At 38.5% G+C, this 111566-nt stretch overlaps 8 protein-coding genes across 10 annotated transcripts in view; 3 read left to right on the top strand and 5 right to left on the bottom strand.

Annotated features, from left to right (window-relative positions):
- Positions 1-9788, bottom strand: part of LOC128202720 (sulfotransferase 1B1-like) — a 10723-nt gene extending 935 nt beyond the window's left edge. Inside the window, exons 1-4 of the mRNA XM_052903804.1 lie at positions 9517-9788; positions 863-1155; positions 402-728; positions 1-217 (exon numbers count right to left, since the gene is read on the bottom strand). The exon at positions 1-217 is cut by the window's left edge and continues 47 nt beyond it. Of these exons, the coding sequence (XP_052759764.1) occupies positions 1-217; positions 402-728; positions 863-1046 (728 nt within the window). The 5' untranslated portion in view covers positions 1047-1155; positions 9517-9788. The remainder of the gene's footprint in view (positions 218-401; positions 729-862; positions 1156-9516) is intronic.
- Positions 9789-32899: 23111 nt separating this feature from the next.
- On the bottom strand, positions 32900-39386 carry LOC128225061 (solute carrier family 26 member 6-like). Its single transcript, XM_052935071.1, has 2 exons — positions 38848-39386; positions 32900-35619 (listed from the first exon to the last, which is right to left on the bottom strand). The coding sequence occupies exons 1-2, from the start codon at positions 38940-38942 to the stop codon at positions 33234-33236; spliced, it is 2481 nt and encodes an 826-aa protein (XP_052791031.1). The 5' UTR covers positions 38943-39386; the 3' UTR covers positions 32900-33233.
- A 3369-nt stretch (positions 39387-42755) lies between these two features.
- Positions 42756-61774, bottom strand: LOC128209382 (uncharacterized). 2 transcript variants are annotated; one of them, XM_052913414.1, is made up of 10 exons: positions 61712-61774; positions 60388-60620; positions 60091-60136; positions 57467-57664; positions 56925-57041; positions 56375-56599; positions 54874-56110; positions 54050-54146; positions 45899-46067; positions 42756-45721 (listed from the first exon to the last, which is right to left on the bottom strand). In XM_052913414.1, the coding sequence occupies exons 2-10, from the start codon at positions 60475-60477 to the stop codon at positions 45477-45479; spliced, it is 2424 nt and encodes an 807-aa protein (XP_052769374.1). In that variant the 5' UTR covers positions 60478-60620; positions 61712-61774; the 3' UTR covers positions 42756-45476. The 2 variants fall into 2 exon arrangements, with proteins under 2 accessions (XP_052769374.1, XP_052769369.1); XM_052913409.1 differs by lacking the exon at positions 61712-61774 and adding an exon at positions 61383-61447.
- Positions 48635-52867, bottom strand: LOC128209400 (platelet endothelial aggregation receptor 1-like). The gene is made up of 2 exons (XM_052913424.1): positions 51408-52867; positions 48635-51365 (listed from the first exon to the last, which is right to left on the bottom strand). The coding sequence occupies exon 1, from the start codon at positions 52844-52846 to the stop codon at positions 51899-51901; it is 948 nt and encodes a 315-aa protein (XP_052769384.1). The 5' UTR covers positions 52847-52867; the 3' UTR covers positions 48635-51365; positions 51408-51898.
- Positions 61775-65632: 3858 nt separating the features above from the next.
- On the top strand, positions 65633-86427 carry LOC128225258 (WD repeat-containing protein 90-like). Its single transcript, XM_052935365.1, has 40 exons — positions 65633-65748; positions 67041-67132; positions 67298-67610; positions 67866-68036; positions 68478-68669; positions 68878-68987; positions 69899-70048; positions 70448-70507; positions 70622-70690; positions 70952-71062; positions 71356-71501; positions 71832-71889; positions 72335-72453; positions 72925-73086; positions 73494-73618; positions 73828-74015; positions 74314-74478; positions 74719-74858; positions 75116-75246; positions 75607-75737; positions 76914-77078; positions 77311-77439; positions 77654-77781; positions 78074-78294; positions 78587-78711; positions 78910-79110; positions 79271-79373; positions 79660-79781; positions 80699-80855; positions 81060-81301; positions 81634-81781; positions 81978-82177; positions 82329-82418; positions 82664-82783; positions 83250-83460; positions 83716-83849; positions 84069-84242; positions 84601-84723; positions 85312-85396; positions 85692-86427. The coding sequence occupies exons 1-40, from the start codon at positions 65739-65741 to the stop codon at positions 85844-85846; spliced, it is 5676 nt and encodes a 1891-aa protein (XP_052791325.1). The 5' UTR covers positions 65633-65738; the 3' UTR covers positions 85847-86427.
- A 1483-nt stretch (positions 86428-87910) lies between these two features.
- Positions 87911-89016, top strand: LOC128241518 (uncharacterized). The gene is made up of 3 exons (XM_052958486.1): positions 87911-88038; positions 88323-88473; positions 88766-89016. The coding sequence occupies exons 1-3, from the start codon at positions 87988-87990 to the stop codon at positions 88930-88932; spliced, it is 369 nt and encodes a 122-aa protein (XP_052814446.1). The 5' UTR covers positions 87911-87987; the 3' UTR covers positions 88933-89016.
- Positions 89017-91260: 2244 nt separating this feature from the next.
- Positions 91261-99194, bottom strand: LOC128213361 (uncharacterized). 2 transcript variants are annotated; one of them, XM_052918997.1, is made up of 5 exons: positions 97826-99194; positions 96359-96462; positions 95399-95564; positions 93539-95212; positions 91261-93098 (listed from the first exon to the last, which is right to left on the bottom strand). In XM_052918997.1, exons 1-5 carry the CDS (start codon positions 97845-97847, stop codon positions 92050-92052), a joined length of 3015 nt encoding a protein of 1004 aa, XP_052774957.1. In that variant the 5' UTR covers positions 97848-99194; the 3' UTR covers positions 91261-92049. The 2 variants fall into 2 exon arrangements, with proteins under 2 accessions (XP_052774957.1, XP_052774968.1); XM_052919008.1 differs by lacking the exon at positions 97826-99194 and adding an exon at positions 97466-97545.
- Positions 97536-106911, top strand: LOC128213370 (uncharacterized). The gene is made up of 10 exons (XM_052919018.1): positions 97536-97695; positions 100167-100261; positions 100477-100586; positions 101790-101912; positions 102756-103002; positions 103431-103757; positions 103964-104131; positions 104814-104889; positions 105445-105494; positions 106012-106911. Exons 1-10 carry the CDS (start codon positions 97611-97613, stop codon positions 106117-106119), a joined length of 1389 nt encoding a protein of 462 aa, XP_052774978.1. The 5' UTR covers positions 97536-97610; the 3' UTR covers positions 106120-106911.
- Positions 106912-111566: the final 4655 nt, after the last annotated feature.

The raw sequence follows: 111566 nt of genomic DNA, 5'->3' as shown, positions 1-111566 counted from the left end.
TCCGCCTTCTGCATGTTTTCAAATCCGCAAGCGGCCATCACTTCCTCATGTGACACTTTGCAACCGTCCGTCCCAAGGAAGGTTGCGATCCGGGCTACTTCCGCCATCGGATCTTTCTTGAGGTGCTCATAGAACACCGTCAGGGTAGGCACTTCCGGGTGGTCATTTAAGTACTTGAGAAACGCCTTTATGTACTTGAAATAGTTACAGATGGGAGCTGTAATTTAAGATAAGATCAGTAATATAACGGTAAAAACAGTAAAACAAACGCCGGGAAACACAAGTCTTGCATGATAATGAATTTCTAAAGTATGGAAACGTTGATGTAACAGTAAATCATAGCTAGATGATAAATAAAAACAATACAAAGGTCAAATAGAGATTTTGAAGGAATCAAATACCGTAGTCAGTTAAAAAACTGTTCTTGAACACGTCCATCGGCGGGCAAGGGATGCCCTTTGCTCCCATTTCCTTGCTGAAGTGAAAGAACGCCGACACGGCCACGTCCTTCGGGTTCCGCAGCACGAGTACAATTCGTGGCCGCTTTTCTGGGATCTCTGTTGGCAGGGCAGAGGGCAAAAAATGTGTGTTGAGGATGCGTGGTCGAGACAGCACCGAAATCTCCTCCCGGGTCCGAAACTCCAACATGGTGGCTTCCTTTGGCTTCCTACTGAGCTCCGTGGTGTCGTTGAGTAACATGTGGGCAATCTCATAAACCCAGTGAGTCCCTGTAAAAACAAACTGTTTCAGCATATTATGCTATTGCCATAGCCTGATTAATACATATCGTTTACTTGTTGATATTGGGAAAAAAGCCTTACATTCAATTTTTATAAGTGTCAGAAAACAGAAACACACTTACCACATTTCGGGTATGCGCATACAATGACGTCATCAGGAAACACTTTCGTGCTGCGTAACCATTCTATTTGGGTCTTGAGGGAGCCGCTGCCCAGTATGGTCTCCTTGTCCAAAAGAAACCTCATTCCCTCCTCTACCGCGAACTTCTTGGTGCCACCAGGCGTCTGAACCTCCTCGTATGGCATGACTTCACAGCAGCAAGCGTGTTGATACTTTTAAGTTTGCAAGTAATGGATGACGTAACTAAAGTGACTTATTTCTTAACTTAAAAAATCTTCGCTCATGAAGGTCAATCTGAAAACAAATGAATAATTTAACAAGTTAAAAATTCCACCAATATTTTAAAGCATAATACACATGTATACATACAATAGTACCCGTTCAACTATTATTATGCTAAATACCATAGGCACCTGTTTGGCCGTACAACAACAGGAGCTATTGTAAACTGTACCAGATCATCATTATACTGTACCAGATCGGCATTATACTGTACCATATCGGCATTATACTGTACCATATCGGCATTATACTGTGAGTAAAGGCTTTTTCTGAATCCGAATGTTTACAGTAACAGCATTAAAATACGAAATATTATGATTATTTAGGATTTTATGTACATACCGCTACATGACTATATGTTTAATTGACCTCCGGGATGTTGTTAAACCAATTCCTTGTTAACTGTCTTTAAGTAATTGTTCCACTATAGTTGTAAATTCTGATAAAGTTCTCATATTGTTTCATATTGTCCGCCATCTTTATCTCGTGCTATTTGCTGTTGCGTCATCATTTAATGTGTTGACGTATAGTGTGTTTACCTCAGACGATACATGTATATATGATATTGTAGCCGTCAACTTATTATTCGATGATTTTTATTCACTTTTATCTTGTGAAGATATGCCTTTAAACAGGAAATGGATGTATTAATGTATTGTTAATTGATTGCAAGCCAAAAATCCCTATGTTTAACTTAATTTAGTAAATTCTGCCAGATAGTTCTGCCGTGACTTGCGGAATTCTGCTACTAAATTCCTCTATTTTTCGCAGCCTCAAGCTCTTTCATTCCAAATTCTTGCAGTGTCACGCTATTTTCCGCCAAGTTACGCTAATTTTAGCGAAACTTGATTCCATGTATAAAACATTGTATTTTTCTTACATCAGGAGTTCTGGCAAGAGATTTTATTGAGTCAAGGTGCATATTAATTATTTAGGTATACAGTACTAAATAAGCGGAACTCCAATGCTGTATGCATAGCAATGTAATGGGATTACATTGGGATTTTGGGTTGACTTTGAGATTTAATGTTTATTTCTAAGAATGAAATAACTGATGAAATGATATTGATACTTGCATAATATAAATTTCTGGAAGTAATATTTAATGAGTCATATAAGAATAAATTACATATATAATATGAACTGTTATGCCAGACATTGTACTAATAATCTAATATATATGTAATTAGAGTCAAATGTAATACGCCATGCTACCACATACTCGCTTGACCGTCACAATACTTACCAGATCGTCAGTATACTGTACCAGATCGTCAGTATACTATACTAGGTCGTCAGTATATTGTTCCACCTGATCGTCAGTATACTTTACCAGGTAGTCATTATAGTGTACCAGATCGTCAGTATACTGTACAAGATCGTCATAATACTGTACCAGATTGTCATTATAATGTACCAGATCGTCATTAAACTGTACCAGATCGTCATTACACTGTACGTACCCGATCGTACCAGATCGTCATTATTCTGTACGATATCGTCATTATACTGTACGAAATCGTCATTATATTGGACGAGATCGTCAGTATACTGTACCAGATCATCATTATTCTGTACCTGATCGTCATTATTCTGTACCAGACCGTTATTATACTGTACCAGATCGTCATTATACTGTACCAGATCGTTAGTATACTGTACCAGATCGTTATTACACTGTTCCAGATCGTCAGTATACTGTACCAGACCGTCATTACACTGTACCAGATCGTCATTATACTGTACCAGACCGTCATTACACTGTACCAGATCGTCAGTATACTGTACCAGACCGTCATTACACTGTACCAGATCGTTATTACACTGTACCAGACCGTCATTACACTGTACCAGATCGTTATTACACTGTACCAGATCGTCATTATACTGTACCAGACCGTTATTACACTGTACCATATCGTCATTATACTGTACCAGATCGTCATTATACTGTACCAGATCGTCATTACACTGTACCATATCGTCATTTTACTGTACCAGATCGTTATTATACTGTACCAGATCGTCATTACACTGTACCAGACCGTTATTATACTGTACCAGATCGTCATTACACTGTACCAGATCGTCATTACACTGTACCAGATCGTCATTATACTGTACCAGATCGTCATTATACTGTACCAGATCGTCTTTATACTGTACCAGATCGTCATTATACTGTACCAGATCGTCATTATACTGTACCAGATCGTCATTACACTGTACCAGATCATCATTATACTGTACCAGATCGTCATTACACTGTACCAGATCGTCATCACACTGTACCAGATCATCATTATACTGTCATTATACTGTACGAGATCGTTAGTATACTGTACCAGACCGTTATTATACTGTACCATATCGTTATTATAATGTACCAGATCATCATTATACTGTACCAGATCGTCATTATACTGCACCAGATCGTCATTATACTGTACGAGATCGTCATTACACTGTACAAGATCGCCATATCGTCATTATACTGTACCAGACCGTTATTACACTGTACCATATCATCATTATACTCTACCAGATCGTCATTATACTGTACCAGATCATCATCACACTGTACCAGATCGTCATTATACTGTACCAGATCGTCATCACACTGTACCAGATCGTCATCACACTGTACAAGATCGTCATTATACTGTACCAGATCATCATCACACTGTACCATATCGTCATTATACTGTACCAGATCGTCATCACACTGTACCAGATCATCATTATACTGTACCATATTGTCATTATACTGTACGAGATCATCATTATACTGTACCAGACCGTTATTTTACTGTACCATATCGTTATTATACTGTACCAGATCATCATTATACTGTACCAGATCGTCATTATACTGTACCAGATCGTCATTATACTGTACGAGATCGTCATTACACTGTACAAGATCGCCATATCGTCATTATACTGTACCAGACCGTTATTACACTGTACCATATCATCATTATACTGTACCAGATCGTCATTATACTGTACCAGATCGTCATTATACTGTACCAGATCGTCATTATACTGTACCATATCGTCATTATACTGTACCAGACCGTTATTACACTGTACCATATCGTCATTATACTGTACCAGATCGTCATTATACTGTACCAGATCACCATTATACTGTACCATATCGTCATTATACTGTACCAGATCGTCTTTATACTGTACCAGATCGTCATTATACTGTACCAGATCGTCATTATACTGTACCAGATCGTCATTACACTGTACCAGATCATCATTATACTGTACCAGATCGTCATTACACTGTACCAGATCGTCATCACACTGTACCAGATCATCATTATACTGTCATTATACTGTACGAGATCGTTAGTATACTGTACCAGACCGTTATTATACTGTACCATATCGTTATTATAATGTACCAGATCATCATTATACTGTACCAGATCGTCATTATACTGCACCAGATCGTCATTATACTGTACGAGATCGTCATTACACTGTACAAGATCGCCATATCGTCATTATACTGTACCAGACCGTTATTACACTGTACCATATCATCATTATACTCTACCAGATCGTCATTATACTGTACCAGATCATCATCACACTGTACCAGATCGTCATTATACTGTACCAGATCGTCATCACACTGTACCAGATCGTCATCACACTGTACAAGATCGTCATTATACTGTACCAGATCATCATCACACTGTACCAGATCGTCATTATACTGTACCAGATCGTCATCACACTGTACCAGATCATCATTATACTGTACCATATTGTCATTATACTGTACGAGATCATCATTATACTGTACCAGACCGTTATTTTACTGTACCATATCGTTATTATACTGTACCAGATCATCATTATACTGTACCAGATCGTCATTATACTGTACCAGATCGTCATTATACTGTACGAGATCGTCATTACACTGTACAAGATCGCCATATCGTCATTATACTGTACCAGACCGTTATTACACTGTACCATATCATCATTATACTGTACCAGATCGTCATTATACTGTACCAGATCGTCATTATACTGTACCAGATCGTCATTATACTGTACCATATCGTCATTATACTGTACCAGACCGTTATTACACTGTACCATATCGTCATTATACTGTACCAGATCGTCATTATACTGTACCAGATCACCATTATACTGTACCATATCGTCATTATACTGTACGAGATCGTTAGTATACTATACCAGACCGTTATTATACTGTACCATATCGTTATTATACTGTACCAGATCATCATTATACTGTACCAGATCGTCATTATACTGTACCAGATCGTCATTATACTGTACGAGATCGTCATTACACTGTACAAGATCGCCATATCGTAATTATACTGTACCAGACCGTTATTACACTGTACCATATCGTCATTATACTGGACGAGATTATACTGTACCAGATCGTCATTATACTGTACCATATCGTCATTATACTGTACCAGACCGTTATTACACTGTACCATATCGTCATTATACTGTACCAGATCGTCATTATACTGTACCAGATCATCATTATACTGTACCATATCGTCATTATACTGTACCAGATCATCATTATACTGTACCAGACCGTTATAACACTGTACCAGATCGTCATTACACTGTACCAGATCATCATTATACTGTACCAGATCATCATTATACTGTACCAGATCGTCATTATACTGTATCAGATCGTCATTATACTGTACCACATTGTCATTTTACTGTACCACCTGATCGTCAGTATACTGTACCAGATCGACAGTATACTGTACAATATCGTCATTACAGTGTACTAGATTGTCAGTATACTGTACCAGGTCGTCAATATACTTTACCAGATCGTCAGTATACTGTACCAGATCGTCAATATTATGTACCAGATCGTCATTATACTGTACCAGATCGTCGATATTCTGTACCAGACCGTCATTACACTGTTCCACCTGGTCGTCATTATACTTTACCAGATCGTCAGTATACTGTACCAGACCGCCATTATACTGTACCACCAGATCGTCAGTATACTGTACCAGATCGTCAGTATACTGTACCAGATCGTCAATATTATGTACCAGATCGTCATTATACTGTACCAGATCGTCGATATTCTGTACCAGACCGTCATTACACTGTTCCACCTGGTCGTCATTATACTGTACCAGATCGTCAGTATACTGTACCAGATCGTCAGTATACTGTACCAGATCGTTATTATACTGTACCACCAGATCGTCAGTATACTGTACCATATCGTCATTATACTTTACCAGATCGTCATTATACTGTACCAGACCGTTATTACACTGTACCATATCGTCATTATACTGTACCAGATCGTCATTATACTGTACCAGATCGGCATTATACTGTACCAGATCGTCATTATACTGTACCAGATCGTCATTATACTGTACCAGATCGGCATTACACTGTACCAGATCGTCAGTATACTGTACCAGACCGTTATTACACTGTACCATATCGTCATTATACTGTACCATATCGTCATTATACTGTACCAGATCGTCATTATTCTGTACCAGATCGGCATTATACTGTACCAGATCGTCAGTATACTGTACCAGATCGTCAGTATACTATACCAGATCGTTATTATACTGTACCACCAGATCGTCATTTTACTGTACCAGATCGTTATTTAACTGTACCGGATCGTCAGTATACAGTACCAGATCGTCATTATTAGACACAGTCCGAAGCCACGTCTGTTAGGATACGTGTTTACAAATTCTAATAGACAAGGGTATATAGACAATTTTAAGATTGTAAGAAACTTGCCTTATTATTAATTAAACATTTCTTTCAACTTTCCATAATTTCTCTTGTAAAAGAACCATTTTGATTGATGTCAATTAGTAAAACGCCGATTAATGTTTTTATAAAGAAATGGTAGCAAGACGACAAACATATTGAAGGCGATTACACACTTGATATCGACCATACATTTATTGATCATTGTCCATATATTTCCACAATTGTTCCGTCGGCATTTAATGCGTAAATACTTATTGGCTGCAATCCGGGGGATACATGACTTGAAAATCTTCAACTTGTTTCTAACTTGATTTTGTATGGTATATCAATTCATCATGTCGACCCTGCTATCTTCAATCTCTTATTAAAAAGTTTAAATTTATGTTTACCCTCATTCGAATTATGATAAACAATAACATTCACACTTGCTCCTATCAGCTACGTCTTTGATGACTTGCATAAATATTCGTCTAGTACTCTATTAGATCGTCCTTTTATTATATCTGATCGTCCAAATCGTTATTGTACTTTATCAGTCTGTCCAGAATTTGGTCCAACATTGGATTGCATCATACTGTCCAGAACAACATTGTCTTGTATCAGACTGTCCAGATCGTCATTGTATTCAATCAGATTGTCCAAATCGTCATTGTACTGGATCAGCTTGTCCAGATCGTCATTGCATTGAATCAGACTGTCCAGATCGTCGTAGCATTGGATCGGACTGTCCAGATCGTCATTGTATTGGATCAGACTGTCCAGAACGTCATTGTATTGTTTCCGAGACTGTCCAGATCGTCATTGTATTGTATAAGACTGTCCAGATCGTCATTGTATTGTATAAGACTGTCCAGATCGTCATTGCATTGGATCAGACTGTCCAGATCGTCATTGTATTGTATAAGACTGTCCAGATCGTCATTGTATTGTTTCCGAGACTGTCGAGATCGTCATTTTATTGTATAAGACTGTCCAGATCCTCATTGCATTGGATCAGACTGTCCAGATCGTCATTGTATTGTATAAGACTGTCCAGATCGTCATTGTATTGTTTCCGAGACTGTCGAGATCGTCATTGTATTGTATAAGACTGTCCAGATCGTCATTGTATTGTATAAGACTGTCCAGATCGTCATTGCATTGGATCAGACTGTCCAGATCGTCATTGTATTGTTTCCGAGACTGTCGAGATCGTCATTGTATTGTATAAGACTGTCCAGATCCACATTGCATTGGATCAGACTGTCCAGATCGTCATTGTATTGTATAAGACTGTCCAGATCGTCATTGTATTGTTTCCGAGACTGTCGAGATCGTCATTGTATTGTATAAGACTGTCCAGATCGTCATTGTATTGTATAAGACTGTCCAGATCGTCATTGCATTGGATCAGACTGTCCAGATCGTCATTGTATTGTATAAGACTGTCCAGAACGTCATTGTATTGTTTCCGAGACTGTCGAGATCGTCATTGTATTGTATAAGACTGTCCAGATCGTCATTGTATTGTATAAGACTGTCCCGATCGTCATTGCATTGGATCAGACTGTCCAGATCGTCATTGTATTGTATAAGACTGTCCAGATCGTCATTGTATTGTATAAGACCGTCCAGATCGACATTGTATTGTATAAGACTATCCAGATCGTCATTGTATTGTATAAGACTGTCCAGATCGTCATTGTATTGTATAAGACTGTCCAGATCGTCATTGTATTGTTTTATATCAGATCATACATATGGTCACTGTACTGTATCAGATTTTCATTGTACATATTGTATCAGACTGTCCAGATCGTTATTGTATTATATCAGATCATATATATATGGTCACTGTACTGTATCAGATTGTCATTGTACATATTGTATCAGACTGTCTAGATCGTCATTGTTTGGTATCAGAGTGTCCAGGTCATTATTGTATTTAATCAGACTGTCTAGATCGTCATGATACTAAGTTTTTCATGTGTGTGATTTAGTATGTAGTTTAAAACCATTAAAGCTTTATACAGAACGAATACATAACGTTAACATTTTTCTTCAATGATTATAATAACGTTTTAATATAACGCCTCCAACTAGTCCAAAGCATTGTACGTGGACGGGGGGTGGGGGAGGGGCTACGATTTTTATATGGCATAGAAGGCCTTTTATTTTAGACAAACCTCCATTGGTCACAGACTGGTCACGCGGAGACCCCGTACTCTCAATACTGGAACTCTTATCTTCATAGTGTACCAAAATGGCTTAAATTTCCGATTCCGATGAATAAATAAAACAGTTATCAATTCAAACAGGTTATCGACGTGATATATAAGTAACGGGGTTAGTAGCCTCACGATGGCCCAATATGGGAAAGACGGTTCCATTGCCCCGTATATCTCATAACAAGTCACCTACTGACCCCTTTACATTTAATGTAAAGCCTAATAAAAAGCCTACCTACCCTGGCTACCTGTTTTTGAAAAGGATTTAACCTTTACCAAACCTAAAAAAATATCATCTGATTAATATTTAAATAGTTCATGTAAACTGTAAAAAAATATAAATTATGTGACTTACCTGCCACTTGTATTAATCCTCAGTCCTTTCAATCTTTCATTTCAGTTCTAGTATAATTTTCACGTCCTAGTTTAGCGTCCCAATTTTTAACCTTGCTCCTATGTAGTTTAAATGTATCTCATTTCGTCAAGCAAAATAACTTGACTCACTTTATATTTATCGTGAATACCTTCAAGAAGTTTCTTGTAAAGGTCTGAAAACTCTACAAAGGTGAACGATTTACACACGCTAGCTGTGAAGAAAAAAAACGTGTTCAGTGACGCAGCTACTGACTTGTTTTAACATATACATGGGCTCTTAATGCCAGCTCCACCACTTAACGGCGGTGCAGACACTTCCGTGGCACAACTGTGCCCTTCCTGCACACACGTGAGTTTGATTTTTATTGAATTTGATTGTTTTATTAAACGGACATATTTCGAAAATCGAAGAATTTGTGTATGAAAACTTTCCTATTGTATTCAGAAGAGTTCTCACTTTGGTTAAGGTAGTTCGCGTAGAGTATTGTTTCCAGAAGTAGTGGGCATAACCAGCATAACATGATAAACATACTTATGTAGCCACCTTTGTATTCATTTCAAAAACATTAAATCTTTATATCACTTTGGGCACAAAACGTTCTCGACAACGCCACCAATTCTCGACAACGCCACCACTAGGGCAACAGCGCCACCACTTTTATAAATATGTGCATTTATATTTCCTGTTTAAGAAGTGCTTTTTAGTTTTGTTTTGCTCCGGTGTGAGAACTATACATAACAGTTATATAATCATGCGCCAGAATGTTCTTATGGTGTGTGTAAGCAATGTTTCAAAGTGAACATGAAATGTACGCAGATCTCAAAAAAATGCACAAGACTCAAGTCCGATTAGAGAGAAAAGCTCCTGGCTTCACAGTTCGCACAATATTGAAACGAAATCGTAGCCAGCCTGCAGGAAAAAAAATGTTCTTACACGGTTCCATATTTTCCGATTTTCGAAATATTTCCATTTAATAAATCTATATAATAATATTCCGCACCACGTAAGTACCGACAGGTTTTCTTTGCACCACCGTTTAGTGGTATATCTGGCGTTTAGAGGCCATGATATATGGAAGATATTATCCGCTAGCTCACTCATTATGCTTTATGACATTCTAACATGCAATTCATTTCGTATGATGTATTTCAGTCTAAATTACATTTTTCCTGTATGCCAGCTGTGTTATTAGAATAAGAACCAATGGTCGGGTGGTTACAGCCTTACACACATCCCTTCATCACGGATGCGAAACAGTGACTCCAGCTCTTTCGCGAGTTGTATATAAAAAGAGCCAATGACACTTCAGAGCTACAGCCAAAGAGCAGACATCCTTATAAAAAGTAAGTATGACTCCTTATTTTACCTAATATCACGATTATGATGGTTTATTTGAGAAATCGGGGAATGCAGTGTCATATTATATATATAAATATGTTCATTCTTCACGCGTATTTCGGTTATTTTGTAAAAATACTGTTGATGGAGTAGTAAACTAAAGAAGAAAATATTTATCAAAAATCAGCTAAACTTCACTTAAGAAGCTAACATTTAAGATAAATCCAGTATAATTGAGTGCTTTTATTTTGTCGCGAATGAGTAAAACCGCCTGTTTATCAGAAAAATATGTTTATTCTCTTTTTCTGGGTTGAGTTAGAGCCAAAAGCCAGAGAGCTTGGGCCATGCTGAGCCAATACGCTGTATAATAATGCACTCAACTCGACATGTTCAGAATGATTGAAGTTCTGTATTTATAGCTATTATCAATATATTGCTTTTTTCAATCGGGGAAACGGCTGTTGCATTTTAAGGAAACTCCCGCGAAATCTGAAGCAGGGAACAATTGAAAAATAGGACGCTTTTTGAAAAACGATGGGCAGCCAGGACTAACACACAGAACACGTTCAAGTGCTAGTATACGATCGTAGATAGTATGACATCAACAAATTGATGCCACAAAGCCCGGGCATATAGAGCTGCAATCACTCAGTTTGGCTTCATCATTTGTCTCGTGGCTATCGAGCATGTGCTGTCGATCAGGCCTTGTGTAGATATCCCAGAACAAAACCTATGAATTAATTGGAGCCGTGAAAGCCAAACGGAACAAAAAAGCAGTTTGGGATGCTCTTTATGACCATCAACATGGCTCATAAAGTTACTTTTAGACGATCACGCGCAAGGGCATACAACAATCGTCGACAGCAGTACTGACAGAATTCGCCTGCATTCGCCACTATATCACAGTACTAGCGACGTAACCTATATTTATCATTTCTTGGTCACATATCCATGGAATTATCAGTTTACTGTCAAAGCCAGTTTCGAAAGTCAATGCGGGATTGTTAGTTTATCAAGACATATCTACGGTCAACCATGACCACTCGTGGATTATCTTGGTTGGGTTTGATAAGTTTATCTTGATCGAGACATAAAACTGCTTTTGTGATTGATTTGTTTGCAAGGAGCGACGACTAGCCCTTCTATCTCGCGTTATGCGTTAAATAGTTCAAATTAATAAAGATCAAAACAATTATTCAAACATTATACTTGTTAAGGGAGATACCTGCGAAGAAAATTGCCTAAACACATTTGGCAATTTAGTTAAGTTTGACCTCTAAATGCACAACAGTTACTTCCCTTTATTACAAATAGTTAAATCCATGTTATGTGCAAAACGGTACAAACCCGTGTCACGAAAATTCCCCTCAATATCGCCAAAAATACGGTAGTTTTTCTCGTTTACGTGCGTCGGTCGGCCTGTCCAAGCGGTGGAGGAGAGATTAACCTGTAGGTAGTGGGCTTTACTTCGGCTCAAAGCGCAGGAGAACCAAGATTTGCTGTTTCAGTTGTGGCCTCCATTTCCCCACCCACATCACGTGCCTTTGTAATCCTTTATTCGTATTCATAAAGCTTCTGAGTAAAATTTTCATCAACAACATTAAATACTCTTAATTTTTATCAATTTCATTGATAAACATGTATTTGTACTATGTACATTAAAAGCTTTGAGTAAAAGAACGCCTGGTTTGGGGCTTGAACCCATGACTGCTGTAACACAAGCATGGCACTCAAACCAACTGAGTTAAATGGGCAGCTGGTATCTATCAACACACACACGCACGCACGCACGCACGCACGCACGCACGCACGCACACACACACACACACACCATTAGGTAAGTACACTTAGCTAATCAGCCTGCTGGTTCTTGCCCATACACACTACATTCTTTCCCCCCATTTACCTTTACCTTTACGGCTAATCGAGGCACTTTTGCCACCAGTGCACCTGGGAGGAAAAGTGCCCTGTTTGAGGCTCAAACTCACAACCAATGGAGCACTAGAATGGGGCTAACTGAGCTAGACTGCTAACTGGGCGGCTGGTTCTTTCACAGGCACATGCACACGCACTTTATATTTTTGGTGTCAAACATAGCTAGTTTTCTTAAATTCACCTTAAAAAGGGCATTGTTTTCTCTTAATTAAAATGGTTCTTAAAATGCTAACCGTCTCAGGCTTCTGAGAGCCCCATTCACTTTCTTATGATTCCTTAGATTGTCAAGTTTATTATGAAATAAAATAAAATGATAATTTTTTTTCCAGGATCATGGCTGAAACCCATGACAACCGGAACACTATAGCGACTACTCTTCTAGCTCAATTGATTGAGCTACCCAGTTAGCAGTTTTACACTACATGGACCTCCCACAATTGACCATTTCAGCCAATCCAGGCACTCCTGTGTTGTACTCCTGACATGTAAAAAAAGCCAAATAATGCCATAGCCTTGGTGTCGTCTATGCTGGAAAAGTCAGTGGGCAAAAATTATTAATAGCTATAACTCAAAAACTGAAATTCAAAAAACAACAAAATGGTACACATGTTACCCAGACAATCTGCACATGTTTATCAAGTCCAATAACTGGCTTTTATAATTGTCACGTAATGCCCTTTGTTTATGTTACACATTTCTTAAAAACATATAATTGCATATTTAACAGGAATTGCGTTATTTATTTATTATTGTAACAGGTGAGACTGGTGGCATCCTATGGTATGTGAGTGCAGTTGAACAGCTAGCCGTTGACAATGCGCTGGCATCTTCGAATTTGTTCATTCAAACGTCTTTGATGACTGAACCATCGTGTATTTGAACAAAGCAGCGTCGCTGTTCCCTGTCACATAGGTCAAGGGCAATTATAGAAATGCCTCAATTTTCCGTTCTTCCATCCATACTTCTGTAATGATTTACAGACCTACATAAAGCTTTATTTGAAAATTGGTCAGCATTGAAAGTTTTTGACTTGGTCTAAAACTAGTTAAGGCCCATTTCTCGGAATAACTGGTCAGATAAATCTCCATTCCCAATTCGTTTTAGTAGTATGACACACTTAACGTTAATCTATATATAGGATTCTTGATCAGCATTGATCATTATGCACATTGAGGCCATTAAAGATCTTCGTCAGCTCAAAGTCAGAATACTATGTCCAGGGTTCCAGTCCCTTTCATATGTCTTAATTGAACGACAAGGTCGCGTAATTAGGTTTTTGCCCCTTCCATAAGTCCTACAATAATAAATGACAAGGTCACACAACAGGGTCCAGGGTTCTTGCCCCTTCCAAATGTCCTACACTTATTGAAGGTCAAGGTCACATGACTAGGTCAAGGGTTTTTGCCCCTTCCATAGGTCCTACAATTATTGAATGACAAGGTCACACAACGGGGTCAAGGGTTCTTGCCCCTTCCATATGTCCTTCACTTATTGAAGACCAAGTTCACAAATCAAGGTCCAGGGTTCTTGCCCATTTATTATGTCCTTCACGTATTGAATGTCAAGGTCGCATAACTAGGTCCAGGTTCCTTGCCCCTTCCATATGTCCTACATTTGCTGAATGACAAGGTCACACAGCAAGGTCAAGGGTCCTTGCTGCTTCAATATTTCCTACCGTCATTGAATGACAGGGTCACATAACTAGGTCCAGGGTCTTTGTCCCTTGTCCCTGTATGTTCTACACTTATTGAAGGTCAAGTTCACAAAACTAGGTTCAGGGTTCTGTTCCATTCCATATGTCCTACATTTATTGAAGGTCAAGGTAAAAAAACTTGGTCCGGGGTCCTTGCCCCTTCCCTTTGTCCTACACTTATTAAAGGCCAAGGTCACAAAACTAGGTCCAGGGTCTATACCTACACTTATTGAAGATCAACGTCACAAAATTAGGTCCAGGGTCCTTGCCCTTTCCTTATTTCCTACACTTATTGAAGGTCAAAGTTACAAAACTACATCCAAGGTGCTTGCCCGTCTAATATTGCCTACACTTATTGAAGGTGAAAGTCAAAGTACTAGGTCCAGAGCTTTTGCCTCTTCCATATTATCAAGATCAAATACTAGGACCAGGGTTTTTACCCATTCCATTTGTCCTACACCGATTGAAGGATAAGGTCATTGTATTAGGTCCAGTGAAATTGCCGTTTCCATATTTCCTGCAACCTTGAAGAATATCAATGATCTGTGGATCACATATTTACCTATCAATGTAATGAGTTATCTCCATTGATTTAGATTAATTAATTATGTAGGTTGAATGGATGAGATCATTTGTCTAAAGTTTCAACACAAAACATTTTGTATTTGATGAGATATTGTGCTGACATGCAAGGCGGTTTCCACGGTGAGACACCGACGCCAGTGGCAGTAGTATAGCTCTCATATTATTCAAACAGACAAGCAAAATAATGGCTTTTTAAGTTTATACACATGATCTCATCCAGCCAGCCTACATCATTTATTAATCTAAATCAATTGAGATCACTCTTTCACTATCTTGCTGAAAGTGAAAATTATGGTTTCTTGTACGCAAGCATGCATAAGTCGTATCTCAGCAACTCCTTGAATTATTGCATTGAAACTTGATACAATGGCCTCCAACCATTCAACCTCCTTCACTAATAAAGTCAGATAATGATTTTACATGTAATGTAAATTATAAACTTGTATTGTTTGACTTTTTTGAGAAAAGGGTTGAAATAGTCGAGCGCTGTCCCTTGTTATACATGATGCGATCATTTTATGGCCATCTCCTCGTAAGTTCTTATCATTATAGTGGGTAACCCTGATAAGTTTTCTTTAAACATTCTAGTTGTCAAAGTATCAGCCAAAATCAGTTTTGCATGTTAACATCTTAGCTGCCAGATTTATTTTCACTTAAGATATTTGTCATGATATTTAAACATTTGCTATAGGTAAAGTTAAATTACATAAAGAATCCCTTTTATAAATGAAATCTGTAGATAGGATCATGTTTTCATTGTAAATTGTGCTTCTAATAGAAAATAAATAAATTATAATGTAATCATTTATGACATTTCACAAATAATTGGTATGATCACTTATGACGTATTGCTACCTTGGCATTGACTGTCTTCCATCTGCTTTGAGCATCAACCACAAACTGTCGTTTGCTTATACAGTGTAATTTATATTTATTGTTATGTTGAATAAATTGAAACAGTCTCTCAGCAAAAGGCTGTGAGATATGGTGATGGGAGGGGGTGTATAAGACTGACATACTGGCATGTCGTTGATGCAGTGGGCGGGCAGTCTGGCCACGCTGAACTCATAAGTGGTCAAAGTTGGTGTTTAGGAAGAGTTTCTGGATTTTCTTTCACTCGATGGCATTTGGGGCCGCTAGGATCAAGATCACTGTTTCTTAAAAAAAGAAAAATAGTTGGTTCTGAATAACTTTTGTTAGGATTGACATAGTGTGACGAAACTTGGTTCACAGGAAGAGTTTCTCGGAATTTCGATAAGGGAACCCAGGATTAAGGTGATAACTAAAAATAAGAAACTATTTTGAAGCAAATAATATACAAGTTGACATATTGTATCCAAACATGGTATATTGGGAGAGATTGGAGACCTTTAATATGATTGCATTTTGTGCCAAAAAGTCACTGTAACAAAAACACTGTTGGTAATGAATAACATAGTCTTGATTGATACATTGCTATTAAACTTAGTATATTGAAATAATTTATGGAGAAAATACATGAAATTGCACTTCGGGCACCTTGGATCCAAGTTGGTTACCAAAAGAATGGTATTCAATAACAGTTGTTAGGGTTGACATATTGTAAACAAACTTGGTATATAAGAACTTATGGACAACTTTTATTTCGATTTCGGGGCTCAAAATATGGGAATTCGGTTGGTATTGAAAAACTATAGTTGGTTAACATAATTTGAGAGAACTTGGTACATAAAAGAGTTTGTGGAGACCTTTAATGGGACTGCATTTCCCCTCGGGTGGTCATGGCCATAGTTACTAAAATAGAAAAAAAATGTTGGTAAGGAATAAGTTTAGTTTAAGTTGAAATATTGTGATCACAAACTTAAGTAAATAGGGATTTGGGTTTAGGTTCTTTGTGTCAAGGGCATTGTTGCAAAAAAGAACGTTTGATACTGAATAACTTTTGGGCTGACATATTGTGATAAAACATGGTATAATGGAATACTTAATGAATACATGAGATTATGTTTGGGGCTCCAAGGATCAGTCATTGCTACCTAAAATAGAAAAGGTTAGGTTTGACATATCTTGACTAAACTTTGAATTTAGAAAGAGTTTATGGACACCTTTCATAAAATGCGTTTGGGACCCCTAAGGTCAAGGTCAAGATCACTGAAGCTTAAAATAGAAAATGGTTGGTACTGAATAACTTGGGATAGGGTTGTATATACAAATATCTTATTGAAATGAGTTGCATATTGGGGACCATAGGTCACTGTAATTTAAAATAGAAAAATTGTTGGTAATGAATAACTACAGTTATGGTTGACGTATTGTGACCAAAATGGTTATTAAGAAATAGTTTCTGGAGCTCTATTATGGGATTGCTTTTGGGGCTCCTAAGTTCAATGTCACTGTTATTAAATATCTAAAAACGGTTGGTACTGAATGCCCTAAATCGGAAACGGATTTTCAGCTGAAGTTCAAAGGTGTTGGTGACGTTCATGTGAACATCCGTTTCCGATTTATAGTTTAACACATCTGGTGCCTTGAGACCTCCCAACTTTGGAGGTAGGTTGGTCAAGGTAGTGTTGATTTAGAGCTGAAAATTTGTTTTCTCTATTCAATCACTGAAGAATGCTGGGACATTAATATTGGTAGACTGACTGTTCATGGCCAGTAGATAAACCTTATTGCTTTTGAGGTTAGTGGCTCTAAGGTCAAGGTTGTGGTGACCTCAAACTGAAATTCCGTTTCTATCATCATTTCATGGAAATCTGCTGAAAATCAATTTCCAATCAAGAACGAAAGGCTGATGGGGCCGTGGATGTCAACCTTTGCTGGCAGGTTGGTCTATTTAGAAGATGAGCTAGATTGATTTTGCACTTAGCGACAAAAGGTGTCAAAAATAACAGCATATCCGCATGCTTAGTTAGAACTATCCGTGTGCGAGATAGACCATGAAATGGTTTTAATTTCGTCTGGGCATCACAAGTTTCAAAATTCTCGTTTGACCTTGGATTACCTGATTTGTTTGTTATCTTGCCTGCCAATTAAGCTGTGCAATATTACTCAACTCGCCTTGATGGTATTTCATGCTGAAAGTAGATTCCTCTCCTTGTGAATATCTGCTTTTGAAACATTCTAAGATTAAGTAACAAGAGTTGTAATTCGTAAAAATATTGAAGAGCGAACAAAAACAAGAGCTGTCGTAGGACAACGCGTTCCATAACACCGCTTTGTCTTAGAAATGAAAAACAAAAATGTTGAAATATTTGCCTGTCGAAAGCAATAAAGAAAGTCAAATTAAATAGTAAACATAAAACGCCGCGATCTGACAAAACCAGGTTTTCAATAATTTACTGAACATCAGCCTTTGCTGTGAGATTCAGTTCCAACTTTTTTATGTATTGTAGCAGTGACCGTGACCTTGACCCTGAGGGCCCAAACACAATCCCAAGTAAATCCTCCATAACCTCTACCTACATATCAAGTTTGGTCGCAATATGCCAACCTTTACTGAAGTTATTCAGTACTAACCATTTTCCTATTTCCCTTTGTGAAAACCTGGTTTAAAATTTAAAAAAAAATATGTTTATATGCCAAATGAAATTAGAATAGTAAAAAGAACGTCAATCAAGGTCCATAATTTGTATTTATGGTTATAATGGAGTTATGTAACCTAAGTGTAAGATAGCCTGTCAATAATTGTGCAAAGTATTAAGTCAATTGAATGAAGGGTAAAGAAGTTATTAATAATAGGCCAACTTGCGCTAAAACCTTAACCAAAGTGCTAAAGTCCATCAGGGGCCGGTTTAGAAGCCAGCCTGACACGGTGGACTTCTCTGTACACCCGATGTTACCCCGGTCGTGCCCCGGTACCATTCGGTGACACTCCGAGCGTGTCTTGCTCATGCGCCGGTGAAGTCACGGTGTCACCGGTTGTAACCGGAAAGTTTATATACACCGAGACGAGCATAAATCAGTATTCTATTTTCTGTCGAAGAACAACCATCTATCGTATAAGTTGTAAATCTTAAATTTCCTAGAACAAAGAACGACCTTATTAGAAAAAGTGTGATGAAGAATGCACATGATGGCACCATGCGTTCAACATCTGATGACGAATCGATTCGTGAGGCAACATCTTTACCCCTGAGGAAGTCTTTACCTGAGCGTGAATCACCATCACTGATGCAACATCGACCAAAAAAGCGAAGAAAGTGGCAATGCCTAGGACAAAAAAAAAACATACGACTGTAAAGAAGACCCTGATTACCACGGACTATCACGGTAGACACCCGGTACTGTGCCGGCATTGTGCCGGATAACGCCGGTTCTTACTATTCCACCCGGACACCCCCGGTTGTGATAAACATTTTAAATCATGCCTGGTCAACACGTTTTATCACGGAGATTTATGATTTACTACGTTGCCGCCAAGGTAGTCTTCCCGGTTCAACACGGTGTCCCCCACAGCACCATCCGGGACGTACCGGGATGCCAAACCGGGACAGTGAGAACTAGGCTTTAAAGCCTCCTTAACCTTTGAATAGTCGAGCTAAAACTCAGTCAGATGATCTCCTCTACAAACAATGAAGAGCTTGAATAACACCGTTTTATAAGCAACCAATTGTGCCATTCGTTTGCATCCCTAACAATTCTGGGAGGAACTTATTTTATTTGTAAGAAGAGACCAAAGGAGCGCTTAAAACGCGATGGTTGCATGTTTGTATGTATGGTGACAACCATTCGAGTGCGAGATAGTCATTTAAAATGGTTTAAACTCGTGTAGGAATCACATACACATATTTAGATAAAAACTGCACGTTGGACTCCGGGGGGGGGGGGGGGGGAATTAGATTATTTTGCATTATGCGACCTAAGGTGCCTAACATCATGCATTTGTTGCATGTTCGCAGCATGATGAAAACCATCTGAGAGTGCGAGAAAGATTGTTTTCAATTTCGTCTAGGAATCACATAGTTTCGATAAAAAATAAAGTTTTGTCCTTGAATGAAACTACCTCATTTGCACATAGTGACCAAAGGTGCTCTAATAACGCTATGGTCGCATGCATGGTGGCAACCACCCGAGAACATGACATAGACTTGGGTATGTTGTTAAATTTCGTCCAGGCATCACATACATGTAGTTGCGATAAAAATATTCGTTTGACCTTGGATAAAACTTCCTCGTTGGTACTTATACTAAGTTGCTAAAAAGGTGTCAAAATGACGCAATGGTTGCATGCTCGCAAGCCCGATGACAACCATCTGAGTGTGCGAGACTTCGGAATGGTTTTTAACGCGTCTAGTCTACTTAGTGACAAATGGTGTAATAAAAACGTGATTGTTGCATGTTCGCATGCATGGTGACAACCATTGTTGTGCGTAATAGACTTGGGAATGTTTTAGTTTCGTCTAGGCATCACATACTTTCAATTAAAATACTGATTTGATCTGAGATAAAATGTACTCATTTTGCTCTATTCGACAAATGGTGCCCAAATATCGCGATTGATGCATGTTCGCAAACTTGGTGACCATGCGAGTGTGATATAGACTAGGAATTGGTTTAAATCTCGTCCATCAATTACATTCTTTCGATAACTGTTCTCGTTTGACCTGGGGTAAAATAACTTCAATTGCATTATTCGGCCAAATACTCCCCAATATAACGAGTGTTGCGTGTTAGCATGCATGGTGACAACAGTTCGAATGCGATATAGACTGCGAAGTGGTTTTAACCTCGTCTAAGAATCATAATTATGCGTTAAATATTCTCGTTTGACATTGCATGAACTAATCTCATTTTGCACTTAGCGACCAAAGGTGATCCAATAATGCGATTGTTGTATGTTCGCATGCAAGTTGACAACCATCCGAGTGCGATACAGAGTTGGAATTGGTTCGGTACCATATACTTTTGAAACAAATGTATCGTTTGCCCTAGAGAATCAAAGCACTGAAAGTGCTGATGGACGGTGACATTGTTCGGTCTGCTGCAAGTATAGAACTAAGTCCTTTCTCTTATAAACACAGAAAATCATCGGAACCTAATCTTGCATAATCTAAACACTCTTAGGTGAGGACAATTAGACAATGCTTCAAACCAAATATCTAAGCTTGATATTTATTTTCCAAAAATAATTATTCATCTTAATGCTGTAGCTTTGAAAAGTTGATGAAAAGGTCACCTGGCAATATCATCGTTAATGTTTGTTTGCAGAACAACTTCATGGTCAAAATTTCATTCCAGTTGCATAACAAATACGCCAAAAGGACACAATCAAGATAACTGAAGCATAACATTAACATATTTTTTTAAACAGTACACATGGTCCAAAGTTCAATGTTGTACTCAAAATTAAAAACGTAGGCCTTAGTTGAAGCAACTGTGCACAAGATGATCAATTTGCAAGAAAAACAATTGTCGAAAACTGACATAAACTTGGTATTAATGTGTACAATGCATTGAATCTTACTAACTGAAGTACCACATAGTTTACAATTTATTTTAGCTAAGCAGTGATTTTGTATTTTTCCATTAAAATATTACTGGGTATGTCTATGAAGGTATATAGCTTAAATATACCACCCGTTTGGAGTAAGCCTTCGTAGCACAGTGGATACAACACTGGACTGCTATTTTTTACATTTTGGTCCTTTCTCTATAATTATGATTCAAAGCTTAACACATTATATTAAATAATTGTCCTGAGTTGCGTTACAGGAAAAAAAAATTGGTGCCAATCTGGTGTACAGTCCCTTTAATGTAACATAATCTGTAAACATATGAAAGAGGGTCAAAAGGTCACTGTAAAGAAGATCTGAGGACAACATTGTGATTGTTTTGCAAAACTTACTGAACTTTCGTTGCAGTACCTTAGAATAGAAAAGATGGTCAAACGGTAATTATCAAAGTTATTCAAGTACAATATTGATATTTGTTTTAAAAGTTATACACATGGTCTAAATTTCTTTGCTGTTGCTTCAAAAATAGAATGTATGTCAAAAAATCATATTCTATGTCATCAAAGCACAACATTGCTTTTTGTTTTGAAAACTGTACAAAAAAAACTTTCATTGAAGTAGCTTAAAAATAGGAAAGTATGTCGAAAGGACAACGTTATCCAAGCACAATTTTGATTTTTGATTTCGAATAAATGGTCTTAATTTCATGGCTGAAGCTTCAAATTTAAATGTGTGTCAAAAGGCCACAATCTAGGTCATCAAAAGACAACATTGAATATTGTTTTCAAAACTGTCTAAAATGCTATAGCTCTAAAAAAATAGATCAAAAAGGTCCCAGTCAGGGTCATCCGAGAACGACATATATAAATATATGTGTGTTTTCAAAACAGTACAGATGTCAAGTTTTCATTGATGTAGCTTTAAAAAACATATTCAGCAACTTCAGGAAATGTGTAAATAACTTAGCCTTTGTCGATCTTACTAACATATTTGCTTGACGAGTTGTATAATACAGTCTATTATATGATGACGAGTCTTAGTATCTTTTTATCAAAATATTCTTTAAGTAAAGACAGCAAAAACAACTAACCTGTTTTACTTCTTTAGTAAACAAGAGCTGTCACAAAGACTGCACGCTCGACTATTACGCCGCTGTTCAGTGTAAGGATTAAAAAGTTTTGGCGAAACATGGATCACTGTAAAATTAGATTAGATTTCAATGCAATACATTATGTATTTGTTGAGATACATGAATGTGATTACATGGAAAATTTTAAGTCCAATAATAATGGGCCGTTATTTGCAAAATATAGTTATCTAACTTGGTTATTCAAGTAGGTTGGGTGGTTGAGTACCATTGTCTAAAGTCTCAATGCAATACATGAGTAGTTGCTGAGATATTAACCATGTGTGCTAACATGCAAAACCTTAACCAGTATTTCTAAGTTGCATAATAAAGGGGCAAAAATGATAAAATATAAAAGATATCTTTCCTGATTAATTAAGAAGGTTGAATAGTTGGGAGCCTGTGTATAAAGTTTGAATCATAATGGTCACCGGTAAGATGAAGTCACAGATTACTATGTGTTCATGACGTCATTTCCTATTTAAACCAATATAGTACCCCATTCAGTACCCAACGTGATTGATAGTTTTTATCAGGAGATAAGATAAATATCACATTTTCCTCTTAAGAATTGGTTGGAAATTTAATTTAACGTGCGTTAACTGGTTAACTAGTAATGGTTTGCGAATTCCACTTAACCTACCCCTCAAATACTTCTTTAACACTTTAATGATATTAACGATTCATTCAATGTAGATTTGTGTTTTATTTCACAAACCTATGTGAAAATAGTTATGAAAATATATGATATGTGGACACTTGTTAAAGCATCACTCACAAGAAGAGCTATTTTCTCATCATCACCTATTTTTTGGCCGTTGTTGCCGTCACAAAGTTATTAAAGATGAGTATAAACTAAGAAGTTAAAATGAAACTAAACAGAATAATGCCCACGTCGTAGTAATTAATTGTAAGGTTTCACAAACCATTATTCATAGTAACAAGTTAGTTGAGATCATTTGACTTGCTCATATGTCAGAAGAGCGTTTGCATTTGTGGTGCTCAAAAAGATAATAAATTTCCATCCTGTTTTTGAAGCTTTTTCACTGGGACATGGCGGCGAGGAATACCCTGGTGGCATGAAACCGACACATTCAGAGTTTCTGACTTACGTGTATGAGGCGAACACTTCCACGAAGAAGAAGAAAGTATTCGTCAAAAGCTCACTAAAGTAGTACGTCCGATGCCCAAGAAGAACAAGTGTCCCCACCCCAAAAAAAAACTGTAGTAATGGCCTTAGACACCCTGACGTAATGGCTTTAGATACCATGAAGTGATGACCTCAAAATCCTGAAGTAATGGACGTAGGCACTTTAAGTAATGGCCTTAGACACCCTGAAGTAATGGCCTTGGACACCTGAAGTTATGGCCTTCGACACCGTGAAGTAATGGCCTTAGACAATGACCACGTTACTCCGAAAAATATGAATGTCGGCCGATTTCAATGAAACTTGGAACAAACAATCGTCAATGACTCTACTTTAACGAGGTGTAATTTTTTTTTAGATCCCGTCTTTTGTTGATTTACAGCGCCACCTAGCGTACACGTGCTATTTGGCGCTAACTTTGATAAAACCGTAAAAAAATATAACTTTACGGCTTTTTTTTACAAATGACGTTAGCCACCCTGAAATAATGGCCGTAGATACCCTGAATTAATGGCCTTATACACCCAGAAGTAATAGCCTTAGACACCTGAAGTAATGGGCTTAGACACCGTGAAGTAATGGCCTTGGACACCCAGAAGTAATGGCCTTAGACACATTAAAGTAATGGCCTCAAAAAACCCAGAAGTAATGGCCTTAGACACCTTGAAGTAATGGCCTTGGACACTCTGTAGTAATGGCCTTAGACACTCTGAAGTAATGGCCTTAGACACCTGAAGTAATGGCATTGGACACCCTGAAGTAATTGCCTTAGACACCCAGAAATAATTGCCTTAGACACCTGAAGTAATGGCCTTAGACACCGTGAAGTAATGGCATTGGACACCCTTAAGTAATGGCCTTAGACACCTGAAGTAATGGCCTTAGACGCTCTGAAGTTATTGCATTGGACACCCTTAAGTAATGGCCTTAGCCACTCTGAAGTAATGGCCTTAGACACCCTAAAGTAATGGTCTTAGACACCCTAAAATAATGGCCTATAAAAACCCTGAATCAATGGCATTAGACACTCTGACGTAATGGTCATAGACACCTAAAGTAATGGCCTTAGACACCCTAAAGTAATAGTCTTGGACACCCTGAAGAAATGGCCTTGGACACCTGAAGTAATGGCCTTGGACACGTTGAAGTAATGGCCGTAGACACCCTGAAGTAATTGCCTTAGACACATAAAGTAATGGCCTTAGACACCCTAAAGTAATAGTCTTGGACACCCTGAAGAAATGGCCTTGGACACCTGAAGTAATGGCCTTGGACACTTTGAAGTAATGGCCGTAGACACCCTGAAGTAATTGCCTTAGACACATAAAGTAATGGCCTTGAACACTCTGAAGTAATGGCAGTAGACACCCTGAAGTAATGGCCTTGGACACTCTGAAGCAATGGCCTTAGACACCCTGAAGTAATGGCCTTAGACACCCTAAAGTAATGACCTTAGACAACCTGAAGTAATTGCTTTAGACACCCTGACGTAATGGCCTCTTACAGCCTGGCGTATGCCCGTATACACATTGAATAAATGGCATTAGCATGAATTGCAAATGCTAAATCGGTGTTCAGAAGCTGTTTGGACAGGTGTTAATTGCTCGCCCGCGCCTCGCCATTACCTTCAGACAGTTACAGATTGATACAGTTTTCATACAACAAATGTTTTAAGGTCGTTAACTTATTAATAATGACAAGTTGACATTTGCGAATAATGATAATAAAAACATTCCGTTCGTCCTATTTAAGGGACAAAGTCTGATTTGTAACCTACTTGTGCTTACTAAACAGTAAGCACTTTTATTTTTAATCGAAGTTATGTCTGTAGTCTATTTTTGGGACAATAAACCGACACTCTTGAATGTCGAGGAAAAGCTAAAACTCACTCAAATGAGTAAAACAATGATCTCCTGATCAAATAGTCAAAAATAGTTAATATACCGTATACTATATAAAGTTAATCTGTAGATTTATACAAAAACAACAACAACAAAACGGTGGTAAAGGTCACGTGTACACAGGAGGTCGCCCGTCTACTGTGCGTCCGTCTGTTCGTGGCTTGCCTGAGACTTGAACTTATATAATGTGTGTGTGTGTGCGTGCGTGCGTGCGTGCGTGCGCGCGCGCGCGCGCGTGTGTGCGTGCGTGCATGCGTTTGTGTGTGTGTGCGAGCGTGCGTACGTTTGTGTGTGTGCATGTGTGTGCGTGTGCGTGTGCGCGTGGCGTGTGTGTGTGTGTGTATGTGTGCGTGCGTGCGTGCGTGCGTGTGTACGTGTGTGCCGACTGGGGTCCAAGAGTGTGGTTTGTGATAGTAACCGAATAACACACGGCTTAAGCATCATATACAAGTGGGCATTGTGGCTAAAGTGAATGGAGTTGTATAATCGATTAGGAATAATTGAACGTTAGTAATTTGTAAGTTTCCTTGTTGAACATCTATCATTGGTTCCAATCATAGGAGTAAGCCTGACGAACATTATATATTAGAGCGATCCATAAAACCCTACAACACCGATTGAACCGTGTTCACATTACTCCACTATTAATAAGAACGGACCTGCAAACAGGCAAATCATATATGAAGAGTCTATGTGTTAGTTATCGAGCACGTGGTAGACACCTGAATATTTTGTAGCAATCCCGTTATGGGCACCTCCAATCTTGGAAGTTACTAATTGAAAAACCATTTTGTGGAACACAAAAAAATCGATCAATGGCGCAGCCGGGAATTAAACCCATGTCTCTGGATTGCCACTCAAGTAAGATATTACCGCTAACTTTGCTTTATTCATTTAAGTTCTGATGGAGTGTTTTTATTTGGGCAAGGTTGAAGTTTGGTGCACCTTACTGATAGTGCATTTATTTATTAACTAATTAATGTACGTGAAGTTAGCGGCCTAGCGGCATGAAGTTAGCAGCCTAGCGGCCTAGCGGCCTAGCGGCGTGAAGTTAGCGGCCTAGCGGCGTGAAGTTAGCGGCCTGGCGGCCTGGCGGCCTAGAGGCCTAGCGGCCTAAAATGGTTTCCTATTTCAAAGCATATGTACATGCATTTTCTTCTAAAACAATGACATATTAACTGTTTTTATGCACAAATTAACACTTTGAAGCAATTAGCGATAATCAACATATTTTTTTTCCAAAAAAGTCGATTAAGCAGTCAGCTAATTCAAAGCATTAAACATGGCTGATCTTCTAAAACAATGATATATTTACTGTTTATGCACAAATTATCACTCTAAAGCGTTTTTTTTAGTTTTTTTTCAAAAAAGTTGATCGAGCACTTCAGCGGCCTAGCGGCGTGAAGTTAGCGGCCTGGCGGCCTAGCGGCCTAAAATGGTATCCTATTTCAAAGCATGTATACATGCATTTTCTTCTAAAACAATGACATATTAACTGTTTTTATGCACAAATTAACACTTTAAGCTATTAGCGATTATCAACAGTCTTTTTTTAAGAGCGTCGATAAAGCAGTCAGCTATTTCAAAGCATTAAACATGCCTGTTCTTCTAAAACAATGATATATTTACTGTTTTATGCACAATTTATCACTCTGAAGCGTTTTTCATTTTTCCCCCCAAAAAAGTCGATCGAGCACTTCAGCGGCTTAGCGGCCTAGCGGCGTGAAGTTAGCGGCCTGGCGGCCTAGCGGCCTAAAATGGTTTCGTATTTCAAAGCATGTATACATGCATTTTCTTCTAAAACAATGACATATTAACTGTTTGAATGCACAAATTAACACTTTGAAGCTATTAGCGATAATCAACATATTTTTTTCAAAAAAGTCGATTAAACAGTCAGCTATTTCAAAGCATTAAACATGCCTCATCTTTTAAAACAATGATATATTTACTGTTTTTATGCACAAATTATCACTCTGAAGCGTTTTTTTTTATTTTTATTTCAAAAAAGTCGATCGAGCACTTCAGCGGCCTATCGGCCTAGCGGCGTGAAATTAGCGGCCTGGCCTAAAATGGTTTCCTATTTCAAACCATGTATACATGCATTTTCTTCTAAAACTATGATATATGAACTGTTTTTATGCACAGACTATCACTCTGAGGCGCAGAAAATGGAAATAGAAAAAATAATTAGGCTGCCAGGCCGCTAGGCTGCTAGACCGCCAACTTCACGCCGCTAGGCCGCTAGGCCGCTAGGCCGCTAGGCCGCCAGGCCGCTAGGCCGCCAGGCCGCTGACTTCACGCCGCTAGGCCGCTAGGCCGCTAACTTCACGCCACTAGGCCGCTAGGCCGCTAGACCGCTAGGCCGCTAACTTCACGTACATAGGCTATTGGCGTATTTTATTTCTGGACACAAGTCCTTTCATAAAAAGTATTTAAATCGGCGAATTACGATCAGCTTGATGTATTGCATGACAATGGTGCATAATACGTCATTTTGCATGAGTCCAACATATGGTCAGTTTAACGGTCATTGTGGTCAGTGGCGGGTCGAGCGGCGCGGCTCCCGGAAATTGATTGTCCCTGCTGTCAGCTGTGTCACAGGTCGCCCGTTTCAGCAGCCACGCTAATGGCCATGTTCACGCCACTTCGCCAAATTATTAATGAATTGTCTTATCACTGAACAATAACTTTATCTTTTGTATTGGAAGTGATGCAGGTTTAACGACGTAGATGGAAATATTGTTTTTAACAATAAACACTTGTACAAACAAAACAACTTATTTTCGTGAACGACAATGTCATTGCATGTTTGCACGTATATCGTCATGAGCGTACAGCGTGAACATGCAGACGTTGAATAAGATTTATTACAGCAATTAATTTTATGATGGCATGATATGTAAAACATTTACATACATGCGATTTTAGAATACATTATGTAAAGTTGTGTTACTCCTGAGAATACAGTATTTTGAAAATTCAGATTTTCAGAAGCAGACCAGCATTCTTATTTTAAACTCGCTTTCTCTGAAGAGCAATCCGAGCGGCTGACGAACGTCAAACAGGTATAAGAAAATATCAGAACGCCCCGACTATACGCAATGACTTGTACTCATTGGATTCATATCTTTTGCCGTGCAGCGGAGGGAGGAGGATGAACGGCGGGGACGCAGAGACGCAGAGACATCCAACCAGTTCACGCCGCAAGTAGACATTGCCGCCGGCAGAGTTTTTTCGGACTAAAAACGTCAAATCAGTTCACTCCTTCTCGACACCACCTGCTCACGTCACAGTGCACCAGGCAGGAAACCATCACCTGCTGACAGTCTAGAACTTGAAATATCTGCCTGCTGATAACGCTATGCTCTCAGAACCCATCGCCTGCTGACGTCACATTGCACAAGGAAACCATCACCTGCTGGTGTCAAAGCGCAGGTGGTAACATTTTCTGCTGAAGACACAGTATTCCAGCAATTCATTTCCTGCTGATGGCATGGTGCACCAGAAAATCAACACCTGCTAGAGGCAAAGTGCACGAGGAAACAATATCTGTTGAATTCCCAGTTTACCTGATATCCATCACCTGCTGGCGTCACAGTGCACGATGTAACAATGTTTGCTGACACTAATGTGCACTAGAAAACTACAACCTGATGATGTCACATCTGTTACCTCACTGAAATAATTGTTGTTTACTGTACATCATAATCAGATGACGAACTATATAAGTTAAAGGATATTTAAAATTGTTATTGATATGTATGAGTAACTGCATTTTTGCTTTAACGTCCTTTTTAAATAACATCCCAAGTTGTACCACAAATGAATGATAAGTTTTTGATCATTTTCACTTCGTCGAATTATCGGTGAAAAAGATGTCGAGCTATTGTCGTAGCCTAGGCGTCGGTGTGGTTGACACGTTCAATATATTCAAAGTTAATCTCTCAACGGCGCACTTGTTTCTCGCTCCACGGCGCACTTATTTCTTGTTCATTGGCGTACTTATTACTCGCTCCACGGCGCACTATTTTCTCGCTCCACGGCGCACTTATTACTCCCTCCACGGCGCACTTATTTCTCGCTCCATGGCGCACTTATTTCTCGCTCCATGGTGTACTTATTACTCGCTCCACGGCGCACTATTTTCTCGCTCCACGGCGCACTTATTTCTCGCTCCACGGCGTACTTATTTTCTCGCTCCACGACGTACTCATTTTCTCGCTTCACAGCGCACTTATTTCTCGCTCCACGGCGCACTTATTTCTCGCTCTATGGCGCACTTATTTCTCGCACCACGGCGCACTTATTTCTCACTCCATGGCGCACTTATTTCTCGCTCCACGGCGCACTTATTTCTCGCTCTATGGCGCACTTATTTCTCGCTCCACGGCGCACTTATTTCTCACTCCATGGCGCACTTATTTCTCGCTCCATGGCGCACTTATTTCTCGCTCCACGGCGCACTTTTTTCTCGCTCCATGGCGTATTTGTGTATCGCTCCACGGCGCACTTATTTCTCGCTACATGACGTATTTGTGTATCGCTCCACGGCGCACTTATTTCTCGCTACATGGCGTATTTGTGTATCGCTCCACGGCGCACATGTTTCTAATATGAATCTTCCCACATATTTAAGCATTATTTAAAACTTCGTTATTTTGATTTTCAGTCGAAACTTCTAGCAAGTTATTTCGAAATGAGTTTTGCAAACGGGATCGTTATGAAAAATATATTCTTAACTCTCGATTACTGTCAACAAAAGTGCATAATTAAACGATTATTTTTTTCTTCCAATGAGAAGAGGGGGGTCAAGTTATGATGCAGATGAAGAAGGTTTTTATGGTCAACATCCATAAGTCAAATGGTGCATTCATGCCTGTCATTTATCATGTTTAGTTAAAGTATTTATCTGATGGTGTGTTTTTATAGTCAATTCGATGATCAGTCAGATTAAAATGTCTCGACCTACTCGTATGTAAGGACAATGACATTTGTGCAATTTCTCCGACAACCGGGTTGCATTGGACATAATGGACTTTTGTGATCTAATTACAAGTATTGATTATTGCAATGTTTAAGTTTTTCACGGTTTTTATTTCTATTTCTTGTCTGACAAAGTCCTGTGTCGTGTTATATGATTAAAACATTTAATTGTTCTATTTAATACTCAGCTCTGTCGGGTGCAAAAGTTGCAAATACGATCGATCTTGATAGCTGGGGCGTGGCTATATAGTTTATATTAATTTTGTCATTAAACCGTCAACGGTTTGTTATTTTTTCCAGTTTCTTTCACGAATGAAAAGATCGGCCGGCATTGTAGCCACTATTTGAAGTGGACAGTTAATGATAGGACTCGTTGATGTTTTTGTCCTCAGCGTGCATCCAGTTGGCTGCCTGTGCTGTTTGGACAACATGTCATTTCAACACCACAGATGTTTGTTTTGAAGCTCATAAAAATGACTTTTAATCCCGACAATAGGGGCCAGATGACAGGGTGGGGATGGTGGTGCAGATTTTCAGCTATTCAAAAATAAAGCTGCACCAGACTTCCGGTGACAGTATTATTTGTACGTAAAAACATGGATCACCTAAACTGTGGACACATATAAACATGGATCACCAAAACTGTCGACATACAGAAACATGGATCACCTAAACTGTCGACATACAGAAACATAGATAACCTTAACTGTCGACATACAGAAACATGGATACCTAAACTGTCGACATACAGAAACATGGATCACCTAAACTGTGGATGCAGAGAAACATAGACCACCTAAACTGTCGACATACAGAAACATGGATCACCTAAACTGTCGACATACAGAAACATAGATAACCTTAACTGTCGACATACAGAAACATAGATAACCTTAACTGTCGACATACAGAAACATGGATACCTAAACTGTCGACATACAGAAACATGGATCACCTAAACTGTCGACATACAGAAACATGGATCACCTAAACTGTGGACACATATAAACATAGATCACCAAAACTGTCGACATACAGAAACATGGATCACCTAAACTGTCGACATACAGAAACATAGATAACCTTAACTGTCGACATACAGAAACATGGATACCTAAACTGTCGACATACAGAAACATGGATCACCTAAACTGTCGACATACAGAAACATGGATCACCTAAACTGTCGACATACAGAAACATGGATCACCTTAACTGTGGATGCAGAGAAACATAGACCACCTAAACTGTGGACACATACAGAAACATGGATCACCTAAAACGTGGATACACGAACATATATATTACCTAAACTATGGATACACTGAACATAGATTACTTTAACTATGGATATACAGAAACATAGATTACCTTAATTATGTTAACACAGAAACATAAATTACTATAACTATGGATACATAGAAACATAGATTTTCCTTAACTGTGGATACACAGAAACATGGATCACCCAAATCACGGACACACACTGAAACATAGATTTCCCTTAACTGAGGATACACAGAAACATGGATTACCTTAACCATGTAAACACAGAAACATAAATTACTATAACTATGGATACATAGAAACATAGATTTCCCTTAACTGTGGATATACAGAAACATGGATCACCCAAACCATGGACACACACAGAAACATAGATTTCCCTTAACTGAGGATACACAGAAACATAGATTATCTTAACTATGGATACACAGAAACATAGATCACCCGAACTGTGCATACACAGAAACATAGATTATCTTAACTATGGATACACAGAAACATAGATTATCATAACTATGGATACACAGAAACATAGATCACCCAAACTGTGCATACACAGAAACATGGATCACACAAAGAAACATGGATCATCCAAACCATGGACACACACGGAAACATAGGTAACCTAAACTGGGGATACACAGAAACATACATCACCTTAACTATGGATACACTGAAAGAGGTTCATCTAAAAGGGGATACACAGAAACAAAGATCACCTTAATTGTGGTCATACAGAAACATACATCACCTTAATTGTAGACAGAATCATAGACATGAGAGATTGTAAAATAAGAATGGGGCGACGATAAGTGGAGAGTATAAGATAACCTTGATGATAACATGTCATTGCTCCTAGCTGATCCAGATCTCGGTTGCTTTATCAGGCACTTGTCTCATGTAAGTCGGTACGAGTAAAAAAAACAATAAGCCTTTTACCATTTTCTTCCAAATGTTAAAACTTTACAAAAATAAACGGTCGAAAGCTTATATGATATGAAACCCATCACTCAACGCAGTTTTACTGATACAAGCCACTTAATCTAGTTTTTGCGCAGTAAACAACTATATACAATATAGAAAGACTTCGACACATTTAGCGTATCAAAAAATCCTGTTTGAAATTAGGTTTTACTCAAGTCCAACTATGGAAAATCATCGTCGTATATACATTCCACTTTCTTCTCTGACAATAAGTGAAACAAATATTCGCACAAAACAGTTATAATTCAAACCGTGTCAAGTTTGAGTGCAATATGTCCCTTACGAGTACGGCTTGAATATGCTGTTTCTGTGAATAAAGTTTTCATAGTCCGAGTGGAGGGAGTGTATGGAGTGGAGCCGGTTGTGGGAGTGGCGGGAAGGGATGGAGAGGGACTGCTCGTCTTTCATGTTGACCACATGGTGATCTAGCGGCTCCTTGTCGCCATCCAGATGACGCAGCGCGAAGTCCACGGCGTCTGGCAAGTCGATAAATACGTGGTCGCGGGAGAAGCCGTCATAGACATCTGACTTTTCCATCAGATGAAGCATGTAGCGAGAGCAGCGCGCCAGGTACACTTGGATATCGATGCAGCTCAGCTCGAAGATAACAAGCTTCAGCATATCGAGACCCGTGCCGTCGATAAAGTTGATGGGCATACAGTCGATGATTAACACCTTGATCCGGAACTGATCGCCTTTCTCCTTCTCATCCGCCTGCTTTTTCTCCTGGTTGAGGGCGGACTCCTCGTTCTCCTCGTCGTCCTCCGTGATAGTGTCCGGGTGCTGCTTCACCATCGAGTCCAGTGTCGCGCCGCTCATTTCCGTCTTGATGCCATTCATCTCGTGGTGATCCGCCTCCTCATCCGATTCTTCTCCGTACTTGTCTGAGTCCTTTTCAATGATCTTGTACATGCTTTTCCGGAACTTCTCCGCGGTGGCGAAGTACAGCGAGGACTCCATACGGACGATTTTCACTCGAGGGATTTCGTGGATGGCACCGTAGTCCTCCGCATCTAGGTACAGATCCTCAGAGTCCGACTTGCCAATAGTGGCCACCCAGCCGCGCTGGCTTTGGTTTATGACAGACAGGAGCGACACGAGAACGCCCAGCGCAAGGCCGTACGGAATGTCGATAAATACAGTTGCCGTAGCCGCGATAAGCCATGTCGTAAAGTCGTTTTTGTTCACTTTCCAAAGTTTTGGCAGGATGGTTACCTGCTTGAGCAAATCTTTCATGGCGACCATAATCATGGAAGCGAGCACCGCCTTCGGACACGACTCAAAAAACTGGCCGAAATAGAAGATGAGCAACAACATAATGGCAAACGTTGACGTGGCGTTTAAAGTTGTTTTTGCTCCCATACTGGAGAGTAGGGACGCCCTTGGCGGGGCTATGCTGGCCGGAATGTTCGAAAAAAAAGCCGGAATAATGTTACACATACCGTACGAATTGAGCTCGATGTTTTCGTTTATCTCATAGCCATTTCTTCGGGCAATGATCTTTATAACTGATATGTTGAGGAAGAAGGTGACGAGGGCGATCTGGAGCGAGTACACGAGTAGCGGTCCTATAGGACTGAAGGCCGGCAGGATCGGCGTCGGGATTCCAAGCTCTACCGTCCCGATCGATTTAACAGCAAAGTTGCTGGGAAGCTTAGCAAAGTAGGAGATGATTGTCACAACCACAAGCAAAATAAAATCAATCGGAATTGCAACTCGCAATTTGAGTCGTTCGTTGATGCATATTTTCACGATGAGCAGTATAATGATACATACAACTGACACAATGACATCGGCAATATGGACAGACGTGATGTGTGCAAAGACGTTATAATAAAGTTTGACTAGCTTGCCCGCCCCCTCCGCCGGTGGCAACTTCACGCCCAGTGCGGTCTTAATCTGACTGCTAAAGATGTGCACGGCGACGCCGGTCGTGAAGCCGCTCATAAAGGACTGGGACAGGTACGTCACCAGGAAACCCATCCGGAAGAAGGCCATCAGCAGGAAGATGATGCCGCAGTAGAACGTGGAGCCGGCTACCAGCGCAATCCGTTGTTCCATGTAGCCCGAGTGCAGGTCCTCATTCACGTCGTATGTCGCCGCGGCTGCGGTCGTGTTAGATAGCAGTGTACCGTTCATGTCTAGCTCTACTACCGGGTTCTGTCCGCCTGCTGCCGCCATGCTCGCCTTCATGGCCGGCTCTAGCAGCATGTCGCCGATCATGATGGACACTATGGCGTTTGTACCTATTGAGGTGTGCGGCGCAGAGCCGAACAGCATGTAGATCAGCACGGGGAAGATGGTTGACACCATGCCGATACCCGGGGGTAGGCCCGCTAGGATCGCGTAGGCCAGACCTTGGGGAAAGTGCAACCCCGTCACTGCAAGCCCTGCCACAAGATCAGCCACTAGATTTTCCCGGAAGTTGTAGTTTTTTACAAATTCTATGATCGGCACGCGCTTGTACAGTGCCCCGAGAAAGAGGTTGAGATAGTTTCGTTTAATTTCCTGGGCTTTACGAAATGACTTTGGCACCGGCAGATATTTCCTGTCGGCTTCCGGTATGGAGGCGAAAAAGCGCTTGAGGATGTGGGGTTTGGGTCCCGAGTGGCGCCTCGTCCGCTCTGTGTGTGGTTTGCCGCCGCCATGTGCAAGCTCCGGGTGCCTGAAAAACACAAAACACGTTTGTTAGTGTCAGTAAACTAAGACGCCGTAAATGACATCTTATCATATAACTAGTCCTTAAACGACTTATTTATCTGTTTTAACTGGGTTCGTTTATAAGAGTAGAGTACACTTGTTGACTATAATTCAGTATCAATTTGTTTTGTGTTGCTGCTAGTTACAAACGGTAATGAAATAAGGGCCTTGTCAATTTTGAACTCATCAACCGATTGAAGATGAAGTGTATACTTCAAAGCATCTGATAGAGCATGTATTACGTATAGTATGGCTGTAGTCAATGTTTCGAAAAATGGAGATTGTAGGATTTTCTCGATAAACAGTTTAATAATGTTTCGTATGTAACATAAAACATTGCGAATTATCACGAAGATAAAGCATGATCGAGTACCATGTATTCAGAAGTACCGTTGAAGGTATTGGGGCGACAGATAGTTTGCAACAGCGTTTATTGTACGTACTTTGATAACCGAGCAGAACTTGAAAGTCTGTTTTAAAAAAGCCAATGCTGTCGCGGTCCGTGGTTTTATGTATTTTAGATGTGTATTAATACGGGGTTGTTTAATTATATTAACTTAGCAGAGTATTCTACGAAATAAATATGAAATAAGAAATCCTGACGTTACTATTACAACAAACGATAAATTAACGTCATTTTAGGCGTAACACTTTTCAGGAATCTATTGACATCAGAGTGGCCGTAACAAACGGGCACAACCTTTTCACAATCCCCTCCCTCAGAATCGAGAGTTGAATGAGTTAAACCGTTGTCAATAAAGATTTCTAGTTCAAAATGTTGCGTTTTTAGAGGGGGGGGGCGGTGCGTATCCCCCTGAATCCGCATGTGGTTATTAGCCTCGGGCCCTTTACAGTATTAAATAGCTTAATCGAAAATCTTACGCTAAGTTCTCGGTGTGAAATTTCTACGATATATGTCATGATGATATTTTTATTGAAACGCAGTTTACGCAAAAAGTATGCCTTGAAATTTACGATTTTAAGCCTTAGGAACTTTATTGAAACAGTCCCGAGGCGACAAGGCCATTATGCAATGACATTTGTCTTCGCTAACAGTTTCCGTTGCATTGAAACCTGCATTGCAATTGAGACCTATTCATTATTGCTAGACGCAAGCAGCAGAAACAGCGAGAAATGTATTCGTGCCAGTAAAGTCCTCGCAGAGCTATTAATACTAATATATTACAGTATGTATGATAAAAAAAATACAAGAATTTGTGAGAATCATTCGCTTATAAATGTTCAGGGTAACAACTATGGTGATATTTGTCAGAGTAATAACTTTTTTAATTAGTATTTCGATTTGAAAATTGGACTGGTTCGTTTTTGATACATCGTTTTGCTGTTGTTTCAAATTGATACTGACGTAATTGTTGACGTCAGTTCAATAGATACATTTTACATTTTAAGAATCATTTTGTAAAATAAATATAATAAATATAAACAGTATGCAAAATTCATGTTATGTGTAAATATTTCTACATCAATATCAATACATATCATGCTAAGCATTTTTGTGAAATGCATGTATAAAGACGATAATATTTCTTGATGAATACATTGTTGCCAAAGTTTGGTCTGATTTATTCCACGACAATGAAGTCCGGCGAAAGCACTATGAATAAAACATTGACCAATATACACGTCAATATGAACTTTAGGTGAATGACAGGTCATTGTATAGCTTACAGAAACCATGTTAACTACCTTTGTGATCATAATAATATATAATACGTGTTTTGTCATTTCTATTTTTAATAAATCACCAAATTAGCAGCAGTCCTCACTAAACATGTCATCACTAACTCGTTTGTGCGTAAACACGTAACTTGCTGTCAAACAATAATTTATAATATATAATTGTTTTCTGCTCATGCAATATTTTATTTCAGATTACTCATAAAAACGATGTAAAGAATTTAAAAATGCTTGGACGTGGGAAGGAAGGTGTGACCAATTTTTGCAGCAATAATTATATAATTTCAGAGATTTTTCCACTCACATCACAATTTTAAAGTTAAACTTTCCGCATAACATCTCATATTTGATTAATTGATCATCATTTTTCCTTTTAATGTGTGTGTGTTCGTCTTTCTTCAATGAACATAATAACTATAAACCTCCTTATCGAATTTCAATTTTATTGATGTGCATATCAATTTATTAATACTTAACTAGATTAAGAACAAGAACTAAGGAGGCCTTCCTGTGATTCGGTTATATATGCGGAAAAAGTATACGAAAAACAAACGGACTGATGGACAGTTTGCCAACCGAACAATATTTCACTAGTTACACAATCTACCTTGCTTGGATATGCCACCCTATTGTCTGATCGTAGGCAGATTTTACGCACATCGATTTGCGAAATTCGGGATCACTTATTTCACTTATTCATTAATAATGTGATTTGCGAAATGCGATCAAACGTGGGTCCAAGGTACCTAGTAAGGTCGCAATTTGTCCTTGTCTTACATTAAAGAGTACTTAAGTAATCAAACGCGTCCATGAACATACATGTACATTGGCACAATTGACAGCAAAATTGCTAACATGAGCTCAACCTGATACCTTAATCAGATGACCTAAACTACTCAGCCGGCATTTTCTTATTCAAAAGTGAACCGATTAGTCTCAAATGTCTTTCTCTTAAACAATTACAAAACTTTGAATCAATATTGAAGGGGAAAAGTAGAACATTTTGTGACATGGTGACAGTAATAAATACTCTGCATGACATGGTCTGCGTGCGAAAGATGATTTAAGATAAAACAAAATCGAAGTATTACCGAGAGACAAATCCTGAATTATCGAACTGTCATAGACTATCGTTAGATGTATGTGAGGTAAACCCATCAATGGTACTAATTGTTGCAGTGCCAGCTAGGTTTCCAGACATTATTTCAATCTTCAAAAGACAAACACAGTGCCAGTATTAAATTGGTATTTGTGATATACATGTGTATGCGTTTAGCGTAAAATACGTATGTGCAATTAGAGATGTATTTACTTTCTATTTACGAGCCGTTACATAACCTCCGTTACATGTAAACATTTACGGGTTTAGCTTTTATTTAAACTCTTAGAACTTGGATTCGTGTATGTCATTTTTAGCTCAAATTTTAAGATTCCACAGCAAAAGTACATTACAAGTACAGGTAAATGATGCGCATGCGCGACTAACGAGACCTACCCGGGTTCGAGGACGTGGAGCTCCCGTGATTGGCGGCGGTAGATCTCCCGAGTGATGGACTTCCGCCGCGCATTCCTGGAGGCTGACACAGACATGTTTCACGTCCTTATGCTGACATATGCCTTTTAAAAGCAAAATTGAAAAAAAAAATCACCAATTGTTTCTCAAATAATTGTTATCTGTGCGACTTATCGCGTCATTCTTCATTCAATGCAGTAGATATACTGAATGAAGTATCTTCTTACTGAATCCTTTACCCTCGTGAAGTGAAATCACTTTGCGAAGATTATTGACTGCGTTGAAACATTAAGTGTCATTCCACTCGGCAGGTTATATTTCATAAACATATAAGACAAATCTTTTAAATTTTTTACATTTCATTTTCTGCATTATTCACGTGTCGCTCTTCTGGAGACAAACAACCTTCAACAATCATTCAGCTCAAGTAAACGTTTAAATCAAACTTCATAAATGCACTGTTCCGTGAATGTATGTAGCAACTTATACATTTTTGTGCAGAAAGCATTAAATGTGTCGCATGCACATATGTATGCATGTATTGTTACGGCGAGGAAGAAGCTGACGGCATTAGTGTGACAGGCACTGTGAAATATTGATCATATTGGTTCAACAGTCACCACCCCTGATATCTTGTATAAATAATGACATAAAACTTAATCTGCTCATTAGCAAAAAATTGCTACAATAGCTTACCTGCGTAATGCTAATTACATGAACCAATATTTTCACTTGTTTGGTAAACATGCAATTTTGAACTCGCTGTAAGATTACGAATGAGGCTCAAAACAAATTCAACCAATGATTGAATTCCTAAGGAGGACAAGGTTAAATATTTCGAAAAACAGCTTTAAACGTAGATCTGTGCCTAACAAAAGTGTAGAAAATAAACATAGTGTACTATGTTTTTTTGGTTGAAGTTTTTAACACATTGCAAGCAAGTAAGAATATATATATATATATATAAGTGTGAAAAAGTTGGTCGATCAGAGTTGGGTAAATCAATGGCCGATGTCTAAAATGTTTGCCATCACATTTCTACATTTGGCAATAATAAATGACTTTGTATTCGTCATAAATCAGATAGCATGAAAATAGATTCGTCATAAACCGCGTCACATAAATATGGATTCGTCATAAATCGCGTCACCTGAATATGGATTCGTCATAAATCGGGTAGCATGAAAATGGATTTGGCATTAGCATGACTATGGATTCGTTATAAATCGCGTCACATGACTATGGTTTCGTGATAAATCGCGTCACATGACTATGGATTCGTTATAAATCGGGTAGCATGAAAATGGAATAGTCATAAATCGCGTCACATGACTATGGATTCGTTATAAATCGGGTAGCATGAAAATGGAATCGTTATAAATCGGGTCTCATGACCATGGATTCGTTATAAATCGGGTAGCATGAAAATGGAATAGTCATAAATCGCGTCTCATGACTATGGATTCGTTATAAACCGGGTAGCATGAAAATGGGATCGTTATAAATCGCGTCACATGACTATGGATTCGTTATAAATCGGGTAGCAAGAAAATGGAATCGTTATCAATCGCGTCACATGACTATGGATTCGTCATAAATCGGGTAGCATGAAATGGGATCGTTATAAATCGCGTCTCATAACTATGGATTGGTCATAAATCGGGTAGCATGAAAATGGAATCGTTATAAATCGCGTCACATGACTATGGATTGGTCATAAACCGGGTAGCATGAAAATGGAATCGTTATAAATCGCGTCACATGACTATGGATTCGTCAAAAATCGGTAAGCATGAAAATGGCTTCGTCATAAATCGGGAAGCACGCAAATGAATTCGGCAAATGACAAAACCTCTGATTGCTGGGCGTTTTAACATACTCACAATTAGCCTCGACCATAAAGCTTTCAAATGTAAATTGACAAACCATGAATTATCTTCTTTTGAACTTGACTATAATAGTCACAAATGTATTTTGCAGACAATACTACATGTTACTAATTATTTAATTATTATACTGTTAGTTTGGCTAATATATTGCAGTCTTCCCTTTACTCTCACGGTGACCTTCACTGTGACGACCATCACTGCGACCTTTAAATTGTAGTTGTTAGCAAACCTTTATGTTTCCAGTACTAAACCCCGTTTCTTTGGGTGTGCTTTGTTAAGAATCACATACATTGCCGAGTACGCCTCCTTAGACTCAATAGGTATGCCGCTGTATAGAAAATTGACCTTGACCTTTAAGGTAACACTTTAGGACGTCGTTTCTCAGTACATTAACTCACAAGACGAATTTTGATGAATTTTCAAATGAGGGTAAAGCTCAAACATTCTTATAAGTGATTAAAATAAGCTGGGATGACATGGATTGATAAATAGCATATTAAACCAAGAGAGCGACATGTAGTCAGAAACACGTACGTTAAAAAGTAAATGAAACATGTACCCTCCCACCACCCGAATGACAGCCAAATTGTTATTTTGCAGTAAATGTCTGCGGGCTAATTTTAGTAGGTATGTGTAAATAATCCATTTATGAAAGGTGGATAGGTAATAGCTTTCTTTGAGTTGATAAAGAGTGCCTTTTTACCCTTCTTTGCCGTAGCCGGTTCTCGGCTACTTCCCCAAGCGACGGAGCATTTTCTTCCTAAAATAAGCCTCTGAAATATCCCATTTTCAGAAGAAAAAACAACACAGAAAAAAACAAGCAATATATATTTTTTTAAATAGAGTAATATGAATTTCACTGTGTTTTTTTATAAAAAGGGGCAAATAGATCGGTGAATATCGCCAATTTCCGGTTGAATGGCCGGTTATGCGCCAACGGATGGTCGCGATCATTAAAATTCGCATAACCTTTCAGCCTCGCTCTGGGATTGACCTATACGTACTTAATATAACTTTGGAAAAATGGTTGCCTGTTTGTTCAAGATTGAACGAGTGAACTTAAATGTTGACGCTTTAAAACAGCAACTATAAACTGCTAAAGTTTTAGGAATATTGCTCGAAGCTGTAAGCACTATCAAAGTTTCTTAAGCATGTGCCCGATAACTAGGGCTGTTCATTTTAAAGTCTCACAAACGCACTTTCCGGTATCCCTTCGCCAAAAATGTTGATTTCGTTAAATTAAATTTTAAGACCGCGATATTGTGGATAAGAAATTGGCCAATTATACACACTCAAACATTATATAGCTCACGATTTAGAAATATTTACTAATTGAAATGTACAAGTTTTTTTTATAATATTTTCTACGTCAACAGACAGGGTTCTGGTCCGTGGCGCCCGTATATATCACCATATACAATTACTCCAAATCGTTGAAGCTGAAGTTGAACGTTGAACACGAGAAAAAAAGGTAAAAATATGTGAAACATCATAAAACCACGGGAATGATCGATCTGAACTTTCGTCTGCTTTCATAGACATACATGTACACATATTCGATAATCATGAAAGACGAGCACTTATGTGACGTAAACGCGAATAATTGCAGATTAGCCCGTTAAATGACAACATCAACGTTTAAAAAACTGATTTATTATAAACTTTTAACTATGTGATTACTATCAATCATTAATGCACAGGTTTTCAAATAAACTGTCGTTGTTTTCAGTGATTTGTAAATCAAATTGTACTCGAGGTCGACGTACTCTTCCTTTGATCCCAATGATAAGTGAATGCCCTTATACAATCTATAAATCTATTAGAGGATGCGCTTCGAAAACGTTTTGAATACAGCGTTGATGTTGTGTAATAAAATGAGTTGAGATTGAGAGGGAAATTACTTTTATGTGTGTAATTGGGTCCTGACTTAGTCGACAGACAGACACACAAATACATGAGGATGGACGTGGACTGGGCAGCACTGACCAACGCCAACAATGCTAGGTGGAAATATTTTTTTAGAAAACCTCGACATAGAGTATTAACAAATATAGGAAAACAGATCTCAACAAATATAAAATTATAAATTCAGCACACGATTAACAACCCAGACGTTTAAAATGCGTACATTTGTATAAATAAAATATTATGCTAACATGTAAAAGGTCATCTAAAATGATTAATGATCAAGTAAAAATGATATGACAAAGCTAAGGCAAGGTATTTATTCATGGGTAAGAGTGTTCTACCCAAAAGTTGTGGGTTCGATACTCTCCTAGGGGTACCTTCTCAGGGTATTTCAAAATGGACACCACAGGTAACAGACTATAGTGTAAATCTACAAGCTGTCAGCTTCCTTCACAATCGAACTAAAACTAAAAAATTAGTATAAACTAACTAAAGGTCAGCTGCATTGTAGGGATTCAGTAAAGGAGAGCACTGCGAATGGGAGTCATTACTCTTCCTTATATCTCAGTCAAGCAAGGGGCATAACCCAACAATTGTTGAAGCCAGACTTATGCCCCTTCCAACTCATGCATTGACATTGGTAACATGTGTTCTGATTTTGTATTGAATATCTTAAACAGCTACTGGAAAATGACTCCAGTTACTGCGGACACCAAGGTCATGGCAATATCTCAAACTTTTGACGAGCTACAAGGTATGTATTACATGCATGACTACATATGTCATATCTGTGTACAGGTTATGGCTCATTTGGAGGTGTTTATATGATATTAAAATATAGTTAGGATGACATATGGTCTTATACATATGTGTGTGAAAACAATTTCAGTTCTATAAAATATACTGCAGGTGCTAAGCAGTCCCTATATAGAGATGGTAAGATCTTCAGTGCATGCCGGTGTGAAACAAAGTACAGTTACAAAACATCACAAACATCACAATCTTACTTCAATATGACATATCACCTTGCCAAATAAAATACACCTTGCATAAAACTTGTTTCCTTTGATATAGATTGAAACTGCTTTGGCTTTAAAACACTCTTTGTGAGCGACAAAACTATCTTTAAACTGTTGTTGAAATGGTATAGAACATGGATTGAAGTCTGTCCAAGTGTGCAATCCTCAAGTGCTTCTAGGTGTTAGCACAGATGTCAAGCATTTTTACGTCATGGTTAATCATGGGGCTCTCACTAAGGTTAAATATGTCATAAAATAAAAATGAAAATAAAAAGCACATTAATTTTACTATATCCACATGAAATACTGTTTGTTGTCTGCCCATAAATCCTTGCCCCATATCCAGTATTTAGCCAAAGGCCATTTATTACCCCTCTTCCATTGTCTTTATTTCTTTTATAATCTTTAACAAACAAATTCAAAGAGCGTTTCAATTGACCTTATTCATGGGAAAAAATCTATAATTTTAAGTACTGATTATATGAAACAGTCAACAATTCCTTGTATCAGCCTACAACAGCAATATAAAGCACATGAAGCAAGGTATAATTAGCAGTGGCCAAATATGGCAACTAACATATCATTAATGTCACTTAAAATTTAAATCATTTTAATTAATATAACATGTGCTTAAATAATTAAAACAAGTGACGTGTGCTTTAACAATAGATAAGTAAACAAAAACTGGCAAACTGCCTAGAATACAGAATGCTATAAATTGAAATCGTGTGTCATGTTCCCAGCCTACATCAACAACAGTGTAATTACAACAGAGTCAAGAGACATTTCACCCCAAACATTTGCACTTAATTTGTTGAACAGAGAACAGAAATAAATTATTTTAATAACTTAACTGATTATTAAGCTGTTTGAATTGTTTAAGTAAGACTCCAATGATCAAAAATGCCAAATCACCATACAAAGTTCAGTCAAAACATGTCTCATATTACAAATTCTGTACATATGTCATGCATACATATCTGTAAGTATTCTAGTTATTGACAACATGTTTTTCTCGTATAAATATACTGATTATTTGATAAAATGTCATACTCTTTTGAGCAAGATAAGACTACATGTATATACACCTACAAGATCAATAGTCACAACAATTAAAACTGAATCTGTATCTAAAACTATCTATAATGTTCAACACAGGTATATATATGTTCAGTTATGATTGTAAAAAGAAGAATGTAAAATATATCAGATCTACAACAGACAGTTAATCAGACTTAAAGTGGATATTTAGCATAAAAGGTTAAGCATTATATGTTCTGATGCTGCATAGGGCGCATGTTTGTAAGCAGCCTAAATAGACAGACTACAATGACCAGCATGAAGATCTGTTGAACCATTAAGGCTCAAACATGAGAACGACATACAATATACCCTTATAAAACATTTGGCCAATCAACAAACACTAAGTTTTAAGTCGAATACACAGTGGTCATGATGTGGTTCCAGCAAACTTTGAAACAGGTGATGACACTAAAATTATCTCTATTAATCACTGTTCACTACATAAATATTAGTTTTCATATTATAACAAAAATGCATTATTGGGTGTTCAAAAACAAATTGTATGTATAACCAACTGGTGTAGTTCCATATGGCATTATAGGCATCGACTTTCACACTATAAAAACACCTTCTCATGGAGCACTGCACCGCAGGGTGGTTCTGTACATCTCATTTGCTCAAGCTACACTCATGCCTTCGTGTTCGCTTCTCCCCATCACCCTTCCTCAGACCCTACAAGCGAGTCAGTGTCTGTCTCATACCCCACATGGCCCTACAGGTGTGTGATCATATCCTCGTCTGCCACCGGGTTCACCTCTGTCTGTCTAATCACTTTGAGCACGTCCTCCCGGTCGTGTTGCCCTGCAAACGTGGCCAGGCTCTCCCAGCAGCAGGGAATCGACACATAGTCTGGACGATGACTCTCCCGCATCCAGTGGGCAAACACAACCTTGGCCGCCAGCTCCCGATAGGTGAAGCAGAAGTGCTCAATGATGCTCGTGTCTATACTCGACAAACCTGGAGTAAGACAAGAACAAGGTGTTACATACAGATACCTTATAAACTCATAAAACATACAAATAAATTAAGGCATTGTTTTTCTTTCTTGATTCAATGTATATATATTATATACTTATGGTGTACCCTGTTGACAAAAGAATACTGGTGAAGGTGAAGCAACCCACTGCTACCTACCTATATACTCGGCAAGTGTGCGCCAGTTGCTGTGTGCGGGTAGGAGTGAGAGGAGTGTCTGAACCTGCATCAGCTGCTCTGGGGTGAGGTCAAGAGCCTGGCGTATCTCATCAAACACGGCCAGCTGGTCCTGCGCCTCCTGCAGTATCTGCTGTAATGTCACACAGAGCTGAAACACAACAATATAGAAAAAGCTTTATATTGTGCTCAAACATGTATTAGTTATTAACATCATTATACTAACACAGGTCCTGAAAGACAAGATGTGCGCAGCTGACATCCTCCAAGAAACATATTATAAGAGGGCTAAGGATGCCTTATATCGCTCACCTGATTAAATTGACCAACAAGTCAGAGGTTACTAAGGTTGTTGTTACTTTCATTAGAAATAAGTGGTTGCTAAATAAGTTGATGGTTGATAAGGTTTTATTTTGTTAAGGGAAATCAATAGTATTTTAAGGAAAATCAAGACTTTTTTTGCTGGTTGTGTGCGAAACAGTGGTTCCAGCTCTTTTAGGAGCTGTGTATAAAAAAAGCCAATGACACTTCCGAGCTAGAGCAAAAGAATGGATATCATCATAAAACGTAAGTATGACTCGTTATTTTATCTAATATCACAATTATGAGGGCTTATTTGAGAAATCGGGGAATGCAGTGCCATATAAGTATGTTTAATCTTTACACATATTTCGTTTATTTTGTAAACATATTGTTTTTTCGAGTTATAAAACTGATTCTCTCATCAACATGTTTACAAACGAAAGTAGAACATTTTCACCAATTTTCAGCTGCATTTTACTCAAGAAGCTTACATTTAAGATAAAACCAGTATTATCAAGTGTTTTTATTTTGTAGGGAATAAAACTGACCGCCTGTTTACCGTTATTGTTTCGCACCCGTGTGTCCATGGCCAATGGATGTGATGGCAATAGAAGCTTACTGTTGATATGGAAGTCAATGGTTAATGAGAATGTCATTGGTTGAAATGGTTGAAAGTGGTTGCTAAGCAAGAAAGTGGTTGCTAAGGAAGTAATTGGTTTTTAAGAAAGTCATTGGTGGCTAAGGACATAAGTGGTTGCTAAGGAAGTGATCGGCTGCTCATGTAGTCAATGGTTGCTAGGTAAGTCATTGGTTGAAAAATTGGTCATTGGTTGCTATGGATGAAGGAAGTTGCTAAGTTTATCAATGATTGCTAAGAAAGTCATTGGTTGCTATGGTTGCAGGTAGTTCATAAGAACGGCATTGGTTGCTAAAAAAGTCATTGGTTGCTTAAGAAGTCATATGTTGATAAGGAAGTCATTGGTTGTTATGGATGTAGGTAGTTGCTAAGAAGAAGTGGTTGCTAAGAAATTATCTGGTAGCTAAGGTAGTAACTGGTTCCGTAGGGACTCATTAGTTGCTAGGGAAGTCATTTGTTGCTTAGAAAGTAATTAGTTGCAAGAGAAATCATTGATGGCTATGGATGTAGGTAAAAATGCTAGGGAATTATCGTGTTGCTACAGTAGAAGCGATTTGTTATTAAGAAACCCATAAGGTGGTAAGATAATCATCGATTTCTAAGACATTTAAGCTAAAGAAGTACTTGGCTGGTAAGATAGCTGGTTAGAAAGTCATTGGTTGCTAAGAACATCATTGGTTGCTAAGGAAGTAAGTGATTGCTAAAGATGGCAATGGTTGCTAAGGACGTCATAGGTTGCTAAGTAAGTGGTTGTTATTGATATAGGTTACAAGTTACAATCCATTACATGAGGCTCTATACCAAATATAAAGGGTCTGGGTCCTTGGCAAGTTTATAGACAAGAGGCACATCAGTGCCTGTGCTCCACTGGCCAAAAGGTTCAAGCAAAGACCACCTAACGAACATTTTCGTCAAGTTTCATAGAAATACAATCATCAATTTTTGAGGAGAAGTTATTTAAAAAAAAATTTTACTTTAATAGCTCTGGCTGCCATGTTGTGCAGTGGACCGAAATGATTTGGGCAATTTGAGTAAAGGAGCACCAAACAAACATTTCTGTCAAGTTTTATCGAAAAAAGGTCATCGGTTTCGACGACAAGTCGTATAAAGTTTTTTTTATTTTTTAGCTCTGGCAGCCATGGTGTGCAGTGGACTGGAACCATTTAACAAATTTTGGTTAATGACCACCCAAGGAACATTTCTGTCAAGTTTCATCAAAATCTGATCATCGGTTAACATTTAATCTGAATAGATTATGAAGCAAATATCTAACCTGAACAAGAACTGACGAGATAGAATCGACTTGGTGTTTCACTTACACTTTTCGGCCATTTAAGTTACTAAAAATAGCTGTTTCATAAACTTTCAGAATGTCACTTAAACGAAAATTAATGTTCAGTCTATATATACTTTCCTATGTATAAATGTAAGGTTTTTAAATTGATCTTTTTGTGAGAACTTTATGCCTATATGTTTACTCATAAATTATTATTGTTTAAAAATTATTTAAAGATGCTATACGTGAAAAATTAAGACATTATTTTTTTTTCTATTAAAGGGAGGTAATTCAGTAGTAAAATGTAATCAAAGCTATTAAAGCATGGCATTTCTTTTCTAACCATGTTGATATTATTACAGTCTATTCAAGCAAGATGCCTTTTGTTTTTACATAGTACCCATAGGTTCTGAAAAACAAGGAGCACTATTCCCAACAGAAGGATGTCACTCCCTATCACTGCATGAGCATCATAATAAAGAAATGTTTACTCAAACTGCAAGCTGCTCAATTGAAATAGGTATTTACCTCAAGCATACAGTTTTATAATGTGGCAAAATAGTCGGACTACTAGATTGTCATTCGGACTAGTAAAATATGCCATTATGCTAGTCCAACTGGCTAGTAGGTTAAAATGTTTTTCGTGAAGACTGCGGACGAGAAGTCCTTAAAGGTTTTTCTATTTTTAACTCTCGCAGACATGTTGTGCAGCGGACCGGAACCATTTGGGCAATTTTGGTTAAAGGGCATCCCGATGAACATTTATGTAAAGTTTCATCAAAATCTGATAATCGGTTTCTGAGAAGATGTAGTTTAACGTTTTGTTCTATTCTTAGCTCTGGTGCCCATGTTGTGCAGCAGACCAGAACTGTTTGGGCTATTTTGGTTAAGGACTACCCAAGTAACATTTCTGTCAAGTTTCATTGCAATACGATCATCGGTTTCTGAGGAGAAGTCGTTTAAAGGTTTTTCTATTTTTACCTCTGGTGGCCATCTTGTGCAGTGGACCGAAACCATTGAAGCAAATTTGATAAAGGACCATCCAAGGAACATTTCTGTTAAGTTTCATCAAAATCTGATCATCGGTTTCTGAGAAAATGTTCTTTAAAGGTTTTTCTATTTTTTTGCCCTGGCAGCCATGTTGTGCAGCGGACCGGAACAATTTGAGCAATTTTGGTTAAAGGACCACCCAAGGAACAATTCTGTCAAGTTTCATCAAAATCTGCCTATCCGTTTCAGAGGAGATGTCGTTTAAAGATGTTGCTATTTTTAGCTGTGGCAGCCATGTTGTGCAGCGGACCGGAACAATTTGAGCAATTTTGGTTAAGGACCACCCAAGGAACAATTCTGTCAAGTTTCATCAAAATCTGCCTATCCGTTTCAGAGGAGATGTCGTTTAAAGATTTTGCTATTTTTAGCTGTGGCGGCCATATTGTGCAATGGACCAGAACCATTTGAGCAATTTTAATAAAGGACCACCCAAGGAACATTACTGTCAAGTTTCATCAAAATCTGCCGAACCGTTTCAGAGGAGATGTCGTTTAAAGATTTTGCTATTTTTAGCTCTGGCGGCCATATTGTGCAATGGACCGGAACCATTTGAGCAATTTTGGTAAAGGACCACCAAAGGAACATTCCTGTGAAGTTTTGTCAAAATCCGCTCATCAGTTTCAGAGGAGATGTCGTTTAAAGTAAAAGTTTACGCACGCACGCACGCACGCACTCACGACGGACAATCTGTGACGACATAAGCTCCATGGCCTTCGGCCAGTGGAGCTAAAAACCCGGGCCCTGTGCCATAAACAATTTTGACCTTAGGGGCATTATTTAATAACTAATTGGTAAAAGGCCACTACATTAGGCTTTTTACCAAATATTAATGGCCTTGGCCATATTGGGTTTTTAGTACTGCATTTTAATCTTGGATAACGGTTTCCTAGGTTTCTGCCCAGGTGACAGACTTGATTTATATATCAGATTTCAGATGCCTTTACAATCGAGAAAATATAAATTGAACTTTGAAACTTTATTAGAAAATAATGCAACTTCCTGCATGCAATACAGGATACATAAGCAGACCTAATACAATACAAACAAGCAATGGAAAACAGCTAACTATAACTTACTTAATGCTAAACAAACAAACAAAAGTTTAGTTTAGTTTCACATTAATTTAGTAGCCTTATTGAAAGAGATACGATTATCTTTACATGTTGAACTTTTTAAGTCAGATGTATTTTGGAATGCATACCGGTAATTTTAATACTGTATGATGAAACTTAAACTAAACTTATAAACAGTTATCATGAAACAAAAATAGAACAAGACAGTCATGTAAGAGGTTTAGAATTTCACTATAACTTGAGTAGAAAATAAAACAAATGTTATGAGAAATGCTTCATACCGGTAATTATTTTTCAAGTATTAGGCCAATTTTCCATGGTTTAGTATTAAACAATTTATCATTATTGTAAGAGATTGGGTAATCTTAACATGATGAATAGCTTGACAGTGTGTTATTTTAAATGCATGATTTACTGCAGGAGAATTTCAAATACATGTACTTTAAATTACAGTAAATTTGTAATGGTATGTATACTGAACCATTCTCCAATGATAAAAATAATGTCTTACATGTATATAAAGCTTAATATAAAAAAAAGAAAAAAAAGCCTACCTACCCTGCCTGTTTTTAAAAAAGATGTAATCCTTACCAAACCAATTTATTTTGGCCTAAGGTGGACCTTATCAAACTCTTTCAAGCCATGTTGGTGTGTTAAAATTTTACTGACAAAGGTCGGGGGTAGTTTTCACTACACTGTATATGACTACTGTACATGGAAAACTTTTAAAATCTTATAAATTTGTACCAACAATTAGTCTCAACTTAAAAATCTTAGTTTTTTTTGCAAAATAAATATGAAACATTTTTCTTGATGCTGCTAATGGTACAATTCTAACCCGTGGTTTATTTCCTATCAACTTTATGTTTCATGTGATTATCGTTAGTAAGTTCAGTATACATACCATTACAAATTTACTGTAATTTAAAGTAAATGTATTTGAAATTCTCCTGCAGTAAATCATGCATTTAAAATCACAATACCTCATCCTTGACCCCTTTTTGCTCAGGTGAGCTAACAAAGGTCTGACAAGCTAATTAAAACATATAAAACCCACCTGTTGGACATGGGCAAAACTAAGTTGTAGCTGACATCCTTTATAAAACATACCTGGTGGACATGGTCACAGCTGACATCTTCAATAAAACATACCTGGTGGACATGGTCACAGCCAAGCTGTAGCTGACATCTTCAATAAAACATACCTGGTGGACATGGTCACAGCCAAGCTGTAGCTGACATCTTCAATAAAACATACCTGGTGGACATGGTCACAGCCAAGCTGTAGCTGACATCCTTTATAAAACATACCTGGTGGACATGGTCACAGCCAAGCTGTAGCTGACATCTTCAATAAAACATACCTGGTGGACATGGTCACAGCCAAGCTGTAGCTGACATCTTCAATAAAACATTCCTGGTGGACATGGTCACAGCCAAGCTGTAGCTGACATCTTCAATAAAACATACCTGGTGGGCATGGTCACGGCCAAGCTGTAGCGGACATTCTCCATAAAACATACCTAGTGGACATTGGCACAGCCAAGCTGTAGCTGACATCTTCCATAGAGCATACCTGGTGGACACAGGGCACAGCCAAGCTGTAGTTGACATCTTCCATAAAACATACCTGGTGTACATAGTCACAGCCAAGCTGTAGCTGACATCCTCCATAGAGCATACCTGGTGGACATCAGCTCAGCCAAGCTGACATCCTCCATAAAACATACCTGGTGGACATGGGGCACAGCCAAGCTGTTACTGACATCCTCTAAAAAGCATACCTGTTGGACATGGGCACAGACAAGCTGTAGCTGACATCCTCCATAGAGCATACCTGGTGGACATGGGGCACAACCAAGCTGTGACTGACATTCTCCATAGAGCATACCTGGTGGACATGGGGCAGAGCCAAGCTGTAGCTGACATTCTCCATAAAACATACCTGGTGGACATGGGGCAGAGCCAAGCTGTAGCTGACATCCTCCATAGAGCATACCTGGTGGACATGTGGCAAAGCCAAGCTGTGGCTGACATTCTCCATAAAACATACCTGGTGGACATGGGGCACAGCCAAGCTGTAGCTGACCTTCTCCATAGAGCATACCTGGTGGACATGGGGCACAGCCAAGCTGTAGCTGACATCCTCCATAGAGCATACCTGGTGGACATGGGGCAGAGCCAAGCTGTGGCTGACATTCTCCATAAAACATACCTGGTGGACATGGGGCACAGCCAAGCTGTAGCTGACCTTCTCCATAAAACATACCTGGTGGACATGGGACACAGCCAAGCTGTGGCTGACATTCTCTATAGAGCATACCTGGTGGACATGGGGCAGAGCCAAGCTGTAGCTGACATTCTCCATAAAACATATCTGGTGGACATGGGGCAGAGCCAAGCTGTGGCTGACATTCTCCATAGAGCATACCTGGTGGACATGGGGCAGAGCCAAGCTGTAGCTGACATTCTCCATAAAACATACCTGTTGGACATGGGGCACAGCCAAGCTGTAGCTGACATCCTCCATAGAACATACCTGGTGGACATGGGGCAGAGCCAAGCTGTAGCTGACATCCTCCATAGAGCATACCTGGTAGACATGGGGCAGAGCCAAGCTGTGGCTGACATTCTCCATAAAACATACCTGGTGGACATGGGGCACAGCCAAGCTGTAGCTGACATCCTCCATAGAGCAAACCTGGTGGACATGGGGCAGAGCCAAGCTGTAGCTGACGTTCTCCATAAAACATACCTTGAGGACATGGGGCAGAGCTAAGCTGTAGCTGACATCCTCCATAAAACATACCTGGTGGACATAGCTGACATCCTCCATAAAACATACCTGGTGGACATGGGGCACAGCCAAGCTGTGGCTGACATTCTCCATAAAACATACCTGGTGGACATGGGGCACAGCCAAGCTGTAGCTGACATCCTCCATAGAGCATACCTGGTGGACATGGGGCACAGCCAAGCTGTGGCTGACATTCTCCATAGAGCATACCTGGTGGACATGGGGCAGAGCCAAGCTGTAGCTGACATCCTCCATAAAACATACCTGGTGGACATGGGGCACAGCCAAGCTGTGGCTGACATTCTCCATAAAACATACCTGGTGGACATGGGGCACAGCCAAGCTGTAGCTGACATCCTCCATAGAGCATACCTGGTGGACATGGGGCACAGCCAAGCTGTGGCTGACATTCTCCATAGAGCATACCTGGTGGACATGGGGCAGAGCCAAGCTGTAGCTGACATCCTCCATAAAACATACCTGGTGGACATGGGGCACAGACAAGCTGTAGCTGACATCCTCCATAAAACATACCTGGTGGACATGGGGCAGAGCCAAGCTGTAGCTGACATTCTCCATAAAATATACCTGGTGGACATGGGGCAGAGCCAAGCTGTAGCTGACATCCTCCATAAAACATACCTGGTGGACATGGGGCACAGACATGCTGTGATATAACATGCCTGGTAGACTTTGGCACAATTGAGCTTGAGCTTGGGCTGACATCCTCCTTCTATGTTTAATTTCTTTTTTGAATAACCAAAAAACTTATTGAGATAACTACCTCATACATGTATCTGTTCAACAGATTGACTAATGGGGAGACATTTTCAATAATGGGGAAACATTTTCAATAAGACTTTAAAACATTATTTTGGTTGTGAAAAAGAAATGTAATAAATATGAACCAAGTGGTACCAGCTTATCAGCTGTAAATTAAAAAAAACCAATATAAGAACGACCAGGATAAGGGCACGAAAGCGTGTGATTGTTTTACCGTGCTTTTTGTCCAATATGGGTCATCATCTTGTTGTGCATTGGGGTGAGGGGGTGGGGGAGGTGGTTCATCCGATTCTGGAGGAATGTTCATCAACCTGAAATAAGGCTGATAATGAGGCATGACAGAATGGAATGATTTCAAATTACATTCATATGGGTTCTTAAGAATAATTGTCAAAATTGGAATGCAAAATCAAGAAAATTCTTGAAATTGCAAAAATCATTGACTTGTTATAACAGGACAAGGTATTTGATTACTGGTAGAGTTTTTTATAACGCATGTAAATGAATTCAGTAGTAAGTACACTAGGATAAATGGAAATCATTAATTTGTACATGTACATTTACATGGAGAGTCATTATAATATTATCACTAAGATGATCAAACCATTTACACTGGACTGTGAGAAAACTGAAGTAGAATTTCATACTTGTTTTGGAAAATGTCACCTACAAAATAGACAATATTTCTGCTCTTTCATTAAGCCAACTGACCTATTAAAACTATCCCTCCAAACAAGAGGGCTATATAGGCCCTATGACACTCATTTGAGACTTCAATAAACAAACATTCGAACAATATTTATTGAGATTGGGTGGAAAATGTTGCTTGTAGAGTGTTGTCAAAGAGACACACACTCTCAACAAGTTTCATGAAGATTGATTGACAACAGCCAATCACAGTAGCTCATTAGAAGCATTGTGTGCTCAATTAAGACCAAAAAATTCAAAGTGTAAGTTGAAATAAGGAAAAATATTGCAAACAAATAAACAATCAAATAATCAACTCGCCATTTATAAAGACATTATACATATTTTTACCTGCAAAATGTGATATCCTTGCTTCTTTCTTTATAGTCACGGTCATACCAGTTTTCATGGTTTTCCAACTTGTTAAAATCCAGCTGAGGTATCTCAGAACTCAGTCTCTTCCTTCTAATAATTTTTTTACTCATGCGCCCTGAAGTGATGCGTACAATGCCAAGATTGTAGTAGAAACGATAATACTGGAAAATTGAATCATCATGTATACTGCTTCTCGCGGAGAGCTCTTGAGCCATGTTCACATAAAAGTGACTCCATTCTTCACTGGATAGTTTTATAAAGCTCTGAGAACGAAGCAGGGGTTTGCGGCGGGGAGGTGGTGGCGTGGCCGGAAATTTGGGGAGTGTCTCCCCTCCATCCTGCCCTGCAAGTTTTAAGTGTGTGTCAACATCACTATCATGTAAGGAAAGGTCAGAATGGTCATCATTTGGGTCAGATATCTCCTCCGAGATCCTCAGCCTGAAGTCGGGGAAGTCCGCATGTGGAGCTGACAAAGACATGCAAGGAGCAGGGAGAGGTATCTTGGTAGCCTCTGCCTCGGCAAGGAATGACGGGTGAGGATCAAAAAAGTCTTCTACAAGCAGCTCAGCACCTGAGAAAGACAAGTTAGTTCCAGGAGAAATAGACTTTTGAGGACTTAATGTGGAATCACTGAATCGTTTTGTCTCCACTTTAGTGGAATGTTGTTGAGGTGTTTTTAATGAAAGGTCTTTAGGGGGATTTGCTTTTCTTGGCACAGTTTCATTTATATTTTCTTTCACAGCATTATCTAACTTATCACTTGCACTTTGATGAACATCAAACACAAGGTTTGGACCGCGAGCAATAAAATGTTCGGAGTCATGATTTTCCAGCACTACAACAGCAGAACTATCACTCTTACAGGCACTGCCATTACTGGCAGCATGAATCCTCAAATGAGGTGTTGGAAGAGCATCAAAATTTGTGCCACATCCTTTAGGGCCTGGTGTGAGACCTGGTATGTGGCCAGGCATGTGCCCATTACTGCTAGATGAGCTTGTGTTGTTGTTCTCGAAGGAGTGTGGAATAATCATGATGCTGTCGGAGGTTGTGCCAGGGGTGAAGGAGGCACTCTGCTCGCTGTGTAGGATGTTGAAATGAGCACTGGGTTTCTGGGAGATGTGCTGGGATTTGCAAATCAGGTCCTTAAAGCTTTTCTCCATTGACTGCCAATGAGGGGATTGAAATACATACTTCCGCGTCAAGGAGAAGTCTGAAAATGTGATACAACAAAAAACTGATTTACTTCATTCACAAGTTTAAACAACCATAATTTATACTACAAAAATAAAACTATCACTATGCATGTGTATTGGTGGTGGAAAACATTCTACTTTGAGAGGAAGTCAAACATGACTACACTTTACTTAAATTAGATGTAAAAAATGCTTCTGCCTTATTTGCATGTTCCAAAAGTATCTTAACAAATTATGAAAATTTTGTGAAATTTCTAATTTCAAGACAAATGAACACCAACTGCCAGATTCCTCATTTGGCGCCCTCTCCTGCACCGAGATCTCGAGGGTGTGCGCATCAGGGTTGGTTGTCAAAGTGGTGGGACTTGTGTTAAACGGATGATGGTGGAGGATGTGGACGTTGAGCACGACAGAGAATGCATACTTGCTCAGACAGAGGAACACAAGCTGGCCAGGAGACAGTGAACCACACTGAACCACCGTCACCTGCCAGTGCTTCAACTCATCTGTCAACAAACAACACATTGTGGTCAGGGCTTCTAACGTATGATCATCAAATATAGACATCAAAATTCTGGGTTATTTCAACAAAATTGAATGGACTTCACTTTGATTTTTGTTTTTAAATCAAAACATAACATGTCATATTTATTCTACCTTCAGACATTGGGTTTATATGCACATATTTGCCCCTGAGATAAATCTGCACATGAGTACACATCAAAGGGTAAATTGTATAAATATAAGTTATAACTCATCATTTTTAACCTGTATGACCTTTATCTCTACCATCTAAAAGAATGACAAATAAGCAACCACCATGTTGTGTACCTGGCCTGACAATGTTTTCCAGGATGCACCTGTTGAGTCGCTGGAGCGAGGTGGTGGCGTGCACGTTGCCTGGCTGCAGAAACGGGATCTTGATGCACTGAGCCTCATCCCCATTTTCTGTAACACACACAATTGTAGTACAAAATGTAAATAAGGCCCATTTAAATCTTGTGTGTTTATTTTACACATATTTATTTTTTCTTTATTGTGATGACAGCTATAAGCTGTTATCAATCTCATTCTGGTCTGTTTCCTGTGTGAAAAACTATACTTGTGTTTCCCTTAAGAGGCCAAGACACCACACCTTAAGCAGCAATTCATTTTGCAGTGCATCTAGAGTCCTATACTCACATTTTTTCCAGCAGACCTGCATATTATCAAAATTATCTATGCATAAAATATTGCTCATTGCGAGTTATTGTTATGCTCAGGGTCCATTGTTTTGAAACCCTCTCACAATGAAATCAAAAATAAGAAATAACTTCAAGTAAAAGAAAAATACAAACATATTTTCAATACATTACATTTCATGAGATTCCTACCTGGCACACAATAGAGCAAAATGAGGAGGCGGGAGTATGTAAGGACCGGGAAGTAGTTACGAGTGAGGCACGGGAAGCATGACGTCTCTTTCACATGATCCTGGACCTCCTCCAGGCGTACAAGACATAATTCCTGCTCTGTGAACTCCAACCGCAGCCTCGGCCGACTCTTTCCATCTTGCACAACCAGCCGGAACACTGCATTGGGAATGCAAACACTCAGACATTAACAAGCAATATACCAGGAAAAACTAGAGCTGTCACAGGCATGACGAATACCCCCCAAATGCCGCCTGGACACAGGAATGGCAAACTTTTTATTTGTCATAACTTCAACGTTATTAACACTGCATTTCCACTCATCATGCTTGACCAAAAGATGATGCATAATTGAAAGTAATTACACTGCTGACATGGGCAATAACTCTGTCATTATATGAAATAGTCTTTTTATAGAGTAATTATCCTCATGTACCCTGGAATTCCTCTCATTGTGCTTAACAATTGTATGAAGTTTAATAAAGTTTCATCCAATAATTTTCAAGATATGCTCTGGACGGGAAAAGGTAAAAAAGGGCAATTACTCTGTTATTATCTGAAATAAAGTTATGGTTCTTGTAAACTGCACTAACTCTCATTTTGCTTAACCATTGTATGTAGTTTAATTAAATTCTAATAGTAGTTTTCAAGTTATGCTCCAGAAAAAGGCAAATTAACAAAGGGCAATAATTATTTCATAAGCTGAAAAAGAGTTATGGCTATTGTACACTACACTTCCATTTATTGTGAGTTAACTTTTGTTATGTATGGAGTTTAATCAAAGTCTATCCAGTAGTATTTAAGTTATGCTCCAGACAAGGATAAGTAACAAAGGTTTATAACTCTTTAATTAAGTGAAATAGAGTTATGGTTCTCATACACTGCACTAACTCACATTGTGCTTTACCATTGTATGAAGTTTACTCAAATTCCACACAGTAGTATTCTTCAATTTATGCTCCGTACAAGGAAAAATGACAAAGGGCAATAACTTTGTAATTTGCTGAAAAGAGTAATGGTTCTTGTACACTGCACTTTCTCTCATTATGTTTTATCATCATATGAAGTTTAATTAAATTCCATCCATCGGTTTTCAAATTAACATACTGGCCAACCAACCAATCAACCATAGGGTGAAGCCAATATACACCTTCAAACTTTGTTAAGGCAATTTATTATGAATCCATGTTTAGCAGTATCAAGACAATTGGACCTAGGGAAAGACACACAATTGAAATATATGTCTATCAACAACAAATAATGACAACACCATGGCTTTGACAAAACTACTCCTAGAACAAAACCATTGCTAGGACAATACCATGGTTATGGACATTCCATGGTTATCACAATACCTATTGACAATCCCATGATTATGACAATAACATATTCATGACAATACTATGGCTAGAACAAACCATGTCTATGTCAATACCTTGTTTTTTACAAAAATGTTGCTAGGAAAATACCATGGCTATGACATTACTATGGCTAGGATAATATAATGGCTATGACAATATCATGGTTACAACAATACCATGGCTAGGAAAATACATTGGCTATAACTATACCATGATTATGACAAAAACATGGCTAGAATAATACCATGGCTAAGCTGATACCATGAGTAGTACAAGACCATGGCTAGGACAACACCTTGGTTGTGACAACAAAATGGCTATGACAATATCATGGCTAGGACAATACCATGGTTATGACAACAACATGGCCAGGACAATACCATGGCTAAGACAATACCATGGCTAGGATAATACCATGGCTAGGACAATAGCATTGCTAAGAAAACAACATGGCTAAGACAATACCATGGCAAGGACAAAACCATGGTTAGGACAATACCATGGCTAAGACAATACCATGGCTAGGACAATACCATGGCTAAGACAATACCATGGCTAGGACAATAACATGGCAAGGACAATACCACGGCTAGAATAATAAACCATGGCTAGGACAATAACATGGCTATGACAATAGCATGACCAGGACAATAGCATGACCAGGAAAATAACATGGCTATGACAAAAGCATGACAATAGCATGACCAGGACAATAACATGGCTATGACAATAGCATGGCCAGTACAATACCATGACCAGGACAATAACATGGCTATGACAATAGCATGACCAGGACAATAGCATGACCAGGACAATATCATGGCTATGACAATATTATGGCCAGTACAATACCATGACCAGGACAATAACATGGCTATGACAATAGCATGACCAGACAATACCATGACCAGGACAATAACACGGCTATGACAATAGCATGGCCAGGACAATACCATGACCAGGACAATAACATGGCTATGACAATAGCATGGCCAGGACAATACCATGACCAGGACAATAACATGGCTATGACAATAGCATGACCAGGAAAATACCATGACCAGGACAATAACATGGCTATGACAATATCATGGCCAGGACAATACCATGACCAGGACAATAACATGGCTATGACAATATCATGGCCAGGACAATGCCATGACCAGGACAATAACATGGCTAGGGCAATATCATGGCTTGGACAAAACCATAACAAACACATACCTTTTCCTCCATCAGACGCACAAGTTTGTGTTAGGTCCACCTTTATCTGTCGAAAAAAGTTTCAAAAACTAAAACAAACAAAACAACATCAAATAAAAAGATCATGCAACCCAAAATGCTTTCATAGCAGATAAGTTCAAAAGAAAATCACATGCAAAAAAGCTTAAATATTTAGAATAAAATAAAAGCAAAAGGCTAAAAATAACCAAGAAGGACCATATCAAACTGTATTTAAATAAAATAATATAAACTAGAATAAATGGAGGTTTCAACGCTCACGTCAGCACAGATACCCACCTTTTTGAATTTGCTGTTGAGCTTGTCATAAAGGTGTTCACTGAAGATGACCTTATCAGGGGGGAGCACCTGCAGGCCTCCCACCTCCATGGCAACAGATGATGGGTGTGGCAGGTGAGTGGGAGCATTGGTTGAAAGGACTGTCAGAGCCTGAGGTCTACCAGATGTATAACTACTTTAAACATGCCTGGATGGTGAGGTGTCACAAGTGTTTTTACTTCTTTTATGTGTCTCTGAAAAAAATATATTATATTTATTGAAAAGTTACTAATAAGTGAACACTTCTAAACTAACATAAAATGTCTTTAAGGAAACAATTCCTGAAAGAACAGATCTGGTAAGTACATTGTATTTGTATTTTTGAAACTCACCACAATATCTCATTCATGACAGTATACAGGCTTAGGGAAAGTTCTAGCAAGTTTATGTTTATCCAGCATGTAATCCAAATGTACATATACAGAAACTCAAACATGGTATCCACCCTTTGTTTGATTTGTCTATGAGTTCATGGGTTTATGGATATTGTATACATTTGGATTCCTGTTGAGCACACATTACTCTCAGACCACCATAATTCCAGTGCACTATCAGCAATTTATTAAATGTATACTGTATGTCAAACAAACACCCAATAATATTGGTGTATTATGGCATTTATTAATAATAAGTAATTGTGTGTGAAAATTATACAATTTCAAAAAATACAAATTATAAGTACATGATGTTTAAAGTAAAACATTGCAGGACAGGGCTGTATCTTAGTGCTAGGGATCCTTCCAAATGGGCAATTCTGCCAGAATAACAGAATTTGACTCACTTTACTGCTACAAGTGTAACAGGCTTATGCTGCTTCTATAATTATGCCCCCTGGGTTCTAAGTGTTTTAAAAGCAATTAAACATGTCTGTACTAGTTGTTTAGCATTAAAAAAACAAAAAGGATTGTGAATTCTGAGCCCATTTTTTAGTGAAAAGTACATGACATATTGTATACCGTTTGAGACTGAGATCTATTGGGTTCTGATCACTGTGTGTGAGGTTCAAACCCACAACCGCCAGAAATCAAGTACAGGGCTCTTATCGACTGAATTGCAAACAAAGTTGTACATTTTAGCTGAACTTGTTATCATTTAAACATCCAGGAAGTGCATGTGTACTGACAAGTACTACACTTCTACCCATGACACAGATGTGCACAATAAAACTTGTATACAACATATCAGGTGAATATATTTATAAAAGCTAGCATTGAGCACTAATGCACTTATCAGACATGTACCATACATTGACATTTACAAATAAAAAGAAAAAACGGATATTTACCTTTATTTACCTGAGACGTGCAACACACCTAGATGTTTGTAAACAAACGCCGGGTACCGCTTTTAATTTACGATTACAACTAAAAATGTTTGTGTCTTCTAAAACTACAGTATACATTCTCATTCATCAGAAGTCAAATCATGATAAATTTAACGCATGTTGAACGCCACAGTATCGTCACTCTGGTGATATTCTCAAGAGGAATTGATCAAAATTTAAGCAAATTACACAGTGATCAAGTGTGAGACTGGATTGAAGCGTTTCTGCCTCACATACACCAGTCAGACAGGATTGAAAATACATTTTCGGAAAAAAGTCGTTAGTGAGCGGTATCCATTAAGGATTGGTATTAGGACCAATTTTATTTCACGTCTTTATAAAACGACCTACCAGAGGTGGTAAGATCTGTAGTAAAATTATTTGCAGACGAAACAATTTCTTTATACTTGTAACAAAATATAAATGGATGGGTCACGGACATTACGGACCAGACATAACGGATCAGTATAATGTTTATTTCTTTGATAATTTACCGCCAATAATAACCGGCCACAATTACAAATAAATTATACTGATTAAATGCAACCAAAATAACCAGTTTTAAAGTGACAATCAAAATCAATACATACACATGTATAAAAACATCGATTTTGAGTGATAAACTTTAACTTCTTACTAAATAATGCATTTATGGAAAATATTTATTACCGATAAAAAAGATTGTAAACGTGTATTTAGTAACACTAAGCGCAAAAATCATTTCAAATTAAACTCGATATCCTTCATAAGAACCAATGTTTTTAAGATGTATTCATATCCTTTTTGGAATATTTATCGTGGTAAATCTTATGCATGACAAAATGAGCTAAAATTAAAGTTATCAATGAAACGTCGTCTTTCGTTAATGAAATAACTACATTCTAATAAATAATGAAATTTATCACCAATACGATTAGAATCACAAAGATGGCAATTTCTATCATTTATGTTTATATTCCCCCAACTACCTACTTCAACTGGAAAAATTGTTTCTTGTTCTAAATCGTTTAACATAATTCAATAATTTTGGCGGTGTTTAACAAGAAAGTTTTCAAAATGAAAGCATAAAAAATTATTTTAATAACATTATAGATCATGGTCCGTTATGTTTTACAAAATGGTCCGTATTGTCCCGAAATATGGTCCGTAATGTCCCGAAATCTGGTCCGTTTTGTCTGGTCCGTTATGTCTGTAATTCAAATGGATTGTTACATTATACAATGTGATTTGGACAATGTTTCCAAATGGTAAGAAAAATGGATATTGAAAATAAATACAGGAAATTGTAAGCATATATGCGCTAGAACAGAAGAACACTGAACTCCAGTACTACATGAAGTCTGAAGGAAAAAGAATAAATATAGAGCAAATAGACTCGGAAAAGGACATTGGTGTAACATTTAATAGCAAGATGAACACACATACATCAGACATATTAATCAGTGTATGAGATGTCAAGAAAAAACATTTAAGTTTTATTAGATTTTTTTACAATAAACAGTACATTAAAAGCAAAAAAACAGCATGTCTGCAGAGTTCAACAGAGAAGGACAATCAATCAGCCTTGAGTTGTCCCACCCGTTTAACTTCTTTTAATCTGTGAAAAAAGATTATGATTTGTTTTTATGAAACAATAAAGTTTGCTGAAATTTCCTAAAATTGATTAATTGTGTATCTGTGTAGTTGATTTTGGTTATAGCATTTGTGATTTTAATTTTTCGTTTAGAGGTTGCCCATGTGTGGAACATTCTTCCGATTGATTTTAGGAAAGTAGACAATTTAGAAATGAATCAAAAGTCTTATTAACTGGTCTGGTCAAAATGCAAGCGTTCTATGTGCTTCTAATTTCCAATGATGTAGTCTAGCTTTAATGTTCAATCCTTTATTATGTCCCCCTTCGAAGAAGAGAGGTATATTGCTTTGCACATGTCGGTCGGTCGGTCGGTCTGTCGGTAGACCAAAGCTTGTCCGAGTAATAACTCAACAATTCCTTGATGTATGGTCATCAAACTTGACATGAAGATAGGGCCTGACCAGTATATGACCCCTATTGATTTTAGGGGTCATCGGGTCAAAGGTCAAGGTCACAATGACCTTAAATGGTAAAAGGATTATAAAGCTTGTCCGAGTGATAAATCAACAATGCCTAGACCTATGGACACCAAACATTACATGGAGGCTGGACCTGACCAGTAGATGATCCCTATTGATTTTAAGGGTCATCGGGTCAAAGGTCAAGGTCACAGTGACCTTAAATGATAAAAGGTTGTCCGATTGGTAATTTGACAATGCCTGCACCCATGGCCCTCAATCTTGACTTGTAGGTACGGTCTGAGCAGTAGATGACCCCTTTTGATTTTGGGGTTCATCGGGCTAAAAGTCTAGGTCACATTGACCTTGAATGATAAAAAGTTGTCCGAGTGATAACTCAACAATGCCTTCACCCATGACCCTAAAAATTGAATTGGAGGTTCGGCCTGACCAATAGATGATCCGTTTTGATTTTGGGGATCATCGAACCAAAGGTCATGGTCACATTGACCTTGAATAATTAAAGGTTGTCCGAGTGATAACTCAACAATGCCTGCACCCATGGCCCTCAAACTTGACTTGTTGTTTGGGCTTGACCAGTTGATGACCCCTATTTATATTGGGGGTCATCAGGTCAAAGGTAAAGGTCACAGTGACCTTGAAGGAAAACAGACAAATCCTGGACCTATGGACATCACACTTGACATGAAGGTTGGGCCTGACCAGTAGATGACCACTATTGATTCTGGGTTTCATCGGTCAAAGGTCAAGGTCACAGTGACCTTTAACCCGAAAAAGTTAACAAAGCTTCTCCAAGTGATATCTCAACAAAGCCTGGACCTATGATCATTAAACTTGACTAAGGGGTTGGGCCTGACCTGTAGATGACCCCTTTTAATTTTTGGGGTCATTGGGTCAAAGGTCAAGGTCACAGTGACTTTGAACGCAAAAAGCTTGTCTGTGTGATAACTTGAAACTGCCTGCACCCATGATCCTAAAATTTGACTTTGAGGTCCATGCATATTTAATTTAATTGTCCAAATAATCCTGACAACATGGCGCTCATGGGGGGGGGTATAATGTTTGACCAACATCTATTGTTTATCATACATTTGCTTTTGTTTTGAAAGTGTTTTTTTTTCTTTTTATTTGTCACTTAGTCCTCATATTTACTTTTATGTCTCCAATACCATGTGTTTTGCGCTGCTTTTTCCATTCAATTTGGCAGTTAGATTTTGTATCAATATTATTTGCATTTTTAGATTTTAGTTTAAACCACGGACCTATAATAAGGTCCCTGTGCTTGAACTATATTTTCAATAATAAAATTCAGACATAAGCATCTGAATAAGCTGGAAAACATTCTTGTATGTTTATAATGTATACTATATATATATATATAGTTAGAATTATTTATTAATAAACTTTTATTTAGTATGATATAACTTTATGTCTTAACTATTTTGGTTATATTATTTAATTTAAAATCTTTAGATTTTAATGCATATATCATTGTTAAGGTTCTGTCGAGGACCTATAAACCAAGGTGTATATGTCCGTGTTTTATTTTTGCACTATTGATATGTTATTTGATTTGTATTTTGTCGGAAATAGTTTTGACAGCTAATGTTGCAATTTATGTACAGTACTCGGGTTTATTTGACGATAATATGTGTTCTTGTTTCTGATATCTTGCGGAAGTTAATGCGTAGGATATTCATTCTCGTACACCAGAGTGAAAATGCGTTGCGTATCACAATTGTGAATGCCAATGAGAATATCTGGATAACAAAAATATTTTTAGTTGCAATCAAATCCCGGAAGTTTTCAATGCGCATGATTCTGTAAACAAACATGGCGGCAAAACCAAAACACAAATTTTGACAGATATATTTTGCGACACAACAAAACACTAATTACATATCAATACTTGTATTTGTCAATATCGTTTCACATTATGACTTCCCGTAAGTTACAATCGGAAACTAAACGTTTTGTGTCCAAATATGTGAAGAACCTTTAGCCACTAGTCAAGCTTGAACATGTTTCAATGTTGAATTAAGTGGGTGGGGTAAAACCAGTTATTTGACAAGTGAGTGAACTCGTTGATGACATCGTAAATAATCGTCGAACTTTTTTATCTCAATCAATATTTTAACTACGAATATGTTCAGCTTGATTTGGCTATATATTATTCTTAGTGTTTATACATTTCTTGTTGTCAATAGTTGAAGTCAAATAGGATGTTTCCAGTGTATTTAACAGTTGGTTTCTTATTTACATGCTTTAATTTCCACAATCATTTATTATCTTTATTTGATTTTCTAGTAAATAACATTGTCTTGACCATGAAGACTACACAATCATCATTTCAAGTGAATGTAGTGTGTGTGGGTTAGAACCAGCCGCCCGGTTAGCTCAGTTGGTTAGAGCGCCGTGCTAGTGTTCCGGCGGTCGTGGGTTCGAGCCCAACACCGGGCACACTTTCCTCCTAGGTTTACTTTACTGGTGGCAGTGGTAAACGGCAGGAGTGCCTCCGTTGGCCTAAAAGGTAAATGGGGGGAGGAGTGTAGTGTGTGTGGGTTAGAACCAGCCGCCCGGTTAGCTCAGTTGGTTAGAGCGCCATGCTAGTGTTCCGGCGGTCGTGGGTTCGAGCCCCACACCGGGCGCACTTTTCCTCCTCGGTTTACTTTATGAATTACAGAGGTTTAGTCAACTCCCCAGGTCAACAGTTGACTCAGCTATTTCTATATAGTAAATTGCTAAGATCTTTCATTACACGTATTAGGGATTTCATCAACTCCATTGTATATAAGTATTTCTCACATTGAATGGGGATAGCTAAACCAATGAGGTTAAGCAATGAATGACCCAAAACAGACAGAGTGGAATTGGTCGCTAATGTCACAATGTTAGTGAGATGTTAGTGTGTGATTGGTTTGTACGCTTTCTTTCAATTTGCCATCTAAGTAATTTTTGTCAATGCAATGACTTATGTTCGACCATTTCTTGGCACGAATCATGGCCTACATATCCAACAGCGTACATTGTTCTTCAGTTAGTAAGTTTCAATGCATTGTACACATCGATACCAAGTTTGTCAGTTTTCGACAATTTTCTCTTTTTTTTGCTATTTCATCATACGGAGTACAGCCCCTTTAAAACAGCCAGTTTAAGCCTGAAGTTCTCCTATGAACCTTACTTTATGTTTAAAATGAGTAATTCAACATGGTGAACATTCTTACTTCATTATTTCCAGTGTGGCAGCATCCTTACGTAAATGTGTTCAAACACTTTAATGTCTCATCATGGAAAAAGGCAACAAAGGAAGGGGAAGTCACTTCTGCGATGGTAAGAACTTCTTTCTATGTTGGAAAATTATGATGTAAGATTTTTTGGACATTCTATGATTTACATAATTTCAAAATAGTCAAACACTGTCAGTACAGATCACAGATACATGTAGGACAACTTGAAAAAAAGACTACTTTTACTTTACGATGTATTTTCACTCAGGACAAGGCAGTGAAGTCTACAGTGTTCAAGATCACAGGGTCAATCCCTGCTGGCAACTACATCCAGCTGCCAAAGACGAGCTCCCAATCCCTGGGACTGACAGGCCGTTATATGTACCTCCTCATCAGGCCTGTCCCCACCAAGTACTTTGTGGTTCATATAGATGTTGCAACCCAGGACAACCTTGTAGTGCGCATCTCCTTCTCCAATCTGTTCAAAGAGTTCAAGTCAACGTCCACATGGCTCCAGTTCCCCTTTGTTTGCAAAGCAACACGTGGAACAGTACATGCCATCACTGCCAGCACTGGCAAAGGTAACTGAGCTAGCTTCACTCACAAGAACTCTTATTTGACTTTCAGTGACAGTAAAGTATGTTTCTTTATTTTTCTTTCTTCGTATTTTCTCTTATCTGAAAACAGTCAGAGAGTATATGTTTCATTTTGGGATAAAGTAATTTTGATGAAAAACCATTGGTTTATTTGAGTAGATTTCTCAGCTCATATCATCTTATACTATGTTTGGTAACTTATATATATTATACATGATAAGATTTTAAATCATGTTACAGAGCAAAGTGGTCCTGCCCCGCTGTCGACACGATGGACAATTCTGTGCCTTGATTTCCAGTATATTCTGGCCATGTACCTGAATCGCAAGTATGCCTACATCAAGGGCGTTCGCCTGTGTGCCAACATGCATGTGAAGAACATGTTCACCAGTGATGAACAGTATGAACCAGGTAACAGAGTTTGGTTTGTTTTGTGCCCCAGGCATAATCAAATTTAATAGTTTGGTTATTGGTCAGTAAGTCCATAAGAATTATTTGTGGAAATCAAAGTTTTAGAATTGCTTATAGCTGTGGTCTTAAAATGTCTCTTTGTGAAAGAGGCAATCATACATCTTCATAATAATTTATATTCCCATTCTAAAACATGGCTGACATGTTCTCTATCCTGTATCCTATATCTGTGTGTAAAGATCAGGTATGATCAATTTAATAGGTCAGTAAGTCCATGAAAAATATTTGTTGAAATTAAAGTTTTAGCTTATAGCTATGGTCTAAGAAATGTCTCTTTTGAAAGAGGCAATCATACCGGTACATCTTCATATATTTCCAATTCTGAAACATGGCTGACATATTCTCAATCCTGTATCTATATACAAGTCCTTCACTCCTCAGGCCTAACGGTGGAGCAGGTGAAGCGTTCTGGGGGTCTGCAGGGGGTGTCTCCCCTCCCCCGTGAGATGGACTTTCCCCTCATGCGAGGGGACCGCTGGCATGATCACTATGACATGATAAAGTTTCCAGCGGAGGCTAGCAACAAACCTCATGACACAATACAGTCAACTACATCAGAACCCACCACTAAGGGTAGGTGTTTATTTTAATTTCTGAAAGCTATAAGTTATTATAAAACTCCTAAACCTCTCTATGACCAATTTCCCTTCGAGTTTATTCTTTCATGTTCACATTTGATTTGTTATGTTATTTCTGCATGGCTTTTTGTTAGCAGATATCCTAATGAAGATAACTTTATCTGTACCATAACCTTGTATGGACCGTATGTTGTGTATTGCAGCTGTGCGCCCGACTAGTAGTGGGCCTAGGCGTATTGAGGCTCGGAAGGTTGATGCCAGCAGGTGCTCCTCCAAGCATGTTTCCATGATCAATGACATCACTGCTGACAAGGTAACCTTGGCCACCACACAACCAGCTCTGGTTATGCATTTATGATAAATTTAAGACTTATTTCAAATTTTAAAGATTTTAAGAAGTTTTGAACAGTTCTTGCAATTTTAGCTTGATTATTTGGTTTTACTATTCTCCCAGATGTTGGTGTCTGTCTCCTGTTAAAGTTTGAGGGAAAGTTGGCATTTTTGCTTTAATATAACTCAGAACTTGAACAGATTTTTAACCCTGTTTGACTTTGTGATTATTAATTAGAATGAAAAATAAAAAAATGATTGAAATTGGGGTTGACACATTGTGACCAAACTTGGTATACAGGATGCGGCCCCTAGGTTCAAGTTCATTGTAATTAAAAAAAGAAAAAAAGGTTCACTTTAAACTGAATAACTTAACTTTAGTTTGGGTTGACATAGTGCAACCAAATTATATATAGGAAAAGTTTATGTGGATATTTCATTGGATTGCATTTTTAGCCTCTAGGGTCATGGTCGAAAGTCACTGTTACTTTAAACAGATTACCCTTTGGTAATGAAAAACTGAAGTTAGGGTCGACATTGTTTCCGAACTTGACATGTAGAAAGGGTTTAGGGAGAACTTCCATGGCATTGCATTTGGGCCCCTAGGGTCAAGGTCAAGGTCACCATTACTAAAAATAGAGAAAAAAACAGTTGAACTGAAGTTCATTAAAAACTGGTCTGACAGTCCAATGCGGCATTTCTTGTTTCCTTTTTTTTTCAATGATTTTTTATTGCTTTTGACAGGCATCATTATTGTATTGAATAGACAAAGACAAGGTGGCGTATAGTCGAACAGCTGTCCTAGGACAGCTTGTGGGTTGTTAAAGAGTGTCCAATTAATAGTTTTAACTATACTACATTGTTTTTGTACTAAGTACTATGCAAAAATTGCAGGGTTCCCGCCGCCGTGTGGTGACGTCAGAGCTGCCGATGGTTGGTGTAGAGGATGTTGATGTCACACGGGATGGATCAGGAGAAATACACGTATTTGCCCATCCTGACACTGGCCCCTCTCTCCACCAGGATAACACATCAACTGGAAAGGTAAGGCCGGGTGGTTTTAGGGGGTTCTGTGGCATATGAATGGCATCCTGATGTAGCATCCAGCGTATATACACTTAAAATGTTGGATGCATTTCTTAAAGTTTGACCAATTTTGTGATGCAAGCTTAGTCTTACGGCCCATATAATTTAATCAATGGGTGAATTTTTCAGAACTTTTGGAAGTTCAAAACGTTATTAACATCATCACTGCTAAATTTCAAACATTTACTGCTTTGGCAGTTTCATACATCACTAACGATGTTTAATATTTCTAACTAGAATTGAGACAACTGTTTCAGCTGTACTTGTTTTCTGCTCTATTGTATGCACTATTTTAGCCTCTATTTACACTGTATATGTTTCCTACGCTCCTGACGTTGTCATATCTGTCTAAATCAGAGTCGTGTAGAGAAGGTGGACAGGTCGGTGGACATTCCCCCAGTCAAGAAGTCATACAAGGTACGCTGGTCTTACACTGGTTTCTGTTATGCTAGATCTTAGTCTTAATTAACCTTCATTTGGTCTGCCTATAACCTTTGATATGATAATTTATGTTTAATGTCCTACTTGCAGGTGTTGGAGCCAGATCCGATCATGCGGCTGAAGAGAATCATTGGCTTTGGAGGCAGCTCATTCAGAGATGTAAGCTTCCTACTTATTATTATTGAATTATTACTTTTTACAAAGTATTTAAAGTGCATGGTCTAAAAGCATTGCCTTTGCATGTTCATAATTATTTGGTTGATGGTCTAAGTTTTGGAGGAAGTAATACTGGTGTTATATCTGGGTGTAGAAGATCTCATTGGGGCTCAACATTGTGCTATCAAAATGTTTAATTATGAACTTGTTTTCCACAATCATAAAAATATAAATGAAATATGTCTAAATTGCGATTTTCCCCAGGCACTGTGGACAGAGGACGGCCTATCTCTTGTGTACCCTTGTCACGCTGTGGTGGTCGCCATGAAAATCTCCAATGGTCACCAGCGTTTTTTTATTGGACACACAGACAAGGTAATCAATAGTTGATATTATACTTAAATACTGTATTGAAAAGGTTTAGGCATGAAGGGTCTCATACTTTATGCATACAACTTATTTGTGCCATGTACTTGGACAATGTTGTTAACATACTGAGTAGATACTACATAGTGAATTTAATATAATTTATTTATCATACTGTTCTTATTCCTATACCACCTAATGGATTTAAAGAACTGTTACTGTTTATTGGGTCTCTTGTTGTAATGATTAAAGATAGTAATATATACTTTTCCTACACTGATGTACTTTCTGTCTCTGTCCAGGTGTCGGCCATCAGCCTGAGTGGTGATGGTAGTTTACTGGCCAGTGGTCAGTCTGGCCCACTCAGTGTGGTAAGGGTGTGGACGATGGTCAGTGGAGAGTGTCTTGCCCTCTGTAAAACTCATGCACACTCACTCTCATGCCTCAGGTAAGATATATAGAGAATATCAGGTTAGTGCAGTGACTCAGGAATGTTTATTTGGCACGGGAAATTTGTGACAATGTTTCCATGCCATTTACATATATGGCAAAGCCCATAACTGTGGCTTTAATATTATTCCCCTTTATTGATAGAAAAGTCATGGCATATGACATTGTTACCTTGTAATACTGTATGAATGTACAGTCTTCTTCTTTTTTAAATTACTTAAATACATAAATGCCAAAACTCCAATATATCTTTTACACAACATCCTTCGTCAATCTTGTCTCCCTGCCTACTGTTCTGTCCAAGAGATGATTGTTTGTTGTTTTTCAGCTTTTCTCACAAAGGAAACCTGCTTTGTGGGGTGGGGAAAGACAGCCATGGCAAAAATGTAAGTTTCTTGATTATGATGACATTAGAATGTAGAACATTCCAGGGACATGTAATTTCAATCGATGAGGTATATCTTATTTAATGCAACTAATATATTGTACTTTTTTGCATAACTTTATATTTTAACATGATTGTGAAGACAGCTTTAAACTAATATATATCACACTTGAGTTGTTTCCTGCATAGAAACAAGTACTGGCGTCCGTTTTGAGCGACCAAGTAAGCATGCCAGATTGTAGAACCCACAACATCTTGGTGATCGACACCTTTACCACATGACCAATCTCATATGTAAGGGAAGGTAGATGTTTTTGCATGGATCAATTTACAGTTTTGCTGCAGCATACCCATTGTTGATGGCCCATATTAATGTTTGTGGTGGTTGACCATGCTGCCGGCTCCCTGCCCATATCTTACTATCTCCCAATATTTCCTTTTACCAGATGGTTGTTATCTGGAACACAAGCAAGGCGAGCAAGTCCCGCGAGGTGACTGTGATGGCGAAGGCACACACTGATGTTGACATCTCCAGGATGAGAGTGGCCGCCTTTGATGACACTAGGTAAAACTCTCCTGTACCTAATAAACGACTTGATACTTCAGTAACATGGATTGATGTTTTCAGTATAATTATTGAATTCAGTACGTAACTTTTTCTCCTATATGCTTGTGAAAATGGCATTCAAGCAATGAAACAAACTTTTTTCAATATTAATTATTTATGAATTTTCACCCATGCAATTAAATCTCGCTAACATGCTCTGTTATGCAGTCTGCTGATTTGTATAAACATAGCCAGCTCCAGAATCATTTTATAACATCTTAAGTACAAATAATTGGGATTGTAAGAATTGAAAAGAACATTTTAAGGATGAAAAAATATTTTGTTATGTTGTTTTAATACAATGACAATCTTTTTCTAGTACCGGTAAATAAAATCTGTCCAAGTATCAGGTTACAGCATGTGATGCATGAGGTTTGCATATAGCAATTTGTTCCTAAGACCTATGTGATTGCATGTTATATGTTGTAGGATGGTGTCATGTGGGCGGGACAATGTGCGACTGTGGCGAGTGAAGGAGGGCAGCCTGCGGTCGGCGCCCGTCAACCTTGGGGAGTACCACACGATGGAGTTCACTGATGTCGCCTTTCAGGCCGGCTACCACCCTGGCAAGGACCCAAATGACAGACTCGTGTATGTATTGGAAAACACTACTGTTATGATTGATGCTCGCATTTTCATGTTATTATGATTACTCCAAGAATATTGTCTTTATATCTTAAGGCCTACATAGATTGTAAGGTCATGGGTATATTTGTCATAAAGCAGATATTAAAAGATCAGCTCCAGTTTTTCAAAATGTTTTTATGTTAAGTCCATTATAACAGGATTAAGATAAGGTCACTATTTGCTTTTGGTATACTTTGCGTAAAAGACACATTTTTGAGAGTTTTGAAAGTTTAAAAGGATCTTTATGATATCGGTAATTATGACATACAATTTCTTGTTTAGTAAAAATCAAGTTTAAGTAAGAAATTTGGCTTAAGAAAATTTTTGTAGTTAAAAGTTTGCTTATCCTGTTTTGTCGCATGTCCCTGCAGGTACGCATGCAGCAGGTCTGGCCACATATTTGAGATTGATGTGAGGAAGGTGAGCGTGCAGCATGTGCGAAGACTTTTGCCCAACGAGGCTCGCTCGGACAAGGACAAACAGACATTCAGATCAGGTGAGAAAAAAACACCAGATATGCACAGTGCAATTAGTTATAATGTTACTTATGCAATACAATCAGGCCTCACTGCATTGATTCCATCTTTGAAAATTAAGCTTTTAATTTGTAAACGCTAAATTTCAAGCATTAAATATCAACATTTGAGAAGTTTTCTGATGATCTGCCATTATAGACATCTGTACCATGCAAATATTACTGTACAGGTCCAGGCTTAGCCATCAACACAATGGCAATCAACGAGACATTCTGTGTGACGGGTTCAGATGACGGCTTCATGCGCCTGTGGCCCCTGGACTTTGCGCACGTGTACTTGGAGGCCGAGCATGAAGGCCCTGTCACGGCGGTGGGCTTCTCTGCTGATGGGCTTCAAATAGTAGCAGGCACTGCTCTGGTATGCTTGACGATGTAATTGTTGAAATTTAGCTTTTAACTTCTTCAATATCTCCCTGTTAAATCTGGAACTACGCCATTTTACTATGTTATAGCTTCTTTGTTTTATATTGAAGCAGAACTTATAAAATCAAATGAATTAGCAAATTGACCAACTGCCCTGATTAGAGTCACTCTGTCAAAAATGGTTAAATATAATTTTTCAAAGTTTTATCTCTTCATGTAATTGTTAGACATTCCAGTGTAATATTATGCTAATATACATGAATAAACATTTCAATCTACATGTGTGTACACAGGGTAACTTGGGTATGTTGGACATCACCTCCCGCGGCTACACAACCTTGATGCGCTCCCATGTAGGCCGTATACGCAGTGTGGCGGTTGACCCATACAGAAAACACATCGCCACTGTCTCCGAGGACAACACTATACGTGTCTGGGACTCTGAGACACTACAACAGGTCAGAACAACTCAGATTCGTTGCTTTTACAACATTCAGGCTTTTATCTTAATTTTGTAAAGCAAAACAAGCATTTGTTTTCATTTGCTCAGGGCAGTTTATAAACAAGCAATGTAAAAAAATTATGATGTTAAGCTTTGCTTAAGTATCTTGTATAAAAAAATATAGTCGTTTGACAGTTACCAGTAAATTGTTTGTTTGTTAACAACTTAGTTCAGATTCTAAGTGTTTGTGTTTCAGCTTTATGACTTCAGTGCCCCGAATGAGTGCCCATGCACTATCAGTTACCATCCCAGCAGGCAGATCTTCGCCTGTGGCTTTGAGAATGGTGTGGTCCGAGTGTTCAACGTACAGACCACATCCATGCTGGCAGAACACAAGTATGGCAGGTTTTGTTGTTCTTAAGTAATTGTTAATGTTATTAATTGATCTTGATAGTTTTACAGATTTCAAACATCAGTACCAAAGGAATGAACAGTCTCTAAGTAAATACAATATCTATAACTAAAAGGACATATAGAAGGCTCAATTTGTATATTGAATATTATCAGCATGAGGCAATTAACATGTGATTGAATTCTTTTAGCTTTTGTAGTTTTATCACTCAAGCGTACCTAGTCCTTGCCCTTTGTTTCAGGCAGCATCGTGGTAAGGTGACCGGTCTGGCGTTCAACCCCAACGGTGACTTCCTGTACAGCTCATGTTCCCTCGGCTCACTTGCATCTTACGACACTTCTGCAGAAAACTACCCACTACTCAGACTCCTCGGTAAAATGTTATCTTTTTTGTTTTGAAACAATTTACAATCATTTCAATGTCTATTAATAAAGGCCTTGCATTAGGTTCAATTATACCCCCTTCGAAGGAGCAGGGGTCCATGCTTTGAACATGTCAGTATGTCAGTTCTCAAATTGGTAGGGAGGATGGTTATTACAAGCAGATTACCCCAATTATTTTAAGGTCAAAGGTTACAGTCATGGTGACCTAGAACACAAAAAGCCTGACCCTTTGACATAGAGCATTATTTTTTTATGGTGTTTATGATACACATAATTATTTACCTGACTGATATGTTTTTTATGATCCTTTTATATACATAAAGTTAATGTTTTTCATTCTCGAACCCAGGAAATACAACATCCCGGGGAGAGCAGTATTGCCCTGACGCTCTGGCCGTGAGCCCAGATGGACGAAGGGTGGCCTTCATTGGCCCCACAGAGTACACCGTTACTGTGGTTGACTCTAAAACACTAGATGAGGTAGGCAACAGTTGTACTTAATTTACATTTCATTTCTTTAATCATTATTTAAATTAGAAAGTCATCAAATACCTTACTTGGTGGAGCTTCTTGTTATACCCCCACAAATGAAGTTTGAGGGGGTATATAGGATTGAGCTTGTCGGTCGGTCTGTCGGTCGGTCGGTCTGTCGGTTTTCATGGTTTCCGGACGATAACTCATGAAAGGCTAGACAGATTTGAAAAATTTTTGGTACACAGGTGTAACATCAGAAGATACAGGTCAAGTTTGATATTGGGCCTGGTGGGGCCAAGGTCAAGGTCACTGTTACTAAAAATAGAAAAATGGTTTCCGGACGATAACTCATGAAAGGCTTGACAGATTTGAACATTTTTTGGTACACAGGTGTAACATCAGAAGATACAGGTCAAGTTCGATAGATCCTTCAAAAACTAAATGAGCAAATATTTACCTTAAAAGTAATTGACAGTTGGAAAGATGAACAAACAAAACAAATCCAGCACGCTTCATTTGAACCAGATGCCAGTGGAATACCAGCAGAACTTAAGTATGGCATATTTGCCACAGTAGTGCTTACTACAAATATTGACCTGTCAGATGGACTTGTTAATTCGGCTACAGGAACAGTCCCGGGATTTATTCCCAAGTGGATAAGGATGCATTCAAGCCCAAATATGTACTTGTAAAATTTGATGATGATCGTGTTGGAAGAAAAGCTCCTGAATGCTCTAGATGTCTTATTCCAGAAGAGATCAGCTAGAGCATCAGCTAGTTTTTCTTGTCAGCAGTGTAACTTCTAAATTACTCAACAGATTTAAATAAAACAATACATGCATGATAAAAGAAGATGCAGTGTGCAGTAACCTTGGAGTTATGGCCTCTTTTCAAAGGAATGGTTTGCCATTCCTGTGTCCAGGCGGCATTTGGGGGTATTCGTCAATCCTGTGACAGCTCTAGTTTCACTTGTTGATAAAAGATGCACTTTTTTAAAGTCTATTTATCTTCAGTGTGACCATTTGACTTTTTTTTAAGTCTGTTTATATTCAGTGTGACCATGCAAACTGGTGTTTTTGGAAGGAAAATCCCACATTTATCGTTGAATTTAAAAAAAAAAGATGTCACTCTAGATGCATATTGAGGACGTTGTCATATTCATAGCAAGCTTATGTATTGTAGACCATGCGGCTAGATGTATCTGGGGCAGGGCAAGGCGGGCGTGGACGGGTGGACACGGCGGCCCGACTCTACTATGCCCCAGTCACCCTCAACCATCTTCTTGTGGTCACTGCCAACAACAGGCTCCTTAAGTTTGACTCCCGGGACGGTCGCATCCTTGCGGAGGTAGGAAACTTTGTCCTGTTCTTTATGTATTCCGGGTCAAACTTGAATAAGGAATTCTTAAACACTGATCGTTCAATCAATTTTTAGCTGTATAAATGAAAGAATCAGACATAGTTAACATGTTAAATTGTATTCAAGATGAAAATGAGGTTGGAAGTATTAATTTTTAAATGTACAATTATTCAGAACTATTAAAACATATCTAAACTATCTTTCTCCGTCATTTCAACAGATAGAGCATGTGCATAAGAACAGTTGTTCGTCACTGGCGTTGACAGAAAATGGCCACTACCTAGCCACTGGGGGAGACAAAACCATCAAGATTTGGGACTACAACATGAAACATGATGTCAACTTCCAGGTAGGTGTCACTGTCTGGATGGAAGAATGTTTGGTAGACCAGTTCTGAAATCTTTAATGAACATGTAGTTTTCAATTAAATTTCATCAGATTGATCTCATAGGTAAACATGAATTTGCTTTTAATGTAGCCCTGAGATAAATGCTTAATAGATAAACAATCAATATATCTTAAATTATTGTTAACCAAAGTTGTACCCTCTCATCTATGTGCAGGTGTTTATCGGTCACTCGGAGAATGTGTCCCGTATTGTGTTTACGCCAGACAGCAAGAGCCTTCTGAGTGTTGGGGAGGCCCTCTACCTCTGGGACTTCCTCGCATACAGACCACCGTCTCCCGCAAGGTGAGCGATGTTTACAGTCTTATCTGGCTTTAATAACATTGTATTTTTATTTTTGTGTGATAAGAAAACATAAACATGTTGAAATTTAAGAATGTGTCAGATCTTTTAAAAAAAAAAAGTTACAGCTATACTTGTGTAATTGTGGAGGTTCAAGCCTTTCAGTTATATGAAGTATACTGCATAAATGTATGCAAATAGAATTGAAGTTTGTAAAAGTGTAAGATCTTTATTAAAAGATAAAGATGTATGCAGTCTCTAGATTTGTTGCAGATATGTGTATGTATGTTTGCAGTGGGCGTGAGTACCGAGAGAAAGACTTCCTAACGGGTAACACAGACAAACCCATGAGTGTTACCTTCCAAAGCCCGAGATCAAGATCAGGTCGGAGCCCACGGGCAGGTAGAGAGAGGTCTTTCCTTGAGTCACCGCCTCACTCACCCCTACGGCCCAAGGGTGGAGATTCTCCTGGCAGGATTGGGGACCTGAGCTCCATTCAAAGAGATCCATATGAAGGTATTAATTGTCATGTGTAATTTATATTTCTTCAAAGGAAGCAGTGTTTACCCCCTATCATTTCAGTAATACTTTTTTCATTGATTTAATGAAAAATCATGGTAAAAGATAATTCTTCAAAATGGTTTTGTTACTTAAATGTTCGTAGGATCAACACTGCAATTCATATCTTTGTAATATCTTTAAGTTTAGGTTTAAAAAAAAATCGTCATCAATGAATAGGGGATATAAAAACAGCATAATTACTTTGCCTTAGTTAATGAATGCAATTACATTTGATTTGCTTTACCAGACGAGGTAGAGTCTGTCATATCAGAGCGAGACACCGTACTGGCTGCAGCCCCAGGGTCAGGCATCAGACGGAGAACCCCACAGTCTGCCCTGAACGGCTCCTACACTCCGGACACTGATGAACCGGTGAGGCCCACACATGAACAACAGCTTAACAGTATTTTGTGCACTTTATACTTTCATGAAGAACATTCTAAGTTTAAGTTGTTATGTTTTATACAGGGTACAAAGTAAATTTTATGTTTCCACAGGTTATTAAACTTTGCATTTATCTTAATCTAAAATTAAAATGCTATGATTGATAATGTATCTTTCTGGGTTCAGGATGAGGAGAGTGAGCCAGTCAGCTCTGGTCATTTCGGGGGTCCCCAGATGATGAAGCACTCGGCCCCAGTCCCCAGACCCTCCAAGAAAGCTGCCCCTGCTGGCCTCACCCCAAGGCAAAAGGGGGCCAACACTGAGATTGTCAAACCCCGTGCTGCCAAACACTTTCAACAGCGGGAGAAGAAACATGGCATGGCTCAGGTAAATCAATCATATCCATGATGGTCTGCAATCAAACACAACAAGTCCTTTTAGCAATGTCTTTATACTGTACTTTTTAAGTTTGATTTTTAAATAAAAGCAGTGATGTTTCCTGCTTGCACTTTCGTTGTTTCCTCACTTGCACCTTTGTTTATTTCAGCGCCGCTACACAGCCCCACCCAACCAGGCAGGTGTACGGCTCCGCTCTGTGATTGGCTACAACGGAAACGCCAGGAATAACATGGTCTGGCATCCTGATACAGGTATCATGTCCAACATACAGATGGTCTACTTTGGAAATGGTGTAATAAGCCTGGTATCTTAAACTTGCAAGGGTCTTTTATACAAGAAGAATGAATGGTCCTATCAGTCTGGACTTTGTTTACAGTTAACAAATGATTTTCAGTAACAATTTATTTTATTGTATATACTGTTACCGGTACATTTAAACAAACATATTTAAATTATATCTTACATGAACAATAAAGTTGCAGGTCTGTTGTTTCAATCTTGAATGTCACTGTATATGGTTCAAACTTGATGTTGCAGGCTTGTTTGTGTACAGCAGCGGTAACACTGTGATTGTGGAGGACCTGACCACCAATGCCCAGCGTCACTTGGCTGGCCATGTGGAGGAGATCTCCACACTTGCATTGCAACACGACTGTCAGGTATGTTCTGAAATGGCTGTACTAACATTCAGGCCAGCATCCTGGGCTTGGCACCTTATGCTTAGCTTCACCTGGCCAGCCATGTAAGAAAGATCTCTACTCACGCTTTGCAACACGACTGTCATGTATGTGCTGTACAAAAATTCAGGATAGAACCATCATCTTATCCAATAAAGCTAAGCAACACCTGGCTGACCGTGTAAAAAAGATCTTCCATTATAGCAGGGTCATGTACACAGTCATGCTGGTGTAAACATCTACACTGTATATATACATAACTAGACATTATTGTTGCTATTTTTCACAATTTATCTCTAAAAAAAGAACCAAGGTTTCGTGAAAAAAATGGTATGATATTGGATTATTGCATGCAAAGACTGCATGAACAGAAGCGTATATCACAATGTTGCTGTAAGCTTGACATGATGAACTGATCTAATTATTACAGCACTTTTGAATACTGAAATTTTGCTATAAAGCAACCACAGATTTACAATTAGACAAACTCAAAATCCATTATGCATATGATGCACTTTAAATCTGATTACTTTCAAATGTTCATGAAATGCTGTCAGTATAAATTGAAATCAAGTATTCTAAGCTTTGTTAACTTTTGAGTTATAAAAAGATCAATAACACAATATTTTTTATAAAATTTGAACTGCATGGCAAATTTAATATATGGATACATAAACATGCACTATTACATTAGTTTATTTTTCTAGATGTTGAATTCCAATCTTACCAGTACATGTACCTTCAATAAATAAAGTTATTAAGCAAGTAAACAGTACTATGGTAAGGTTTGATGTACATTGTATAAAAATACAGGTGATGACCAACCTTTTGGACCTTTTTGTTTTTAATTCCATATCACAAATTGATTGCAGAGTAATTAGTTGCTTGTGATGTTTCAGGTGTTGGCATCGGCCAGCGGTAGTTTTGAACTGAGTGGGAGTCAGATCTGTATCTGGGACCTGCAGGCCATGGTTTGTAAGAAGGTGCTCTCCCACCACGAATATGATGTCGTCTGCCTCGCATACTCCCGTGATGACAAGTTCCTAGTCTCTGTTGGTATGGCCAGTTACATAAATTACACATGTAAAATGATTTTTTTCATTTGACTTTTCATTAAAGGCTAGGAAAATTTGACAGTGACATTTTATACTTGATCCCCATAAAGCTGAATGTCTTTTTGTAGTATTTGTTAAGGAAACAATGGCCTTAGACAGACACTTATTTTAAGATAGACATAGAATGTTGTAATCATTACGCTAGGTGACTACCGAGACTGTACCATCGTGATCTGGAGCACCCAGAGCTACTGTATCCTGACCACGTCAAAGGCAGCCTCCCCGATCCACGATATCTGCTGGGACCCATACACAGTGAACGAATTTGCATCAGTCGGCCAGAACGGAACGGTGCTCTTCTGGCTGCTAGATGAGACCACATCCAACATCGGCCTCAATGTGCACGAGGCTGACGTGCCTGATGACCTACTCTATACCAAGGCCACTGTAAGAATGGTTGGACTAAATCTCTAGTATTTAAAACTGTTAGCTAGTGATAAAGTATACACTACATCTAGGAAGTTTAATAGAAACATAAAATACTTTTCAAAAAATCCAAAGACAATATGCTTTTGAAGGATATCTGTGTAAGAACAAAGCAGGTATATTAAAGAACAAAAACGGTTTATTTAAGAACAAAACAGATATATTAAAGAACAAAACAGGTTTATTTAAGAACAAAACAGGTTTATTTAAGAACAAAGCAGGTTTATTTAAGAACAAAGTTCTTTAAAGTGTTTCATATTATAAAATGGCAAGATATACTTTATTGTTTGCAGGGCAGTCGTGAATGTGTAGAGTTCACATGCCTGGCGTATGCCGGAGACAGCACACTGTACACAGGCACAAACACAGGAAAGGTTGCAGCCTGGGACACCAACAATAACACCTGCTTTATACACTGGGAGGCTGAAAATGTAGAGATAGGTAGGTGTAAAATTTGGGAAATAAAGAACTTTGAAGACCCTTGTGTTATCAAAGCAAGGTATAAGTGTAAAAACTGTATTCTATGAATATGCAAAAATATTCTGTCTTCTTTTCTATATTTCTCATGCATGTAAGTATGATATCTTATCATAGTTTGAGAGTATTTTAGTACAGTTACAATTGTTTCCCCATGCAGGTGTGATAGTGTGTCGAGGTAGTCTGCTGTTGACGGGTGGGGTTGGGAGGAGCCTGAGGGTGTGGTCTGTGGTTGGTGTCGGGGAGATGCGTCTCCCTGGGGAGCAGTACAATGTGCGTACCAGTGGCCTCACCATGGAGGATGAGATGAACACAGATGGCGCCATCGTCTCTGCCTCCTTTGACGACGCTATGGACATGGTGAGGCAACGCTCAGTTATGAAGTAGGTTTCAATTAGTTCTGGAACAAGTTTTAGAATTAAACAAACAGATGAGGAGAAAAATTAGCATGAAAGCACTTATGTACGCCCATATGACAGCTTAGTTATTCTGGTGCTTGTTGGTATTTCAGGGCATTGTTGGGACATCTGCTGGCACCCTGTGGTACATTAACTGGACAGAGAGGACAAGTATAAGACTTGTGTCCAGTCATATGAGCAGGGTAAGTGAAACAATTCACCAGATGCATCCTTCTATGGTTTACACTTACTTTTAATATAAATATCTTTGAATTAAAGAAGTAAATTTTGATGAACTTGTGTTATGTTTTTTGCTTCTTAAATTCTATAATGTAGTGATATATTTACTGGTAGTGTTGTTTTGTGAATCTATAAACAACACTGAATTAAATAATATGAGAGACAAGTTGTTGTTAGTTTATCATCATTTTCCCTTATGTTTGTGCAGGTGAATGGCCTGTCCCTGTGTAACAGTGAGCTACTGGCATCCTGTGCGGATGACGGGAGTTTGCGGGTCTGGGCTCTTAAGGACCGGGAACAGGCACTGCAGTTTCAGGTCAAAGACCAGGTAAAGACATCGAGCTACTGTAGCCATGTAATGGCCTTGTAGATGTTTATTGTTGAAATTTGTTTTTCCTACTAAAATTAAGTTTAGTTACTTGGCCAGTCAGAGAATAAAGATTTTAGGATTTGATAAAATACAACTACAATAATTATGTACTTTTGAAGATATTAAGTAATTCTTGTATTGTTTGAGGCTGTTATTGTTTATTAATAAATACATTGTGTGCATATTGTTTATATGTATTAGCGAGACAATGAGATTTTCTGCTCTAAAAGTGTCAACTCTAAATGGCCCTGACCAATAAACAAATACACAAGAAATTCGACCCATGTTGTCACACCAGTGCTATAAACGGGGTGCACAGTAGGGAATTATCATGCCAAACATTCCTTAAACTAGGCTTATAAGTAATTCTTGTATTGTTTGATGCTGTTGGTATATTATATGCTGTGAATTTCCCTCCTTGTAGGCATGTACATGCCTCAGTTTCGCACCAAGCAGCCAGAACAACTTGGAATATCGGCGACAAGATGCTCCAGCCCGTCCGGGGGTGTTGCCCAACATTGTGGCTGGGTATAGTGACGGCACGGTGCGCATGTTTGATGTCAACAAGGTGGAGATGATCCTCAAGATGCATCCACATGCCGTTGCTGTCACAGCCATTAGTTTTTCATCTGATGGTATGAAAATCATTGTGGAAAACTTGACACAGGAATATTATTACTCATAATTTTATGATGCTGTCCTGAATTTTACATTTTTTTTAATAGTAAAAAAAGGACTATTTTTGAATCATCATTGGACTTTTGATAAAATCGTTGTGTCAGATAAGTTTAACATTAACATGAAGGTCATCTAAAACTCAATCTCTTTAAATTGGTTTCCACTTTCTGTTTTGACATTGTTTTGATTTCTCACACTTGTCATCTCTGAAGGTTCTATGATCCTGTCTGGTGGGAGTGACGGGCTGATAGCGGTGAGCAGTCCCACCACGGGGGTCACCGTAAGGGTTATTGGGGATCACAAGGGGGCCCCCATCACAAACATTGATGTCACCAACAAGGCCCAGGTATTCAGACTTAGTTTACATGAGCTGTCTTCTTCAAAAAGTTATAAACAGTGTGACATTAACTACATGTGTCTTTAACCAACATAAGGATCTTGAACCGAATATAATATACTGATGAGCCTATAGATAAAAGTGTATTGAACTCATTCTTTCATTTAGATATTTTGTGTTGTTCACATTCCCCTTAAACATAATATTCACGCTTTTCTGTGTACCCAGGACCAGGATGTGGGCGTATCAGCACCATTGTTGTGGCTTGCGACGAGTGCTGACCGGCGTGTCAGTGTGTGGTCTGCAGACTGGTCCAAGGACTTCTGTGAGCTGGTAGACTGGCTCACTTTCCCGGCCCCAGCATTCGGGCCAGACGGGAATATGCTGCCCAAGGAGAACAAGGTAAACACTTCATAGTCACACAAATTTACACTGTTGGTGTTTGGCAAACACTCACTATTGGTATTACATAATCGGGAGAACTTTGTGTACTGAGGACGTCTTCTTGTATCCAACTATTTAATGATCGATTGCAGTGTTTTATAGTATTATATGAATTCAAATTTAAACAATTTTAATTGATAAAAATGATATATTTGAGAATTTGAAAGTACAAGTATATATGTAGGACATGGTCAAAGTTTTTGTGCTACCATATAAAAGTTGTTTCAGATTACTTTCTTACTTGAAATAAATCTGTGTGTTAGGTATCAAAGTGTGATCATTATGAAAGCTTAAAGTAAGCGGTTGTTCTTTGCAGGCAATGTACCAGAAGCTTCCCCCGAGTATTGCCAAGTTCAGCCCAGAGGAACCGGATATGGTCGTGTACACGGGCTATGGCATGCAAAAAAACTTACAGTTCTACAGTCTGTCACAGAGAAAGGTACAGCAGGAGTGGTTATCTGAAATTGAGTTTGAGATTATGCAATAATCTAAACATTATATATATTACAACCATTGTAAGTTATGATAACTTATACAAAGTCACTTACATTGGTGTTGTGGGGTAAACCAATGTACCAGTAGAAAACCTTCTTGTCTGGTTTGGTGACCACGAACCAAACTCGCAGTGCGCCAAGGCTGGGAATCAAACCCAAGTTGCCCTGGTGAGAACTGAATGTGCTAACCACTGGGCTAACCGGACAACCTTAATGCAATTAAATTATAAGAGAATATAGGGAATGTTATGTTAGTCAGTTGTATCACTTATTGTTACTTGGGTAAATTCCATATCGAATGAGACAGATGGTCGAATGTATGTTTAAGCCATCAACTAGGAATGCTTCAGTCCCACAGCTAACTAACATAGTATTTCTTTTATTTCACACCGGAAAATTACAATAGTTTTCTTTAAACAAGCCTTTAAATTGAGACTTTACATACTAACTCAGGTATGAAATAAAAACGAGATTATTTTTATTCTGTTTCCTTTATGACTACCAGATGTTTTTAATGTGTGTTATTCCTGCAGGTTATACGCACCTTGCCGCTGACCCACTGGTGTCAGAGCCTTGACCTTGTCCTAGACTGCCCACTCATCGCCATAGGAACAAATGGTAGGTCACCTTCACAACCTGATGATTGTCTTCGGTAGCGGTGACAGTATTGTCACAGAGTTCAATAAATTCATTTTGAAAATGGAGTATATATACCTGTATTACAAACTCTTTAAAGGATGAAACATATAGAAAATAATGATTTTATTACTGTATAACATTAGGATCTCAATCAAGCAAATACACAAAGAAACTCTACTGTTTAGCATATAAATGATTAGATGGACATTGTGCTTTCTGTTTGAAGTATGTATTGAATGCCATGTAGACTACATGCCTTGTTGTGTTTCCCTAGAGCGTCTACTGAAGTTGTTGGATTACTATGAGGGCAGTTTTCAGGACTTCATCGGCCACAATGACCGCGTCCAGGCCGTCAAGTTCTCCCCTGATGGCAAGCACCTGTTCTCCGCCTCACATTCTGAAATCTTCATCTGGGATGTCATGTTATGAGAACAATTGTGTGTGTTAAATAACATAAGGAAAAGGAACTTTTAGGTTAATGAGAGATTTGATTACTCCTGGAAGTCCGTCCAGATATTTGTGAAAGTCTTTGTATAGGAGGCTATGAACACTTACAGATATTCGTTAATGTGTGATGCATGCTCTAATGTATAGGCTTGACATGTTAGATATAGGTCTGGACTGGAGCAACACTGCCACTACATCTAGCTTTTAAATACCTACCGTATTCAGTGTTTATACTGAACTTCTTGAGGCAGTTGGGTCTTGATTTGTATCATTTTGATTACTGAATCTTAACCTCAAAGAATCGGTCTATTTATGTAAAATGGATGGGTTTTTTTGTACATATGTGTCCGTATTTATTTACTAGTAATGTATTTTATTGCTAATTTAAATGCTGGGCTAGACATGTTTTATACATATCTGTGATAGTTTTGTTGCCAGCGTTTTTCTAATTACATGTACCTTGATCTGAAGTCATTCTGTTGCATTTTGAAAATAATCTGACATACTTAACGTTAGTTGTGATAGCATGCTCAGATGCTGTATCATTAAATGTATATACATGTATTAATTTATTTATTCTTTATTGACCAATGAAATCCAAATAATATTTAACCCTTAATGAAGATAACATTTATTAAAGAACAAAATAGCGAATGAAGTTTTTTCTGCGTTAGTTACATAAAGTGTCAATTTCCAATTAAAGTACTGATGCAACCTTTTTCAAATATTTAGCTGGATATATCGAAAAACTGATGTACCTTTGTAAAGACACATATTTGATACGCATATCAAGTTTTACTGGCATGTGGATTCTGAACTAGTCTGTCACAAGCGGTGCGTCTTAAAGAACGCGGTTTAACAAAAGGTGTTGTTCTAAAGTTAATTAATTTGATGAAACACCATGAGAAGTACATATGGTTACGTCATCGAGCTGTTCAATGAATATGACCATTTTTGAGAGATTCGAGCAATTCCGTTATCATAGCAACGACAATATCACAGCTTGTACACAAAGATGTATCTGCCGGCGCGAGTTTTACATATCCCCATCAAATATCTAATTAGGGAATCGCTTTTGCATATATATCAGAACACGTATTTTCAAGAAGGAACCACAGTAAATTGTGGCCTTACAATAGTACTACCACTAGAATAACATTACCATAGTGTGCATAATATAAACCCGTCATAGCGTATTCGCCCATCTAGGAAAGGCGCGATCATACACGTGTGTCCTTTTTGCAACAAAGAGATAGTCAATTTGTGTCGCCCCGAGCGTAGTGACGGGACGTACTTATAGGTTTCAATTTAAGAGGCCGATTGATGTGAAGTCAATGCAGACTGTACACGTGTATGAGCCCGTCCGTTAGTAGCAAGTTCCACGTGGATACGTCAAAGAAGACGTCCCGTCGCTGACGATGGCAGTCGGCTCTCTTGATGTGTTAAGTCAAAAGACAGGCGTTTTTTTCGGCGGAGCAAGAGCCAGGATCATTTAATGCTCCAAAATTTACGCACAGTAGTATAATATGGTTAATATAAATAAATACCATTCCATAATTCTACCTGTCTGTATTCTAAGAACGATGTGCATATCAAAAATGTGTTCATTGAGCTACATAATAAAGCCTTCTATTGTCTTGGCTGTGGAGTCATTTGTGTTATCGGCATACACAACCTGTGTTGGGCGCTGTTGGCCTGTCCTCGCGGTGCCACAGCGTACAATCTTATCATATCTCAACAGCCCATTAAATCTTGTTCCTAATGATGGACAGTGAAATGAGGTTGGCATTAGCGAACTCGTAATTACACCATACCTGAACCTATTTCTACTATACCGGACGTGTAATTGTTAAAGTACATGCACGTATAAATAATATCTTAAGTAGACTGAACTGGCTTCGACACAAACGTTGGTTCAAACAACGCGACAGGCGGCATAGGTCGTGATCTGGGAGTATCGCTTGCAAACAACATACTTTGAATTGAATGACGTCGAAGTCTAAGGGGCCTACTGTAAAATTAAGGTCCTAGATTTTGAAATCTGTCGCTGATAAGAGGCAAGTGTGGTCCCTTTATAAACCACATAAGCCAGCCGTTAGGCCAATCACCACATAGTTGCCACCATGAAGACACTGATTCTTATTGCTGCCTTGATCGGAGTATCGTTTGCCGCCGTAAGTTATTCCGCTCTTTTACATGTTACTCGGATTTTGTACTATTTGAAGGGCCAAGTAAACGGGAGATCATTATTCAACATCACGATTAAAAATATGTTGGCTGGTTTAATAGGCGTCGTTGTCAGCGGCATCGATTGTAAAATGTGTTCTTCCCGAAATACAGACTTACGTCCTTCAATCGTAGTAATGTTGGTAGTATATCCAGAAATGCTGGTTCAAGGAATACAACAATCCTCGATATGTTTTTTTTGAACCGCATGATGATACGCTGCGTGTTTCAGTCGACGGCCAAGCCCGATGTTGAGTGTATGAGCGATACGGACTGCGCGGACTTGGAGTGTTGTTACAAGAAGCACGAGTACCTCGTGGTCAGCCGCCAGACGTTCGAGGGCTACCCTCTCCCACATTCACAGGACCTAGCACACACAAAGGGTAATTACTTCCCCTTATAATGAAAGTCGATATTATAATATTGATACAACGTAACACACACGCACGCACGCACGCACGCACGCACGCACGCGCACGCACGCACGCACGCACACACACACACACACACACACACACACTTGCAATAATGCATTATGAGTCATATTCAATAACTAGATAATTTATTTAATATTTAGGAGCATAAAGACATAAACCAAATTGTTGAAAGATATATGAAAGGAAAAGTTGTTTGTAACTGTAATTTTTACCACCACCCTGTGTCTCATTCGTGCAGGAGTGTGTCAGTCGTACCACAACACGGGTGACTCGTGCACACCGTACGACCAACGCAACGGCTACTGCAGCTGTAACACGAAACGCGGCGAGTACTGCATGGCCTCCATGAACGGAGACGTCCACAGCTACCAGTGCCAGGCCGGTATGCTCGCCTCCAGGAAGTAAACACGCTACCTTCTTATATCTTGTGATAACATCAAGCGTTGAACTAGTTATACATCACCTTGAAAAATAAACTAATTAAGAGTTTCGATGTGTTGTTTTTTATGCACGATATAGAATGAACAATCTCCATTCGTCACGTTAGTTCGTTCACCCGTTAACTCGACATGCAGCTATAATGCTGTTGCTACGTGTTATATAAAATGTTGTAAGCTCAAAGGTTAAGATCACAATTGGAGGCCAATGCCGCTCAATGGGTGTTTACTAGTCAGAAGTTCGAGTCTCAATAGATAACGTTGATGCTAAAATTATGATTTAAATCAAACATGGCAGAACTGTATAGAACAATGTGGTATGTCGAACGTAATATATGTATGCTCTCAGATCAAAAATCAAGGTCACATCATGGAGGTGTGCTGTCAGATCAAAAGTCAATGTCACACCATGGAGGTTTTCTCTCAGATCAAAAGTCAACGTCACACCATGAAGGTTTTCTCTCAGACCAAAAGTCAAGGTCACACCATGCAGGTGTGCTCTCAGATCAAAAGTCAATGTCACACCATGGAGGTTTTCTCTCAGATCAAAAGTCAAGGTCACACCATGGATGTTTGCTCTCTGATCAAAAGTCAATGTCACATCATGCAGGTGTGCTCTCAGATCAAAAGTCAATGTCACACCATGGAGGTTTTCTCTCAGATCAAAAGTCAATGTCACACCATGGAAGTTTGCTCTCTGATCAAAAGTCAAGGTCACACCATGGAGGTTTGCTCTCAGATCAAAAGTCAAGGTCACACCATGCAGGTGTGCTCTCAGATCAAAAGTCAATGTCACGCCATGGAAGTTTGCTCTCTGATCAAAATGTCAAGGTCACACCATGGAGGTTTTCTCTCAGATCAAAAGTCAAGGTCACACCATGGAGGTTTGCTCTCAGATCAAAAGTCAATGTCACATCATGCAGGTGCGCTCTCAGATCAAAAGTCAAGGTCACGTCATGGAGGTTTTCTCTCAGATCAAAAGTCAAGGTCACGTCATGAAGCTGTGCTCTCAGATCAAAAGTCAAGGTCACATCATGCAGGTGTGCTCTCAGATCAAAAGTCAAGGTCAAACATGGAGGTTTGCTCTCAGATCAAAGGTCAAGGTCACATCGTTGAGTGTGATTTTTTTATTTCGTAGTAATGCTTTTTGTGTCCCGTTTAGTATATACCAATATTATAGAGTATTATATATATATATATGGAGAGTGCCATGGGAAGGTGTGCCAAGCAAAGCTGTGACACTTGTTATCAGCTCTTTCAAGGTAATGCTTGGAGGTCAATGCAATCCAATGAACTGCTTCGTGTCGCCATCACCTTATAACGTTCTTATTACTATGAATGGGATTAAAATAAAACAATTTCAGACGCGTCCTACCGTATCGCACTGTTTGAAGATGGTTCGCAATTGCAACTCGAACTCAATGCCAATCTTTCAAACTTCTCAGAAGTGCAGTGTTTAAATGGATCTACAATGTAGCTGTTAAATATCACACGGGTAGGTTCATGCGGTCTCATTTCTGGCCCCGAAATTTCTCAAAAAGAAAAGAAAAAAGCCACTGAGGTGATTGAAACATACGTTAAGACAAACTATAAACCTGAAATAATGCAAAATGAATTCTTCTATTTACTCTTGCACCCATTAATCAAGATTTGTACGAAAAAATAGTTATGGATTGTAAAAATGGCGTTTTATTGCCATTCATTATGAATTTAGAATGGGTTTTCTTTCCCTAGTGGCCGCCTCCTTCACAATCATTCCTACTTTGCCTGATTTTAGTGTTTCACATACTAAGTATGCGATTTTAGTTTTTTTGATGGTAAGATATCCGGCCACGTTCATTTGTTAAATTCACGAAGACGTCAAAGCAATGTAAAAAGGTTACCATTTACACCATTACTGCAGTACATTGGTTTCAAGCACCAAATAGTTACATTTATTTTTGGCGAATTTGCGGGGTTGAAATGAGCCTTCATGAACAATCCCCTTTGTAAACTATTATACCCACGAACTCATGAACATTGTTACCAAGTCAATTTGAGATATAGGATACAATCTATTAAGTTAGGCAGCGGACTACAGTTTCCACAATGTTCACCTGCCCGCCATGGGTTGTGGTCTTATGTTGTGGAGGAAACTGGAATGCCTGGAGAAAACCCACTTGTACAGCTTGGTGACCATTATCAAAATTCACATGCGCCCAGGCTGGGAATCGAACCCGGGTCGCCTATGTGAGAAGGGTGAAACTATATCCAAGCAAAAGACAGGCACAGCAAGAGAAAAAATGCAGAATTTAAACATTGTGAAGATTTAATACCATTGATATCATATCAACAAATACATACAATGTTAGTATCTAACAGATTTTTCATGACAACATTGATACATTTCAAAAATAAATAACAGTGTTTATGAGGGTGAATGATGAACATTACTTCCACATGTTCATTATATTCTATTTATTAGTTCTTCCTATCGTATTGTAAATTTCAATATTTTTGGTCAAATTATTAATTTAAAATCCATTATGCAGACAAATTAGCAGAACATATTTTATGAATATTTGATAAAAACTTTTGAATTTATGACATAGGGAAATATTTCCTACACTTCCTACCACTTGACCTTACAACCTAGGTTTGACTCATATTTACAAATGTTCATGATATCTTGAAGACAAATAGTATGCCCAAGTTTCATAACCATTTGATAAAACAGTGAACTAACGCAGAATTGCTAACGTCCCAACAGTTGCCCACCGGCCACCTGCCAGCTGGCCCATCCTGTTTTTGCCACTCTATGACCTATAATTTTTCTATGAAAAATCCAGCTAACTGTTATTGACTAGAGTATCTATATGGGATTCTATTTTTGTTTCTCATCTTCACATTTTCCAGTGTGCATAATTATGCTTAAATTTGACCGTACATCTGGAACGAAATATGAACTCATCTCAATAGAAGACTAGAGAGAGGAACAGTATCCATAACTGATCCATAAGTGAATGATCTTTAACAAGATGACAGACCATGAAAAAGATTTTAGCTGATTCAGAACAACAATAACTTAGATCACTAACAAAACTGACTACAGTATTTGATGGTTAGGTTTGTGACTGTGAAGGTCAGTTTGTTCCATCTCATCGCCTTCTTCATCCTCCTCCTTGTGTCCATGTTTCCAGTGTTGCCGTTTTTTGTGTGACAAGAGGTTGTCCTTCCGTGCAAATGCGCGTCCACACAGTTTGCATACAAAGGGTTTCTCCCCTGTATGTATACGCCTGTGTCGCTCGGCGTCACGCAGCGCTGCAAACTTGCGACTGCACAAATCACACTTGTACTTCTTAATGGCATGGGCAGTGTTTTCTAGGTGATCCTCCAGCAGTTTTATGTCAGTAAACTCCTCTGAACACAACCTACAGTGCAGAAGTCCTCGCTCCTTCTTAGAGCTACACACTATCACAGACTCAGAGTTTAATGGTTTTTTATTCCTACCCTTCTTCTTATCAATGTTTTCATTACTATCTGTTTCATCTTTATTATTCTCTTCATTTGCACTATATGTAACAGATGCAAGTTCTGTCATGTTTTCATTCAACAGTAAACTTGCTCGTAGATCATCTAGGTTAATATGAGCAAAAGAGGAATCATTCTCATCTATCGTTACATTAATATTCAGTATATCACTTTCCTCATTATTTAGGGAGCAAGCATTTGACAAGTCATCAACCTTACCCTCTATTGATATTACATGACCGAGATCTTTATCCTTTTGATCAAGGGAGATAATTTCTCCCAGTTCCCTGCCCCTGCTATCCTGGGAAAGGGTTGGCCTTGATTCCTTCCCTTTCTCCGGTGACCCACTAAGTGTTAGAACCCTCCGTGACCAGGGCAAGTCCCTATCGTCCTCATCATCGCTCTGGGCGGAAACCTTTTGTGAACTTGCTAGGTCCTCATTGTATTCATCATTGCTCAGAGAGAAAACCCTCAGTGAATGGGCCGGATTGCCATTGTCCTCGTCATCGCTTAGGTCAAGAACCCTGCGTGACCGGGGAGGATCCCCGTTGTCTTCGTCATCACTTGCCTCCCCGATGTTGAAACGAGGCTGTTTTGGTTTCCTGTGTGAGGCTCTTGATACGTCTGAAGGCAGAATGGTGCGTATAAGAGAAACTATTGTAAGCAATCCAAACATGCAATTTTATATGACTCACTTTTTTATAGAAGCCACTATGAATATACTAAGATTTTCTCTCTCTCTCTCTCTCTATATATATATATATATATATATATATATTATATATTTATACCTTGTTCATACAATAAATATTAAAGTTGTTCATAAAATGTCCATTTCTGTATACAGTATTTCAACTGTATAAACACACACATTTCAAACCTGTGATAACACTTTTAATAGTTTTTGATAGATGGAAGATGGAACTGTATAATAGGGTAAAATACTACACTTAACATTAGAGAGCACATGATTCACACCGTCATCTTTCTTAACATAACTTACTTATAAAAGACTTTCTACTGTTCCTTATTTATCTTTTTATTAAAGAGAACAATAAAAGTACCTTTCAGCCTGGTCAAGTCTCCTTCCTGGATTTTGTCCATGCTGGAGGGATCATCGAGAGGAGCTGTGTCTGGTGTGGGGGTTTTCCTAGTCTCCACAGCGATCCCTGGGGTTGCCTCTGGGGTCACCTGGCCACACAGGGAGCTTTCAACTGACACCATACTGACCCCGATAGCCGATAGGTTGTCTGACTCAGATGTGTACACACTTAACTTGTCCTTAATATCACCCTCAACTTCAATTGGTTTGGTTAAATGTATTTTTGGTAGTTTTTCTTTCTTCTTTTTCTTTTCACTCATCTTTTTTTGGAATTCCTTGATCTCACTGTGGTGTATTGTGTGCAGCTTGGTTGTTTCTTCGTCCTTCTTTATTCTCTCCGTTATCTCTTTGATCTTATTGGACAAAGTCTTGTGCTTGGGTTTATCTTTATCTCTCTTGTCCTTTGATTTTATTGTAGTTTCGTTTTCAGGGCTAATTTCTTGAGTGGTTTCAATGATGATGGGTTTGTTTACGGCACTATTTGTTTGGGAGTCCGGTGTTAGAAATACAGTTGACAGGGATCCTGTCAGTAAAGACACTGCTGGTTTGGAGGCAGTTTTCACTAAAATTTCTCCACAGTTAGATGACTTGGAAATAATCATTGGTAGTTCACCACTATTTGTCAACTTTTCTTGAATACAAGATGTATTAATGTGCACACTTTGATCAATATTGCTTGTACAGGTATTGGACTGAGTATGTTGTAATGGTTGGTTTGATGGATGACACACTGTTGGAAAATGAGAAGGAGTCACATACTTTGATTGGTCCATAGCAACAAGCTGGATAACATTCACTGCGCTCTGTGAGTTTGTGTTAGCACTGGAACAAACAGAGTTTGGAAATAATGTCTCAACTGGCTGACTAGGTTTTAGTGTATCTGGTAAATCAAGTCTATGTGTTCTTCGCCTCATACTGTTATCATCTGAAGGCAATATCTGGCCAACCTCGGCATCCTGTGCTTTATTCCCTTGGGCAGCAAAAGTGGCTGGGCTGACCTGGTAGCCGGGGATGAAAGGAGCCTGTTGTGGGTGGGGGCTGGAGCTAGACAGGCGCTCAGATGACAATACAGCACCAGCCTGCTGGTACAACTTCCCATACTGTGGGTAGTCTATAACAGAGCTTGATACATCCTGTGTGTAAAACTGCGGGCCTGACGGCCCCACTGTATTTGTTGTATTGGAAATGGCACCATGCTCTAAGCTGGGGTACTGTCCAATCCCGCCTAGGCTGTTTCCTATAAGTGTTCCAGTGATCCCCCCAACTGTAAGAATGCTTTCTAGTATTGAGCCTGCTACACTGGAGCTCACCTTATCAGCGTGTACGCCCTCCGACATAGAGCTGCCATCCAACCCAGGTTCGAGCCGCAGGGTTTTTACATTCTGCAACTCTGTGTATGTTTTATCAGTGCTGTCAACATTGTCACTGACTGTCATATCAGTGTAGCCACCATCATCAAACTTGCGTTTACAGTTTCTGTCTGGTGTGTTTGTTTGCTGGTAGGGTACGCTGGAGGAGCACTGCTGGTTATGAAGAAGAGAGTTTTGCTCCATGCAGCTTGGTGTCTGCTGCAGAGTGGGGAGGGCTTGGCCGCTTCTAGGGACCACACTGGTCGTGTACTTGTCGACATGTCCATCTATAACAAACATACCAATGAGAATGTCCTTTCACTTTAAAGAGCATGTATAATGCATTCTAGTTAAAATCTTGTAAACTTTTGATTTTGACAAATTGACAGAAAATCATGAATTGACGCTCAAAAAGCTTAAAAGAACCACCCAAAATCAAAAGGTAAATATGAAACAGTTTCTCTACATCATACCAAGAGTGCCTTGGGCACAGAATGAGAAGAAGTTTAGTTTGAGGTCATCACGAGCGTGAAGGAAGTGTAGCCCCTTGTTGGAGCCTAGGGTGCTAAGAGTTCCCTCCTTCAGACTAGCAGTGAGCACAAGCGTCTCCTCCCCCGCCTCTGCCTCCAACTGATGTACCTGCATACAGCAATGGACAGTGGTCACAGGACTACTGTAAGTGGCCATATTCAGTAACCATCTTAGAATTAACTTAAATTTAGAATGTCACTGTTTTGACTGGAGTGTTAATTTAATTGGCCAATAGACTCAATGGAATAATTGAGGCATGTCTAATGATAAGAATAGGAAATATATTCAATTTGACCCAAGCAATAAAATCTTTGACCTACAATTGTATAATAAGAAACAATTACTTCAGAGCTAGCAATTAATTTCAATCACAAGGGTAAAAGGTAATGCAACTGTTTAATACCATGATGTCAAGGACGATGTACATAATAAGCTTGAAATAGATTGTAATTTATCTGCATGATAGTTATTAAAAGGTTACGCTCTGCCTTCTAGTTACAGTTCCTAAATGGGAGTTAATATATATTACCTAACAAAACATAACAAAAAACACACACACTAACACCGTACAATCATAGATAATGTGCTAACAGTTGTTATAACTTTAAATGTTTGTATGCTAGCAGTGAGATATTTCCAGTGGTCTTAATAAACACAAGACCACAAGGCCTGCACTTGTAAAATGCTTACTCGAATTCTAAAATTTATATAGCAGGGCTTGAATAAGAATTCCGACTGGTTTATTCAAAGGTCTTATTTTGATAACTGAATCTAATGCTAAAATTAGAAAATGTTCTCCAAAATGATTTTTTTTTTTGTCTTTCACAAGGCAATATTGATGCAATGAAACATAAAAAGTTCCTTGTTTATACGGTGCACAGAGAAAATGGAGGTTAACTTACAAGATGTTCAATCTGACTTTTGAGGACAGTTTTGAGCACTTCAATGTACACGTTATGGTCTTGGTTGGAGAACATACTGCTGCCCTTTCCCCCGCCATACATCCCTGTAACAGAAAAGATAGAAGTAGTAGTTATTCGTAAAATGTCAATATTTTTATAGTACAACAGTACATGTTAAAACAATGCAACCAATACTTAGAATCATAATAATGTAATATCACATAAAGTTAACATAAATTAAATCATACTTCTAGAATATGAACTCTTTCAGATATTAATGCATAAGCTATATTATGATTTAGTAACAAATTTTTATATTATCAATTTTGATGACATTTGCACAGAATAAACCGTTATGTTTTGCACAAGTACAAGAGCTTATTTCCAATAGGGTCCATGTTTTTTGTATAAAGATGTTTATTATATATATCATTAAGTGTACCAAATTTTAGGTACTCAGATGTGTTAAATTATTATATGACATTCTCAAATACACTATTATCAGTATCATATAATTATACAATATTTACAACACATTAGTTATGTGGAGATTTTGACTTTCGGTTCAGCCAAGCTCACGTAACATCCCCACCCTGCAGTGAAGAACTTGTAGTAAAAGCCCTGCCAAATGCCACCGTGACCCCGAGACCCTAGGTAAGGCCCATTCCCTGCTATATTTAGTGCAAAGACAAAACCACTGCATTCATCCCGTGCTGCGGAACGACCGGAAAGGTAAAAACACGGCCCATTTACCCGGCTATACCCCGGGAATGAATTTCTACACTGTCTTGTGTGAGCTAAATGGTAGGTGGTTGGTCACGGCAAGAGAATCTCACTCCACTTTTTCACAAAGTAGTGAATTCTTTGGGCAACGCATTATATGTAAACAACTTGTACGTTAAATCGTTATTACCCAGATGTGTCCAGATTTCGCATTTATAAACGAAATTTGATAAATTTCTACAAAATCATACCGTGAAAATGGATTAAAAATGTTAAAATTTGAATTGAGGTTCCAGTACCTCCAAAAAATGTGTGTGTTCAGTAGAGTTTAAACTAATTGCCTTATTAATGATTGAATATTGTGAATAACAGTTCAAGTCTTGCCTGAATATTAAAAATTCGAGAACAAAATCTTCGGATCTTGTGTGATTTTCGGCACGAGATTCCATTTACATGCGCACCGGTTAGAAGCCATCATCTTACATCTTAAGTATTTTTTCAGAGTTTTAGAAGAAACGCGGAGAGAAAAATGGCATCTGAAGGCGTTGAAGTGAAAGTTTATATTTATGACCTTTCCAGAGGATTAGCTAGATCCATGTCACAAGCATTTTTAGGTATTTACAAAAAATAAGTGAAAATGTTATATGTTTTCGCGACATGACTAGTCATATTTTGGACCAAAATGTCATTATTTTTATTCATTGTCAGATTGTTAGCAGATGAAAACGAAATTAATTTTCTCACGATTCCAAAAGGAGTGCTGCATTCAAAACCATGGTTCATATTATTAATTAAATTACATTACTTAAACTAAAGTAAACCTGGGAGGAGTGCACACAACCACCTGAAAACTAGCATGGCAGCTGGTTTTTACCCCCCGACATACTACACTCCCCTCATTAACCTTCTAGTCCAACAGAGGCCTGCCGTTTACGGGGGGCACCATTTATGTAAACCTAGAAGCAAAAGTGCCCCCGGTTAGGAGTTAAAACCCACGACTGCATGAATGTGATATCATTTTCATTTTCAACATAAACCTTCTAAGAAATGACCATTGTTTGTATAATTTATCCAGATAATGTTTAAAGTGGGTACACACACAAGAATTCAGTGATGTATGTTTATCCCTCCTGATGGATCCATCACTCTGTTGTTTCGGATAGATCTGCTGATTTGGACACTATTTTCTGCCAATCTGGGCTGTATGCACTTTCAATGATGGCTGTATTACCTTTCAATCTTGATTTAGGCTATTTAATCTGGTCCGGATGGTCTTACAATGAGGTTTTGTATCATCCACCATTAATTTGTGAAGACAATTTAGTAAACAATAATGTCTGGTAGCTCAAACCAGTTGCCAAAAAAATAGCTCAGAGCTCTTTTAACTGAGCTTGAGCAAAATGCTCTTTTATAATGCTACACAGTCTGCAATTCCACTAAGCAAAACAGAACAAAATAAAAAAGGTAAAAAAGGAAAGTTCAAGCCATGCCCACAGACAGTCTACATTGTTTATAACATATATCATCTATGCCACGAAAAATTGAAAAAAGCACTTTCCACAAATCACACAAAATGTAGACAGCGACATATGCGGCACTCTAAGCTAACTACCATATTATATCATGTATAGGACGCTAGCATAGATAGGACGCAGGCAAAAAAATAGTTGAGAAAACGGGTAAAAACCCTTAATATATAAGATAGGACGCAGCAGAAAAATGTCGAAATCGGAGCCGAAAAATTGAGGTTGGTCAAGTATTTATAACGTATATATTGAAGTAAAAAACAAACAAAAAATTGTATATAAGGCATATTTTGGTAACTGTCTTGTGTATTTCGATAATTATTGTCGTATTTTGGTAATTTAGCGTACACAACAATGATATATGTCTTGACATTTTGAGAACATTTACGCATATTATAAGACTTATACAAATGCCGTAATAGTCCCGACTGACAGTCAACCGTTGCAACCGTTGCAATAGTCTGACATGCCTTCTGAATGACAGTCAACCGTTGCAACCGTTGCAATCGCAACAAAACTGTGTATTGTCAAAACTGATGATTGTTTTGATAAGGCTTGTCGCTGTGGGGATTAAAGCATGTCGGCATAATTAAGTGTCAGTAATTAGTCTTGACAGCGGAAGGCACATCGGGTAAAGTGCGAACAAACAACCATAAGATATTACCATCACAATAGTTTGTTCTAGTGATGTTTTTCAAATAACAGACAGCGGGTGTTTTTCACACCTTCGCACATTTGAAAAGATTTGATAGTGACAATAATGCTACTTTGCGTTATGCACATTCATTTATCAATTTTTTAAAACAGTAACATACAACAAAATGTTTTGTAAAATATCGAAACATTAAAATCATAAACAATTGATATTTACCTCCTTTCCCGATTTCCGTTGCCGTTATAACTCAATCCAGTTAAAGTGCACTCACATCGAGTTTTTGTGAGTAGCGTCCCTTTTATAAAAAAGTAAACACTCGTGTTTTTTTTTTCAATTTATTTCTCAATAAATCATTTTAAAGTAAACATTCAATATATTTCTGCGTGTGTTAACTTGCGTGATTTTACCTATGTTAGTTGTTCTCTTCGGTGACGCAGTACTCTTCGGTGACGCAGTACAGATACTTACTATTACCGCGTTCTTCCCCGGTCCGATATTTTCGACCTGAAATGGACTTGGAAAAAAACAGATGAAATTCTAATAGCATAGAAAGGACGCAGGCAATTTTTAAGACGTGAATTGGGGGTAAAAAAAGTGCGTCCTATGCATGATATAATACGGTAACTGTTGCATTGGATTTGCTTGTAGACAATTTAAAAGACACAACTGAACACTGATTGGAGTAAACCGGATTGCCGTGCTAACCGGATGGCTGGTTCTTACATACACACACTTTTTTTACAAATCACAGAGTGATAAATGAAATATATACATTTATATAGATATCTAAGAGTGTCAAGTATGAACCACCTATAATACGGGAAACACTATGGTAACCTATATGACATAATGAACTTCACAAACTAACCTGGTCAGGAACTATTGTTTGTTGTTATGTTTGTAGGCAAGCAGATAGATGGTGTCTGGCATACAGGGATCGTGGTGTTTGGCAAGGAGTACTTCTTTGGTGGAATGGAAGGAATATCTCAGTGCCGACCTGTATGTACAAACTAATTTTTTTTTGGATAAATTACAAGGATTTTATTATTAAGGGAATAAATGTATAAATTTGACAGAATGTGTGTGTATATATAATTTAGATGACTTAATTTGATTTATAAAAAAATAATCTAAATTTGTTTTTGTGTTACGGATTGAAAGAGCGAGCGGGGACAAATTAAGGAGAGTATATTTCATGTGACTGTTTATTCTAGGGAGGCACAATAATGGGCCAGCCTGATACAATAAAGAGCCTGGGAAAGACTCAGATCCCTTATGACATGTTTATGGAGTATCTCGCAGACCTCTCACAATCCACGTTCAGGTGAGCACATAGGCCAGCATCATTGTAGATGTAGTGAGTAGACGGCCATATGGGACAGGAGAATGAACCTTTAAGTAGGGATGCAAACCAATATTCAAATATTCGATTTAACAATTAGTATTAGAATGTCAAAATTGGTATTTGGATATTAAATGGGTTTTTTGATAAATAATAAAGAAATAAACCTTTTGCCTACAGCTATGTTGTTCAACCGAGAATTTATTATCTTTGTCATGTTTACAAATATGAATGTAGTGGAATTGAAAATATTTGATTTGGATTTTTGTTTCTTCAAAATGTATTGCTTTTTGTTGGGATTTTTTTCTGAAAATGGAGAACTTAAAGAGTGTGCTTTTGGGAAAAATCAGAGTCTGTCGCATGTACTTGCTAAGACAAAGAAGGGTAAAAAGGCCCCAGCTTTTACTATGTAGAATTAAAATAGTTTACTACTTCTAAACTTCTAAATCATAAGTTTTGGTAATCAAATATTTGATCGAAAGAATAACTGAATATTTAAGACATGTAAGAATATTTTTGCTTATCATAGCAATGAATTTGTAACCATAATGTCAATACTAATATCAACTGTAGAATAGTCATTGGATGCAGAACACATTTGTAATGTAACATATTGTTGATATTGTCTGCCAGCAAATCCTGCTTCTCCCTTACAATATCTTTATCAAGAACTATTCAACCTACAGGGATTTTTATTGACCGGAGTTCCTGGATTTTGACGCGTTAATTGTAAATCGTAAATGACGCATCAAAACATGTAGCCAGTGTCATCCTTGACCTGGGGAAATTTCAGTGCAAGCATCGATCTATGAATGTAGAGATTACCAGCAAACAGATGTCAAATTTTAAAACCCATTGACAGGAAATACACACCTTTTAAGTCATTGCCAGGCAACCTGGTGATCAAACCTTTACCTCATTTGGTTGTGTTGTTGTACCATGTAATTTTGCTTTAAACCCACATGAGGGGAATATGCTTCCTGCTATATTGGATTTTCAGTTGTCTTCGTGTATGTGTATTTTTTATCAACAGCTATTCATATTATGTTAAAGTGACAATGAGGCAGTTTAATAAATAGTACAGAAATGTTTTGTTTTTGTTTTTTTATGAGTATAATTAAGAACAACCTGTACCAATTCTTTACCTTGTTGCTAAATTTTAACTGCATGTTTTCCTTCTGGCAGGGGAGAATGTTACCACTTATTGAACCACAACTGTAACACGTTCAGCTCAGAGGTGGCCCAGTTCCTCACTGGTAACGACATCCCCTCGCACATCACTGGACTGCCTGCTGAGGTCCTCAACACGTAAGCCATGCTTGTACAACTGCCCATGTGTACATAAATGTGAAATATGAAAGGTTGAGGTAATGTCATAGCCTTAGTGTCAGTGTTGTGCAAATACTTGGCTATAACTCGAAGACTCGTCTAACTTGTACACAATTATGTTACTTATGACTATACTTATATATGGAGACCTCTAACTCTGGTTTAAATTATTATCAACTTATGCCCCTTTATGAACCGAGAAAAAATGGTCTTTTATTGGAGATATAACATATTTTGTTCAAATAAAAAAAAAATTCAGCCAAGGCATGTGTTGCCTTCATTGGTTTAAAAGAATATTGCATTTTGTTACTTCAAAATGCAAATAGTTAGATTTGAGTAACATTTTCTTCAGTTTATTATGCTTCTCAAAGGGAAAACATTGTAGTCACTGCTTTATCCGTGTTCCAACCTGTATGTCTGTTACAACCTTATTGAGAGAATAATTCTAAAAAATAAATGATGGATTTTCAAGGAAACTTGATACATGGACAGATGACAGAATGCAGATGTGCAGTGCGTACAAATCGTTAATCCTAGCTTCAGACATTGCTGAATTATCTCCCCATTTCACTTTCACAGTATGCATTAAGAAGGAAGCTGCTTGTTTAGACGATACGACAAAAAATTCTCTCAGCTACAATAATTCAGAATCGTTAAACGCTAAGTTCTTTTGCAAACTATTGTTGACTGTTGATAAAATACTAAATTATATAGTATTATGATTTTTTTTAATGAAATACACTAATAAGGTCCAAAACGTTTTTAAGTGTAACATAGAAAGCTTTTTAGTACTCACAATTTAACCAAGTTAACTATTTTCAGACCATTTGGCCAGATGATCAAGCCATTCCTAGACTCTATGTCTGTTCAGCCTTCTGGTGGCAGTGTTGTGTTTGACCAGCAGCCAGCACAAACCAGCAAACCACAACATTCTAAAGCCGCACCCAGCAGAGAAACATCCCATTCACAAGCAAAAGCTGCTACAGGCACAAGTCAGTCACCAACAAGAAAGTCAGATCCAGCTAAAAATGTAAAAGGAGGGAAATTTGAACCAGCTGTGTATAGAGAGGTAAAACCTTTGAATTTAATATTCTTTCTTGTGGATTTGGACATTTGGTTTGTATTCATAGCGTTTAACTTGAATTTATTTGCTTCTCATTATGTCCATGTAGTTCAAAAATTAGGAGACATATTTTACAGTCTTTTTTTTTCTGTCGAAGAGAACATGGTTGTAGTTCAGATGTGTAGTATGTATAATGATGAACCTTCTGAATGTTCTTACACATTATTGCCTGTTGTTAGTGATGTTGACGTAATTCATCTTGCAATGCCATGTATTGTTTTCCGGTAATGAACTGCTCAATGTGTGACAGTTTTTTGTGAAAAAAATGTCTTAGCTATGTTCGAATGAATAATGCAGGTTTAAGGTTTATTTTATTTTTAATTTTTAGCTGAGTATGTGTTTTTGCTGGTGAATGAGAGCTGTCTGCATTGCAGGGTATCCCTGAGGAGAGTGTATGGAGGAAGGGGGAGCCCACAGTGTCCCCTGGGGACCTCTCCCTGCTTCAGGAGATCCATGAGTACCTCGGGCAGCCTGGGGAGCCCAGCTGGTCCCTGGGGCGGCCACACCTCACATGCCTCACAACGCTGGGTCTGGTCACGGGGTCCGGCCGGGCCTCACATGCCCTTCAGCTCCTCACAGCCCTCATCTTGAATGAGGACATGCTGCACCTTGCAGCCAGTGGCCCCAGTCCTGTGGTCCATGAAGTCCTACACAAGTTTGACTCCCTCACAGGTCCTCGTAAATTACAGGCACTTAAATTTGTAAGTGTTTGATTATGTTTCTTTTATTTAGCTTTTTGCATCATGCTGCAATGTGTGACTATTGTAAAAAAAAAAAGCAGCTAAATAATCGACAATGCTTCGTTTTAATTTATTGCTTGCAGTTTATTATATGCTTTTGATATACTGGTACATTATGAACATATTTTGAAGGATTTGAAGTAACAAATATCTATACACAATTTCAGTTTACAAATGTAAGTAGCCGACAGGAGGGTCACACATGTTTACTGAGTGACAAGTGTCGAAAGAAACTGACAATAGAATGTGTGGACTGTATGCTTAAGGACAAGACTGACCACCACGATATAGCCACCTCTGCAATAGCCCTCACATATAACCTCACATTATCAAAGGTAACATTAATTTTGGTAAATGTTACTGAAAGATAGAAGTATAATACTTAAAGAAAAAAGAAAATCATTATATTTTTAAAAGGTTGGAATTTTCTGGTTGACTGTGGCTATCACTTAAAAAAAATATCAAGATGTTGCCCGAGACAGAATGCATACGGTATGTATAACAATAACTATGGCGTTAATTTAAATAGTCAACTTTCACTGAAAAACAAAACAAATAGAGAAACAATGGAATTCCCTGACGCCTACATAGTGTGTTCCCCAAAAAAAAAGTTCATTAAAAAACAGAGGTAGTTTAGAGAAGCTGACATAGGAGTTTTGATAAACAAGCCAAATCCGTACATTTTAGCTTGGCATAAAAGAAATCAATGAAATCAACAATTCCTGCTATATAAAATCCAGAATTTGAACATTTTACTAGAACACTCACCGCTAGGATGCTATTATTCCTCTTTTCAACTTTTTTCGCCACAATTTTTAAAATTGTTGCCTTTTATCTGATTTATACTATAAATAATTTTTCATATATAATTGGATAGGGATACTCTTATTTTGTACTGGTTTACTCTTTTTAAACACTTTTTTGTTGACATCTGTGGTACAGGACTTGCAGGTTTGTTATTAATACAGCACTCCAATCAACGGGATACATGGTGTCATGGAAAATGTTGTGTTTCAGATGGGAGATGATGAAGAGCTGGAGCTTGGCAGTGCTCTCCTGAATGTTGACCACAGTGATCTGACCGAGACTGCTTGTAAGTGGTTAAGTGTACTGTTTAGTAGTCATAGTGGTATTTATACTGGGCAGTGCTCTCCTGAATGTTGACCACAGTGATCTGACCGAGACTGCATGTAAATGGTTACGTGTACTGTATAGTTTTCACATTGGTATTTATACCAGAAATGTTATTCACATTAAATAAAGACACAACTTACTTTATTAGTTTGGTGCAGCTGGGCAACATCCTCCTCAATGTTGTTCAAAAAGAATTGCTGACAAAGATATTTTCTTCCAAATTTTATTGAATAACAAGGAAAAAATCTTTTCCCTACAGTTTGTAATGTATTCATTTCCAAATGAAAGATGAACAAGTTAAAAAAAACTTCTGAAAACAATCATTCAAAAATATATATAACTTTTCTAATTTTGGTGTTAAAATGCATGAATAGTCAGCATTATTGTTTACCTAGACTACAATGATGTGTGGTTGGGGTTGTGGTTGTGTGTATGCCAGTGTGTGTTTCACTCCACAATGTTTCATCATATGTCTTCCCCCTGTGAAGTTACATTCTATATACTGGTATTTCAGGTTACCACTTGTTAGCCGCCATCTACCAGCTGATGAGCAGAAATGAGGAGGTGGGTAAAATAACAAGACACTGTTCCAAGGAAAATAATGTTGGCATGGCAACTTACAGTCTAGACAATAGCTTTGTTATTTTGAACAATCTAAAATACAAAACATTTGCAATTCTACAATAATTTGACATTCTTGATATAATTTAGTGTGAAGAAATTGTATTTCAAAACCTGTTCCTAAATCCGCTGTCCTTGCTTTCCATGGTTGCCTTCCTACTGTGTCTAAGGGTAGTGAACTACATCTCACTAACCTCCAGATGACACAAAGGTGCTAATATTTACAAAGGATTGAAAGAAAAAGAAGTATTTGCTTTATGCATCCTCAAATCATTTTAACTTGAATACAACATAATGATTATATATTTAGCAAAGCACATTAAATGATTAATTAAATCATATAGATATTTAACATGTTACAGCAAGTAGTTGTAGTATAACTATGTAAGTACTAAGTAGCTTAAATGAAACTTAAATTTTATTGACCCTAGCATTTCCACCCTGTGTGTTCGTATTTCAGGTCCGGGGGTTGGCTGGTGTGCTGGGGCTGGACCTTGCTGAAGCCCGGGGGAAGTCTAAGCGGCTTTCAGGTCTCTGTGACAGTATACAGGGACTCCTATCCAGCTAGGTGGCATACCTAGGTCTGATACGCTTGATGTAGCTTGTTAGATGTTCTGCCTTTGTGTGAAAACAACACATCAAGTTTCCAGTTAACACAGGGACACATACTACTGTAACTGCATTTTATATTAGACACAGATGTTGCAATACTTAAAGAATTTGATGTTATTTTATAATTTATTTCCACAGTGTGTTTACATGTTTCATACAACAGACTAAGATGCAATTGGTGGGACAATAAGGAAGGGGAGAAAGAAATGAAATCACATGTTGCAATTAAATAGTCTTCAACTTACAAGATTACCTTGACATGAGGGATTTTATAACTGAATAGAGAAAGGAATATTCAAGGTACTTTAATTGGCTTAGGTTTGATGAGGTGCCAATTCAGCATCAATGAAACTGCCTCATTAATCATTCATGCCCCACCGTACTCTTTGAAGCGGAGTGTGACAGGGTATCTGACAATGACATGGAACATGAAGCTAATGTGCCCAACAGCAAGGAAGTTGACTTATCAACAATAATGGTATTTAGTCCATCCTCCTATCCAGGAGTGACATGACTTTGTGTACATGTATTTGGTTGGTGGTTGGTGTTAACTGTGTGGCATCATTCATGGATGAGATCAATGTTTGTGGTTCAGCTTCTTTGTATCTATTTATTTTTTACCTTTTTATTTTACTCCTCCAGTGATATATTACTGACAAATGATTTTCTGTGATAATGATGTATCATAATTATTATCATTATGTATTTTGTTATCTTTAAATTTTGTTTATATTTAAATAAAATTATCAATGGTTGTTACTTTTTTGGCCTTTACACCTACAATGAAACACTTCATCGCACACGGATATTAAAATTGAATGCATGTACACTTAAAAAAAATCATATTCCTTGATTTGTTAAAGCTGCACTCTCACAGATTAACTGATTTGACAATATTTTAATTTGTTGTCTCAGAATCAGCTCAATTTGGCATCAATGCCTACAATTCAGTCTTATAAGATATCTCACAATAGAACAGATCTCATTTGTTTTGTAATTTGCCGAAAGTTTCATTATTCTTAAAGTGTAAGCAACTCATTTAGCCATAAAATACCAATATTCAAACATTGGGATCAGATCTTTTGTCAGTAGTCTTGTATCAGTGGTTCTCAGACATTTACACAAACATTAGCTCATACCAAGAAAAAAAAATAGGTTGTCAAAATAGTAAATCTGAGGGAGTGCAGCTTTAAAACACTATTCAGCTTTTATATAAGTTATACAGCTGAGCTGGATCAGTTTTTGTGTATACACGCTGAGAATGTATATTGAGTGGATGATTGAATCAACAGTCATATATGACAACAATACTTAAAGTTGAGATTCCTGTCAATATAGATAAGCTACAAGATGCTTTTGCAGGAACTGTCAGATAAAATGTCACCTTTCCCTGTGTTTAACAGCTTCATTTGTTCATTGCAACAATCAAACACACATACATGTAGCCTGTATCATTTTTTATCTCACCTAATGCCATTTGCATATGATGAACTATTATGAGCGCCAACATTTGCTTGTTAACACTTTTAGAGGCCACATTTTCAGCTGAATTATCATGAAACTTTGCAAAATCATTGTATCTATGAGTTCTAAGTTCTAAGTTCTAGATTGTGGATTCAGAGAGGTGAGAAAGGGGGTCATGAGATCTTTTAATAGAAGAACTTTGTTAACACTAAATGTCACATTTTTTAGCCAAATCTTCAATTTCTCTATGAAATCTAAATTGAAGGTCATGTCAGGTGAAAAAGTAGGTCACTTGGTAAATAAATAACTCTTGAGACCCCTTTTTCTGCCCAATGTTCATGAAACTAACTTCAAATATACCGGTAAGTCTATTTTGAATATGGGTCACGTCGGATCAAAAACTAGGTCACTGGATAAGCCTTATTTTCAAACTAGTCAAACTTTGCAGAAAGTTTCTGGTTATTATTGTTCTTTTGAAGGCTTGTTGTGACATTAAAGGGACTGTACACCAGATTGGTACCAAAAAAAGTTTTTATCTGTAACGAATCTCGGGACAATTATTTAATAGAATATGTTACGCTTTGTTATCATAAAGAAGTACCAAAATGGTAAAAAAAATTTTTTGTCGGAGACTGGATTCGAACCCGTGTCGCCAAAATTGCAGTCCAGGGTTGTTTCACTGTGCTACGAAGGCTTACTCCAAACGAGTGGTATATTTAAGCTATAGTAACCTTACTTGGTAAAATCACGTGATAACATCGATTAGCCAGTCATGCATTAGGAATGAATTCTACTAGGTAGACATACCCAGTAATCTTTTTTAATGGAAAAATACGAAATACATGTTACTGCTAAACTTAAATAAATTGTAAACTATGTGGTACTTCAGTTAGTAAGTTTAAATGCATTTTACACATTAATACCAAGTTTATGTCAGTTTTTCAACAATTTTCTTCTTTTCTTGCAAATTGATCATCTGGTGCACAGCGATGCCCTCTTGAATGTGGTAAACGTTTTATAATTCAGCTTACATACTTGCATAAAAGAGACGTAAGTGCATTACACTTGCAACTAAGGACTTATATGATATTTTGTTCTTAAATCAACAGTTTTATGCTCTTTGACCAGCGTTTCAGAGGAGCAGATGAACGTTGATACCTGCTCGCGATGCTCTAGGGTTGCAGGGGCAGGGGTTAATATTTGTCAATCATGAAAAATAGCCGAGGGTTTGTTTGATTATGATGGATTCATGCCCAAACGTCATTTATATATATATTTCCACATACTTCCAACTGTTTTGATGCAAATGTCAGAGCAAAAAAAATCAATCTTCACAACTGTACACTATGTCTGAAGTTTTACAGGTCTCATTCCCGATTTCAGGATTAAACCTGATCGAGGTTAAGATCCCCTGAACTATATGAACTTCAACCCCATTACTACTCCTGGGATATATTATACTTTGTATTCCTCCTTTTGCTGAATTAAGATAAAAAACAATACTCAAAGAAGTAATGTATTAAGCATTTGAGTCCATTTATGAGTTGTAGTAAGTTTCATAGCGACGTTCTTGGAATCATAAATGACAAAATTGTCATTTTCATGCAGCTGCTATTAGCCCTGCCATGGTTGTCGAGAGAGTGCCGAGGGATGGCAGGGTATATATCCTGGAGAGGATGCGGGGGATGACTTGGAATATATCCTTGATTGAGAGGGTGGCGGTGATGACAGGCCGGGAATATATCATGGAAAGGGTGCGAGGGATGGCAGGAAATATATCCTGGAGAGGGTGCCGGGTGATGACAGGGAATTTATCCTGGGAGAGTGTCGATGATGGCAGGGAATAATTTCTGGTGATGGTACCGGGGGATGACAGGGAATATACCCTGGAGAGGGTGCCGGTGATGACAGGGAATATATCATGGAGAGGGTGTGAGGGATGGCAGGGAATATATCCTGTAGAGGGTGCGAGAGATGACAGGGAATATATCCTGGAGAGATTGCCGGGTGATGGCAGGGAATATATCCTGGGAGGGTGCCGATGATGGTAGGGAATAATTTCTGGTGATGGTACCGGGGGATGACAGGGAATATACCCTGAAGATGGTGCCGGTGATGACAGGGAATACATCCTGGAGAGGGTGCCGGGGGGTAACATAGAATATATCCTGGAGAGGGTGTGGGGGATGACAGGGAATATATTCTGGTGATGGTGTTGGGGATGACAGGGAATATACCCTGGGAGGGTGCAAGGGATGACAGGGAACATATCCTGGAGAGGGTGTGGGGGATGACAGGAACTATATTCTGGGGATGGTGCCGGGGATGACAGGGAATATATCCTGGAGAGGGTGCCAGGGATGACATGGAAAATATCATGGAGAGGTTGCGAGGGATGACAGGGAATATATCCTGGAGAGGGTGCTGGTGATGACAGGGAATATATCAATGAGAGGGTGTCGGGGAAGACAGGGAATATATCCTGGAGAGGGTGCCAATCACAGGGATTATATCCTGGGAATATATCCTGGGAAGGGTGCAAGGGATGACAGGGAAAACATCCTGGAGAAGGTGCCGGGAATGACAGGGAATATATCCTGGAGAGGGTGCCAGGGATGACAGGGAAAATATCCTGGAGAGGTTGCGAGGGATGACAGGGAATATAACCTGGAGAGGGTGTCGGAGATGACAGTTAGGGAATATATCCTGGAGAGGGTCTGGTGATGACAGGGAATATATTGTGGTGATGGTGCCGGGGATGACAGGGAATATTTTATCCTGGAGAGGGTGCCGGGGATAACAGGTAATATATCCTGGAGAGGGTGCCGGGGATGACAGGGAACATACATTGGAGAAGATGCCGGTGATGACAGGGAATGAATTCTGGTGATAGTGCCGGGGATGACAGGGAATATATTACCCTGGAGAGGTAGTCGGTGATGACAGGGAATATCTCCTGGAGAGGTAGCCCTGCCGGGGATGACAAGGAACATACTCTGGAGAAGGTGCCGGTGATGACAGGGTATGTATTCTGGTGATAGTGCCAGGGATGACAGGGAATATATCCTGGAGGGGGTGCCGGGGATGACAGGGAATATATCTTGGAGAAGGTGCCGGTGATGACAGGGAATATGTTCCGGTGATGGTGCCGGGAATGACAGGGAATATATCCTGGAGAGGGTGCCGGGGATGACAGGGAAAATACCCTGGAGAAGGTCCCGGTGATGACAGGGAATATATTCTTGTGATGGTGCCTGGGATGACAGGGAATATATTACCCTGGAGAGGTGGCCGGGGATGACAGGAAATATATCCTGGAGAGGGTTTCGGGGATAACAGGGAATATATCTTTGAGAAGGTACCGGTGATGACAGGGAATATATTCTGATGATGGTGCCGGGAATGACAGGGAATACATGTATATCCTGGAGGGGGTGCCGGGGATGACAGGGAATATATCCTGAAGAGGGTGCCGAGGGATGACAAGGAATGAATCCTGGAGAGGGTGCAAGGGATGACATGGAATATATCCTGGAGAGGGTGCCGGGGTATAACCTGGAGAGGGTGCCGATGATAACAGGGAATATATCTTGGAGAGGGTGCCGAGGGATGGCAAGGAATGAATCCTGCAGAGGGTGCGATGGATGACAGGGAATATATCCTGGAGAGGGTGCCGAGGGATGACAAGGAATGAATCCTGGAGAAGGTGCGAGGGATGACAGGGAATATATCCTCGAGAGGGTGCCGGGTGATGACAGGGTATCTTGGAGAGGGTGCCGAAGGATAACAGGGAATATATACTGGAGAGGGTGCCGGGGGATGACAGTGAATATATCAGTGGCGGATCCAGGTTTCTCAGTTAGGGGGGCGTAACTTCTAAAATTGACTTCTGTTGGCCGATAAGGCCCCCATGTGTTTTCATGGTAATTCAGGGGGTCG

This window comes from Mya arenaria, chromosome 2, assembly GCF_026914265.1.
Source record: "Mya arenaria isolate MELC-2E11 chromosome 2, ASM2691426v1".
NCBI classification, from domain to species: Eukaryota; Metazoa; Mollusca; class Bivalvia; order Myida; family Myidae; genus Mya; species Mya arenaria.
Note: the sequence above shows the minus strand (reverse complement) of the source record. Positions and strands in the feature narration are given on the sequence as shown.

Bases quoted from the DNA above. Each gene is read 5' to 3' on its own strand.
- LOC128209382 (XM_052913414.1), bottom strand. From the start codon at position 60,477: ATGGAGGTGGGAGGCCTGCAGGTGCTCCCCCCTGATAAGGTCATCTTC. The intron at 57,665-60,090 runs GTATGTGTTTGT...TTCCCAATGCAG, and splicing joins TGCGTCTGATGGAGGAAAAG to TGTTCCGGCTGGTTGTGCAA. The intron at 54,147-54,873 runs GTAAAAATATGT...GCCTTATTTCAG, and splicing joins AAGGATATCACATTTTGCAG to GTTGATGAACATTCCTCCAG.
- LOC128209400 (XM_052913424.1), bottom strand. From the start codon at position 52,846: ATGCTCTATGGAGGATGTCAGCTACAGCTTGGCTCTGCCCCATGTCCA.
- LOC128241518 (XM_052958486.1), top strand. From the start codon at position 87,988: ATGAAGACACTGATTCTTATTGCTGCCTTGATCGGAGTATCGTTTGCC. The intron at 88,039-88,322 runs GTAAGTTATTCC...TGCGTGTTTCAG, and splicing joins TCGGAGTATCGTTTGCCGCC to TCGACGGCCAAGCCCGATGT. The intron at 88,474-88,765 runs GTAATTACTTCC...TCATTCGTGCAG, and splicing joins GGACCTAGCACACACAAAGG to GAGTGTGTCAGTCGTACCAC.
- LOC128225061 (XM_052935071.1), bottom strand. From the start codon at position 38,942: ATGTCTGTGTCAGCCTCCAGGAATGCGCGGCGGAAGTCCATCACTCGG. The intron at 35,620-38,847 runs GTAGGTCTCGTT...TGTGTTTTTCAG, and splicing joins CTCCACGTCCTCGAACCCGG to GCACCCGGAGCTTGCACATG.
- LOC128213361 (XM_052918997.1), bottom strand. From the start codon at position 97,847: ATGCAGCACTCCTTTTGGAATC. The intron at 96,463-97,825 runs GTGAGAAAATTA...TTTCTGTTACAG, and splicing joins GCAGCACTCCTTTTGGAATC to GGATGTATGGCGGGGGAAAG. The intron at 95,565-96,358 runs GTAAGTTAACCT...TGCTGTATGCAG, and splicing joins AAAGTCAGATTGAACATCTT to GTACATCAGTTGGAGGCAGA.
- LOC128213370 (XM_052919018.1), top strand. From the start codon at position 97,611: ATGGCATCTGAAGGCGTTGAAGTGAAAGTTTATATTTATGACCTTTCC. The intron at 97,696-100,166 runs GTATTTACAAAA...TTATGTTTGTAG, and splicing joins CATGTCACAAGCATTTTTAG to GCAAGCAGATAGATGGTGTC. The intron at 103,758-103,963 runs GTAAGTGTTTGA...ACACAATTTCAG, and splicing joins AATTACAGGCACTTAAATTT to TTTACAAATGTAAGTAGCCG.
- LOC128225258 (XM_052935365.1), top strand. The intron at 71,063-71,355 runs GTAATCAATAGT...GTCTCTGTCCAG, and splicing joins TTATTGGACACACAGACAAG to GTGTCGGCCATCAGCCTGAG. The intron at 79,111-79,270 runs GTAAATCAATCA...TGTTTATTTCAG, and splicing joins AGAAACATGGCATGGCTCAG to CGCCGCTACACAGCCCCACC.